Genomic DNA, 117,528 nt, shown 5'->3' on the forward strand with positions numbered 1-117,528 from the left:
TTCCTAGGTGGAAAAAAGGATGACGTAGAAGTTGTTAATATCCAAACATCCTAAACCAATTCGTGTGTACTTATTTATTGCATTTACTTACTATTGATATTGTTTTTAAGATGCATTGTTGAAACATTTTATGTGTTCTTTAAATATCAAAATATTGCATACAAAGTGTTTGATAAAATATTTTAGCCAAAAAGTTTTACTCGTTTATATTGCATATCTTTAAAATACTTTAAATATGTGTTTAAACGATTTTTACGATGAATTATTTTGAGCGTCATCTGCTTCATTTAAAAAACAAACTCGATTTAATTTCTCGGTGTATAATATTTTAAGAATCAAGTTATTGTAGTTCGATGCTTGTCCCTCCTGTCGGTCCTATCACAACTTTATTTTTCATCTTATTTTTCTTGATATTTCATATTATCGCGCTAAATCCGGATTCTCGCGCGTATTGACTATAGAACGAAAATGCCACATTTAGTCCTGTGAATTTCATCTCGGTTTTTGGCTTTTGATCATCTACAACTTGATGAATGTATGGCTGATCATCATCGATATTTTCTTTCATTGCTGGAAAATATGATAAATAAGACAAACTGCAAATATTAATATAATAATAAAATCATAACAATGAAATACTTAATTTTTTTTTAACATCTTACGGAACTAAATGATTAATTCTAACAAACAATTCAACGATCATAATAGAACATAATGTTGGTGGTCTTTCTCACGTTTCTGAACAAATACGTAAACAGCAAGTCGAGGCAAGGATTTTCCTTTCTCCTCAAGACGAAATTGCCCGTATAAAGTGCTATACGTTGTAGACAATCGTCCCCAAGATACAACGATTTCAAGCCGAAACTTTGCAGCACTACAAAATCTCGAGAGCAACGAACAAAAATATGCAGTAACTTTCAAATATAAAACGAAAAATAAGTGCAGCAATATGGCTTGAAGAGTAACGTAGATTGCAAGAAGATTTCGAAAATGCTGAGAGGAATTATTTATAAATAATCACTGGGTGCGTAGAAGAGATACATCTTTTCGGACTGGATGCGTAGAAGAGTCACAACTATCTGCGAGGAGTCAAGGGACACAATGTTTGGTGCAAAAGTTAGCCTTGAGTAGAGATGCATTTGTAGCCAAGAGTCACAAATACTGATTGGAGCTTTTCAGAAACAGCGCAGCGCGCGCAGCCGCGTGACAACACGCGCGACCGTGCGCATCGTTCTCTTCGCGCACAGCAAGGCGCGCGCACCCGTACGACAACGCGCCTTGTTTTGTCTCGCGAAAAGTTGCACGTCAACGTGCCTTGTTTTGTGCCGCGCACAACAGGGCGCGCGCACCCACGCGAGAAGCCGAGCGGCCGCGCGCCTTGTTCTGTTCGATGGGCTCTGAACCTAGCAACAAGTGCGCATTCGCGCGGGATGTGGCGCACCTGCACGCCTAGCTCTGCCCGAATGCATCATTTTGTGCGCACTGTAGTGCGAGTGCTACTGACAAAATTTACTTTCCAAATAAATTTGGTCCAAAAAGATTAATATTTGTCAAAAACCGTGTCCGGCCGGTTAGCATCTTCACCCTTCTAAAAATTTTTGGTACCCTTTGGCCTAAACCTTTAGCTCAACTTGGAGCTTATTAGGGAGACTTGACTTGGCTTTTTTCTCAATGTGGGACAACTCACATTTGAGACAACTCACAATCTCTTTTTTCATTCACCACTCCTTACTCTTTCTCTTCTTTCCTCTTCTTCATTTATCCAACACATAACCCATTAGCTTGCAATGCCGATGAAGCACACGGAAAAACAAAATATACTCGGGAAATTAATCCAAGCAACCCATGCTAGTGTATCCGGATTAGACAGATGTAACCCTTAACCCAGTTCAACTCATCGAAGGACGCAATCTTCATAAGGATTAATTTGAAAGATGTAACCAGTATTCTTAGGGTGGCGACGTCGAGCGGCTGTCGTGAGGGTGAGAAATTTTATTCTGCAAACGACCAAAAAAAATAAAAAATCTGTCACGTCGTCGGCACCCAAGTGGATGCTTACGTTCGTTGTGCGCGTGCGCGCGTGCACACATATATATACATTCTATTATATAAAAACATTATAGTCATGACTCGGGTAATAACATAATATATAATAATAAATTGTTGTTCAAGTATATATGGATTTGATGAGAACTTCTTCAAAATGCCATGCATTATATAAATTCACATTTTAGTAGTATCCCAAATATCCAATTCCAAATTATATATATATATATATATATATATATATATCTTCCATCATTTTTATTTAATTATATATATATTGATATATTTATATCCAGTCTAGATAGTTTTTTTTAATATCAGATGAGAGAGTGCATCCACGAAGCTCGTTTAATTTATAATTAAAATCTGATCAACTACCACAAAATTAAATATTATAAGCACGTTGTTATACCTAAAAAAGAGTCCTTATGAATTTTTTCGGAATTTCCCACTTTTACTATTTTATGAAATATCTTGAGTGGGATTGCTCCACACTTGAAGCAAAAACAAAAAAAACACACGCGTGGCTATGTTGGATTCATGTCTATAAAATCTTGCCATTTATATTATTTGTCATACTTCTCCACATCATACCCATTAACACTTCCATTCTTCCCCACCACATGGCACATGCGCGCGCGCACACATATACACGCAAAAACAGTAGAAATTTTTTGTTATAATTAATATTTTTATTTTACTAAGACAGATATATACATAAAAAATTTTATATGAAAATGAATTTTAATTTGTTCACGAATTAGTGAAAATCATGCATAGAATTTAAATATATAAATAATATATAAAATGAAATACGACGACGGACCGAATACATGTAGAGCTCTTATCGGCGTGCATCACCGCCACCAAGATTTGTTGATACCAATCACATGGGAATGAATCAATTCTATCAAGAAAGTTAGTAGAAATAAAGGGTTTTGTGTCATATTACATTTCTTTTCATTGATCAAAATGCTTTTTTTTTTTTTTTTTTAAAAAAAATGTGTATTTATTAGTGTACGTACAAATGAAATCACTTTTGAGGGAGATCTTTGATGATTTTCCCTTTCTTTTTTGAATGGTGTCCAATCATTTTTGTATAATTTGGGGGTGAATCCCACATTCAAGAATTGGCTCAATATCCAGTGATGTCCAAAAATGCCCCATTTTCTCTACAACAAAATCATTGCGAAATGAGGAAGAATTCCACTTGCACACGTGTTTAGATGCCTAAGGCCTTCTTTCCCATCAACGAATTTAAACTTTTTTAGGATAATTCTGAAATAATATCATTCATGAATTGATCACCATATAAAAAATAGTCGCACCTGTAATAATAATATAGGGCTTTTGCGAAATATCGAAAAAATATATTTTTCTCATGTCTGAGACATTAACTTTTTTTATAAAATTTGTATGAATATCTCTTACGCCAGTTGAAAATCTAACGAGCTAGAATATTTTAATGATATTTCATAAATCAATGATCAGTGAACAAAACAGTTAGAAAAAAAACTTAGTATTTTCTACAAGTCATATTTGAGGTCTGCTAGACTAATTCGATATTATCTATATTAACGGGATTTCAAAATGTTATATCCGTGTCATCCTGCTTGATGTTACAACATTCAGTTCGATTCAATTTTTTACTATATACGTATGTATGCGTATGTCTTTTAACTGGTGGCAACCATAATAAATATTATCATGGAAGGATTTGTGACTTATCAACGTGAAAAAATTGTTCCATAACAGATGTTAATTAAATCACGTCAGATTAGATTTTATGCTCCTTTTTTTATATATAAATAAAAGTTAATTGAGTTACTTTTTAATCATCGATCTCTTCTTTCCACATCAAATAACGCAACTTGCAAGATTAACATTATCATAAACCCAGAAAAAGTAGCAAATAGCTAGCGACTTTCAATCTCAATCTTCGCCATTAGTTAATTAACTAATTAATTAATCACTCATATTTTCTTTTACAATAAGATGACATTATTAATGATAACGTAAGTAAAGTCAGTTTGAGCATAGTTCCGGTCCTGTCTTTATTTTTGTTTTTAAAAAATTGATTTCCACTAGGGATGTAAATGGACCGAACTGTTCATGAGTTATTCGTAGCTCGAGCTCGATTTAGAGCTTGAAAATTTAATCAAACCAAGCTCAAGTCTAAGGATATTCTGCTCGTGAACTTTCAAACATGTTTATTCATAGGCTCGCGAGCTCGCCTTGTTTAGGTGGCTGGTAAGCTCGACTCGTTTAAGTGTCTCGTCAACTCGAGCTTTGCTAATTTGTTGAGTTGACAAATAAAAGTATTAGTACTGACGTCAATGGAAGAAATTGAACACAAGACCTAGTTGAAAAAAAGATGAATTCATATCACTTAGCCACAATTACAATTTTTTATCTTACTTGCATATCATTATAATAAAATTTTCTTTAAAACACAATCAACGAAATAAATTAACAAAAATACACCAACTTATTCATTTTTTCCTGAAAATTTACATCACCAAGTTATATAAAGGTTGAGTAATGGTGGAATCAGCTTTCAGTGTGGGTGGGAGTGTTATTCCAGGACGACGTGTGATGTACTATCAATTCCAATAACTTTTGTGGCTTATGAATCAGCTTTCAGTACAGGTGGTAGAGTTATTAATCCATATCATCACAATTTGGGAGTGGAGACAGCTCAAAAGTTGTTTTGCGCAGAAGATTAGTTATGTGCTCGTTACCAAATCAAGAGAAAAGAAAAGGTAAGTAAATCGATATCTAATATAATTATGTAAAAGGAAAATTCGGCGCTTAAAGAGATTCATTTGAATTAAAATACTTGACATCAACTATCAAGAGCTCTTATAAAGTTTTTTGTCACTAAATCTGTGAAGTTTATTTGTTTTTTTAAAATTTAAATATATTACTTTTTCCTTGATTAAATTGATAACTCATTTAAATATAGACTTTGCAGGGTACTTGACTAGTTGTTATTGGAGATGATTTTGTAGTTGTTCTCTCTAATTTCTCACCAGACTTAGTTGAAGTGTTAAAAAAAGGTGAAATTATTGTAATGTTAATGGTGATATTAGTGTATAATATATATTTGTTATGTGGATGCTACATGTATTATTTTGGGATGCTCAATAATATACCGAGTTTATGTTTTTTTAGTTGTTATTTTTGTCTTTTTGGTTATTTATGAATGAATTTACACTTTTATGTCTGATTTAAAATTAGTTCACAGATATTTAATTTTTAACAATCTCAAATCAAGCACAAACTCGAGCTCAATTATATGCTTTACGAACTCGAAAACGAGCCGAGCTCAAACCAAGTTTGTTAAAAATCGGAAGCTCAAAAACGAGCTGAGCTCAAAATCGGAAGCTATATAGTATATAATTAGATGTGTGTATTCAGTGTAGGAAATTTAATTGTTTTAATGATTTTTATAGATTTTAAAAGTTTAGAGGTATTCAGTCGAGACTTTTGAATACTCTAGAAGTCCATTAATATTCAAAATAGTCTTTCATAGAGTTATAAAAAGTCGAGCCATATTCAACATCGATTTTCAAAAACTTTATAAAAATCTAGATATATTTAAAGTTTCAATAGAATTTTAACAACTTCATGGATTTCATTAACATATAAATATTATATCCTAATGTATAACTATAAAGCACATTAAGAAAACGACAACTACCAAGAAATGATAAATTTGTGTTTCCTCTTGAAGAAAACTTTGTATTGACCATGACACTACAAGAAAAAAGGCGAAAGACATCGTTGTCGTAGGTAAAAAAAACTGTTGTTAAAGCCATTGTTGTTAAATGGTGCGCTCAAAGACAACGGTGAAAAACCGTTGTCGTAGACATCAAAGACGACAGTGAAAAACTTGAAGGGAAATATTTATTCCTAATTTTAATTGATATATTTTATTGATTTATTTCCCTAATATTATCTTTTCTTTGTTGATATGATATTTAATATTTAATTATGGTTTTGTCTTTCTAGATAATTATGTTAAGATTTTATTGTGATATGATTTCTTCCTTGAATTTAATTTCCTATTGATAAGATTATGTGGAATATTGGGTTTTACCTTTCTAGATATTATCTTTGTGATAAATATCTTCTAGATAGAATATTTATGATAATGATTTACATGATATGGTATTATTGATTTGTTTCTAATAGAATTCTTGTTTACCATATCTTATAGATTTCTTTATGGAAGATAAACTCTAGGAGAGATGAAAGCTATACATAAGAGGTGATCAACGTGAGGTGATAGAGGGCGAATAGAGAGAAGAGTGGAGAGAAAGAGAGACGAAGAAAAATTCAGAGAGTTTTAGTGGAAGAGATTTTTCGTGGAAGAGATTTTCGTGGAGATAGTTTTTCGTGGAGGTGATTTTCGTGGGAGATTTTCGTGCTGCTTCTCCTCTCCCGGTTAATATTCACTCACGTGTGCACGTTCAGGAATTCAGAGAAAACCTATTCAAGAGACGTGATGTGAAGAGCGTGATAGAGTGTTGCTGTGAATGTTGAGAACATCTGCGGACAACATCTGGGAAGAAGTTGGCCGAAAATTGCTTCTCGTGGATATACCTTTTTGGATCACGTTTTTTGCTTTCTTGTCTTAGTTTTATTCTGATTATTTGTTTTAGAAAGCATTTGTTTTCTCAACTTGTTGAAGAAATTGATTTTATTCTTAATCACTAGTGATAAGTTTTTGTAAACGATTGATTTTTCTAGTGATTAATTTTTGCCATAAGGCACTGCACAAGTATTTATACTGCACAAGTATTTATACTTGTGCATATTTAATCTTGTCCATCTATTTATTTCAAATTAATTTGTGTTACAAAAGTTAATTTTCTGCTGCATGTAGATGTTGTCCGAGATGTTGTAACATCTGGCACAACATTTAATTATGATAAAACACAAATTCTCTGTTTTACATACTATACTGATATTCTCATTATTTTTGGTATCTGTCGGACAAAATAATCCTAACAAGTGGTATCAGAGCAGGTTCTTGATATACTAAGTGTTGATTCTGGTTTTTGTTTTTGTTTGACAGAACTAATCCGATGGACAATTCATTTGCAAGCGCAGCACTTCGACCACCAGTTCTATATGGTACCAATTACAGCCTATGGAAGGTCAAAATAAGATACTATATAAAATCTCTAGATGAACGAGCATGGCAGCGTGTCATCAATGGATGGACTCCACCAGTCATGATAGATCAAGAGGGTGACAAACGGCCAAAGCCTGAAACTGACTGGACTGCTGATGAAGTGCAAAATTCGAACCACAACTCAAAGGCTTTGAATGCTATATTTACATCGGTTGACATGAACATGTTCAGTTTAATCACAAACTGTACTTCGGCTAAAAGTGCATGGGATATTCTCCAAAGTCACTGTGAAGGGTCTGAGAGTGTGCGACGAACCAGATTAAGGATGCTTACTTCCAAATTCGAGATGATGAGGATGGAAGAATCTGAGAACATACTTGAGTATGATCATCGCCTACGAGGAAATTGCTAATGAGGCATTCAGTGTTGGAGAAGCTATCTCAAATGAGCGCCTAGTTAGCAAAGTCCTTCGTTCTCTGCCCGAAAGATTCAACATAAAAATTTGCGCAATAGATGAGGCTAAGGACACTTCTAAGATGGCATTGGAAGACCTTATCAGTTCATTACGTACTTTCGAGATGAACTTGGACATGCAGAAGAAGGATAAAGGGAAGACAATTGCACTCCAAGCTTCAAATGACTCCTACAATGAACTCCTTCAAATATCTCAAGAAGTCAATGATTCTGATCACTGCGAGGATTCTATCTCCTTTATCACAAAAAAATTTGGTGATTACTTGAAAAGAATCCGAGATAAAAAGAAGAATGCACAACCATCTAAATTTCCTAGCCTGCCTGCACCTGAAAAGTCACAACAGTACCCTGCCAAGCAGCAATTTCAGCCACGGAATGAAGGCAAGGGACAATACAATTCAAAAAGGTACGATTCGGTGCAGTGTAGAGAATGCAAGGGCTTTGGACACTATGCCAATGAATGTGCTAACCGACTGCGAAAAAACAAAGGCTACAATGTGTCTCTAAGCGATGAAGAATCCGATGCTGAGGAGAAATCCACTGATGAAGAAAGTCAAACCTCCTTGACTGCACTATTTACAGAAAATTGCTGGCTGCAGGTGAATCCTTTAGGTGTTGCCCTAGGTGTTGCCACACCTGGCCGCAACATCTGCAAAAATTCAGTATGTTTGAAATCCACTACTTTTGGAAATTTGAGTGGAGATGATCAATCAGAAGGTGATTATGAAGAACTCACTCTTGAGAGTGTGCAAAAGCTTTATGAAGAGCTGTTTGAAGATTGGACCAAAAGAAACAAGTTGAACTCAAGTCTCATGAAGGAGAACGTTGAACTAAAAGCCGTAGTTGCCAAACTTGAAGTAATTTTGAGCAAAAAGGACTTGGAACTTGGTAAGACCAAAGAAGAACTTCAAAAGGCAACTGAAACCTTGTCCAAGTTTAATTCAAGCACATCCAAGCTTGAATCCATACTTTTGATGGGAAGAGATGACAAGAAAGGCTTAGGGTTCAAAGACAGTGTGTTTGAAATAGGTGAATCTTCCAAGTCTACGGTTTTTGTGAAGGAAAAAGCTGATACATCTCCACAACCACAATCTAATTCACCAATCAAAAGCTCTTCATCAAAAAGACAACCTGCTGCACCAATCGCTAAGAAAAGAAAACGCAGGTATGTATGTCATTACTGCTTTAAGCCTGGTCATATCAGGCCCTACTGTTTTAAACTCAGGGATGATCGCAAGAATCAAAAGTCGAGTCGGATGTTGCCCCGAATGTTGTCCAACACTTTCCACAACACCTCCCACCATCGACCTACAGTAAGACAAATTTGGGTTCCAAAGGTAAAAACTCACTGTAAAGTTGTTTATACCTCGTTAAAAACTAACACTGCAGGTCATTGGTACTTTGATAGTGGAAACTCCCGTCACATGACTGGATCACGAGAATGTCTCACCAATTATGTTGAGCAAAAAGGTGGCAAAGTTACATATGGAGGGGGAGCTAAGGGAAAAATTGTTGGAAAGGGTACTTTGAAAGTTGAAGGACTACCAAAGCTCCACAATGTGCTTCATGTTGAAGGATTAAATTCAAATTTGATAAGCATAAGCCAACTGTGTGATGATAATTTGCTTGTTAAGTTTGATAAACATACTTTTGAAGTTTTTGATGAATCTAGCAAGTGCATAATGACAGGTACAAGGTCTTCGGATAATTGCTATCAAATAAGTGAGGAACTTTCGTGCAAACATGTGCAAATCACCGAACTTGACCTTTGGCATCAAAAACTCGGACATGCAAATTTCAAAACCTTGAAGAACTTGAGCAAGTACGATGCAGTACGAGGTATGCCTAATCTTTCATCTGGAATATCATATGTGTGCGGAGATTGTCAAAAAAGAAAACAGACGCGCGTGTCGACCCAGTGTTGCCAACATCTGAGACAACATGCTGTCTGGAATTACTGCACATGGATCTTATGGGTCCCATGGAAGTAGAAAGCGTTGAAGGTAAGAAGTATTCTTTTGTGTGTGTTGATGATTTCTCACGGTTTTCATGGGTAAGTTTCATTAGGGAGAAATCGGATAATGTGATAATTCGAGTGCAATTGATATTTCAAAAAAATCCAGTACAACACTCTCGAACAAAACACATTGACATTAGACATCACTTTATTCGAGATCTAGTAGAGAAAGGATTGATTCGGATGGAATTTGTTGATACAAATAACCAATTGGCCGATATATTCACAAAAGCATTAGACTTTGAGAGGTTCTCCAACCTTAAGAAATCTCTCAGCATGTGTTCTGTCTGATCATACATGGATGTTGTCTCAGATGTTACAACATCTCGGACAACATCTAACATGCATGTGCATTTCTAGGATTTAGACATACTGCATTTTCATGCATTCATTGATATGATGTGTTGGAATGATGTTGCTTAATCTTCTGTTACACTTACAATTCCTTATTTTATCTTAATTGACACACTTGGATATGGTTAACAATCTGATTAAATCACAAAGTAGTTGAAAGATGATCAAGTACTCCATGACATTGTCCCATACGAAAAGTGACTTGAAAAGATTGAGTACAAAGAAAAATCAATTATGCATATGCTCTGTATCAGAAGAAAAGATGGGAAAAAGCTACCTAAAAGAGTCCAATGAAGACTGTGCTTTTAGTGTGGGAGCTACCTCTTCTGAATTTAATACAGAAGGCAAAAATAGAAGAAAATGGAAAAAGCTACCTAGAGGAGTCCTAAAGAAGACCGTTCTTCTAGTGTGGGAGCTACCAGTTCTATGATCAGAAAGTTGATAAGTCTCCAAGTGTGCAGAAAAATCAAATTTATTTTCTGGAATTGGACGTGTTGTCAGAAGATGTTGCCAACATTTGTGACAACATTTCATTTGTGAATATATCTCATATTTGTTTTCATGTTTCTATTTCTGTTACATTCTGTTATTAGGCATAGATAGGTCATGCATAAACATAACATTGTGAATATTGTTGGTCAAGAGGGTATGCGTATTTTAACAGAGAAAATTCGATGAAAATCCGGATTTTGCTAGAAATCCAATATTTGTGATTTTTGATGGTTCAGTGGTGTTAAAATCGATGTGGGTTTCAATTCTGGAAATTTTTTTTGAAATTATTTTTGACGCAATTATCTCAGTAATTTTGGATAGTGATTATGAGCTAAATCTGATCTTGTCTCTTATGAGAACTTAGTTTCTGACTATCGTTTGACTATGGAGGTAGATGTCCATTCTGGACAAAAAGGGGGAGAAGACGCGACTCAAACTCAAGGGACTGTAAATTGAAAGGATCAAATGATACCATCTATCTGATACTTTTGCTTGATTTCTTTTTAATGTTCTGCTTTGTTAACTTCTGCTTCCCTGATATGTTTCTGTTTTAATGAACTGTTAATGATTTTTGCAGGTGTTGTCTCAGGTGTTGCCAACACAATGAACAACACCCGTACTAACTTGATTTTATTCAGGGGGAGATAAATTCTCATAAAAAGGGGGAGTTAACTGGAGTTCAACTGAGAAATTGAGTTTGATTTGATTTTGTCCAGAAAGGCAAAAAGGGGGAGATTGAAGGGAAATATTTATTCCTAATTTTAATTGATATATCTTATTGATTTATTTCCCTAATATTATTTTTTCTTTGTTGATATGATATTTAATATTTAATTATGGTTTTGCCTTTCTAGATAATTATGTTAAGATTTTATTGTGATATGATTTCTTCCTTGAATTTAATTTTCTATTGATAAGATTATGTGGAATATTGGGTTTTACCTTTCTAGATATTATCTCTGTGATAAATATCTTCTAGATAGAATATTTATGATAATGATTTACATGATATGGTATTATTGATTTGTTTCTAATAGAATTCTTGTTTATCATATCTTATAGATTTCTTTATGGAAGATAAACTCTAGGAGAGATGAAAGCTATACATAAGAGGTGATCAACGTGAGGTGATAGAGGGCGAATAGAGAGAAGAGTGGAGAGAGAGAGAGACGAAGAAAAATTCAGAGAGTTTTAGTGGAAGAGATTTTTCGTGGAAGAGATTTTCGTGGAGATAGTTTTTCGTGGAGGTGATTTTCGTGGGAGTTTTTCTTGGGAGATTTTCGTGCTGCTTCTCCTCTCTCGGTTAATATTCACTCACGTGTGCACGTTCAGGAATTCAGAGAAAACCTGTTCAAGAGACATGCTGTGAAGAGCGTGATAGAGTGTTGCTGTGAATGTTGAGAACATCTGCGGACAACATCTGGGAAGAAGTTGGCCGAAAATTGCTTCTCGTGGATTTACCTTTTTGGATCACGTTTTTTGCTTTCTTGTCTTAGTTTTATTCTGATTATTTGTTTTAGAAAGCATTTGTTTTCTCAACTTGTTGAAGAAATTGATTTTATTCTTAATCACTAGTGATAAGTTTTTGTAAACGATTGATTTTTCTAGTGATTAATTTTTGCCATAAGGCACTGCACAAGTATTTATACTGCACAAGTATTTATACTTGTGCATATTTAATCTTGTCCATCTATTTATTTCAAATTAATTTGTGTTATAAAAGTTAATTTTCCGCTGCATGTAGATGTTGTCCGAGATGTTGTAACATCTGGCACAACATTTAATTCTGATAAAACACAAATTCTCTGTTTTACATACTATACTGATATTCTCATTATTTTTGGTATCTGTCGGACAAAATAATCCTAACAAAACTGTTGTCGTAGGTCTTGTAAAACCGTTGTTAAAGGCATTGTGGTTAAAAGGGTGCGCTCAAAGACAACGGTGAAAAATCGTTGTCGTAGCATTGAAAAATCGTTGTAAAACAAAACTTTTGCGACGGTTTTTCTAAACAACTCCGTCGCTAATAGCGACGGTTTTATTATAGTAGTTGCTAATTAGCGACGGTTTGTATTATGATTACCGTCGCTAATTTACGTATGATTTCCGTCGCTATTGTTTTTCGTAAAATAAAAAAAATTACGGTTTTAATTTTATAAATTTAACAATCTTAATAAATTAATATATTTATAATCTTTAACACTTAATATTGAAGTTTAATTTAATGAAAATAGTGGAAGAAAAAAGAAATTTATGGAAGAGAGAAATTTGATATGGGAAGAAAATTTGTGAAAGTGAAATGAAAGAAGAGAGAAGACTTTGATGTGGGAAGAAAATGACCAAGGATGCGGGTATTTATAGAAAATGTGCGACGGTTTGTATAAAAACTGTCGCTAGTAGCGACAGTTTTCGTATAAACCGTCGCTAATAGCGACTACTATAATAAAATCGTCGCTATTTGCGTCGGTTACCTATACCGTTGCTATGAGCGACGGTGTTTCAAAAAACCGTCGTATAGATTAACTTAGCGACGGTTGTTTTGTCGCTAATTTAAAACGTCAAGAATTTAAAATTGCGACGGTTTATAAACCGTCGCTAAATGAAAAACCGTCGCTAAATTAAATTGGCGACGGTATTGAAGAAACCGTCGCTAAAATGTGCGACGGTTAAACGAAAACTGTCGCTAACCTTTGCGACGGATTTGTTTAAACCGTCGCTAAGTTTAAATTAGCGACGGTGCATTATTAAACCATCGCTAAATATTAACCGATTTTTTTAAAAAAATTAGAAACTACGACAACGTTTTTTCAAAAATCGTTGTCTTTAACCAAATAAAACACTAAAAAACGACAACATTTTAAAAAACCGTTGTCGTAGTTAAAAAACCATTCGAAAGACAACGGTTTACACAAACCGTTGTCTTTCACCCTTGACAGAATTTATATAGACAACGGTTTTTGAAAAAACGTTGTTGTAGCCCAAAAAAACCATCTGAAAGACAACAGTTTTTGAAAAAACGTTGTTGTAGCCCAAAAATCATCCGAAAGACAACGGTTTTTAAAAACCGTTGTTGTAGCCTAAAAAAAATCGCTCATAGACAACGGTTGTTAAAACCGTTGTATTAGCAAAAAAATAAAGCTCTTAGACAACAGTTTTTAAAAACCGTTGTTGTAGCAAAAAAAAAACGCTCATGGACAACGGTTTTTAAAAACGTAGACACATCAAAGACAACGGTTTTTTAAAAAAATAAAGGTCTTAGACAACAGTTTTTAAAAACCGTTGTCGTAGACACATAAAAGACAACGGTTTTTTAAAAACTGTTGTCTATAAGCGGGTTTTTTAGGCTATGACAACGGTTTTTGTTAAAACCGTTGTTAAAAGAAAAAAGACAACGGTTTTAATAAAAACCGTTGTCGTATGAGTGTTGTTGATTTGTATTTTTCTTGTAGTGTGAGTATCAATAAACTAAACAATGGAACAAAATAATCTACATTCAATTACAACTGGAGTAAAAAAAACATAATAGATTTCGAATCATTCAATTTCAACAATGAATTATCATCATAAAAATTAATAGGAAAATTTTCGAAAATGCAAAATCCCAATTTCTCAGCTATTATTCAATGGTCATTCTAAGCTACAAAATTGAAACTATATTATTCAAAGTTTTTAATCAGCAGAGTCACAGCAATGTCTCCGGGAAAAAAAAAAACAAATTGCATAATTTTTCAACTATTATTCAATGGCTGATTCTAAGCTACAAATTTGGGACTCTATTATTTCAGAACTGGCAAAGCTCAATCATTACCAATTTGTCCTTTGTATAAATGAAAGATGAGCTAGAAAAGAAATTAGAACAAAAAGTCCACACCAGGATGAAGTGCTTTTGATAGTGAAATGGCAAGAGATGGCATGGGAATTCTCCATGGTGGAGACAAGATCAAAGGAAATCTAAGTCATGTGGAGTGTGGACTGACTGACATTAAAATCTTTTTTTGGGGACATAAAGATTGAGGGAAATATGGGAATGGATAATTTGTAACATGTTTGTGAAATTAGGGGTGATACCTTAGGAATGAGTCCATCAAGATCATGCTCAAACTCTCGGCCCATCCCTGACATAGGTAGAGGGCCCATAAAAGGCCCATATATTCTCGTATAAATATCAGGTTCTGGTGTCTGACTCAATTCATTCATTATATTGTTTTCAGCAGCACTATTAGTTGTTCCTCCTTATATCCTCAATCTCTGACTTGAGCGTCGGAGGTGCTGCGCCGGGACATCCTCCCAGCCTCTTCTAACGGTCTTCTTCGTGATTTCAGGCCCATGACGAATTCGAAATCAGCGTCTGGACTAATGTCATTTGTTGAGATCGGACCCTAAATTTTCAGTGAATATCAAAGGGTTTAAGATAAAAGTGTAATTTTGGATATTTGAGCATTAACTTGTTCAAATGATATATCTTGTTTAGCTTGAAATTCATGTACTCCTCCTTACACTCGATGATATCGACAATATATAGTTTTGTGCTCGAATTCCAACTTTAATTCAAGTGCGGCTTAGACATAAAATGATATATTTTTCGACATGTGAATCACCTCAAATGTGAAAGTACAAGTGAAATATTAGACCCGAGTCGACCAGTTCGAGTCCCAAATAATCTCATCTCATGTAGAGTTTGCATCTGTCGTCGAAAAAGGTTTGGTAAGGTAAAAAAATATATAGGTTACACATGTGGTTAAGGTAAAAAAGAGAATGGATGCTATGGGCCAGTATGTGGGGAAGAGAATAACAAAGCATGAGGCAATTGCTTAGAAAAGATCTCAAAGCGATGGTGGGAAAACGTTTCTCGAAAACGCATAAATGAGTAGTTATCTTATTAGATGGTCTCACGAATCTTTATATGTGAGACGGGTCAACTTTATCTATATTCACAATAAAAAGTAATACTATTAGTATAAAAAGTAATACTTTTTCATGGATGACCCGAATAAGAGATTCGTCTCACAAAATACGACTCGTAAGATCGTCTCACACAAGTTTTTGCCCACATAAATAAACAAGTTGTTTTTTCCAACCACTTTGTTTGCTTCAACATTTTAGTTCGAAATACGATGTATGTTAAATTATACAATTCACAAAAAACTTTTATTACAAGTCAAACCGAACACTAAACAAAATAAATAAATAACCATAACACAAACAATCTCAATATTGAGAGCTCAAATTTCAAGAAGCATTTATTAAGTTAAGTACAGTAGCAAAGCAATTGGAATTGATAGAAACAACAACTCAACAAAGCTAAACAAAATTTTCTTCAAAAAAATCCAAACGAAAGGACAAATTGGAAAATTCACAATTGAAATTCGTATATTTATAATAAAATAAAATAAATATTAATATTAATATTAATTTATAGTAATAATAGAATTTTGATTGAGTTAAGTACACGATATATATAAATTTGAGTTTATTATAAAGAAAACAACAAATCAAAAAAGCTAAACAAAATTTTCTTTAAATAACCAAAAGAAAATTCAAAAAATTTCGATGTATTATATAATTAATGGGGGGAAATATTGTTTAGTCTTAAAAATTTCAATGTATTATATAAATAATGGGAAAATATTGTTTAGTCTTAAGCTAAATTTTTAAACAAAATCCAATGCATTAATAAAGCACGTGAAATGAAAAAAACAGCCCACAAAAGAAAACAGATATGCAAGATAGAGAAGGGCAAACGAAAAATTTCAATGTATTATATAATTAATGGGAAATATTGTTTAGTCTTAAGCTAAATTTTTAAACAAAGTGGTTTGTTGAGACTTGAGTGTTTCTTGTTGTTTTTATGCACTATATCTATTCAGACATTCTTCGAGAAAAGAAAGTGGATTCTCAAGAGAGATCGATATTTCTTGCATATAGTATATTATATGTTGTGAGCTTGTCGTGTTGGTTGAGTGCGAAATTACCGAGCCAAAATGAAATTGTTCATTGTGTGTAGCGATATCTGCTGAGACAATCTACTGACAAGTCCATCATATAATTATGTTTTGATAGCTTTTCAATTGCTGGTGGTACACACATATTCTGAGTCTCCTGATTCATTTCTCTAGAGAGGAATGTGATATTCTCGGAAGATAACAATACGCAATTTGAAAGGAGTTCTATCAAAGAGGAGTTGAAGACGAGTAGTGCTCGTCGAGTGAAGTCTAGTAAATATGTCTATCATAGAGACGCCATTAAAAAATAAAGTCTTTTATTTGAATAAGTCCTTATATGATTGTAACTATTTATATTTAGTGAATTTGGTTGATTGGTGGATGTGATCCCGTAGATGTAGGTAAGTTCAATTGAATGACGCTAAAATTGCACTTGTTCTTATCTTTGCTTCCAGTTTTATATTTCTTAATTGAACTAAGAAAAACGGATCAACTATTTGATTTATTAATATCTTCAGTTGAGGAAATAACTGGTTGTTGGATCTGTTTGGGCTCCACAGTCCACAATAACCCTACACCTTCAATCTTGCTCTGAAAAAGCACAAAATCTTGATTCTCTGTAAAATATACATGAATGGGGCAGGAATAGGAATCCAATTGAAGGGTTCTTCCTTTAATCATTTATATATCTATCTCATCCAGCAAAGATGAAAAAGGAACACAAAGGAGAGAATATTAATTAAAGGGACAAACTTATAATTTTAGCATCTAACTTCATCTCCCTTTCTCCACCCCTCTGTTGAATAATACTGCAGGGTAAAGAAAAAGTAATAACCAACATGCAATCATGTAATGTCATGTTCGATTTTATGTGATACGAATGTCGAAAACTGCAGTCAAACAATAAACAAATATGGTAGAAAGAATATAAGAATTGGTTGCTTTACAAGGAAAAGAACCATTATTGGTTCAAGATATAAATTTTATGTCCACTTGATTTTGGCTCAACTTTTGGAAAAGAATGGTATTCCTTGTATCTTTAGGGGATTGTTGAAGGTTCATACGTCCGTACCTTGAGTACACCAAATTCAAATTTCGAGTAGGGAGTTTTTCCTTACTCACGTTTCTTGTTCTGTCAAGGTTCATGTCATCTGCAAGATTTTAGGGTCAGGGTGCTTATAACAAAATTAATGACGAGAATGATGATAACTGGCATAAAATGCAGATATTCACAGTAGGATCTCAAATCAAACTTTCCAGTGGCTGGGAGAAGATGAATTATTGTGAAAGGTGGAAAGCATTATTACTGGACTCGTCTACCCGTATTTATTTTCTGATTTTTATTACCGTTAGACATCGTTCGGTGTGAATAATAAAACTCCACTACTTTTTCATCGTACGTTTGACTCGAGTTCTACAAAATCTTGAATAATTCGGTCGTCCATATCTTTCAATTTATTATCTCATGTCACGAGTCAAGTGGTTCAATTCACAAAATCATACTCATCATTAATAATACAAAGTGTGGCAATTTTTGTGTAAACTAGATAAAGAATAAAGCCTGATAGAGATAGGATATGAGCAGAGCCGAACTTAGTTTTAGAGGTTGAAATTACATAGCTAACAAACATCAGTTTTGAAAGAAAGAAAGAAAGAAAGAAAGAAAGTGGAATACCCGAGGAGATCACATAAAACAGATTTAGACCATGTAAAATGTAATTTTTAAAAGAGAAAAGGTAGAATCCCACCAGAGAGAGGCTTTCCCTGTATCTAAGTTTCTACCTATATAATTGGACCAGCCAGTTCACTTAGGAAACAAAGTTAAAAGTAGCTCTTTAACGTGTCTTTCTCTCTCTCTATCTCTGCACATTACTGGCATATTACCACCAACAGAGTTTAGAATCATAAAAAATTGGCCATGCCTCTCTGTCCTGTGGCACCAAAACCAGCAAATGAAGTGCCGATGGAGGCTTGTGACATAGCTCATATCGCTTACAATTCAGAATCTTCTCTGCTAGGGACTGTATACCCTATAACTTTAACGGTCCATCTTTCTTTCTCACTCTGCTCCCCTCACGTACACACACAAAGCTCACTTATTGAAACTCGTAACGGCACTCCCACCCTCCCCCAGCTGGCTACCAGACTACTCGCATGCTGAAAGATACATAGGCTGCTAGAGAATAGTCGACATAGTTTTTGACTTGCATGCCACAAAAGTAAAAACAAGGAATAATTATGAGAAGCTTTCCTACAATAACTGATCAGATAATTTCAAGTTACAGCCATCGGTAACTATGACACTGATCTACAGAAAATTCCTATTAACTTACAGTTTGAAGAAGTTGTTTACAAAGTGAATCTTGAAGGAAAAGGAACTTGTAGTGGAGGAATATCAAGCAGTAGAGAGAAAACAATACTCAATGGGCTCACAGGGATGGTCTGTCCTGGAGAAATATTGGCGATGCTAGGTCCATCAGGTAGTGGAAAAACCACACTACTCACAGCCCTCGGAGGCCGCCTTTCTGGGAGGTTGTCAGGAAAGATCACTTACAATGGTCAGCTATTTTCAGGCTCTATCAAGCGTCGAATAGGATTTGTTGCACAGAACGATATCCTATATCCACATCTTACTGTGTGTGAAACTCTTCTATACACTTCCTTACTAAGGTTACCCAACAGCCTGACCAAAGAAAAAATAGTACAGCATGTGGAGCATGTCATAACAGAGCTTGGGTTAACTAGATGTCAAAACAGTATGATAGGGGGGCCACTGTTCCGAGGAATATCAGGTGGGGAGAAGAAAAGGGTGAGTATAGGTCAAGAAATACTAATCAACCCAAGCTTACTGCTGCTAGATGAGCCCACTTCTGGTCTTGACTCACCACAGCTCACCGGATCTTGAACACACTCAAAGGGCTAGCTACCAGAGGTCGAACTGTTATAACCACCATACATCAGCCCTCAAGCAGGCTTTATCATATGTTTGACAAGGTAGTCTTGCTGTAAGGCTGCCCAATCTACTATGGCCTTGCTTCAAATGCGTTGGAGTACTTCGCTTCAATTGGTTTTTCGACATCCATCACTGTCAACCCAGCTGATCTCTTGCTTGACCTTGCCAATGGTAATTAAGAATTATACTCTAAGCAACACTTGTCTAACATGAGAATATTACTTGATAACTTAAAGCGTGAGGGCATTAAGACATTTACAGCCATGTTCTTTCAACAAGAGAAATGAAACTCGCAAGACTTAACGGTATTTGGCTTGATTAATGGAGTTAAATGGCCCCCATCTTGCATTTTTCAATCTCATGAGAAATTTATGGATCATTTCTAACGCACGTTAATCACTTCTTATAATGAAATCAACACTTTCTAGCTAAGAACCTCTCCTAGTTAAAGATATGAAGAAATATAAAGAGATTTTGGAATATGAATTGGTGTCTTTATCATTTGCAAATATATGGATAAGAATATAACACAACATTCCAGGAATTGGACCCGACTTCCAGCATGCCACTGGCCACAGTGACAACATGCAACAAGATCCAATTTATGTGCGAGAATTTCTAATTTCCGCTTATGACAAAAACATTTCTACAAGGCTGAAAATGGAGTTAGGCAGTTCAGAAGTCAGTATCAACAGTTGCAATAAGGAAACTTCTAAAAGTGAGATTTCATTATTTTGTCTTCGTATTAATTCTATGAACTTTTTTTCACTCTCGAGTAGGAAGACATTCGGTTCCAAGATGATTTAATGTTTCCACTTTTTTTCTGCTGTTTGACTACTGATCAACAGTTCAATCATTTTTCCAATCATGCAGGATTCTACATCACGTCAGAGAAGTGGTGCACAACTTGGTGGCATCAATTTAAGATCCTCCTCTTACGAGGACTGCGTGAGCGAAGATTTGAATCCTTCAACAGGTTAAGAATCTTCCAAGTAATAAGCATGGCAATACTTGGTGGACTTCTATGGTGGCACACTCCATCATCTCACATCGATGACCGTGTAAGAATTTCTCCACAACCATAAAATATATCCCTTCTCTGCTTCCGCATCGGAGAAAACAAATTTCCAAAACACTATCTAGAAAGTTTTGACACTGTATTTACACACCAATACTCCAAATTATTCCATGAATCATCACGTTGTCAAATGTACATGTCGTCTACTCCTACATGGCTACATTACAAACTATGTCACAGCTAATAAAGAGTTACTTCAATACGCAGATTGCCATGTTATTCTTCTTCTCCGTGTTTTGGGGCTTCTACCCACTGTACAATGCTGTTTTCACCTTCCCTCAAGAACGAACCATGCTGATCAAGGAAAGGTCGTCTGGCATGTACCGCCTCTCCTCCTACTTTTTAGCCAGAACAGTGGGAGATCTTCCTCTGGAGCTCTCACTTCCAACAGCATTTACATTAATCTTTTACTGGATGGGTGGCCTTAAACCCGACCCTGCCACCTTTATGCTCTCCCTCCTGGTTGTTCTTTTAAGCGTTCTTGTTTCACAAAGTCTTGGCTTGGCATTTGGTGCCATACTCATGGATGTCAAGCAAGCTGCTACTTTAGCCTCGGTAACAACTTTGGTCTTCCTTATTGCTGGAGGATACTATGTCAGACAAATTCCTCCATTCATAGTTTGGCTAAAATACCTGAGTTACAGCTACTACTGTTACAAATTACTTCTTGGGGTTCAATACAACAAGGATGACTTCTATGAGTGCGGAAAGAGAGTCTATTGCGGAGTCGCAGATTATCCTCCCATAAAGTCAGTAGGTTTAAGCCATTTATGGATGGATATGTCCATCATGATTCTGATGTTAGTAGGCTATCGATTTATCGCATACCTAGCTTTGCACCGGGTGCGATGAAGATGCTTAATGCCGAGCCATTTATTAATGGTAAAAAAAGTTCTCTACTTCTTTAACCAAGGAATAATGTTAGTTTAGGTGGACTCTCATCTCCAGGTTTCGATCATAGAAAGCCAAAAAAGTCTACGAAGTACTCAGGCTGAAGTTTATATTAATCTGATTCAGAAGCAGATATACTATTTTGTATCATAGATGCAGACCATCCAAAATAAAGAGGTGCATGTTTCAATAAGAAAGTGCAGGCCATGGATAATCTCATTCGATTCATATGCAGAAATTAAGAATTTTTACACTATCTTCTATTAAAAACTACTCAGAGTAGATTTGAAATATATGTATTTCTATTATAGTTTTATTGTTAATAATGAAATAATAGATAAATCTCAAATCCATGTTTTGCTCATTAGTTAAATAAAATATAATGAACTTCACATGAAACAATTATATTGAGAATTTGAAATTCATCTTATCTGTCATGTAACTCTATATAAACATCCAAATAATAGATTTGAAGTACATGGTTTGACTTCTCTGAAACAACAAAAATACGTTTAAAATAAAGAGTAAGTCTCTTGTGAGACGATCTCACGAATCTTTATCTGTGAGACGAGTCAAAACTCTACCTATATTCACAATAAAAAATAATAATCTTAGCATAAAAATTAACATTTTTTCATTGATGACCCAAATAAAAAATCTGTCTCACAAAATACGACCCGTGAAACCGTTTTACACAAGTTTTTGCTTAAAATAAATATATTTGGAATCCATTGGTACAAAGTTGTTTGTAAATGAGCCCATACTAACTTGCTAATTTGCGGCTAAATTTTTCTTTAAAAATTCTGGATAGCCAATTTCAAACATAGTTTACTAAAATGTATTTACTTAAAATACCCTTGATGTAAAGACCCGAAATTTTGCAACGGAAAGACCTTTATATGTCATAGGAAATTTCAGCTCATTTTGGCACAACGTTTTCGAGTTCCAAGCAATCATAATCTTGGAATTTTGAATAATCATTTTCCCCCCTCATTATTGACAATTTATCATCATTTTAATGACTAATTTAAACCACAATAAATTAACCAATAAAACCACCTATATTAAGAGCAAAATAATGATAATTAAGAGGAGATTAATGACCATGAATATGTGTTTTAAATATGAGGTTAATGGTCATGAATATGTGTCATTAAGAGGAGGTTAATGACCATGAATAGGTATTTTAAATATGACGTTAACGGTCATTAATATGTGTCATTAAGATGAGGTTAATGACCATGAATAAGTGTTTTCAATATAAGGTTAATGGTCATGAATATGTGTCATTAAGAGGAGGTTAATGACCATGAATAATGATATTTAAGGTGAGATAAATAACATTGAATGTAGTGACCATTCACCTTACCCTTGGAGGCCTATAAATAGTGGCTTTGGTTTAGAGTCAAATGGCACCAAAAATCCTCTCAAATCACTCTTAACTCTCGACCACTTCAAGCAAAGAGGAGAGGCTGCATTCGGCCATTGTAGTGCTGTCAAAGTGCTGCTCAAATCGTGACTGAGGTGCTACCCAAATTCTGCTCGTGTTCGACCCAAGTTTTATCCAAGTATCGGTTAAGTTCGAATCGTACATTTGAACCAAGAGTAAGTGGGCCTTTACTATGTATTTCTTTGTAATTTAAACTTTGTATAAGTGTTTCATGACATACTTGTATATGTGTGTCAAACCATTTTCGAAAAATGCTATTATATATTTCATAAAATCTCGATCGATGAACGATATGTTCCTTCTTCCGATGTTCTTTGATTCCACTGAATTAATTCAAAAATTCCGATAAGTGCTGTTTGATACATCTGATTATGTGTTGCACGGTTATGATTCAAGTGGGATATGGAACGATGATTGTAAATTCTATATGGCCCCATCAATGGGTATAAAACTGTGTTCTGGTCCCCATCAGTGGGTATAAAACTGTGTTTTGTCTAGCCCCCTTCAATAGGTATAAAACTGTGTTTTGGCCTCACCCCTTAGAGGACTAACATATGGGGGACAATTTGACCATGGAAAACGAGATGAATAACAGTGTTTTCATTTGTATTGATTTGTTCAGTTCTGAATTGTCTGACAATCTCTGTTTCGCATTTCGATACCGATTCTGATATGATACGAGATACTACGTTTTGAAAATCAGTTTGCAATATGGGTTTTAAATTATATTTATATGTACTTGTGGTAATCGATCGACCCCCACTTGCTGAGTGTTTCCCAAACACTCACCCCTTACATCTCTCCCAGATAAGAACGAAGATCAAGTGAACGAGGATGAATAAAACATGCTTTGGGGTTGGTGATGAAGTTTTGGGATATTAAGATTTCTCGCTTATGTTCTTCCTAAGTTTTGATTCAAGTTGTACAACGCTTCCGCACATTTTATTTCATTTTGGAATTTATCGTTGTAAGAAAAAATTATTTTGAATTAATTATGAAATAGAATGGTTTTGGTTTATACTGAACTACGAGGCTTGTTGTTTGGCGATTATGTGATTGTTGAACAACGTCGGTGTCGACTAACCCCGGTTTCGGGGCGTGACATTTAAGTGGTATCAGAGCCACCAGGTTCATAATCCGGCTGGGGATTTCGATAGACAAAATTTGACAAAGTTAGATCTTGGCAAAAACTTAGTCATTCATGTCCACCCCAATCTTTGATTTGAAAATTGTGACTTCCCATAGGAAACTCAAGAATTCGATTCCATTAATTATTCTGGACTGCTCTCGATGTATAATCTTCAAACCATACATCAATTCTCTAATTTTCCATCTTTGAACCCTTTCTGAATCAAATCTCGAATGAGATGACTCTAAAATTTACCGTTTGATGTTTATTCACGACCTTATCATTTTGTAAGTCTTCCATTGTTTTTCAGGAAATGGCTTCGTACGCCCCTCATAACCACGCTCATTTTTTGCCATTTTTGAAAATTCTCGTAGAACTTCTAACTCCGCATAGGAAAATCGAAATCCAATTCTGTGCCAATTGTTCCTTGGTTCACATGAATTATTTTTAATTCATATGAAAATATTCTGACATTTTTTTTGAATATGTCATTGATTCTGTACCGAAATTTTTATCCATATGCATAGGCACATTAAAAAATAATAATAATAATAATAATAATAAAATCTCATAGTCTTTGACGGGGAAGTAGGATTTAGTTTGAGAAATAAAAAATTTTGGGAATTATTGTTAATGTGAATCGGACGATTGGAATTTCAACCTTATAAGATATTATTATTGAGATTTAAGTTAATTTGACAATATTGGGTCGTAGTTTGACTTTTAAGAACTTTATATTGGTGCAGGGTCCAAATACAAAATAATAATAATAATAACAATAATAATAATAATTGATAACTAGTGTTTAAATCACATGGTCGGAAAAAAAAATTAAGATAAGATTTTGGGATTTATAGGAAATCGATTTTGAGATTAGTCTTTATATTAAATGACCAATAGAAAATTTGAGATTTTTATTTTTCGGATTTAAGTTAGATTAATTTTGGGACTAGTATCTGTATTAAATCATCAATAGAAAGTTTTAAGTCCTGAATTTTCGGGTTTAAGTTAGATAGACAATTAAGTAATGAGGTGATACTCATGACTAAATTTTTAATAGAGTTAACAAATTATATTTAGGATTTTAAGCAAATATATGTACACATATAAATATATGTTATTAACTTGAAAATATATGTTCTTGATTTGAAACATCATTCTCAATTCTATTTTTAATGTCAAATAACAAAATTTTCATTTGTAAAAAAATAGTCTTAAACTATTATTAAATTCTTGTTTGATAAAATTCATAACAACATAATAAATATTAGTGCAATTGATTGGACCGTTTCATCTTTGTGTCTACAATCTATAATTTAATTTATATAAATTCTTTTTGAATAAAGGAATAATTCACATCTCAAATTTTTTTTATTTCCTCATTTGTAAGTTGCCACTTATCTATTAAGAACTAAATATATAATAGATTTCTTTGGTGGATTATGTATCGTGTCTTTTTTTCTAAAATTTTATTTATTCATCTACTTATTCCTATACAATCCTAACCATATTTTAGAATTTTCATATATTGTTCGAAAATTCTCCATTCAATGATGTCTATTTTAATCAAGCATCATCATTTACCTACCTTCAATTTTTGCAACACCATTATCGATCTATAAATTTTGAAAGCTACCTTAAACACTATAATTTAGTCTTCACATTCACCCAAAAATAAAAAAAATAAAAAAATTTTGAATCCATCTTAGCCATATTTTCGAAAATTCCATCTCATATTTGACATGTGATTAAATGCTTCTTATTTTAGAAATGTAAAAACATTCATTAACCCAAAATTTTGCACCCAACTAAGTATTAATTATAACAATTAAAAATTGAATTAATGGCCTTAAAAAGGTTACCATATAGCTTCTCTAAAGTATCTATATAAACATCTTATCATGATTTAAGAAAGTCAAATCAAGACTCACAATCATCTCATATTTTCGAACCATCCCTCAAGCTAGTCTTGAACAAAGATTGCTCAACTTTGTGATCGAAAATTATGACCCAAGCCAAGACCTTTAGCAACCTCGAGCACGAAATCGAGCAACTTAGGGGTACCATTACGAGTTTACTTCATGACAAAGAGGAGTTGAAGAAAGCTAGGGATCACCTTCAAGTAGAAGAGGGACAACTCACTTTCGACAAGAAATTTGTGGAAAAGCAACTCAAAGATTACAAAGAAGAGTTACAAGAGTAACAAAAGTATGGTCAACAAATGGTTGCCACCTCCGAAGCTTGGTGCAACTACTATCACGCTAAGAAATGGTTTTGTGACCAACTTGAACTAGAGTTCAATACGTATTGTCATGAAATGGGAAACTATGTGCAACAACTTGAGCTCAGCAACCAAAACTTGAGTGCAGAAATCGCCAACCAACAAATTGCACTCGAGCATATGCAACAACCACTAAATGCACAAGGAGAAGAGGCTAACGAGGAGATAGGAGACGGAAACGTTACTGAGTAGATTAAGCTCTCACATGTTTTTTTTGAATAAGGACACTCTCGTCCATATTTTTGTTTTTACATCTCACTACTTGTGTTTTGAAATGTACCATTCATATTATAGGATTCAAGTTTAAATTTTTCCTTGAATCCATTGAACTCGAGCCATGGATCTTTCAACATTGATTAAAATTTCAAATTTATCAATCATTTCATATCTACATCAAGCTAGCTCAAGTTTCGAGGACGAAACTTCTAATAAGGAGGAAGGGATTTAAAGATGTGAGAACCCAAATTTTTGGGCACGTAATTAATTAAATATAGACATGTATAAGAATTTATTTTCGAGTTATAATAAATTCAAAAATACAAATAATAAATGGAAATCGAAATCCAGTGCAAGATACACGATGAATTAACGCTGGACATCCACCTAATTGGAAGAAAATATTACATACAAGGTAGATTTTCTCAACAAGGAAGCATATCAATATTTATGGAATGATTATCTCGAATTTATGGAAGGAGCATCTCCAAATTTTTGAAAAGAGTATCAATCTAGTTATGGTAAGATTTTCACCTCACCCTTATAAATAGGAGGACCCTCTCATTCAAATTTCACACCTCAATTTTCGAGTTTTCTCTCCATATTTTCGAAATTTTCTCCCAAAAATTCTGCACGAGTCATCAGATTTCTGTCCATGTTCAGAAATTCGTTTCTTTCGCTTGAATGCTCAGAATCCGATCTCCACCGTTCAAAATATGCATTCATATGTTTTAAACAACATATCCAAATTTCAACCAAATCCAACGGTTAGTTTTTTGTTTATAGCCATCATAAGAAAATTGCTCAGATTTTAGGCGAGAAACAGCATACCTACGGTTTTTCATACATGAACAGGTTAAACAACTTTCAAACCCGATCTCCACCGTTCATAATTTATTTGACATACTTTGAACGTACTGTAAAAGTTTGAGTTCGATCCAACGGTTCAATAAGGTGTAAGGAATTTTACAAGGGGGATGATTTTTCAGTAGATGTGCTGATGCGTTTTCGAAGCATGATTCTTCTATGGTTTCTAAGTTCTTTACGTTTTCTTCCAGTCTAAGGTAAGTGGGCTAGTTTTAAATCCTTAAATTTTGGTTATGTGTTTTCTTGTTTTCGAAAAATTCGGTCGAGCACCGTCATTCTATTTCTACGGTTTTTTATGCAATTTTGGTACGTTTACGTGTTGGCACTGTGAAGATTCACTGAAAATGGGTGGGAATCCCAACATATGGCCCTTTACGGTGGGATAGAACCGTTTTATGGCCTCGCCCCCTTAGATGATTAAAAATTAGAGACTGATATCAGTAAACCATAGAAGGTGGAAGAATCGCAGTGCTGTTATGATATGAATATGATGATATGTTATGAAAAACATGATATGTTTATGTGTTATTTTCGAAAATTGTGTAAATATTTTTATGTTGTGCTCAAACGGCCCCCGCTTACTGAGTGACGACCATATCACTCACCCCTTACTCTACACTCCCCAAACAAATCAAAAGAAGAAATAGAGAAAGAAGAATCGAAAACCAGTTTTTGGACTGATAGTGGACGCATGAAGAATTTTAATTAAGAATATGGTCTTGTGAGTTTTAATTTAAGTTATAAACGCATCCGCAGATTTGTATTGTTTTCAGAATTATTATTGTAAAGACGATTTCATTTTTATGGTATTTATGATATAAACTGGTTTTGGTTATACTGTACTACAAGGCTTGTTGTTTAGCAATTATGTGATTGTTGAATAACGCCGGTGTCGACTAACCCCGGTCTCGGGGCGTGACAAAAGACCCGAAATTTTGCAACGGAAAGACCTTTATATGTCATAGGAAATTTCAGCTCATTTTGGCACAACGTTTTCGAGTTCCAAGCAATCATAATCTTGGAATTTTGAATAATCATTTTCCCCCTCATTATTGACAATTTATCATCATTTTAACGACTAATTTAAACCACAATAAATTAACCAATAAAACCACCTATATTAAGAGCAAAATAATGATAATTAAGAGGAGGTTAATGACCATGAATATGTGTTTTAAATATGAGGTTAATGGTCATGAATATGTGTCATTAAGAGGAGGTTAATGACCATGAGTAGGTATTTTAAATATGACGTTAACGATCATGAATATGTGTCATTAAGATGAGGTTAATGACCATGAATAAGTGTTTTCAATATAAGGTTAATGGTCATGAATATGTGTCATTAAGAGGAGGTTAATGACCATGAATAATGATATTTAAGGTGAGATAAATAACATTGAATGTAGTGACCATTCACCTTACCCATGGAGGCCTATAAATAGTGGCTTTGGTTTAGAGTCAAATGGCACCAAAAATCCTCTCAAATCACTCTTAACTCTCGACCACTTCAAGCAAAGAGGAGAGGCTGCATTCGGCCATTGTAGTGCTGTCAAAGTGCTGCCCAAATCGTGACTGAGGTGCTACCCAAATTATGCTCTTGTTCGACCCAAGTTTTACCGAAGTATCGGTTAAGTTCGAATCATAAATTTGAACCAAGAGTAAGTAGGCTTTTGCTATGTATTTCTTTGTAATTTAAACTTTGTATAAGTGTTTCATGAAATGCTTGTATGTGTGTGTCAAACCATTTTCGAAAAATGCTATTAAATATTTCATAAAATTTCGATCGATGAACGATATGTTCCTTCTTCCGATGTTCTTTGATTCCACTGAATTCATTCAAAAATTCCGATAAGTGTTGTTTGATACATCTAATTATGTGTTGCACTGTTATGATTCGAGTGGGATATGGAACGACGATTGTACATTTTATATGACCCCCATCAGTGGGTATAAAAAACTGTGTTTTGACCCCCATCAGTGGGTATAAAACTGTGTTTTGTCTGGCCCCCATCAGTGGGTATAAAACTGTGTTTTGGCCTCATCCCTTAGAGGACTAACATATGGGGGACAATTTGACCATGGAAAACGAGATGAATAACAGTGTTTTCGTTTGTTCTGATTTGTTCTGTTTTGAATTGTCTGACAATCTCTGTTTCGCATTTCGATTCTGATTCTGATCTGATATGAGAGACTACGTTTTGAAAATCATTTTTCAATCTGGGTTTTAAATTATATTTATATGTACTTGTGGTAATCGATCGGCCCCCACTTGCTGAGTGTTTCCCAAAACACTCATCCCTTATATCTCTCCCCAGATAAGAACGAAGATCAAGTAAACGGGGATGAATAAGACATGCTTTGGTGTTGGTGATGAAGTTTCGGGATATGAAGATTCTCTCGTTTATGTTCTTCCTAAGTTTTGATTCAAGTTGTACAACGCTTCCGCAAATTTTATTTCACTTTGGAATTTATCGCTGTAAGACAAGATTATTTTGAGTTAATTATGAAATAGACTGGTTTTGGTTTATACTGAACTACAAGGCTTGTTGTTTGACGATTATGTGATTGTTGAACAACGTCGGTATCGACTAACCTCGGTTTCGAGACGTGACACTTGACCAGACAAAATACTAGATATCTTAAAAAAACTCAAGGATGAAATAATCAAACTACAGAAAAATCATTTTGACAGAAATAAAAACCAAGAAATCTAATAAAAACTTGAGCTTTTCAGGGCAAAAACCTTAATTTTAAATTCAAGAACTTATGAATCGAGGTTTGATTTTCGTCTAGGCTTTCGAACAGAAACTCGTAGTCCCATGCAATTCATTCCCAACTCAGCTCGACATGCTGCAGCCTTGGCTTCATTCATATATATGCATCCAAAGCAGTTAACGTCTTTCCAACCTCTTCCCGACTAAAAAAATTAAGCCCACAAAAATCATAAATTCGGCCTTATTACTTCCAAAATCACGGATAAATTTATCTTAATCAGAACTTGTAAAAATTTCTGAATGGAAATCCATAATATAACAATTTTTTATATAATTTTTCCAAGCCCTATTTTGATCAATAAATTCCTCTAAGGATCTCAAAATTCAAAATATGGAAAAATCGTGGTGTCACAGAAAGAGTACATAAAAATTATATCAAACAACAGTGACTAGAAAATAAGTGAGCAACTCTCAAGCACAATAGTGCTGATTAGCAGGATATGGATTGATGTCCGCGACATTCGAATGCAAAAAAATTCTTTAAATCAATAATAATGCACTCAACAAAAGGAGAACTAAGGTTGCATTTGGATAGATAGATTTGGATTTCGACTAAATTTTTATTGTTCATCCATTCATTACTTATTTACATAATTGTCACACAAAAATAGAATGAATTTCAAATGCATTCATTATTGGGTGAACTTGAAATCCATTTTAACTAAAATGAAGTATTATGTAAACATGAAAGATACGGATTTGAAGTTTATGGTCGTCTTTCTCTAAACTACAAAAATATATTTGAAATTATCAATCCATACACAATATAAATGATTCTAGCAGCATATGATCACAAGAAAATATAATAACTCCATTACTATTTCCATTGAATGTCTTTGCCATTATCACCTCGGTCTTTATTCAACCCTCTCAAAATTTCGGTTTTTTAAGCTATGCTTGTGGCATTAAATTTTCGCGAGACAGAGTTTTGGGTTTAAAGTTCTGCCTCCCAATCAATACTTGGAACCTTTGATGCACCAGGAAACACAGATTTTATGTCATTTCATCTAAGTGGTGGTGAAAAAATAAAGGGAAAATTTATAAAATAAATTTAGTCAACTGTTTTTTTTAAGAAAATGATATGCTAAGGTGTATTTGAAATACATTTGAAGATATCATTTTCTCTAACAAATAGTTAATTACGGTTAAAAAAAAATACTCGCAGAATAACTTGATTTTCAAGAAGTATATTTCACTTTTGTTACACATTAAATTGATGTGTTTGTACGAACATGGTAAATATTATTATTATTATTATTATTATTATTATTATTATTATATACTTTTAAATATCAGTCTATTGTAAAAATATATTTTCTATTAGGATAAGTCAGTGGATAAAACTGGTACTCTATGGCCTAGTTTGGTTAATAGTACTAAGGTTGGATAAATTATTAATATTTTGTTTGCTTTGATTTTTAAACTTGACATTGACTATTTCTTTGACAACTTTTATTGTTTGCGTTGGAGAAGAAATCCAGACATCGAAGAAGGATAAAAACTATCCGACTACACCATAAAAGAGTAATGACCTAAATACCCCTGATTTTAAATATCAAATTTGCAATTGTGTCTTCTTTTACGTCATTCTCCTAATTTTTTCAGAAGACTCTTGCCATTGACCGCTTCTGAAGAACTTTGAAATCGGCGGGGGACTACCAAATCCTCATTTCTATTATAGATCTGAAGAAATTTGAAGCTTATTCGAAGGTAAAACTTGATAAATTACAGCTTTTAAGCTACGTGTGATTATTGATGTTGGATTTGTTACATAACGCCTTTGACAGTAGATTTTTGAGCAATTTATGTTTTTGTGTTTTCGCTTTCTGGTAAGAATGTATTGTACAAAAGAATAATGTTATGTTGTCGTTTGTTTGGTGTGTTCTTCTATTGTACTGAGAATTTATATTTTTAAAAAAATCCTAAAAAATTTAGCTCGTCTTAGATTTTAGTAGACATTTGTTGTCATTTTCTCTTCGGGTGTTGTACAAGAAATATTTTTTTTTATAACATGTATAATATTTTTGTATTTGTAATGATGATGTACAAAAGTTTTAATTTTATTAACAATATTTCTAAGATTTGTTAATTTATGTATTGGTTTGATCTAACATTTTTTATATTTGGTAAGTAAGTATGCTAAATGGACCGTAGACGTCATAACATTAGAATTTTCCTGCTGCTACACCAACTGATGATCCGTACAATTTTTATGGTCTGTCTTTTAACAAGACATCGCACGAGATTACTCGCCGAACGACGTCGTCAATAACGTAGAACGTCAGCTTCGTACAACATGACGGGAAGAATGAATGCACAAATGAACCATTTAAGAAGAATTATTGAAACCAGAGATGTTCAATGTGTGGTTAATTTTAGGATGAACAGAAATTCATTTGCAAAACTATGTTACTTGTTAACTCATGTCGGTGGACTGGATCATTCTAGATATGTTAGGATTGAAGAAAAGGTGGCTATGTTTTTGTCCATTTTGGCTCATCATAAAAAAAACCGAGTGATCGGTCATGATTATATACGAAGTGGTCAAACAATCAACACACATTTCCATGAAGTCTTGGGGTTAGTACTGAAGCTACATACTATACTGCTTGTCAAACCTTCCCCTGTAGATGAAACCTGCACCGACGAGACGTGGAAATGGTTCAAGGTAATATGAACATTTGATGAATACTACTTATTACAAATTTCATTTATAATGTTGTACGTACAATACCTTTTAGTAGACATCCTGATACATATTATTCATAATTTTGTAACTTATTTTGCAGGGTTGTGTTGGTGCGTTAGATGGTACATATATAAATGTGAATGTGACTATTTTAGAGAAGGAAAAGTACTGAACCAGAAAAAGAACCATAGTAGTGAATGTTTTGGGAGTGTGCAACCGAGATATGAACTTCATTTATGCGCTTTGTGGGTGGGAAGGATCGGGTGCGAATGCTCGAGTTCTTCGTGATGCATTATCACGTGATGACGGACTTAAAGTTGAAAGAGGATAAAATATTGTTTAATATAGTCATATTATTTCACCATTCTTTTTTATTGGATTCCTTTTGCATTAATGTTTTAAATTGAAATTTATTAACGAAATATATGACTTCGATGGTAGGTTGTTACTATTTGTGCGACAATGGATATGCAAACGTCCAGGGATTCTTGACTTCATATAGAAGAGTCCATACCATAGGGATGCTTGGGGCAATCGCACAAATGCTCCACAAAATTATAAAGAACTCTTCAATTGGAGACACAACAAAGCTAGGAATGTGATTGAAAGAGCTTTTGGCTTGCTTAAGAAAAGATGGGCTATTATGCGAAGTCCTTCATTCTACCCACTAAAAACTCAGAAGAGAATCATAATGGCTTGCATTTTGTTAAACAACTTCATCCGATCTCAAATGCCGGATAATCTTGTTGATGAGATTGAAGATGAGACATTAAGCCCAACGCCACTGACTGAGAATTACTTCATTGAGGATTTTAATTCCTCCAATGTATGGTTTATGTGGAGAGATAACTTTGCAATGTCGATGTACCACAACCAAGACAAATGTTTTATGTTATTGTATTTGGATTGCAAACTTGATTTTGTTTGGTAGTTACGTACTACTTATGTTTGTCAGAATAATTGTTTTGTGAATTATGTATTGGATTGAGTGTTGTATTTTAAAATATGTTTTCAAATGTGTTTTTCCTTTTTGCAATATAATGTTGCCTATCTCATTCTTACTTCTCACATTATTTTGTAACAGGTTAACATTGCAAACACATTCGAATCAATGGATAGCACAAGTGTGAATTCGAAAGGTAAAAAAACAGATAAGTTGCGTCGTACTTGGACAGCCCCTGAGGAAGAGGTTCTAATTGTGGCATTGAAAGATATAATAAGCAAAGGATATAAAACGGAGAACGGATTCCGTAATGGCTATTTACCATTATTGGAATCTGCACTTCAAAATGCTTTCAAAGATTCAGATTTACGTGGGCATCCCCACATAACTTTGAAAATACATGTCTGGAAGAAACATTATGGATGTTTGACAACAATGCTAGCAAAAAGTGGGATTGATTGGAATGACACAGAAAACACGATAGACGCTACAAATGAGGCATGGGATACGATACTCAAGGTTAAAAATTTTAGTAAAATGTTTAAGTTTAATATTTAAAATGTATACTCTATTAAAACGAAGATTTTTCAGGTGGACAATAGTGCTCGAGTTATGCGTTACAAGCGGTGGCCACACTATAAAGATTGGTGCGAAATATTTGGCTACGATAGGGCAACAGGTGATCGAGTGGAGACTATTTCAGTGGTTGTTCATGATGTCTTGAATATGATTGAGAATGAATCCATTGACATGGAATTTGGCATGGATGACTTTTACCGCCCACTGGAAGAAGATGGTGAATCAATGTCTGTAGCTCAGACTCTCCCTTCAAACCCAAAAGAAGTCTCAAAGGTGAGGTCAAAGAAACGCAAGCGATTAGACGATGTTGACAACCAAATTGTTGCTGCAATCAATAATTTAGCTGACATCACAAAGGAGACAATTTCAAACCTCATCAAAGAAATGTCATCTGAGTCGAAAATTGAATATGCTATGGATAATGTGTTGGCCACCTTAGGAACCATCCCGGAATTAACTTCAGACGAGAAAGTGCGTGTGGCGGAGCTACTGGTGGATAACACCAACAAACTAGCTTTGTTCTTGCGGCTTAACCTTGAAGGAAAGATCAGCTTAATTAAACGGATACTAAATCCATAAGCTCACATGCTATGCGGTAAATGAACTTGATGGTTTTGGTTTTTTTGTAATGGCCCGAAGTATTGTGTGTGGATGTTCCCACTTTTGTATGATGATGTATAAGGTATCATATTTTGGCGCATTATTATAATACCATGTGTTTTGGTGTATGAATTTTTGCTGGTGTATGTACATTTGCTGGTGCTATGTACATTTGGTGGTGTTTCGGTTGGCAATTGGTCCGGCCTTGGTGTATGTACATTTGCTGGTGTTATTGGTTTCCTCTTATCCATAGATTCATATATGAATTTACATGGAACAAATGACAGTGTTTTAATACTACCACTTGAAGTTATGCCAAAATGAATTAGGACCAAACTTGTAATGACTATGATGAGGAGAGTCATTGTGGAGATTGCTAATGCTTTTGATACTCATAACAACTGTGAAGAGCATAAGAAATTTGAAATATTATAACTACAAGGGTCAAAATGGACAAAATTGACAAGATTGCTATCCTCAAATTACAGTCCCAAGTTCACTGAATCATTTATGTTTCAATTGTACGTCGTCCAAAAGCATAAAGGCCTATTCCAGCACTCGAGTTTCTTAGTTGGTGGAAATATCACTGCCGCTGGAAGATTGTTTGGTCGTGGAGGTGTTGTTGAGGTAAAAAAACACGAACTTATATTGAAATGAACTCATTGTCGATCACTTTCTCAATCCGACTAATAAATATAAAAAGATAGACTTTAATATTCATATCGAACTTCTGTTGTGATAGTAAGACAACACTCTAACAAAGAAACAAAGTAACATGGTTGAAATCGACGTAAGAGTAGCTTGGAGTTGGAATATTCAGTCGCAAAAGTCAATTTAGTCATTAGTTAAACATCCACATTTACAGTGTCATCCTTCTCCACATGATGCTTTAACATCCAAAAACAAAAGTTGATACAAACACCACAACGACATACGTCTCACAAAGCAAACACCACTTGCGATCGAATGTTTAAAACAAAATGTGGATGCATACACGAGATAGTCCATCGAAGAAAGATAAAAAGGGTAGCATAATTATGATATACTTGTACGAAGTTTCATGTGGAATGCGCTGAGTCATCCGAGCTACTGATTAACACATATCCATCTGTTTCATGCTGCCGTAAGGTTCTCTTGGAAGGGCGACCAGTGGGATGATCGTTGGAACGTTTGTTGCATGCTTTGAAAGGTAGCATGTTCGTCTTGTAGTAGTCATCCACTGACTTCTTGCATGGATTGTTGTTGGTCGTGCTTAGTTTTGGTAGATTCGACACTTTGATTGAAACAGGCTCCACTTCCTTGCGCACATCAATATCTGCTCCTTCTTCATTCACTTGTTCATCATCCGAGATGATAATCACATCCACTTTGTACTTGCTAGTTACACTCACTTCCGAAGACGATTTGTACTTGACAGACATTGTGGGTGTGTTCTGCAGAATTAGCAAAAGTTGAGAAACTAAACCGAGCATATATTTGTGATGTGGCCCATGCATGTGTGCTTATTTAAGTAACACAAACACATTAAACATTGTTTACCAACCCAAGGGTAAATGCTTGTCATTCAAAAGAGATAAAGGATCATATTGATTTGATATCCCACCATATATCAACATCTATTGTCATAATAATTTTGGGTAGTGATCAAGTGTAAACAGTGTTCTGTGCAAATAATATGTGCAGGTAGATGCCTCATAAATAATAAGTTAGTGGTGATCAAGTGTAAACAGTCATAATATGTGAAGGTAGACTTCTAATTTGGTGATCAAGTGTAAACAATAAACAGCTTGTACAGACGACGCCTAATAAATAATAAATGCCAATTCTGAATAAAATAAAGAAAATTGAGAAGATCATTTACTAATAACATAATACATCAATGCAATAAAATATTTTTTGTAGCATTTCCATCCACCAGTTCGAATTTTTTTTGAAATAGATCCGTGTTTAACAAAAATCTAACGCAGATTTTAAATAAATCATATGAATGCTTACCTATTATGACAATTTATTAACTCACTCCCTAAATGTATACTCCTCACCAAATCACCATTGCAGAGAAACACTTGTTTCATAATCGATATAAATCGCGAGCATGTACACCATTTCGCATTAAACGCAGAAATATGTAAAATGGAATAACAGTGAAATCATATTTCCAAGAAAATTACTTACCCGTCACTGCTTTGTAAGGTTCACTGCTACACTTAATGACTTCTGTTGTATATATGATTGAGCTAATATAGGTGCTCATCTTGTCGAACAAAAAACTCAAGAAAACTTAAAAATTAGGCAATTGTTCATAACTAAATCAAAAACCATGAACAAAGCCAAATAAATAACTCCACATAAAACTTGTTCGTAGAACTTGCACACAACACATATGTCTCATATGTCAAAAGTTATGCAAGTACATGTCATAAAGTTGGACAAAACAATTTTAAGACACCAGTACATACAAAAAAATGCAATTTATCAGAATCTCAAGAGAAGGAATATAATGAGGAGGATAAGAACGCAGATCAACGCACATATGAACCCAAAACAACAACAAACATGATCACGTGAATAAGGTGTGCTCTTCAATCCATGATTCTGTAACTCATATCTTGTACTTGACATGCCACGTTCCATTTCATAATATTGGTTGCTGGCATGTGGATGAGCTTCCTTCGAACGACGAGCGTATGGCCCGGAGGATGAGTTCATTGACTCCTTCTTACAAAACATTGGGGTACTAGTATGACATGAATTATTTTCAAAATTAGTTGAGTGGTTTTCAGATTTATACGACTGTTCCTCGGTGGGTGTTACATTCCTTCCATGGTACTCAAGGTACCAAGAGAAACTTTTCCGATGTTTCAGACCCGCTGGACATATATAGTAATAGTGCCCAGGACGAGTCGAGTAATCCCCAGATTTCTGTAATATCATTTCCCCGTTTCCACAATGGCACTGTGGTGGTGTCTTCATTTCCATGATACCTATAAATCAGTACCTCATTTTTTAAACCCTCGTACATAGATTCACAAAAACGAATTATGTTGGATTAGTTATTCAAGTGACGTATTTGTACATCTATGTTGTAAAGTATGTTTGAAGAAATTACTAGATTTGAGAACACAGTAGGAAAAGTTTCGGCTTAAAAACACAATCTTTTATGTATTTTCATAATAGCATTCAAATAATACGAAATTCGTTGAGTGAAAAATGACTGAGACAAGAACCATAACAGGATACGAAACTAAAAAATGTTAAGCCAAATACACATAAAAAATGCCTACGCTGCGTCAAACTAGTTAAATTTGGTTTCTGTTAAACTCGGAATTAAAAGATTACTTGAATAAGAATTTCGAAAATTACTCACAATTACTTGTTTTCACACATAGCTCTTGCTCTCTTCCACTGGATCGAACGATTTTTGTAGATTAATATCTGATCTCACCTGTTAAAAAAGAAAATTAAACTCAGAAAAACATGCTCAAGGTCTATGTTGCCTCTTCGCTTCAGATCTTTCACTGATCTCGTCTCAGCTTTCAATCTTCAGGGACGAAGAAAAGTGAGAGGATTTACAATTGGCGTGTGCTTTTTCGGAAAACAGGTTGTAGTTTTGGGGAGGAATAAAACTTTAATGGGAAATAAATGAAATATTAAGCTGAAGGGTATTTTGGTCATTAATGCATTTATCATGATTTTATCCACCTCACTAATTTCACACCACACATGATATTATATATCTCTCAAATTATATATCTTATCTTATCAAGCATTTATCAATCAAATTACTAATCATTCAATTATCACATCCTACAGACCAAGCGAACCCTGAAGGTTTACGGTTCAATCATGGGCCCAACATTGGGTTGGTTTTCATGTTTTTGTTTTTTTCAATTTTTTAATTTATTATTTTAAAATTACAGTTTAGTTCCTCGATACTTTTTATTTATGATACGACTCAGTTTTAAATATAAATAAACAGTTCTCTTGGGCAGCAACATTGGTTTTCATGTTTATGTTTTTCCTTTTTTTTAATTCATTATTTAACCTCACTTATTTTTTAAATTATGATATAACCTTTATTTTAACATGATCGAATTAATTATAAAAATAATTATACTGACATGTAACACGTACCAAATATCACTAATATATTAATAATTTTAAGCAAATCTCATTAATTTTTCAAATTAAATATTTGAGAAAATCCATTTTTTATATAAAAAGATCATTACTAAACTACTTGTTTTAAAAATAAAAAAATAGTATTTATATATAACATATAATATGAATATATTACACGAATTATGTTTGTTCGCGTTTTTAACAACTAAAGTTGTCAAAACAAAGTCAGTGAAATGAACTGACCTGCAATCCACTACAATTTGTCGTCTGCCATGTCTACTCTCCATCTGAATGTGTTAAGATATTGTCAATCTAACCACCTGATCAACCCGTCATAAGCCACTATTTGGTGGAACCAGCTACGAAATAGCTAACCCAACTGCGAATTTGGTGGAACTAGACAAATCAACCGACGGACCAGACTCATTTGAAAACTATACCGACAACGAACTATGCAATTATTCATCTATACTTCTATACTATATTATTAAGCGTAGGGACGGATCTATGCTTGGCCCGTCCTAGGCTGTAGCCCAGCCCAATTTTTTCCACAAAGAGATATAGAGATTCGAGCCAATTCTATTTTTTTTAGTAAATATATAGAGAGATTTAAGTTCAGTCTAATTTTTTTTAAAAATATCACGATGCAAATAACTCATAAAAGTTAATATTTAGAATACCTATTTAACTTGCACAGTGAATAAATGTAGATTTTCGATATTTCAAAATGAGTTTGGTACAAATAACTCATAAAAATGATAAATTTATTTTATCAATTTTTTATTTAATAGAATTTAATTTTGAAAGTACATTTAAAATATATTAAAAAGAGTTTTAAAATGTAAATTTTGAATCTCAGTGGAACTTATCTTATATTACACGGATTACATATTAATTTAAATAATATATAAATTTTGAAAAATGATATTGATTAAACTTTTTTTTTTGAAAATTAACTCTCCTATTTCGAATACGCTAGAACAATATGTTTTTTTTTTAAAAAAAATATCAAGGTCATTTTGCTAACTATTTTCATATATATATATATATATATATATTAACTTTTTATATTAAGTTCAAGTTCACATTCCTTCAAAAAAAAAAAAAAAGTTCAAGTTCACCTCAACTTTAATTTCTGGATCCGTCCCTGATTAAGTGTGAGACTCTTAGAGTAACTAAATTTTAGTGTCGTGGTCTATTTTAATAATTATACATTTTAATAAAGTGTTAAAATTTTAATGCAAGTCACAGTTTAATTTAGCGGATAGATATATTGTTTCTTAAACTTCAAGTCGTAGGTTCAATTCTTATTTTGTTTTTTAATTTTTTATTAATATATCAAAATTATGATGTAGTTTTTTCATTATTTTTTATAATTATATTTTTTATTTTCATTAAATACAAATCAAATAAATTGTAAAAAATATATTATAAAAACACACGTATTACGTATTCTTATTAATGCCAAACTTATATATGATATAAATTATTATTATTATTATTATTATTATTATTATATATCTCACGCGTGGCATTCCGATGCAGGTCTTCTCGTCCTATCAACGCGTGGAGCCGAACGAGAAACCATCAGAAAATAAAGCAAATTCATTTTTACTATAAACGTAATATATCAAATGCACTGCTTCTTCGTCATTGTCCATTCAATTCTTGTTCTTACGCTTTTGCCGCACGTCTTGTAGAGCTTTTCAAGGTAACCCACCCATTTTTCTTCCATAAAGTTTGTTTCTTTTTGGATCAGAAGTAAATTTTTGTTTGCGTGTATAGATTTTCATTTTGTATACTGCGGTGTTTTTTTCGTTAAATGTAAGTATTCTTGAGTGATAATACATGGTTGGGAATATGTCAGGATCGTGAAATAATTTAATTACCTTCTCTTTTTATCGGGATAAATTTTGTGATGATTTACGTGAGAATCTGAAATTATTTGTAGGGGTTTTCTATATCAATGTAAACCAAAAATATTTATGTACTCTAGGGAATATGTAGTCGTGAGATTTAATATCTTGTTTTTTAAAATAAATTCCTTTTATGTTCTCCCTCATGTATTGGTTATGAAGAAAGTAAAACATTGTGGCGTTAATTGTTGTTTTCTGGTTGGCTTTGGAAGAGTCTTGCAAATCGTTCCGGAGGGTGGATTGTTATGGATTTATATGCTTTTATTGGTTTCTTTACGTACATTGTTGAGTGGTTGTTTTTCCTGCTCTGAAATACGACACTGAGAAATTGTTGGCGTAGGTCTCATATTCTGTGAAATGTTCGCTTCGGCTCCAACCTTCAGGGGCCGGAGCAGACGGCCTGCCATGGTCCTTCCCTTATAAATTTATTGACTTTGATATATTTGTTGGAAATTTCAAGTAAATTTAAAGTTTGAATAAAAATTATGTATCCTGAATGTGGGAGTATCATTTGGCTCTCCACATTCTTGAGTTAATTGTGACTCATTATTGTGGAAGTGACTTTTGACTTTCCACATTCTTGAGTTAATTGAAGAGTTTTGTCTCTTCATATTTTTGAGTTAATGAGAAGATTAATTGAGTTAATTAATTTTGGATGACTCTTGGTGTGCATTTTGGGGCTTATAAATAGTGTGTTCATTTTCTCATTTCAAATATATGAAAATCTTTTCTCTTTCAATTATTCTCTTGCATTTCATATTGTTAGCTTTTCATTTGGCTTCCGTTAAATCTCGGTGATAAAGTAAAGGTACGTTTTCAGTTCGCCGTAGTAATGTCTCGTGCTAAGTCACTGCTGGTTGTTCCGTTGTATCCTGGGAAACAGATGTCCACTGAAATCTCGAAGCACATACCAGAGGGGGCGAATCTGTTTTAAGGAAACTGTAGACGCTACAGGCCTCGGTTTGGTTTTTATTTCCTTTGCACGATATTCTTACTGTAAACATCACACTTGTTTCGGTTACTGCTTTATCTTTACGAGTTCGTTTCTACGCTACTGTTATTAGCATTGTTTCCAACAAACTTAAAACAGATTTTGTTATACTCATTATGCGATTTGTTGACGACATGGCTACTGATTCGAATGACTCGAATGTGCCAAAAGTTAGTCCAGGATTATGTCTTCATTGTTGTCGATGTGCCAGCCATGTTGATACACCGAAGAAATTCGATGGCTCAAATTTCAAAAGGAAGCAACAGAATATGTTAATCTATCTTACCGTAAGCAAGGTTTCTCACCAAGGATGCTCCCAAACCAGTGTGGTTGATGGAGATGTGTAGAGAGCTAGTGCTATGATGCATGTCACCACTTATATTTCTTGTGCAGAAAATGAATGGTTTGGCTAATTCGCTATAAAATGTGTATAGTGAAAAGAAGACGACTCGGGAATTGTGGGAGTTTCTGGATCGGTTATACAAAACCGAGGATGTCGAGGCCAAGAAATTTATTGTTAGTCGTTTTTTAGACTACAAGATGGTTGACTCCAAAATGATGATCAGTCATGTTCAAGAAATCCAAGTGATTCTTCACGAGATTCACGCTGAAGGAATGACCTTGAGCGAATCTTTCCAAGTGGCTGCTATTGTTGATAAGCTACCACCTGCCTGGAAGGATTTCGAAATCTATTTGAAATACAAACGAAAAGAGATGAATGTTGAAGAACTCATTGTTCAACTTTGTATTGAGCAAGACAACAAGAGTTCTGAAAGACGATTGTTTTCTCCATTTGCTGCCAAGGCAAATGTTGTCGAGCTATGGTCAAAGCTAGAAAAAAAAGAACTTTTCTCCTACCAACAAAAAAAAATAGCGAACCACTTGATCTAATTCACGGTGATATATGTGATTTAAAAGGTGCGCAAACATGTGGTGGAAATAAATATTTCATTACTTTTGTTGACGATAGCACAAAGTTTTGTTATGTGTATCTTCTTAAAAGTAAGGATGAAGCAATTGAAAATTTTGTCCACTACAAAAGTGAATTTGAAAACCAACTTAGCAAGAAAATTAAGGTGCTAAGAATTGATCGTGGAGGTGAATATGAATCACCATTTGCTGAGTTTTGTGCTCAATACGGTATCAAAACATGAAAGAACTGCACCTTATTCTCCTCAGCAAGATGGCATTGCAGAGAGAAAGAATCGCACCTTGAAAGAAATGATGAATTCGTTGTTATTAAGTTCTGGTTTACCACAGAACATGTGGGGGAAGCTGTTCTAACAGCAAATTACCTTTTAAATAAAGTGCCCCTGATAAAGCAAGATAAAAGTCCATACGAGTTATGGAAAGGTAGAAGTCCTTCCTACCAATACTTGCGAATGTGGGGGTGTCTTGCCAAGGTAGCATTACCCACTCCAAATAAAGTAAAGATAGGACCAAAAACTGTTGATTGCATTTTCATTGGATATGCTCAAAACAGTAGCGCGTATCGTTTTCTTGTACATGAATCTCAAATACCTGATATTCGCAAGAATACGATAATGGAATCAAGAAATGCTTCGTTCTTTGAACACATGTTTCCATACAAATCTAAGGAAGAACCAAGTTCATCCAAAAGATTATATGAGACAATTGATAAAGAACAAGAGCTTGATCAAGATATTGAACCTAGACGTGGCAAGAGAGCTAAGACTGAGAAATCCTTTGGTCCGGATTTCATCACTTTCATGATGGAAAGTGAACCTCAAAGCTTCAAGGAAGCAATGAGTTCATCTGAGGAACCTCTATAGAAAGAAGCTATCAATTCCGAAATGGAATCTATTTTACAAAACCATACGTGAGAATTAGTAAATCTTCCTCCAGGAAGCAAACCACTAGGCTGTAAATGGGTTTTCAAAAGGAAAATGATATCAGATGGAACCATAAATAAGCATAAAGCCAAGTTGATAATTAAAGGTTACCATCAACATGAAGGGCTTGATTACTTTGACACATATTCTCCTGTATCGAGTATAACCTCTATTCGTGTGATACTTGCGATTGCCGCCTTGCGAAATTTTGAAGTAAACCAAATGGACGTAAAGACAGCTTTTCTAAATGGAGGTTTAGAAGAGGAAATTTACATGGAACAACTTGAAGGATTTTCTGCGACTGTGCAAGAAAATAAGGTTTGTAAACTGGTGAAGTCTTTGTATGGCTTAAAACAAGCACCAAAGCAATGGCACGAGAAATTTGATTAAAGCCATGATGGAAAGAGGATTTAAATTCAGTTAATGTGACAAATGTGTATACATAAAAAACACTGAAAATGGATATGTCATTTTATGTCTTTACGTAGATGACATACTTATCATTGGTAGTAATGATAAGATGATCAAATCTGCCAAGAAGCTATTGAACTCAAGATTTGACGTGAAAGATTTGGCCTTGGCCGATGTAATCCTTGGAATTAAAATCCATAAAACATCAGAAGAACTAGCCCTAAGTCAGTCACATTATGTTGACCAAATACTTGAGAAATTCAATAATGATGACTCTGCATTAGCTAGAACCCCGATTGATATCAGTCAGCATCTATCAAAGAATCGAGGTGAGAGTATGTCTCAATTAGAATACTCTCGAGTCATTGGAAGTCAGATGTACTTAATGAGTTGTACAAGACCAGACATAGCCTATGCAGTGAGCAAATTGAGTAGATTCACGAGTAATCCAGGAGTTGAACACTGGAAAGCAATTATCAGATTGCTAAGATACTTAAGGTACACTCGTGATCATCGGCTGCACTATACCAGATATCCTGCTGTTATTGAAGGATACAACGATGCAAATTGGATATCTGATATGAAAGACTCAAAATCTACAAGTGGATTTGTATTTACTTTAGTAGGTGCAAGCAATTTCGTGGAAATCTTCTAAACAAATTGTAATAGCCAGATCCACGACGGAATCTGAGTTTATAGCTCTTGACAAGTGTGCTGAAGAGGCTGAATGGCTGCGTCACTTCTTAGAAGATGTTCCAGGATGGGAAAAACCAATGTCAGCTATATGCATACATTGTGATAGCCAATCTGCGATTGGAAGGGCACAAAATAAAATGCATAATGATAAGTCTAGGCATATACATCATAGACACAATACCATTAGACAACTACTCTCAACTGGAATTATCTCTGTTGACTATATAAAGTCAAAGGATAATATAGCAGATCTGTTAACCAAGGGATTAAACAGAGAGTTAATTGCGAAAATGTCAAGGGGAATAGGGCTCAAGCCTATAGAATAAATTGATGTGAAGGAAAACCCAACCAACGCTGACTGGAGATCCCAAGAACTAGGTTCAATGGGACAACCTAATCGCACCGATTTGGTATATCACTGTGGGGGTTATCCCTAGCCCATTCCTATTATGAAACAATGAATGTTGAGGATAAGCGTACGACTTTTAATGATTCTAATGAGAAGAATATAGAATCACCTATATGTGAGAGAAGTGGGGCCGCTTCGAAGGAATTGTGAGGCTCAATTCTAGACCCTCTCGCAGAACCAGGCATGTGTTCATGGCCAACACGAACACAATCATGAGAACTGAATAGTATCAGAGAGAGTCTTGTGTGAAGTATATCTTAATTTACATAGACGGCAGAACAGTTAAAGGACATCATGTCTACTAGTCAGCTTTACAGCTAGTAAAGCAAATATATTTCATAAGGGAAGGTTCAAAGGGTAACTAACACCTACCTATCTTATGCAGGATTCAACTGTAGAACTTTGTCACCAAGATTTGTATCAATTTTCATTCATGTGGGGGATTGTTGGAAATTTCAATTAAATTTAAAGTTTGAATAAAAATTATGTCTCATGAATGTGGGAGTGTCTTTTGGCTCTCCACATTCTTGAGTTAGTTGTGGCTCATTATTGTGGGAGTGTCTTTTGGCTTTCTACATTCTTGAGTTAATTGAAGAGTTTTGGCTCTTCATATTCTTGAGTTAATGGGAATATTAATTGAGTTAATTAATCTTGGATGACTCTTGGTGTGCATTTTGGGGCTTATAAATAGTGTGTTCATTTTCTCATTTCAAATATATGAAAATCTTTTCTCTTTCAAGTATTCTCTTGCATTTCATATTGTTAGTTTTTCATTTGGCTTCCGTTAAATCTCGGTGATAAAGTAAAGGTACGTTTTCAGTTCGCCGTAGTGGTGTCTCGTGCTAAGTCACTGCTGATTGTTCCGTTGTATCCTGGGAAACGAAACACATACCGGAAGGAGCGAATCTGTTTTAAGAAAATTGTACACGCCACAGGCCTCAATTTGATTTTTATTTCCTTTGCACGATATTCTTACGGTAAACATCACACTTGTTTCGGTTATTGCTTTATCTTTACGAGTTCGTTTCTACGCTACTGTTATTAGCATTGTTTTTAACAATATTATATATGCACAAATAGTTATGCTTTTGTCCCTCTATTTTTTTTATTTTTAAAGCTTTAGTTTGGGACGGTTTTGCCATTTGTGTCCTTGGTTTGTGCTATAGTGGTAATGATAAGGAGTGCTAGTTGTGTCGAAGTAAAAATTTATGTTCGGATGTTATATGGTACAATTACAATACTCGAACAGAAATTTAAACTATTTTTATTGTTATTTTTTAGCTCGGGAATTTGTTGATCAGTTGGTGTTCTTTAGTGTGAACTCAAATACCATGTCGATTGCAAAATGTAAGATTACACCTAAGAGGAGATGTGATACCCTTTAATTTTTTCTTTTTTATGTATGAAGTAATCAAGGATTTGAAAAGAAGTTTAAATTGTCAACTTGAAACTAATTTCCACTACCAGAACAATATTTGAAGTCATTTACTATACCGTGAGCTCGATTAAACTTTTCTGTTTGAGATGTGGCTGAGAACCAGGCACTCTCGATGAATATTTTGTGTCATTTCACTTGACAAAATCCGACTGGAATTTGCTAACATGTACTTTGTATTAGCTAGTGGCTAATGTGACTGGCACTAAATTATTTTATGTATTTTTGTATGTAATTTCAAATTCAAATTCTTTTATGTTTTACAAGTTATCCTTCTATCATTCTAGGTATCGATATCAACTGAGATAAAAGAAAATGGGAGGTGGAAAAGACAAGCATGATGAATCTGACAAAGGGCTTTTTTCTCACCATGGCCATTATCCTCCACAAGGATATCCACCTGGACAGTATCCACCAGCCCCCGGAGGCTATCCTCCCCAAGGATATCCTCCACAAGGGTATCCACCCCAAGGTTATCCTCCACAAGGATATCCACCACACGGCCATTCCCCGGCTGGTTATCCTGGCTCATCTGCTCCACACCATTCAGGTGATGTTTAAATGTAGCTTGATTTGTTAATTTTTGTTAAAGTGTTGGATTTGTTGTTTGGCAAATTGCTTTGGTTTCTTGTCATCTATTTTCTTTGGATGTGTCGCCTTTCGATAGAATTAATATAAGGTCCTTCTGCTAATTCCTTAACTAAAAGTTGAGGTCAAACTAAAAGGATGACTTACTATGTTTTTAGTTTGATAGATACGAGTCACGTAGCCAATCAAGTAGACATGGGTACCATACCTGTCATTTAGGCTTTTGGGTCACGGTTCATATCTATGGACATTCAAATACTCAGCCACTCTTTCAATTTCAAAGGTGGGATCAAAACCTATTCTTCTTAGCCTAATAGTCTATTCGCGGAAGAACCGGACATTCTCAAAAAACTCTCCTTACTAACCTTACATCCTGTCATCGCGCTCAGATAAAAGAAAGTTAGACTAGCTACCAACTATCTCACGCTCTCTCTAAAACCCAGCCAAAGGAGTAGGAGCAGCAGCTGGGGAACCACCATAACCATCCATGGGAGTCAGACCAGCAACAGAAGGGGAGTAGTAGAAGCATTAGCACTGGGAAAAGATTGAATCGATCCAGCTCTGATAATATAGCAGTAGGGGTATTTTATTTTATTAGAAAGAAGGCCTTTTAGGCCCGCTATCTAGGTTGATTATATCAAAATGTGGTTTACAGCCAGGGACATTCAAATACTCGGACAACTTCTATCCTCTGAGCATTGAATAACCTCATTCGAAACTTGCCTTATTATATTTGAAAGCTCTAGAGCTCTTAGACAAGTAGATCCAATTTCGATTAGGGGCATCTGCTTAGAACTATGGTTCTTCGATATGAGGTCTTCACGTGCAGTAAGAAACCATGAACTGATTGGTTATGTTCGTTGCACTGTTCTTTGTAAAGCTTAAGTTTGTTGCGCATAGTTAAATAGTATCTCTTCCACGTGTAATTCTTTGTGTGTCTGGTTTTCCTCTGTTCTTAGTTTCCTTTATGTTGCAGGGGGACCTGGTGGTATTGGAGCGATGCTTGGAGGTGCTGCAGCAGCAGCCGCCGCCTATGGTGCTGCTCATATGACGCATGGCGCTCATGGCATGGGGCATCATGGACATGGCGTCGGGCATGGCATTGGACATTATGGACATGGTGTTGGGCATGGGATGGGCCATTATGGTCATGGGAAGATGAAGCATGGCAAGTTCAAGCATGGCAAATTTGGAAAGCATAAGAGAGGAAAGCATGGAATGTTTGGAATGCATGGAGGGAAATTCAAGAAGTGGAAGTGATTTATTACATCTATGAGTAATCATTGGTTATGGTGAAGGAGGTTTATATATTTATTTTTTTTCTGAATTAATTATGACACCTGGAAGTAGCCCAATATAATATAGGTGTTCTCCTTTAGTAGATGCAATAATTTTCCATTTCATATGGCATGTGAACCATTTCGATTTTTATTTTCAAAATCTTTCCAACATATTCGAGGCATTCACATGTATCTCGATTGTGTAATATTACACTTTTATGTGTATGCATCAGGCACATTGAATTGCAACATCCCCCGATAACACATATGATTTATATCTTTTTTTTAGGAAACACGAGAAAATGATTTGAGGATAGTTTATGTTACACTTGGAGTAAAATTTATATATATATATTTTTTAATACAAAATATATTCAATTAATCATCTGAAAACATAAGGATGCTCCATATGTTTCATAACTCAGTAAGACTCGACCCTTCTGCTCATAAGAATAACCCTTCTATTTCAATCAAGATTCAATTTCTATTTGATAATCGATAAGTAGAGATCTGAAAACGGGTTGGATAGATCCGTCCGTAATCTGCTATTTGGTGGGGCAGGCCATCGGCGGGTTACCCGTGCCGGGCTGACAATTGGTCAACTCAGTTCAAACTTCCTTGTGATGTCGGTTCGCCTAATTTTTTATAAAAAAGTTTTTTTTTTTAAATGCTAATTTTTAATCAAAAAATTCAAAAAACGTTTGAAATGCTACGAAAATGGAAAATAAATTTTAATCAAATAGTTCAACCAACATCTAAAAGCATTAGTATAATAAATTAATAATGTATAAAATTATTTAATTAAATAAAATATGAAAAAAAATACCACAAAAATCAAATAAAACTTAAAAATATGTACTTCAAAAAAAGCTTAAAAATACAATTTTACGAAGGAAAAATATCATGTTCTGGGCCCGTCCTATCCTGCCCTCCGCTAACCCGTGGTCTGCACGGACTCAATCCGTTTGGCTCAGCTCCAAACGAGTTGAGATTTCCTAAATCCAACTCGCCCCATTTCTGTATCAGGACGAACCAACCAGACGGGCTCATCCCAATTTTACAAGTCTACTGACAACAACTGAATTTTAGTATAATATCACTTAATAGTCCAAATTTACGTTGTTTGTCCTTTAATGATAAAAACATATTATTGTAAAAGTTAAAACAATATACACGTTCTTTCCCCTACGCACAGGCAGGGCCGTACTTCCTACGAGGCGAGATAGGTCATCGCCTCAGGACCCAGCCCTCGTAGGAGCAAAAAAAAAAACATTGGTTTCATGTTGTTGAGGTCTGCACCTAAATAGTGTGTGCATTGGACATTTTAAAAAAATTTGGACATTGACCAATTGAGAACATGATCAAATATAATGATTGTGTTCATTTGAGTTTTAATCAATTGTGTAGAACCCAAACAATAAAACTACACGGCTCATTAATTAAAATTTTGTATGCATAAAATGGTAATATTGTTAGAGTAGATGCCCTACAAGCCAAAGGTTGGCTAGAGAATTTATTGACTCAAGCGTAATAAACAATCTTTATTTTAATATAATTTACTTTTTAATGGTTTCGTTTTTACTTTATCTGTATACCCATGCAATCAGCATAGATAAGGTCATTGATTATACTTTAATACAAATGAATCGTAATTTGATGTTGAAACTCATTTGTAAACACTGCATATTCTAAATTCGTTCCTAGTCGATTCAGCCGCCTAAAACATGGATAAAGGTCGCTTGAGCTCGAGACTAGCATCTGTGATGTTGTGTACTGCGTTTCTTGGTAAGGACATAGAGATGTCCAAACATGCAGATGGGTAGTCATATGATGATTATACCGAACAACTCTCACTCGGACTTTCCAAGTGGTTATCATTCATCGAGAGGATAAGTCCGTGGTTATGATTGTACACCATTAGTCCTTACGACCCGGGACAACACTGAGGCTCTATATGCTAGGGCTGTGCTTTGACTCGTTTACCGGCTCCAGGAGAGTCATCAGATGGCGAGGTTGGGTACAGTTGCGACACATATAGGAGCCAGTGCATTGTAGTCGGGGATTCACCGCTCGCCTACGGGTGTGGATATCCTATGTGATCTGATGAAATAATAGTACGTGAAATCTCTGGACAGAGTATAATATGTACGTTAGAGAAGGAGTTCTCCAACCGTACATGTGATGCCACTATTTATAGTTATCACATAGTTATCGAATTATATGCAACCCTCGATAATTAATCGAGGATACCCATGAATGTTATGTAGTGTAGTTAAGTTATGCTTTTAAATTATAATAGGGATAGACAAGCCAAAATTTAGGGCACCAACGGCACTGGAGAAAAATTTCTGAATCAAAAAGAGTTGTAAACCCACGGCTAGCTGTATCCCTGAACCATTGAGGGTCACACAAGCACTGGATCGTTTGTTCCCGTTGAGAGAATAAATTCAAGGAGTTGAATTTATATTATGATATAGTAAATTCAAGGATTTGAATTTATGATAATTAAATTTTGAGAAAATAAATTCAAGGAGTTGAATTTATGAGATAGTAAATTCAAGAAGTTGAATTTATGAAATTTGAAGAGAATAAATTCAAGGAGTTGAATTTATAAAATTTGATTATTTAATTAATTAAACTCAAAAGTTGGGTTTATTAAATATTAAATTTTGGAGATGATAAAATTCAAGGAGTTGAATTTACGATTTAAATATTAAATTCAAATGTTGAATTTATAATGTGTTTAATTTATTAAGCTCAAAGGTTGAGTTTATTAAATATTAAATTAAATATAGTGAGAAGTATGTTTAATGGGCTTGTAGGAGTACAAGTCCAACATACTAAATAATTAAAGTTCTTAATGGATTTTGATTAATTAATTAAACTAGTTGGACTAGCTCAATTAATTAATCAAGCCTTTTAATGTTAATTATGTGTATTAAGTTTTGGCTTAATTATAAATAGGAGTGAACAAGCCATAACCCTAGCCACCACCATTGTGATTTTCGAAATCCCCTCTCCCAAGGACTCTAAAATTCGGCCACTTCCTTTTGAAGAAAAGTTTGAACCGTCTCTCAAACTTTGATCTCCAATGCAAAACTTCTTCTTATTTTTCTAGTGCAAATTAGAAGAGGAATAAAACTTGTAGTCGTGGATCTGATTAGAAGATTAAACAAAGAAGTTTCTGAAGATCGTTCGTAGAGATTCATCAAGAGCTAGATCCGCCTATACCGGATTAGTTGGAGCCATGTGAATCAATTCTCTAAAGTATATTATTAAACTCCCTATGATTGTTTAATCATAAAACCATACGAGTGCTCAAACAAATATATTTTGATTGTCAAAATAAAATAAAAATTTTTAAAATTCCGCCGCGTTTTGGGCACGAGAAAACCGAGTCTCACAGTGGTATCAGCGCCAAGTTCTCTAAATCGTATGGTTTTAAATCATATTGAATAATTTATTTCTAACCACACAAGAAAATTTTTCAGAAAATTTATGCACCACAAAAATTTATTTTTCCAGAAATAATAAAAAATATATATTTTCGGATCTGCCCGGAACTGTTCCGGGCAGACCGCACGAGCTGCTTGGTTTATGGCCTGTTCCACCCCCATGAGATGTATCCCTTATGTGCCATGGCTATTTAAATGTAATTATTAGAAATAGTGGGAGATCAAGACTGGAAGATGGTGGACCCGATTCACAAGATGAAGACTTGTAAAATATTGGAAGCTTTTGTAATAAGTTGCATTTGCATCCCTGCATTCACCTAGGTTTTGGGCCTGGATCCATGTCTGGCTCACATGGATCTAATAGTGTTAGCGATCGATCATCCTTATTTATTGTTGAATGTCATATTATGTTATATATGCGGTATATAGTAGTATGCATGTATGTATATTATTAAATAATATAGTTGGATGAATCCGACAAACATACAAACATGGCACGCGATTTTTAAATTAAAATGATGAGACAATTTTAAAATTAAAATCCCTCATTTTGAATATGATTCAAAATTTATATCAAACTGTAAAAGTAAAAATTAAAAGAGTTTAATTTTCCTTGCCTTCCATCAACCGTGGTTGCATGTTGATCGCTACCCGCAGACAGTGTCTGGCTCATATTATTGGGGAGGCCTGGACGTCGGAAAACTGTGACTTCCACCGGACATATGATGTGAATTGAGTGGAACTCCCATGACTTCGGCTCATATTATTGAGGGAACTCATGGCGACCGTCCACTACAATTCAATATTGATGGGTCGGTTTGACACGTGAAAATAAACGGCGTCATATTATTGGGTTCTTATTAAACGTGAGGCAAAACAGGCGGAGGTTGCATAGGGATGCAATCGGATTCTACCTTTTAGAAATTATAATTGACTGATATTATTCGGGATTACAATTGGCTAATTAGACTCTACGTGCCCGCTAAGGAAATACGATTTCCCTTTTTCATCAGAGGGTGGTGGAAATGTCAAAATAGTGGGAGTGAGATTTATAAAATAAAATCCATATTTTATATCTTAAAATTATTTTAAAATAATCAGCAATCATTATTCTGTTTCCATATCAGTATATTTTCGATTTCGTCACGTAATACACTTTTGTTATTAGCAAGCTAATCGAATCTAATTTTCAAGACTAGTTGGGAAAATTGTTCTGAACTCGGAGAAAATGGCATACACACTAATGTCAGTCTTGCTGAACTGACAAAGCATGCAAGATGGTAGGACCATGGTATGCTAGCTAAAGTGTAACATGCTCGCTTTTATGTCAAACGAATTGTAGGGACAGTTTAAGGAAATGTTGAATGCTGCTGACATTCGAATGCATGTGCAAGAGTTGCATGGTGCATTAAACTCATACAATGATGCACATTACTTTCAAGGAGCTCATGACTACACGTATGCAAGATGGGCCTTTGGCCCATGAGCGTGGTGTATGTATGACTAGGCTTATTGAGAATGTGGTGGGCCTGGAATATGTGATTCCTAACGAGTTACTAGATAACATCAATTTGTTGTCTTTCTCTTCCTCATTTGACGGGGTTATGGTGAACTTCAATTTGAATAAGATAGATGATAGCCTTGAAGAGCAAGTCAATATGCTTATGACTTATGAGATTATCATAAAACAAGTAATTGTTGTTTTTCTAATGGGCCTCTCGTCAGACGAAGAATGGCCCACAAGGTAAGGGAAAGAAATGTTCTGCCCCTCACAAGAAAAAAAAAACCCAATAAGAGGCAAACTCTGAAGGACACTTAAAAGGCCTAAAAATCCCGATAAGTCAGAACATATTTATTTCACTGCAAGAAGTCCGGACATAAGAAATTATATGTGCCAGAAATGTTCTGGAAATGATAAGTGTATGTCCAAGTAAACATGATTTCAACAACAAACAAAAGAAAGTTAGATGATTCAAATCCACACAAATATGGCATGCTAGACTATGTCACATCTCTCAAAGAAGGATGCACAAACTAGTGGGAGAAGGCATGTTTGACTTGTCAGACATAAATTCTCTATCTACTTGTAAATCTTGTCTAAAAGGAAAAATGACAAAGACTCCATTCGATGGAAACGTGGAAAGTGTGCATGGTCTTACTGGATTTGATCCACACAGACGTTTGTGGCCCGCTAAGTGTTAGCACAAAATATGGGCAATCCTACTTCGTTACCTTTACTGATTACCATTCGAGGTATGTGTGTGTTTATTTGATAAAACACAAATCTGAAGCATTTGAAAAGTTCAAAGAATTCAGATCTGAAGTAGAAAATCAGTTGGAAAGAAGTATTAAGACACTTCGATCTGATTGAGGTGGAGAATACTTAATTACTGAATTTTGGGTTATCTAAAAGAGAATGAGATTCTCTCACAGTGGACTCCACAAGCTACACCACAATTGAATGGTGTTTCTGAACGTCGAAATCGAACCTTGATGGACATGGTTCGATCCATGATGGGATTCACTGAATTGCCTACATCGTTTTGGGGCTTTGCGCTTGAAACTGCGGCAATGTTATTGAATAATGTCCGTACTAAAGCAGTGGATAAAACATCATATGAGATGTGGATGGGAAAAACTCCCAATTATTCTTACAAGAGAATATGGGGATGTCCTGTTTATGTGAAACAGACAGTGGGAGACAAATTGGATAGCAGATCCACTTCGTGTTACTTTGTAGGATATCCAAAGAATTATGTTGGATATTATTTCTATCATCCCAATGAAACAAAAGTGTTTGTTTCAAGAAATGACACCTTTTTGGAAAAAGAATTTATATTAGATAGAAAAGGCAAGATGATAGAACTTGAAGAAATTCTAGATACTCCTCAACTATAGAAGTTGAACCCATTTCCCAACAACCAGTAGTTTAAATACAAGCTTCTTCATGAACAAAACCGTGATGAGCATTGTGTTGGATGTGATCCAATGAATTTCAAAGAAGCAATATCTGATACTGATTCAACCAAATGGCTTGAAGCCATGCAGTTTGAAATGGACTCTATGTATTCAAACCAAGTATGGACATTGGTGTATCCACCTGAGGGAATCGTTCACATAGGATGCAAATGGATCTACAAAAGAAAGCTTGGGGCGGATGGGAAGGTAGTGACCTTCAAAGCAAGGCTGGTTGCAAAAGGTTATACTCAAAGGTAAGGAATTGACTATGAGGAAACTTTTTCACCAGTTGCTATGTTTAAGTCCATTAGAATACTACTAGCCATAGAAGCATGGTATGACTACGAGATATTGCAAATGGATGTAAAGAATGCATTCCTCAATGGAGACATCAAAGAAGAAATTTATATGTCTCAACCTGAGGGATACACGTCAGTAGGAAGTGAACATAAGGTATTCAAACTTCAGAGATATATATATGATCTCAAGCAGGCGTCAAGCAGTTGGAACCTCAGATTTGATAGCACTATCAAAGAGTTTGGTTTTGCTAAGAATCCTGAGGAACTATGTGTGTACAAGAAAGTTAGTGGGAGTGCAGTGACATTTCTAGTACTTTATGTTGATGATATCATGCTCATTAGGAATTATGTAAGATTACTACAATCAACTAAAGTATGGTTAGCAAGTAAATTTTCATGAAAGACATGGGTGAAGCATCATATGTATTGGGAATACAAATCTATAGAGATAGATCAAAGAGGATGCCGGGGCTCACCCAAGCCACTTATATCGATACCATTCTGAAGCGATTCTCTATGGAAGAGTCCAAGAGAGGATACTTACCAATTTGTCATGATGTTACTCTATCCAAAGCTATGTGTCCCAAAACTGATGAAGAAATAGAGATGATGACACGTATTCCATATGCGTCAGCCATTGGTAGTATCATGTATGGTATGATATCGACACGTCCTGATGTTGCTTACGCTCTGAGTGTTACATGCAGATATCAGGCGAACACTAGTCCAATTCATTGGAAAACCGTGAAAAATATTCTTAAGTACTTGAGAATGACTAAGAACTTGTTCATGGTTTATGGGGGTGGAGAATTGAAATTGGAAGGGTACACTGATTCTAGCTTCCAATATGACGTAGATGATTCGAAATCGACCTCTGGTTTTGTATTCATGCTAAATGGTGCGGCTGTCTCTTGGAAAAGTTCCAAGCAAGACACCGATGCGGATTCCACCACTGAAGTTGAATATATTGTTGCATCTGCTGCAGCAAAAGTGGTAGTTTGGATGAGGAATTTTATCCAAGAGTTTGGCGTTAATCCTAATGGAGTTGATCCAGTCCCGTTGTACTGGGACAACACTGGTGCCTTTGCGCAAGCAAAGGAACCAAGGTCTCATCAGCGATCCAAACATGTACTGAGGAAGTTCCACATCATACGAGAGATTGTGGGAAGATGAGACATATCAGTCGAAAGAGTTTCCTCTGCAGATAATGTTGCTGATCCACTTACAAAGCCCTTGCCAGGACCATTGTTTGATTAGCATCGCGAAGCAATGTGATTAAAGTTATGGGTAGTTGGCTCTAGGGCAAGTGGGAGATTGTTAGAGTAGATGCCCTGCAAGCCAAATGTTGGCTAGAGAATTTATTGACTCAAGCGTAATAAACAATCTTTATTTTAATATAATTTATTTTTTAATGGTTTCGTTTTTACTTTATCTGTATACCCATGCAATCAGCATATATAAAGTCCTTGATTATGCTTTAATACAAATGAATCGTAATTCGATGTTGAAACTTATTTGTAAACACTACATATTCTAAATTCGTTCCTAGTCGATTCAGCCGCCTAAAACATGGATAAAGGTCGCTTGACCTCGAGACTAGCATCTGTGATGTTGTGTACTGTGTTTCTTGGTAAAGGCATAGAGATGTCCAAACATGCATATGGGTAGTCATATGATGATTATACCGAACGACCCTCCCTCGGACTTTCAAAGTGGTTATCATTCATCGAGAGGATAAGTCCGTGGTTATGATTGTACACCATTAGTTCCTTACGACCCGGGACAACACTGAGGCTCTATATGCTAGGGCTGTGCTTTGACTCGTTTACCGGCTCCAGGAGAGTCATCAGGTGACGAGGTTGGGTACAGTTGCGACACATGTAGGAGCCAGTGCATTGTAGTCGGGGATTCACCGCTCGCTTACGGGTGTGGATATCCTATGTGATCTGATGAAATAATATTGCGTGAAATCTCTGGCCAGAGTATGAGCTGTACGTTAGAGAAGGAGTTCTCCAACCGTACATGTGATGCCACTATTTATAGTTATCACATAGTTATCGAATTATTATGCAACCCTCGATGAACCAATGGTTGCAGATTCGATCGAGATATATGAGATGAAGGGACCGTACTGTACGTTAATCATAATCGACTGGTTCTTGCAGGAACTATCAGTGATACCTAGGGGATCATGAGGCGATGCTACTAGACGCTCTTACCATGATCCGATGGATGCAATCAGAAATGAGTTCTGACATTCTTGATCAAGGTGTTGATGAAAAGAATGGGGCTAACTCGGGTAAGCCCGAATAAGAATAAATGTTATTCTGAATCACAAAGAGTTGTAAACTCACTGCTAGCTGTATCCCTGAACCATTGAGGGTCACACAAGCACTGGATCGTTTGTTCCCGTTGAGAGAATAAATTCAAGGAGTTGAATTTATATTATGATATAGTAAATTCAAGGATTTGAATTTATGATAATTAAATTTTGAGAAAATAAATTCAAGGAGTTGAATTTATGAGATAGTAAATTCAAGAAGTTGAATTTATGAAATTTAGAGAGAATAAATTCAATGAGTTGAATTTATAAATTTGATAATTTAATTAATTAAACTCAAAAGTTGAGTTTATTAAATATTAAATTTTGGAGGTGATAAAATTCACGGAGTTGAATTTACAATTTAAATATTAAATTCAAATGTTGAATTTATAATATATTTGATTTATGAAGCTCAAATGTTGAGTTTATTAAATATTAAATTAAATATAGTGAGAAGTATGTTTAATGGACTTGTAGGAGTACAAGTCCAACATACTAAATAATTAAAGTTATTAATGGACTTTGATTAATTAATTAAACTAGTTGGACTAGCCCAATTAATTAAACTAGTTGGACTAGCCCAATTAATTAATCAAGCCTATTAATGTTAATTATGTTTATTAAGTTTTGGTTTAATTATAAATAGGAGTGAACAAGCCATAACCCTAGCCACCACCATTGTGATTTTCGAAATCCCCTCTCCCAAGGACTCTAAAATTCGGCCCCTTCCTTTTGAAGAAAAGTTTGAGCCGTCTCTCAAACTTTGATCTCCAACGCAAAACTTCTTCTAATTTTTCTAGTGCAAATTAGAAGAGGAATAAATCTTCCAGTCGTGGATCTGATTAGAAGATTAAACAAAGAAGTTTCTGAAGATCGTTCGTAGGGATTCATCAAGAGCTAGATCTGCCTATACTGGATTAGTTGGAGCCATGTGAATCAATTCACTAAAGGTATATTATTAAACTCCCTATGATTGTTTAATCATAAAACCATACGAGTGCTCAAACAAATATATTTTGATTGTCAAAATAAAATAAAAATTTTTAAACTTCCGCTGCGTTTTGGGCACGAGAAAACCGAGTTCCAACAAATGTTTGTCCAATAAAATTTATTATTTTATTTTTGTCAACTCGTGTGTTAAACTTTTATATTTTACTCGTTTATTATTTGGCATCTTTTCTTGAATTTATGTAGTTGGACTCATTTCAAAAAATAAAACACAAAAAATCGTGATATTTAAATATTTTATATATCTTTATTTTCTATTTTCTTGAATAAAATATTATATATATTATTTAAAACAAATCATATATTTTTATAATATTGGTTCAATATATTTATCATTTTATTATTTTAATAGTTTATATTGATAAATTTCAATTTTAGCAACGTATCTCACAATTTTGGTAATTTCAATCTTTTTTCAATATAATTGTTTTTATGACACTGCATTATGTTTGAGCCGTGTTGATGTTGTTATGCACAAAGAAAAAATTGCAAAGAGATAAATATGTAACTCGTAAATTATATTTTCTTTATATATATTGTTTGATTATTTTAAATTTGCAAAAACTGAGCTTTACAGTTATTTATCACAATAAGATTTTTTTTAACATATCGCCTCAGGCCCTGTGAACCACATGTACGGCTCTGCGTATAGGCTACTGATCCCTCCTCCCCCTCTTACCCAACGGAAACCTTCGCTCATCCCCAATATATAGCCGCAATTCACCGCGAGATCATGGGAGACAGTAATAATTCCCTCCGACCAAAGTCATTGGTTCCCCTCTGACCAAACACATTTGCTCGCCCCAGACAGAACAATCGGCTCTCCCACCCCGACCACTTACGACGAACAACAGGAAGGAAAGGTGATAGATATGAGTGTTAGTTGTCCCACATCCGTATTCTTGGGACTTGCATATATGGGCTTGGACAATCTTCCCACATTGAGCTAACTTTTGATGTTGAGTTAGGTCCAAGTTCCAATCTTAACATGATATCAGAGCTCGGGTTCCATCGTTATTTGTTGGACTGCCTATAATTAGGCAATCCGTTTTGCCCATAGTTGGGTCATTTGTAAACTTCACGCTCCAGATGTTCATTCCTGGGCGCGAGGGTGTGTGTTGTTGTCTCACATTGGTTGAATAAAATTCCTGGGACTTGCATATGTGGGTTTGGACAATCCTCCATTGAGCTAGCTTTTGGGGTTGAGGTAGGTCCAAGTCTCAATCTTAACAATGAGCAAAAGAAAACAATGAGAATAAGCGGGACAACGGTTGCACAATGAACAATGAGATTCACCGAGATAATTATGTTATTTTTTATAAGTTTTTGTCTAGTTATTAAGATTTGTGGAACAATATTTTCGCGTGATGATAATTTTCTTTTTGAAATAAATTTGCCGGAAAAATATTATTAAGTGTTGGATTTAAGGTATGGGTCGGGCTTTTTTTTCACTTTTGTTGTCGTAGTATGTTTCTCGTGCGCAAAGGTCATGCCCAATACTATACATCAAATCACGAGATTGGTTAATCAAGTAATTTTTCGTATTCGATGATGAGTGAAAAACATATTTATTTTTTGTATTAAATCACATGAATACTTCATCCTATGCATTTTCAATGGAAATTCCAACTGATATTTTTGTTTATAACGACCACTCAAAAATTAAGCGTATTCTAAAAAAAAGATATCAAAATAGACCAAATCAGGTATCTAGTATCCCAGTTTAAGTATTTTGCTTGTTAAATTAAGTACTCACTCGTATTCGATAGTAAATGTGGAAATATTTCTTTTTATGTTTTAAATCACACTTCCTAGTCTTCAAATGAAAGTTGAATAACAAAAAAACAAGTTTTGAAGTCTAATATCAAATAACCACAAAATTGGATATCATTCGAGGCAAATTAAGTACCAATAACCTAAAATTGAGTCCATTTTTAAACCATTGCTGGAAAAATTTGGCAGAGTATATTTGTAATTGTAACCACACCAAACTACATACTTTGGCCAAACCACGAAAAATAACAGTTTAATGATTAATAAATAAATTACTTCATAATGCATATTCCAATTGTAATTACACCACAACTGTCCAACTCTTGACGACACAAAGGTTTTAAAGTTTTACGCCTGCTGCTCGTAAAACGGCGACACTGTACTTCACTTCCAGTGGGCTCCACGGTAATTCAACGGAAATTCGCGACCACTTCCCAACTGCTCATTTCTGTTAACGTGGCTGAATCTCCAGCGTCCGTTTCCGAAGCACCATCTCGCGTCTTCCCACGCAATTCCATTCCACACATCCATATCTCCAGATCTATTTATTATGATGATCTATAGGTTCAGTGCTCTGTATCTATATATCCGCGAGGGACTTCATTTGTTGCGGCGGCCTCTGGTTCGCTTGGTGCAGGTCGGGAACTCTCTTCGCGTACGGTGACGTTTACCGCGATTGCATTGTACCTCGAGCTCTTTATCGTTCTATACGTTGTGAGTATTACGTGTGAGCTTTGGTGCAAATTTTGTGTCGTTGGATTTGAGAGAGAATCAGGTTCCCGCCTTGCATCAACTGAATCGGAGACCGCGGTGAATGAGACGTTTTCCGTTGTGCTCGGACGGATCCGATGTTGATCTGCTTCAGGTTTAATTATTTTGCTTTTTGATCTGTTCTAACCCGACGGAGTATTTCTGGATCTGATCCGGATTGGTAGGTCTTGTTTTTCAACTGTAGTTTTAGATTCATAGTGCACGTGACCGAAAATGAGAATCGGTTGTGCAGATTAGGGAGAATCGCGCCTTTTGGATTTCCAGGGAAGTTACTTTTTATGCTATTTGATTCTGTGGGTATCCTCCAATTGTATTTTTCACCACAACATTTTTCTCCTTGGAAAGTTGGGACACTTTCTCACTGATGATGTGAAATTGGTGCTTTTCTGGTTGCGACATCTCAGAACTTTGTGAAGAGTAAAGCATCCTGAGGTTGGGACATGGGAACACTAATTTCTTTCTTCGGAGACGTACCCCATTGATATAATTTTCTTGGGATCTCGGTCCTTCGAATAACCTTATCAGTGATCAATGGGGAAGAAATAAATGAAGATACTTATGTAAATCGTCTAGAAAGAGTTATCTGATTCTTTTTTTTTTTGTTGACATGATCTGATTCTTCTAGTTTATTCTAAAACTTTGGCTGTATGTCCTTGAATTGATGACAATTTTGCCAATGGTGACCCGGGAACAAAAGATGTAAAAGCAGAAGTATCCCATACTTTCTCCCCACCCTAGTGTTTTGTAAAAAAACAAAAACAAAAAATGTTGCATTTGTAAGAGTATAATTCATTTGTTCAAGACACTCTGAGCCCAGTTTTGTAATAATTATTTGTTCACTCTGTGATCACATGGTCTTAATGTTTTCTTTCTCATTTGTGTCTACCTTTTACTTGCCAACTTTAACCATGCTTCTGAGTTCTTTTTCTAGATGAACTATTTTATTCAGTTTGGGTAGCTGGATGTCACGCCCCGAGACCGGGGTTGGTCGACACCGGCGTTGTTCATCAATCACACAATCGAAAAACAACCAGCCTCGTAGCACAGTATAAACCGAAACCAGTTTATTTCATAAATTCGCAAAATTTGAACATTGTCTTTACAACTGAATAAATTGAATAAATTGCGGAAGCATTTACAATTAAAATAAACCTACTAAAATTCTTAAATCATTGCAGCAAAATTCTCGAAATTTAAATAATTTCACCGGCCCCAAAATTGATCCGACTCTTCTTCCTCAACCTGTTCCTCTGATTTATCTTCTGATTTATCTGGGAAGGTTGTAAGGAGTGAGTATTTTGGGAAATACTCAGCAAGTGGGGGCCGTTCGAGTACACAACAACATGCATATAAAATTCGAAATACGTACACACACACACACCATGCATAAATGGACTCATACCACATTCGTATCCTTGACCTGACACTGAGATTTCTCTACTTTCAATGGTTTACTGACGTCAGTCCCTAATTTTTATTCCTCTAAGGGGGCGAGGCCGGATCGGTTATATCCCCACCGTATGAGGGTCATATCATAGTTGGGATTCCCTCCCATATCAAGTTGAATCCTCACAGTGTCAACATAAAACTCATGCACAAATCGTAGCCAGAAGGGGTAGAAGAAGAATTGTACTCGACCGAAATTTCGAAAATACGAAAATGCATACACCGAAATTACACATTTAAAACAAGTCCACTTACCTTAGATATCGTAGAAAAACGTGAATAGAGGGGAATCCTGCACTGGAATTTCGAACCCTAGCTTCGGGGTTGGACTGCAGCAGCGCTTCGCTCCTTCGCACATTGAGAGAGCAAGCTCTCGAAAATCCTAAGAAAACTAGGAGAGGAGCTCGAAAATTTGGAGTAGAAATGGTGTGATTTTTTTTGAGTTATAGGCCCTCCTATTTATAGGGGTTGGCTGCTATCTCGATAGATGTCATCCGCGCGTTTAAACTTGAATCAAATCTCTATCTAAAATCGTGATCAAATCTAAATTTTATTCTTTATCCTAGACCTAAATTTTGAAATTCATGTATGTATCCCAAGGATAAATTTCGAAATTTATGCTTTGCCCAGCCTGCAAAATTTCGACTTTTGTGTCTAATTTCCAATATTCGGTAGACTTTTATTTCCTAAAATAATAAAAATTATATTTCTTAAATCCCACAAATTTGCTGACTTAAACCCGAAATTTAGTAGTATTCCTAAAATCCTGGTAGTTAAATCTTTCTTAAGCTGCATTTATCGTGTAGACTTTTCCCTTTATCTATGATTTTCGAAAATTCCCTAATATTCTTTCAATATTATTTTCGAAAATCCCATGATAAAATCCTCAAGATTTTTAGTTCCAAGATTGGGTTATCTTCTTGCTTAAATCTTTATCCAGGTATATCAAATCTTAGATCTATATCCGGTAAAATTCTGCATATCTCAAATTCCGAAAAAAATATACACGATATTATTTAAATTCTTGAGTTCCAAAAAAAATGTTACATCACAAATTCCAAAAATCTCGCAAATCTTGGTACAAAATATATTATCATGATAAAATCTAACATCCTGGATTTTACACTTGATCTTCGCCAAGTTGTATTTTGTTTTTTTTAGGTCAAGTGAATGCATTGTTTTTCAACTCCCAGATAATCGATGCCATGGACAAATTAAACAAATTATGCGACACAATCCTTCACCTTTTCAATGCTATGTAGTTTAGCATTTCGCAAACAAGTTGCAGCCCCTATTGTTGGGGTAAGCGCAATGGAGTATTAAATGAACGTTATAACATCCTCTTTCCGATGTGAGTGGGCATTACATGAGGAAGAGGCGTTCATTCAAAATAATGAGTGGATAATAAAATTAATAAATAATGAGTTTTAATGTTAAAAAAATGAATGAAAAAAATATTTTGTTATAATAAATATATAGTAAAAGATCTTTCGATTTTTGATGAGTCGATATTATAACAACTCATCGGTGTGGATGCTCTTGTAGATCAGAAGAGGTTGATGTACAAAACCCAAAATAAAATGATGATAAAGGTCGGTGGCATTGCTTGAGCTCTCTCTCTCTACTAAAAAGGCTACTAATTTAGGTCAAATGATTGATTTTACAGAAATTTAGGTTGCATCTGCAGCAGAAAACCGGAGGCCGCAGGCTAATTTATCGGTAAGATTCTATTAAAAAAATAAATAAATAAATTTGTTAAATATAAAAATATGAACTGATAATTAAATACACATAATTATTATTAATATCTAATATTCTACGTGAATTTATAAATTTATAAAAAAAATGACATATATAAAGTAATAAAAATCAATAAATTCATTTTCATAAGTCTAATATTACGATTTAGAGATGATATATGTATAATTAAAACATAATAAAAATCATCAAAATAAAGAAGTGTGAATAATTGTTTTTTGTCGCAAAATAAATCTAACAAACAGATAAAGACTATAATTTAAATACTAACCATGTAAGGAATAATAATGATCAAATTGAATAAAAATCAATCCAAGAAACAAATAAACAAGTTAGAAGATTATAGAATTTCGGAGAGCAAAACCAAACCAATTAAAATAAATCACAATTGTAATATACAAATAGACAAGAAAAAACCACATTCAGTAAAAAAGACACATATATAATTGACTCAATTTGAGAAATTTAATTTACCTGAGTGAAGCAATTTAACGAAGAAAGAGAATTGTTTTAATTATAAAAAGATATTTTTACGAAAAAAATTATCAAAAGTACAAAAAATTGACAGTATTTTAAATTTCAGCGCAAAAATTTGAGATGCCCGCCAGGTTTTAAATGAAAAAACAAAAACAAAAAAAAAAAATTAAAAAATGGAGGTTCCACAAAGGGGAAGCCCTGGGAAGCCGTCTATGCGGCCTCCGTCGGATCCAATTTTGTTTGGATGAATAAATTTGAAGTAAAGATGTTCAAATTCATGATGATAAGTTTATTATTTTGTTTAGACAAATTCACTTGACTATATATTTTAAATCTCAAATAATTATTTTTTTGATTAATTATGATTGATTTTAAACATTTTAACATGAAATCATTTCAAATCAACTTTTCAAATATCCTTTCAAATTCAATGGGTCTAGTTTTTTAAGAATTAAAAATCAAAATTGTATTAACAATGACGGAAATTGTAAATAAATCTTGAGTAGGTCTCTTGTGAGACGGTTTCACGAATCTTTATCTGTGATACGTGTCAATCTTACCGATATTCACAATAAAAATAATACTCTTAGCATAAAAAGTAATACATTTTCATGGATGATCAAATAAGAGATATGTCTCACAAAATATGACTCGTGAGATCCTTTCACACAAATTTTTACTATAAATCTTAGTTAATTTTATATAATCAAACATGTTTGGTTTGTATAAATTAAAATTAAATTATTTTATAAATGGCAAGTGATATTGTTATTTTTTTTCTTAACAAATGAATCTTCAATTTCAATTCAAAATATTTTGAATTCAGAATTCATAACAAAACCAAACACGTGCCCAAACAGTTGAATCTCGATTTCATCATGCATTGGAAACTAACTCGTCGATTTCAAAATTCTTACCGTTGTTTCGAAACCACAGGCGAATCTATGTTTAAGTAATTCCATTCCAGAGATGGTATTCCTGACGTAGAACAAAAAATTCTGGAAAACCAAAGTTTGGAGAAGGGCAAGTAAATCTAAGTAAGAGATATATTCATTATGCACAAAAACCCCTCACTTAACTACATTCATTGTAACGATGATGACATTATTTAAATAAAAATTAAATTTTTAATTATGATTGCTTAAAAATATTAGTTTTGCTAAAACAATTAAAATATTTTTTTTATATAAAATTGTTAAATGGTCTCAGTGTCTCACACAAACACTGCGCTCTCTCATCTCTTCTTCTCTGCTCTCTACTGTCATTTCAGAAGTCTCTCTATTAATATATTTTCACCATTGATGGCCGACTGCTTTGACCTTTCACCTCACGACACTTCCTTCTTCACGTCTCCATTTTCACCTCTGCGTGTTTAAGACTAATTACCTGCAGAAACATAGCTTTTTCTCGAACAATTTCTGAACGAATTTGTTTTTGCTGCTGTGTCTGTGATCAGATTAAAGGTAAGTGAGTCGTAGTTTAAATTCTCCTTTCTTCTCTTGGCATTTGTCCATTTTCTTGTGATCCATCTTTCTTTCTCTAACTTTGCTGTTAAAACCCAAAATTTTTTTACGTTGCTTCAATATTTACTTCCTATTTCAAGAAATTTGTTCACATGTAAGGTCTTCTCTCTTCGTATCTTTTTCTCAAGTTTCTTTGATGATCCTACCAAATTTTTCACCATGCAAACGTTTTTTTACGCACAGATCATGCATCAAAGTGTCTTCTGTCTCACTCTCTGTGTGTGTAAGTTTGTTTGTTTTTTGGATTTTTGGTTATTTTCCTTCCTGGTAGTTTTCTAATGAGCAGTCAAAGACAGTTTATTTGTAGAGATGACGCACAATAAAGTCATCTTTTGACTCACTCTTGCCTTACGAAATGTTTTCTCGTTCCGTCAAAGGCTTTTGTTTATGGCTTTCTTTTAGCTTATACCCATGCCCATTTGCCTGAAAAGAAAAGAAAAAAGAAAAGACTTTTTTTTTTTAATGCTGTGGATTTCTGCTCAATTCTTCCCTTCGTTTTTCTCAACGCACCGAAAATTCCCTCCGCTTTGTTCTGCTGGCTTCGGGATCGGGACTTCAAATTTTTTATGCACAATCTGTTTTTTTTTTTCCTATTTAATGCTAGTCTTGGAGCATTTGCTTCGAAACTTGGACCCCTTGAGAAACATCGAGCCGGGTCCAAAGGCAGACAAACAAGCACATATAATAATAATTTTTCCCGCGTTTCCCTGAAAATGATTGTGTACAACATCTTATTTAATTATTGCACCTGTGTTCCCTTTTAAATCCAGGGAAAGTGAATAAATTTGACATCTGTGCAATTTAAGTATAGTTTTAATCCATGATTGTATTACCACTTTTCTTACATAAATGACGGATTTTGTGTTCCCTTTTGGGTTCATCCCATTTGGAATAAATTTAGATAGGTTGGACTGAGCGGCACATATATTTTTATCAACATTTTGATTCGGATTTCTCAAGAATTCTCTCAGGCCATGAAGAGTTTATCCTGAAGCTAAGATTCAAATTTTCAGTATGACATTTTTTTTATTATTGAATCTGAGTTTCAGTCTCTTTCAATTCAGTTTGCATCTTCTACTCTAACCAAGTTAAGGACTCGATGGGCTGGAGTCGTTTGCCACTGACAGCCTAAAGATTTTATAATTTCATATAAATTAACGTAAAAAGTCAGATTTCGTGGTGAGACCTTCTAGTTGCCTCCCTCCTCCTGAAAAATCATGGGCTCTCCCTATATTAACCCGTGCTCATCTCTGGTGAGGTGCCACATGAAATGAGAAGTAGTCAAGTCGGATATGTAGATTGCATCTCTCTAGTACTGTATGATTTTTTTACTCATTTCTCCGCCTTCTGTTTGGTTTCTTGTTCAGTTGGTTGGGTTATAGCTTTTGAATCAACCAGTCGTGTACCGTAGCAATCGAAAAAATGATAATCTTGAGGAAAAGATTAGCCTGCTGGACGGGAAATAGAGAAATGAGCACTGATGTGAATGAACAAAACAGTAAGTTCTCTCCTCCTTTCTTCATTACCTTGAGCTTTTTATTGATCTTTATAAATTTATTATATATGGTATTTGGATCTTTTATTTTGGAGATTTGTGCTTGTTAACATGATAATTTCTTTCATAAAAAAATTAATCCAAACACTTGAAAACGATTTTTAAATTGATATCGAAATGACGTTAAGAAAGTCAGCATTGGAACATGGTCACTTGCTCAAATTGTGCTCTAAATTCTTGGATTCTAGCTGAAAAGTCGTAGAAATATCCAGAGCTCTACCTGTGATTCACAGTGCCTGAATTGATATGTTAAAAAAAATCTTGTTGTGATAAATAACCGTAAAGCTCAGTTTGTAAATTAAAAATAACCAAACAATAGATATAAAAAAAATATAATTTACGAGTTATATATTTATCTCTTTGTGATTTTTTTCTTCGTGCGCTACAACATTAACATAGTTATAACGTAATGCAGTGTCATATGAACAATTATATTGGAAAAAGATTGAAATTGACAAAAATTGTAAGATATGTTGCTAAAATTGAAATTTATCAATATAAACTATCAAATAACAAAATGATAAATATAATGAATCAATATTGTAAAAATATATGATTTGTTTTAAATAATAAATATAATATTTTATTCAAGAAAATATAAAATAAAGATATGTAAAATAGGTAAGTATCACAATTTTTTGTATTTTATTTTTTGAAATGGGTTCAACTACATAAATTCAAAAAAAATGCCAAATAATCGACAAGTAAAATATAAAAATTTAACATATGAATTGACACGAGATAAAATAATAAATATATTTGAAAAACATTACTATTTTATGCATACAAAATTTTTAAAAAATTAATTAATGAGCCATATAGCTTTATTGTTTTGGTTCTACATAATTTGATTAAATCCCAATGAACACAATCATCATATTTAATCATATTTTCAATAGGTCAATGTCTAATTTTTTTAAAATGTCTAATGTAAATATTATTTCGGTGCATGCCTCAACAACATGAGACCAATATTTTTTTTGGGCCCCTGTGAAGGCTGGGCCCTGAGTCGATGGCCTCTCTCGCCTCACAGGAGGTACGGCTCTGGAAATATCTTGGAGTGAAATCGTGATCTAGAGACATGCATATTTCTCGAATGACATGAAGCAAAATGCGTACTTTTAAAAAATTTGATAGTGAATAGTTTACTTTTGAGGGTAAAGTTTTTCGCTTCCTACCCAGACAAATGGGGCCTCTGCTTCTAGTGTGCATAAGTATCATAATGGCAAATTGAATATGATTTATCAACAGCAGTAAATGATAGGAGACCATCTAGAATATGTATAAACCTGCTTATTAAATCGATGTGTTCTAAATGACGGTCGAGTATGTGCCTAAGCAGTAGACGGCCCTCTACCACCCCTTTGTCTATGACGGTTTCTATAGGCGTCCGAGACTATCCGGCGGGTGAGAGCAGGTGGTCGAGGCGGACAATGATTTTAAAATCTTAGTCAACTGACAAAAAATTTTAAAAATCAGTCAAAGTTAATCAATTTAAAAAACTCTAAATATAATAAAAACATGTATCAGTCTCTTTTATATTTACTTTTGGTTTCGAGTGTCTACCATCTACCTCGAACCGTCCCGCCACTGCTTCACTCCATTTACTGCATTCTTAAATTATCTATGAAAATGGTGGACCTTAGTCCAAGTACTATTTGCCACACTCCAATTTCATTAGACAATGCAGTCATGGATCCTCTCACGTTATTTTTTATAAAAACATATTGTCCGTTTGCTTCAATATTTCTTGTAAGAATGTATCTCTCCATAACATTCCTCTGCTTGGCCTTTATTTATTATTTCATTTACCTTATATGTTCTTAGCTATATTAAACAATGACCCTCGATGTAAGATATTAAGATGATTATGTACCAAATGGGACGTATTGTCACCATATAGGCTATGCCACATGTATACATCATTCCTTCTCCAATGACTGTCCGGAATAAGGGCCTGAAATTGGCCTATTTCCCGATTCTTAGATAACTTCCGCTTTCACTCTATGAAAGTTATAAAGAAGTTATCAGCATTAGAATTCAAATTACTTCAATTCTTTCAGGAGTAATGACTTATGATGGTTTAGAGAGCTGCATTCTCAACGGTCAGTCATACAAAGATGAAAGTGGCACCAGCATGGGAGACGACCGCACCACAGATACCTTAGACGAAGATGACACCAGCTGTTCGTCCAGCAACAATGCTTCTGGATCATTCTCTTCTCTATCGACGATCATCAAGAAAGACAAAAACGATCCGTATCAAGAAGCATGGAACATCTATACGAGCCCACAACACAATTTTGGAAAAGAAAAACTAGATTGTACCAATCGGTTTTCTGATGTCGAAACAATGAAAGAGAGGTTCGCTAAACTACTGCTTGGGGAGGATTTTTCAGGTGGCACTAAGGGCGTTTCCACTGCGTTAGGTTTATCACATGCTATCACGAGTCTGGCAGGTACCGGCAAATTGCTTAGATCAGAATTTGAAAACTCTTGTTTCTTCTTGTTTCTTCTGAACATTGTGGAATTTTCGATTCTAAATACTTTTGGAAGTTTCTGTGCGAATTTTTCAGCTTCTGTTTTTGGTGAGCTTTGGAAGTTAGAGCCGTTGACAGAAGAGAGAAAGAGTCTGTGGCGGAGAGAAATGGATTGGCTGTTGTCTCCTACCAATTACATGGTTGAGTTGGTTCCTGCTAAGCAAACTGGCATTGATGGTGGAACATTAGAGGTACCTTTTAACTTTTAAAGAGCTTCCTTTTTTTATTTTGTACTATGTTTAATGGTTTTAAAAATATTTCATTTTCACCATCAATCGATTCTAGGATGTTAACATTTCTACAATATAGACTTTCGACGATGGAGGAGTCGAACCTTTTTTATTTTTCACTAGTCAAAATTCTGATCATACATATAATCAAAATGAGAAAATGTAACCCTGTTTTTGGTGCAGATAATGACCCCAAAGGCTCGAGGAGATGTGCATATGAATCTTCCAGCATTGCAGAAACTGGATTCCATGCTTATTGTAGGTGGTCTCTTCACAATTTAAGTGAACTAAAATACTTTTTTAACCATTTAAATTCACTTCGTTTCTTCTCAAACTGATAGGAAACACTCGATTCAATGGTTAACTCCGAGTTTTGGTACTCGGAACTTGGTAGTCAAGCCAAAGAAGAAGCAAGAGTTCCGGACAGAGCAAAAGATGGTGGCTTTCTTCTCCAAAGGTGCCTAGCTCTGGACTCTCTGATATGGAAAGAAAGAGATTGTTACATCAGGGTAGATTGGTCTATCAAGTATTCAAAGCTGCAAAATCAATAAATGAGAGTGTTTTGGCTGAAATGCCAATTCCTACTGTCATTAAAGAAGCACTTCATAAGGTAAGTTGGTTTTCTTCAAATTGTAACTCTAAGATGCCAACTTTATCCTTTTTTCTATAACGTTTCTCCTCCTGGTACATCTCTTGTTTCAGTCTGGGAAGGCAAGTCTTGGGGATGAAATGTATAAAATATTCAGTGAGGACTCAATCTCGATGGAGGAAATGATCGACCAGCTGAACCTGAAATCAGAACATCTTGCTCTTGAGGCAGTGAACAGATTGGAAGCAGCCATCTTTGCATGGAAAGAAAAGATCGTTGAACAATCTAGTGCCAAGTCTCCCATTCGAGCCTCGTGGTCTTTCATGAAAGATCCATTATCTGAGCTTGATAAAATGGAGTCGCTCTTGTACAAGGCAGAAGTGCTTCTGCAGCACATAAAGATGAGATATCCCAATCTTCCTCGCACATTCGTTAATGTCACAAAAATTCAATACGGCAAGGTAACTAATGAAAAATCAAATATTTTGATTATCGGCTCATGGCTAAGTTCTAAACTCTATGACATAAAATCTTTCCAGGATGTGGGATGTGCTATTTTGGAAGCTTACTCTCGCGTACTAGCTAACTTGGCGTTCAACATCGTCATGCGAATGGGTGATGTTCTGCAGGAAGATGTGACGAGCAATCCAAACTCACCTGTGGCAATGTGGCGCCTTGTTGGAGATAGAATTCCCGGAGTATTAGATAGCCCGATGCTTGATCGGGTGAGAGATTGTCTATTGAATAAAATTGATCACTCTTCTGATCATTGTGAGGATGCCATAGCTGGTGCAGTGAACGTAACACCAAGCTGAAGCAGAGTTAGTGTTTCTGCTCAGAGTTCTCCATAATGGGTTATGTTTGTATAAATTGCTACACATCTTGTACACCTTTTTGAAGAGTATCCTCTTTTGGATGCCTCGTCTCAATTTCAACGTCTCGTGGCTGTCTAGCTGCCTAAATTTTATGTTCTACGAGCATGCATTTGTACTCACTCCATATATATATATACTAGAAATAATGCGCACGCACGTGCTACGTGCTTAGCACGTGCAAATGCAAAACCTATGTTGAAATAATTAGAATTCGAAATAAAATTAGTTAATTCCAACAAAAGATAATGATAATAGTATTGTAAATTTTGACAATTCGTGTTAATTAGCATATGTAACTAATTTGAAAAATATATTTTTTTTTAATTTAAAAAAAATTGAATTACTAAAATTTTTCTCATATCTTTTTTATCATATTGTTTTCTTTATGTTATTTATCATGAAGTAGCATAACGTGTTGTCAATATTCGATTTAATAATATATTTATTGATGTTCTAGAAGTAGCACATTTATAATTATTGATATATTGGTGTTCATGAATAACTTTAAGTATAACACGTTTTTAATTTGAGAATCTAAAGACGTTCGTGAAAAATTCGAAGAGATCCATGATTAAGATTTGATATAAGATTTAATTATTGAGAATCTAAAGAGATTTAGATTCGTGTCTCTTTAGATTCGTGATTATGATATGATATAAGATCGAGTATATCGAAAAGACAAAAATTAATTTTCAAATTACTAGTTTTGGATTCATCTTTCAATATCACCAGCCAATTATTTGTCCACTTTATCCAAAGATGGGATTTTTTCATCTCCAAACGAGTCCACCAGATCATTGTATTCAATTCTCTCTTCGACGACCAACTCTGCACTAATTACAATATCAAGACAAAGAGAGCTAGTTTACTATAGAAAATGCCCTTGAATTCATTTAAAATTGTTGTAAAAAAAATCCAGATGTCATGATTTGCACACTAAATTTTTAGGTGAAAACCCACATTTCAATAAAACTAATATTTTGTAACAATCTAAAGATAAATAAGTATCAATAATATCAGTGCTATTACATGTACTTATCTCATTGGATCCTTTGATGGCATGGTAGATGTTGAGCATTACAGCTTCTTTACCAACTATCAAGGTGAGTTTTCCTTTGTGTACGTCGATCAATGCTTTTCCAATTGCTAGAAATGGTCACCCAAAAACTAATGATGCATCTTGATCTTACTTCATATCCAATATCACGAAATCTGGAGGGAAGATAAATTTGTCTACTTTTACTAACACATCATCTACTATTCATCGTGGATACGTCAGAGACCTATCTGCTAGTTGTAGAGTGATGATAGTAGGCTTCACTTCTCCAAGCTCCAAAGTTCTGTAAATATGGAAAGAGATATTAAATTTATAATTGCTCCTAAATCACATAAAGCTCTATTTATATGAAAACCATCAATAACACGAGGAATAATAAAACTCCCTGGATCTTTCAATTTTTGTGGCAACTACTTTTGGAGGATTACACTACACTCTTCTATTAGTTTCACTGTTTCATACTCTTGTAGTATCCTCTTCTTTGACATCACTAGAAAAATGTACGACTAAACTGTTGAAAATATATGTACGAAATTTTGATAATATTTAAATGAATTAAAACATGGTTAATAACATTTATCAACTAAAACAAACTAAGCCATAAAAAATAAAAAATCATGACCATAGACGATATATGAATCAGATAAATTATCTTATCCACTTGACACACTTTTCGATATGATTCTTGGTTGATTTTGACAACTCAACAACTCTTTGTCGTAGTTTGTTATAATATGCATATAACTATTTTGGTATGTTCAGCAAGTATCTGATCGTCTTTAACATCTATTATGTTATTTACAATCTTTATCGGGGATCTGACATGCTCGTAGTTTGCTTCTTTATCACGCCATTTTTTCTGTTTTCTACATTGTTTTTATCTGATAATCTTATTTTCCCGACTATTTTTTTATTGTTAAATGATTTTTCCGCTTTTGACAATCATCAACTATAACTCTTAAGAAAAAATGCTTTTTCTCGTGATAAGTTTTCACGTGTGACTAAAAATATGTATAACCTATATATTCTTCAACAACATAACCAATGAATGATGTTGCACCTTCTTTAAATATTGTGATATTTGTGATATCATTTTTATATATTTAGTATCAATATTATCAACATATAGCTATAAGGTTAATAAATTTTTAACAACTATTTCTCAATCACTGTGAGAAAAATACTTGAAATCTCTTCAAATGACTATATCTTAGAATTGTGTTCTCATTTAATTTGACGCAATTGAAGAAAGTCATCTTGATCGTCATTTTTTGGAAGCTTTGAAATAATGATTGCGTGCATCATGTCATGAGGATGATATAGTTTCAATCTCATTTGTTGCGTTTAGAACATAATATTATATTATTCATTGAAACTAAACAAATTTTCTTCTATCGAGTTTATATTTTGTTTTATAATATTTTATATCTTGTGGAACGATATATAAAATTAATTATTGTATTTTAAAAATCTTGAGAAGAGATACGAATAATGTAATTAAGATATGCATATGAGATATCATTCAAATATATGTCAAAGTATTTGTCTCATTCAATATCTGATGATTCTCATCTAATAATATAACCATTTAGATTTCATGAGCATTTAATGATAGTCAAAATTAATTTGATGAAATATTGTAGAATTTTATTTGAATTTCAATATTTGGCTAAGTGAATTTATTTGACGAGGGGTTTTCTATGCTACCATCATATATGTTATGAATTAGCTGGTTAGACACTTTGACTAAAAAAAGAGACAAAAACAATCTTGTTGTCACCTCGAAATATATCGAGATAATATTGGAGAAAGTCACACAATTTTTCTTAAACCATAGAAAAATATTAGGCATGTGTTAACTTGTGATATAATAAAAATTTAGAATCATGCATAATCATTGAATTAGAACAAAATCGCATGCCAAAAATCTACTGGATATTATATATTTTAATAATTTATCCATATTTTTCGTTCACCAGAGGACTTTTAGACCTACCAAATTTTGTAGTTCACCTATTATTTTCATAATAAATAATATTACAAAAATAATATAAGCAAATACATAAAAACTCAAACTAAAATGCCTTAGTAAAACAAATTGATTAGAGAATATAATAATGTCGTAAAATTTTAAATATTGATTTATAGACAGAAGTTTGGAAATACATTTGCCCCAATAAATAAAAAATATTATCTCTTGATATTCTGAGACATAAGGTAAAAACGAAGAAATATTTCAATTTTTTTAATATTTTCTAAGTCACTTCAAACCAAGTAATCTAAGCAAACAGAAAACATGCATTATGTGTTTAAAAATTAACAAAATATCTCAACAATAAAAAATTGAAAAATAACCATTTTTGTTGGATATTTGATTTTGTTTTCTCTTTTCTTTGTGCAAACAAACAAATCACATAAACAATCCAAACACAATTACATGATCAATACAAATGACATATAACAATCAAACATGTTAACGCTAGGGTAAAAAAACTCCTCTAATTACAATTGCCCCAATAAATAAAAAATATTATCTCTTGATATTATGATACATAAGGTAAAAACGAAGAAATATTTCAATTTTTTTAATAATTTCTAAGTCACTTCAAACCAAGTAATCTAAGCAAACAGAAAACATGCATTATGTGTTTAAAAATTAACAAAATATCTCAACAATAAAAAATTGAAAAATAACCATTTTTGTTAGATATTTGATTTTGTTCTCTCTTTTCTTTGTGCAAACAAACAAATCACATAAACAATCCAAACACAATTACATGATCAATACAAATGACATATAACAATCAAACATGTTAACGCTAGGGTAAAAAAACTCCTCTCATTGCAAGAATACAAAATGGTCAAATGGAGCATATTATTTAGTAATATTTATTTAGCATCATTTATAAAAAAATTGACTAAATATTATAATTTATTTTTATTCAATCCGACTCATCTCCCTTTGTCTTCATATTATTATTTGACGGCAATGTATAAATTTAAGTAATTAAAATTAAATTTAAAAGTAAATTAAAATAATAATTAGTTTGATTGAGTTAAATATACTATTAATGATCTTATTAAACTAAGATAAAAAATGACTTAAATAACACCATTAACATGACAAATTGTAAAACAAAAAAAATAATATAATAGTAAGCTCACAAATGAAAGTCATATATTTAATAGATTAATAGATAATATATTATTTAGTAATATGTATTTAGCATCACATATTGAAAATTGATTAAATAACTTAAATGTTTGCAATGAAATCACTTACATACAAATATTTTCTATCAATCACGTATTTTTGTTGATACATAAGTAATCTAAATATATCTACATTCTAAATGGAAAAAAAAATGTGTTATATGACCTTAATATTTATTAATAATTTAATTTTATTTAATCACACTCATCTCTATTCGTCTTCTCATTATTACCTTAATGTTCGTAATACTAACAATTTATAACATTATGATAGTGATTTTCTGTGAATTTGATCTCGAATGTGAATTGTAGATATATTTAGATTCACAATTCACATTCATATATTTATATAGATATAGATTATTATTAAAAGAATATATGAAAAAGAAAACATGTATTAATTTATGTAAATTTTAAATTTAAAAATAAAAATGTATTAATGATTATTATTAAAAGAATATATGAAAAAAAAACATATATTAATGATTATTATTAAATGAAGGTAAGGATAATAGACATATAAATATAGAATATTATTAAAAGAATATATGAAAAAGGTAAATTTTAAATTTAAAAATAAAAATGTATTAATGATTATTATTAAAAGAATATATGGAAAAAAATAAAAATGTATTAATGATTATTATTAAAAGAATATATGAAAAAGAAAACATGTATTAATGATTATTATTAAATGAAGGTAAGGATATTTATGTAAATTCACAATTCACATTCATATATTTATATAGATATAGATATCTTTAATTTTCTTGAAGGATTCAAGAAACTTTGCAAACTGATCATCCAACACCTTCTTTTTGAACCTATGAGGGTACAGAAGGTTAGTTTTCGCAAAGGTTGTTGTTCAAGGACACCCCTTGGCTCTTCAATTTTGTCTTTATACTTTTCATCAGTTTCAACCAGTACTTCATCCCCCTTCACTTCTCCATTTTCTTCTGTCATCACCTCTTGGACTCCAACTTCTTTACCACTTCTCAATGCAATAGCCTTGTATTGTTCCTTGCCTCTATTTTGGTCTTTTAAAGCATTTGAAAGATGGCCTATATGCATCTCTAGGGACTTCATCGTGGTACTCATGTTACCCATATGTGTTTCAATGTTGTCAAGAAGAAATTCAGTCTTTCACATTGTTTTACTTGATTCTGCGACAAATGTACCCACCAAGTCTTCAAAGGATGGCTTACCTTCACCATTTTGATTATTGAATCCAGAGGAGGACTCTAACACATTCTTGATATTCGCATAAGAGAAATTTTCATGGTTATGCAAACGAGGATGATGTCGATTAGAAACAATTAAATTTTTCTAGAATCAATAATGGTTTCTCATTCTATTGATATATTTCTAGTTGTAATAAGATTAACAAAGTTTGAACATGGATATTCTAAGGAATTTTGAGAGGCATATATTTCAAACCAATCAAAAATAAAATGTAAATTTTATATTCATTTATAAATTCATAGAATTTTTCTTTAATACATTTTCTAATTTCCATAACTTTTGCAAAAAACCATATCTTTTTTCTTTATTATGTATAACATAAAAATCCTTATGTACAAATTTTTTATCTACTTGGAATTTTTTCTATAACATTTAGTTTATTAATTATATTTTTTGTTATTGAAGAAAAAGTTGGACTAGTTGGATTTGTTCTAAAATATTTAATTGCCTTCATATCCTAATGTTGGTATATCTAGATCTAGGTATTTAGGAGGTATAATCTACATTTATTATTACGAAATTTGATATATTTGAAGTAGAATATCTAGGTTATGTTTTATAGGGAGAGTTTATTTGTGATATTCTTCATAGATCTATTGTATCTGGCATGGAAGAATCATTAGATATACTATTATGACTACTTGTTCGATCTAAAAAAAATTAATGTTGGGGATCGATTTAGAGTTTAGAGGGGGTGAATAAAATCGTTCCTTTCTTTGACGTTTTTGCAAAGGTGCTAGAATCCTGTTAGAGATTATAACTTATCTTGTTTGAATACATTTTTAGTAGATCACAATAACTTGTACGGAAACGAACTGATGGTTTGAGGCGAAAACAATAAAACAGTAGGCAGTAGACCGTTAGTTATTTCTGGAAGTTCGAAGATGAAATATTCTACGTCTCCCCTTCTTCTGTTTCCAGAAAGTATCACTAAAAAACTTTAGTTTTTACGTACAACTCTTGTACACACCCACTTCAGTAGGACTTATCCTTCGCCTACTGAAACTCTTAGTTTCACAACACAGTATAATGAATACAACAAGGTTCTGGAAAAAACTCTTTTCCAGATTACAAACTCTTCTCAATATGATGTAATAAGGTAAATAGCTTGTGAAGAGATAAAGAAACGGCATCACAAGACGATCTCAGAAGATTAGATATCTGCTATAAAGAGTGTGTTGCTTTTCTGTATATTGAGCTTGAAGATAAGGAGTAGTTCTTGATTGCTCAAAACAACGTTGGAATGATAGACAGAGAATGTGTTATTTGTTGATAATAATCGTTGTTTTCTATATAGGATTGATCCTTTAATATATAGAAACCTTGAATCCAACGTCTATAAACGAAACGGCTTCTTTGACTTTGAGTGAATCAGCTTTATCACCGAAAAATAGGTCCTGCATAAAGCTTCACAATAATCAGTCTTTGTTTTATACCAAAACTAGTAAGGCGTGTTAAATATCTTCGTACAGCATTAAATGGTGCAATTAATACTAGTACTATGTAAAGTAACGGTAACATTTAAGACTTATAACGATCAAACGAAAGACGTTAAGTTCTGCTTCTGCTTTGGCTTCGTTCTGCTTCTGCTTTTGCTAACCGTTAAGTTTAGCTAAGAAATACTTTATAAGTACTACTTCTGTTTTAGCGATACGTTCTGCTTCAGCTATTTATATTTTTCTCTGTTTTTACTATCACCACCTACTGGTTTTGACTCTCATCACCATAATTAAAGTAAGTCTAACAATTAACTCTTCCATCTAAACATTGGGTTACTTATTTTAATTGGGTGTTGGGTTTTTCATGTTCTATTGGTTCTCGTTTGATGACACCTTCTAAAATCCATTATTCTGGAGGTATTATAGCTTTCCATTAAATTGGTTTAGGAATCATTGTATTATATTTTCTCAAATCTATTTGTAATAAAATAGTATCTCTTTTTTCTTACTATGAAATTTTACTTTTGTAGCAGAAACGGAAATAATGACTTTGTAATGTATTTTAAAGATTAATGCTACTAAAATTTATCCGTGAATCATATTATAATTATGAATTTTTATTTAATGCTTTTAAAATATTTTTATCATTTAGAGAGACTGAAAAATTTGGATGACAATCAGAAGAAATTGGTCATGTACAAATACTAGATTCTACATAACTTAATAAGGAATCTTCGAAGTTCGTGAATCTAGCATGTCTTAATATGGCAATGATAGAGTTATTTAATCATTCTTTTGTTAAAGATTTTATTCTTATTTGAACTAATTCATTATGAAAGTATTTTTAATTTTTATCTCTATATTTTTTAAAAGAATCTTGGGAAAGTAAATTTATTGTTTCGAAGGGTTCTGTAAGTTGGATATTTTTTTCTTCTGCTTTGAATGTAAAATCAGTTTTTAAGAATCGGTATTTTGAAGTTTTATAGATTTGATCTTTATTTACTCTAGAAATTTCTCAGTTATCAATTTATCAAAATCTTTTATGATTATTTCTTTTGGATTTAGTTTCTATTGTTTTGGAGTCTTGTCAGCTTATTTGAACAGTTATTGGTAGGAGTGTTCAAACTTCACATAAAACCGAAAAACCCAAAATCTAAACCGAAAAACCAAACATCGAACCAAACAGAAAACCGAATTATTAAATTTAGATATAAATATTAAAACTGAAATTTATATGGTTCGATTTTGGATTATACGTTAAAATCGAATTGACAACAAATGAAATATGATCCTTGGTAGCTTTTATTTTCTTTTTTATTTTTTTTAATAATTAACTTCATTTGACATGATATAATCAAAAGAATGATTTCAAATATAATCTAATTCATAACTCATAAAATACTTACATGATTAGAATTCTTGAGAACTTGATGAAACAACAGTGTAAAAAACTTTGAAAGAGAATAAGAACTTTTATTATTGATTAGTATGAAAGTGTTGCGTGCTTATTACAATGAAAGACACCTCCATATATAGTACTAACATTAACATTATTACCAAATAAAATAGGTTGATTTTTGTTTATTTAATTCATTAAAATTTTATATTTAAAGGTTTTGCTTATCAATTGTGGGGACCCGAACGCTAATTCATTCCTTAATCATCTTTAGGAACAATTCAAACAATTATAATAAACAGGGTCTAATTTTTTTTTTTAAAATACAACGCGGAAACGTAATGTAATTCAATTAAAATTACATATTAAACATAAACATACAAATCTTGTATTATCTACAAGAATTCAACTAGGTTCAACTATATCTCAGTGCTGAATCCTAAGTTGCTTCGAAGCCCGGATCTCCACGCTATCTAGTCCAGCCTCGTTCTTTCCTTGACCCTGATCCTATCCCACATGTTGCCACGCACACATACAAACAAGACAACAGCCGAATAACTCCGGTGAGAATTACATTCTCAGTATAAATCATGTATACATGCAATCATAAAAACAATATAAAATCATATAACAGATATTCCTAACATGTATCAAAATCAGAAACATGAATCAAATATTCATCACATGTATTATAATCCTAAACATGAATCACTATCAAGAATAAATCATATTCTAAACATGTACCATTATCAGGAACATAATTCAACATCAAGCAATGAATCACTCTCCGTGATTCTCAGACTCAGACTCGACTCAGTCCTAATCTAGAGATCCCGTTCGGAATAAGAACATACACCCACCTACACTCCCGATCGGGGTGGTGGTATGTTCTTATTCACGGACTTTGGCTCTTTCCATATCGAACACCAGTAATAGAAAAGACTTCAGTTCTATCCACTCCGATATAGCCAAACGTCCGGTGTCCTGACCTAACCGTCATGGACTATGGCCCGATCGCCAATATCCTATCCTGCAACAAAGTGCAATGGGCCAGTGACGAGTCCTCACTATCCGGCCCTTCTGTCACAAGATCAAATGTCTACGACTAGGCACATTCGCCTATGACTCAAGACATACATTGGCTATACATCCATAGACCAGAAATATCAATCGTATTTAATTGCAAATAACAATGCAATAAAATAAAGTATGTGATTTAGGGAAACTCGAGTCAAACCTCACTCGAGTTGTGCAATCCCAACTCAACATTAATTTATACCTTTATCTTCTCGCTCTGACGAAGACGAAGTCCTGAATTCAACTCTGTCCATTCTCAATCTGGTAATAACAATACCGAACAGACACAATATCAATATATAACTCAATTCAGAACATGTTCTGATCAACACTCAAATCAACATACTATCTGATCAATGTCAATCGACATACAGTACAACAATACAATCTCATTCAATCGTAAATCTGATCAATATCAATCTACTGAGGTTTCGACGACATGACAATACAGTCTCGATAACCCCGTAAATCCCAACATCTCAGAAATAATACCAGAACTCATAATCAATACCGGTATAACTCATAATTTCAATGATAATACAAATCTGATATCGAATCTCAGTCAAATCGATTCCGAAAATCATAACAATTACAGAAATAGTCTGTTCTTTAATCTGACTTCAATTATACGATGTCTACTGTATCAGAAACACCATATATGATTCCTATTCAATTCTGACAATATCATAATTTCAAATCATATCTAAAAGTAACAAAACTTACGTCCAGTAGAAGCCTGCGTCGATAGAAACACAGTACTGAAGTCGGATTCAAAATCAGACGGGCGGATCTCCTAAAAATCGAAATTCTACGATTTGGAACCCTTTTCTCTTTCCTCGAGCTTCTCTCTCGATTTCTTCTGAGAATTACGTGACTATATGTGTGTGTGTGTATATATATATATATATATATATATATATATATATATATATATATATATATATCCCAAGTGCATGCCAAGATACGTGGCACACTTTTCATTTTGCACGTCTCGCGCTCGGGCGGACATAAAGTTCCGCCCGGGCGCGGAACTCTCGGCCCTCACAAAATAAACAATCGCGCTCGGGCGGACATAAAGTTCCGCCCGTGCGCGATATGTTCGGCTTTCTTCCCGGGAACATGGGCGCTCGGGCGGACAAACACTTCCGCCCGGGCGCTACACCTTCGACCCAACTCTTATGCTTTCATATACTTAGTCCAAATCTTATCTCGGAATGGCCCGGCTATAATCACATCAATTCATAATCAATAAATCATCTCATATTACAATAATCAAATTCTCGGGCATTACATTTCTCCCCCCCTAAGATACGATTTCGTCCTCGAAATCTTAGGTACAGAAACCAACAGAAAGCTCATCTCAATGAAACAATTCTGAAATCTCTGTCTCATCTCGGATTCTGTCTTCCCAATAGTTTCTTCGATATTCTAACTACTCTATTACACTTTCAACAACAGAATAGTCTTCATTCTGAATTATCTTTCTTTTACTGATTCTGATCTCCGACTAGAGGAGTCATTTAAGAAGTATAATATCAAAATTCTATTCAAAATAACTTGTGATAGAATCAATCACAACTATTGGCTATACAACATCCGTATATACCAATCAAAAACTCGATAGCAAATCAATATTAACATCTCCTATCAACTCTGATAATTCCAATCAAGGTTATATCCAATCTTCCAGCTTCAAATATCAACAGTCATCATCCGACGTTGATATATTCAATCTATTTATTCTGAGTTGTCTTTATTTTCTTCTAAATTAATTTCATTTTCTTTATCATATCTCTGATCATATCCGATCCAATCTCAGGTATCTCGGAGATATTATTCTCATACGAAGGAAATCTACCGTTCTCACTGTACAAGACCTGGACTGAAGCTATTTCAATACTCATCTGATAGCTATTGTTGTACAATCATTCACAAAGTGACAACACATCGTATCAATTAGTGCTAAAATCCAGCACTACAGTTCCTGGATATCCTCCAGTATCAGGATAGTTACTCCAACTATCTGTCGATCTATAAACCATAGATAAAAATCATGCTATACACTCGGCCAAAAGTATAAAATCAACCAAAAATCACGGTATGATATAATTAACTATGGCATTCAATACAATCTGCCCCCTTTTCTGACATACCTCTCAGTCGTCTTGTCATATCGGCACGTCATCCTGTACAATATACATATGCAGATTTGAACAATCGTTCAATCATAACCACATCCTGGTATATTTTTGGCACAATTTCGGTAAGTCTATCACCAGATCCATAGAATTATACTCCTATTTCTATTCAGGAATCGATAGTCTGTATAACCAATCTTTCGGTTTCTATCTTCCTGTCTCCATCTGTCAGCGATTTAGACATTTCAATACAAATTCTGACATAACTGATTTCGTTTATTTACATCAAAACTATCCGTTCGAATTATCACACATTTCTTATTACCAGAATAATACTGAATCTACTACTGTGTGCCTCTGACAATACCTGTTATTTCAAATTCGAAATATCTGGGACAAACAAATCAGCTAATTATATAAAATAAAGTATGACCTACCTGGTATTCTGATTGACACACAGTTCTGATTATCGAAATCAAGTTCTGAACCATCTGATCAAACTTTGGAACTGCTGTAATTTTCAACATCAGCTCTGAGCTGGCTTGAATGTTCTGAAGTTCTGCCATTATTAATGTCGTTTTCAGCTACTGATCACTGTCTCAACTGTGCTATAATTAATCAGTATACTATCTTCAGATATCATAGACTTTGAATGCAATCTGTTGCAATCTGAATTCATAGCCGAACAATTCTGTATACAACAATCTCGGTTCCCAGAATATTCAATACAGATTTCAATTGTTCGATTCAATCAATCATACGCTGCGTATATATCAAAATATCATAGATAAAACGAGCATAGGGTCATCAGAACACTTCGGAATACAGGATTTATCAACCCATACACAGAACTGAAGTATTTCCCAGAGGAACACATAATCAGATGTAACTCTGACTCTCAGGCAGTAAATATTCTAACTGACATTTCAATTCTTTCAATTCAATCAATATCATTCTGTACAGAAGTCTAAAATGAAATCCATACCTGCTATCAAATCAAGGCTGAAGTCGCTCTCCCTGATATAAGACAACCCGGAATTTCATCTGGAACGACTATAGCAACTCTCCTGCTACTGACAATCATTCCCAAATAGGCTCAACTTCAGTAAGCAACTGAATACATAAAGAATTACTCCATTCTTTTCGATAATCATCGAATCATACATAATACGGATATCAAGGAATTCAAAATCGAGAATCCTTACCGTATATCATTCGTTCATCGGCCATTTCAGGTCCGAATCTTACCATCTCCTGGCAAGAATCTATATTAGTTCTGTACTTGTCAGCATATTAATATCAATAATGTAGTCAGAATCAGATAACACAAGTACAATACAATCTAATTCGATCTCATTCCCTTTTTACTGTATATACAATATATCACAGAATTCACTGATATCAATTCCTCTCCCCAAAAGGTACAAAGATCAATACTATAGTAACACAGACTCAACAGGTACAACATATATCAATACAACTCAGTCAAAGATAAACGTAGGGAATGCATTTGTATATATCAATACATATGCAACATAATCATAAAAGATTATTACCTGCCACTATATCATCAAGTGCATCCTGGGTCTGTTCCTCGATCACTACCACCAGACGCTCCTACGCCTGGGAATCTTCGGGAATCCTTCAGTGGACATACTCTTGCGAAATGTCCTAATTGTTTGCAAATACGACAACTACCAAATACTCTTTGGCATTGCTCAGTGGGATGTCTCCCTCCGCAGGTGCTGCAGTACACTCCGGTATAATTCTGACTGGAACTACTGGAGCTAGAAAGGCTGCTGCCTAACTTCTTAAACTGCTTCTTTCGAGCTTTCAAATAGTCTTTCCTTTCACCACTACTACTACCAGTCTCAGGTCCGAGAGGTGGTTGTTGTGGTCTCAATACTAGAGGCGCAAACGAAGCTCCTTTCTGTCTTGTCAGACTGGCTTCGGCTCTCTTGGCCCTACTCAGAGCATCAACGAAACTATAGGGTCGGCCTGTATTTACTAATGTCAATATCTCAGGATTCAATCCCTTAACAAACTGATCAGTCACAGCTTCATCATTCCCAGCCACGTGAGGAGCAAAACGTAGCAAGATAAAAAATTGAGCAACATATTCTTCAACGCTTAAATGACCCTGTTTCAAATCTTCAAATTCTGCCCTTTTATCATCTCGGTACGAACTTGGGAAAAATCTTCGATAGAATTCAGTTTTGAAGATCTTCCACGTAATCACTGTACCAGGCTGCTCTAAAACTCCTTTGGTTGCAATCCACCAACTCTTTGCGACTTCTTTTAACCGGTTCCCAATCAGTTTAACTCTCCGTTCATCTGGGTACTCAAGTGAATCAAACAGTATCTCTATATTGTCTAGCCAATTCTCACAATCAACAGTCGTCTCAGTACCCCTCAGACTTGGCGGTGTCAATGACTGAAACCTCTTCAACTGTACTTCCATCGAAGTTTCGGATAGATCCATCTGATTCATCCAGATACTTCCCTGGTTCTGAGATTCTTTGAGGAGCTAATCTGATTATCATAAGGATCAGTAACCAGATACCACAACCTGTTTCCAAGTTTCAATCCTCCTCTGATCATCTTACAGCTGATCAAGAGTTGGTTCTAATCCAGCCTCAATAATGCATATTACTATATCAAATCAGATAAACCAAGTAACATGTATCAACAAAACAATAAATCATGCTAGCACTCACATGCAAAAAAAGAAAATTCATTCTACCCCGCTCCTCTCTTCTATCTTAGTCTCCATCTAATGGATCTATCGCTCTGATACCACCTGTTGTGGGGACCCGGACGCTAATTCATTCCTTAATCGTCTTTAGGAATAATTCAAACAATTATAATAAACAGGGTCTAAATTTTTTTTTTTTAAAATACAACGCGGAAACGTAATGTAATTCAATTCAAATTACATATTAAACATAAACATACAAATCTTGTATTATCTACAAGAATTCAACTAGGTTCAACTATATCTCAGTGCTGAATCCTAAGTTGCTTCGAAGCCCGGATCTCCACGCTATCTAGTCCAGCCTCGTTCTTTCCTTGACCCTGATCCTATCCCACCTGTTGCCACGCACACATACAAACAAGACAACAGCCGGATAACTCCGGTGAGAATTACATTCTCAGTATAAATCATGTATACATGCAATCATAAAAACAATATAAAATCATATAACAGATATTCCTAACATGTATCAAAATCAGAAACATGAATCAAATATTCATCACATGTATTATAATCCTAAACATGAATCACTATCAAGAATAAATCATATTCTAAACATGTACCATTATCAGGAACATAATTCAACATCAAGCAATGAATCACTCTCCGTGATTCTCAGACTCAGACTCGACTCAGTCCTAATCTAGAGATCCCGTTCGGAATAAGAACATACACCCACCTACACTCCCGATCGGGGTGGTGGTATGTTCTTATTCACGGACTTTGGCTCTTTCCATATCGAACACCAGTAATAGAAAAGACTTCAGTTCTATCCACTCCGATATAGCCAAACGTCCGGTGTCCTGACCTAACCGTCATGGACTATGGCCCGATCGCCAATATCCTATCCTGCAACAAAGTGCAATGGGCCAGTGACGAGTCCTCACTATCCGGCCCTTCTGTCACAAGATCAAATGTCTACGACTAGGCACATTCGCCTATGACTCAAGACATACATTGTCTATACATCCATAGACCAGAAATATCAATCGTATTTAATTGCAAATAACAATGCAATAAAATAAAGTATGTGATTTAGGGAAACTCGAGTCAAACCTCACTCGAGTTGTGCAATCCCAACTCAACATTAATTTATACATTTATCTTCTCGCTCTGACGAAGACGAAGTCCTGAATTCAACTCTGTCCATTCTCAATCTGGTAATAACAATACCGAACAGACACAATATCAATATATAACTCAATTCAGAACCTGTTCTGATCAACACTCAAATCAACATATTATCTGATCAATGTCAATCGACATACAGTACAACAATACAATCTCATTCAATCGTAAATCTGATCAATATCAATCTACTGAGGTTTCGACGACATGACAATACAGTCTCGATAACCCCGTAAATCCCAACATCTCAGAAATAATACCAGAACTCATAATCAATACCGGTATAACTCATAATTTCAATGATAATACAAATCTGATATCGAATCTCAGTCAAATCGATTCTGAAAATCATAACAATTACAGAAATAGTCTGTTCTTTAATCTGACTTCAATTATACGATGTCTACTGTATCAGAAACACCATATATGATTCCTATTCAATTCTGACAATATCATAATTTCAAATCATATTTAAACGTAACAAAACTTACGTCCTGTAGAAGCCTGCGTCGATAGGAACACAGTACTGAAGTCGGATTCAAAATCAGACGGGCGGATCTCGTAAAAATCGAAATTCTACGATTTGGAACCCTTTTCTCTTTCCTCGAGCTTCTCCCTCGATTTCTTCTGAGAATTACGTGACTATATGTATATATATATATATCCCAAGTGCATGCCAAGATACGTGGCACACTTTTCATTTTGCACGTCTCGCGCTCGGACGGACATAAAGTTCCGCCCGGGCGCGGAACTCTCGGCCCTCACAAAATAAACAATCGCGCTCGTGCGGACATAAAGTTCCGTCCGGGCGCGATATGTTCGGCTTTATTCCTGGGAACATGGGCGCTCGGGCGGACAAACACTTCCGCCCGGGCGCTACACCTTCGACCCAACTCTTATGCTTTCATATACTTAATCCAAATCTTATCTCGGAATGGCCCGGCTATAATCACATCAATTCATAATCAATAAATCATCTCAGATTACAATAATCAAATTCTCGGGCATTACATCAATTATCTAAGAAGATAATATATTATATTTTAAAATATATTTTTACTATTAATTTAAATAATTGTGAAAACTGAATTAACAGAACCAAAATAATTGAATAGTTTTGATAGAAAATTGAACTGAAGGAAAAATATTCAGATATCGGATTATATATTTCTAAAAACAAAGACCGAAAAGCCAAAAATTGAACCAAACTGACTGATGAACACCCCTAGTAGTTTGTGAATTGCTGTGCTTGAAAGGCACTTGCATGCGACAATTTAGGAATTCATCAGCGTCGTTCTTGATTCATTTCGATTTACAAGTATTTTAAATTTTTTTGGTATGTAATATTTACGGAGAGGTTGTGCCGAAATTTTTATAAGTATGAGGTCTATTTTAAATAATTTCAAACCATTTTTTCGCTGCACATTTAATCTAATGAACACTGTTTGATAATTAAATTGTAAATATAATAATTGGACCTAACGCCAAATCTTTCATCAAAAACCAATCCAATCAAACGACATCAGTTAGTATACGAAATAATCAAATTTTCAAAAAAATTTAAACTTACAAGTTTTATTTAGAAAATTTACTATAATACTAAATTTTATAAAATTATATTATATTAGAAAAATAAGTTTATTTGGTTTGACTAATTCTTTTAAAAATAATCGAAACTAATGAAAAAAATAATAAAACTCGAGCTCCAAAACATTATTTTAACGTCATCGTATCAAACTTTGTAAGTATTATTGTGAGGATATGTTATCTTAATCATGATTTATTAACATGTGATCATGATTAATCAATAAACAACGGAAAAAAGAGTTCAAAATTTGTGTTTGAGCCTATAAAAATTTCGGCATGACATTCTCGTAAATAGAAAATACCAGAAAATCAAACACTCAAAATAAACAACATATATCCTCAATAAATACAACATAAACAAGTGTCGGTCAGGGACTATCATGACATATACAAACCAAAAATCTCATAAAACCGACAAATCTTGATAATAACATAATACAATCCTCCAAATATATACATATTGCATCTGGGAGATGACAAAACTACGCAGTACCTAAATACAACTAATCTCACTCTCAAAGAGTTCTGGTACTTCCTAATGCTTCCTCTCGAGCACATGTACAACATGTCATGTCTACACACAAAAAACACGACAGCCCTCTCTCGTGGTCAGAAACCCATACAAGACATCAAGGAACAAAACATATGATATGCAAATGCAATGATGTCATGCATGAATAGATGCAAGATATTAGTATTTACACATAAAGAAGACATTAATTATAAAGAGCCTTTATCTCCGATTTATTCGGAAGACTATTTAAGTATTATAATGGCTATGGTAATGCATTTTGATCTTGAGCTACATCAGAGATAGATGTAAAGACAATATTTCTTAATGGTGACATTGATGAAACGATTTATATGATGCATCCAGAAAATTTTGTATATGGAGACCCAAATAACATGGTTTGAAAACTCAAAGAAATCCATATATGGACTCAAGAAGGTATCTCGACAATAGTATTTTAAGTTTTATCAAGTGATCGTCTTGTTCGATTTTGAGATAAATTTGGTCGATTATTGTGTATACCATAAGTTTAGTGGGAGTAAACATATTTTTGTAGTTTTATATGATGATGATATCTACTCACTAGCAACAATATATAATTGTTACATGAAACTAAGATATTTTTTGCTAAGAATTTTGAGATGAGAGATTTTGGTGATGCATTTTTTGTATTGGGTATCTAGAAACATCGAGATCTATCTCGAGCTATTCTTGGATTATCACATAAAGACTATATTGAGAATGTTCTCGAGCAATATGGGATGCAAAATTGTAAACTAACTGATACTCATGTGGCTAAGAGAGACAAATTTAGTCTCAATCAGTGCCTTAAGAATAATTTTGAGGGAAAATACAGAAGATTCATTGTGAATTTGCAGTAAAGAATCTAATCTATGCTCAGATCTGTATAGGTCGGATATTGCATACATGACAGGAATGTTGGGTAGATACTTAAGTAATTTAGGAGTATACTATTGGATAATAGTCCATGTATTTTGATATTTACAAAAAAACAAGGGATTACATGCTTACGTAATAAACGTTAAGTCAATTTGAGATCATTTGGTATACTAACTCCGATTTTACTGCATGACAATATAATATGATAACTATGTTGGGCTATATGTATATGCTGGAAGAAGGTTTTGTCTCATGGAAGATTGCTAAACGTTCACATATTATAGCATCTTCTACATGACAATTATTTCGTAGCTTGTTACGTGACATCCAATAAAGTTTGGTGGTTAAAAAAGAAGAGTTTAGAGTAGTTTTCTATTGAGCACCTGTGAGGCCCGGGGCCGAAGAGGACGGGGGATGATCGCCGGTGCCATCAGTTGCACGGACAATGAGCGGCTCCTGGCAGGCTTCTAGGTGGAGGGAACATGAATGAACCGACCCACACGGGAATGAGAGGGATTCCGAAACTGTTCAATATAATGGACTGTACAGTTGAAGAGGGCTTAAAAGATTTGATTTGTACTACTCATATCACGAAGGTGCATCTTCTTTTCGGTAGTTCATCACATAAGAACTCCAAAGTTAAGCGTGCTTGACTTGGGGCAATTCTGGGATGGGTGACCTCCTGGGAAGTTTCCCGGGGTGCGTGTGAGTGAGGACATAAGCACGCTGGAAAGACTCGTCTTGATACAGTGAGAACAGTCGTCGAATCTGGGACGTTACAAGTGGTATCAGATCCGACCTCTCTTAGTACGGTGTGGTTCGGGGACGAACCAAGCGGAAGCTGGTGGGCATGTGAGGCCCGGGGCCGAAGAGGGTGAGGGTGATTGCCGGTACCATCAGTTGCACGGACAATGAGCGGCTCCTGATAGGATTCTAGGTGGAGGGAACATGAATGAACCGACCCACACGGGAATGAGAGGGATTTCGAGACTGTTCAATGTAATGGACTGTACAGTTGAAGATGGCTTAAAAGATTTGATTTGTACTACTCATATCACGAAGGTGCATCGTCTTGATACAGTGAGGACAGTCGTCGAATCTGGGACGTTACAGCACCTCTGTACAAATTCTATGGTTACATATCCGCTTACAAAATGACTACCACCCAAAATGTTTCATAAGCGCACTACTCGTATGAGTGTTATGTTAATTGTAGATACTCAATTTTAGTACAAGTTTTTTTTAGATGCTTTTGTTATTAAAAAAATTCATAAATATTATTTAAAATTATTTAATTCTGAAATTCTTCAGTCTATTCACACTCTGATTATGATTAAATTTTCATATCAATAAAGTTTAAGGATGATCAAGTGGAAATAAATATATTGTGATCATATAACATGAAATTTTCATGTTACACATTCACATAATAATCTATGTCATTAAGTTGTTTTGACATATGTAATCATTGGTGAGTCTGCTTACTAGAAATGTAGCAAATACTGAATTGATTTTATGTTGATACGATTGATTGACCAAATTGATAATAAATATATTTAATGAATGACAACAATTTCGAACTCATGAGATTATTTTTACAAAACATAATTATAAAATTACATATATATCTAAAGTGTGTGATTGTTAGATGAATTAAAATTATATGAGCTTATATATACGGTATCTATTGGGTTAAGCCCAAGTTGAAGTTTTTTGGTAATGAATACTGTAGTTTCCCGGCTGGCATTGTGGGAGCAGTGGTGCCCACTTTTATTCTCGTCCTAAACTTTTTTCATTCCACTCCAAAAGAAAAGTCAATTGCTCTTTTATCATTTGATTCTTCTTCCAGTTCATACTTTGCTTGCCTGTGTAAATTCAATCTCTTTTCTTCCTGCGCGCGCATCTGTGTGTCAGAAGTTTTTGAGAGTTGTTAGTTTATGGTGGCCCTGCGAGTATGGATGCTATCAAGAAGCAAGCGAGTAAACTAAGAGAACAAGTGGCTAGGCAACAACAGGTATGGTGTTATTGTCTTGTTTAAACTTTCTAGGAGTTCATTTCAACACTTGAATTTAAGGAAATCGGACTATACATGGTAGATAGTATCTGGTTCGGAGCTGTCATCTTGCTGAAAGATTCGATTTGTAGAATGGAATTCTTGAAATTAAAAGAAAATAGGAAGCTGGTGTTGAAAAATGAAAACTAGTGAATTAAGATTCTTTGGGTTTTCATTCTGTTTTTTTTTTTTAAGATGATTGATTTTTGGCATAAGGTAACAGGTTTCACAATCGCAGTTTAATTATTTATTTTTATGTGTGTGATTGTGTGCTCTATGGAGCTTCGCATTCTTACTTCGCGATTGTCTGAGGTACACTTTTGGATATCATCTGCGTCTCTCCTTTTTGGTATGCCATTTATAATTGTGGGATCGAGAATTTCTTACCAAAAGAAATTCGAATCTTTTCTAATGTGTAAGGAGCACCAGAAACAAGGATATGTGGAATTAGTAATAGTTTTGGGCTTTTTACTACTAATATTGATGTTGGATGGATGGGTTATACCTGCAGTTTGCATGCGCTTATGATAACTGACATCCATATCCATACTAAGAAAAAATCCGATTGGGTGAAGGTCTAGGAATCGATGTCCTGGGATACGTTATGTAAGTGTTGACACAGTCATAAATTACTGATTTGGTGCCTGTATGTTATTTGACCTAACAGAGGACTTAATTTTCCTTCATCTTATTTGAATCCATTGTTTATTTTCCTCACCGTGGTCAACTTCGCAGATTTTACTTTTGAAATGTGCAAGTAAAGTTAATATTGTGCTTATCGTATTCGGAAATTCGTTATAGGTTTGATACAGAATGCTCTAAGCAACTAAACTTATTTTCATTGCAAGTTGATTTAGGAGAGAGTTTTACTAGCGTACTCATTCCTCCTACTGCCTTCAAATGCATCATACTGTGGTAGTGAAACAAATTCTAATCAATTATTTTTATAGTGTTCTAACCTTGACCTCTGTGTAGTGACATATGCAAAAGAAACATTCATCATGTCTTCTATATAAAACATTCATATTGGCCAGAGACGACGCTCGTTAGAACACATTGACAACTAGTCTTATAAATTCATTTACCTCTCATTTATCATTCTACCTATAAGCAGAGGAACAAGGTATGGGGCCAAATGAGACAAGAAGGGTTAGGTGGGATGATTTAATGGATCTTGGGGTACCAGAACTTGTAATTTAGAAAAGAGCAAAAATTTCAAAATATTTTCGTGTGATATATCCCCCATCCCCTCGCTGTTGCTAGATCCCTCCCTCCGTAGGATAATAGGCATTATTCTACTTCCGGTTGTCTGCCCTAATAGAGTTGTTTTTATTGCATAAACTTGCAACTTGGATTGAACAAGTAACAATCTTCATTCTTGTCTTTCTTGGAATTTCGTTCTGTAATCATCAAGCATAAAGGTAGGCTGCTGATTTGATCTTAAATTTTCTCTTTTTAAAAATGTGATCCTTCTTTATTGGCAGGTTATTCTCAGGCAACTAGGTCAATTGGGCCATGAAGGGGTTATGATTGATGAAACTGACATGCATTGTCATCAACAGCTACAGAATTTATACAAGTCTACAAGAGCAGCCAAAGTAAATTCATGGGGGATTATTTTGTTACCTGCAATCTTCTGTAGAGGTTTCTGAATCTAATGAATCCTCTTATATAACTTCAGCAGTCACATTTAAGGAGCTTTTTGTTCCACAGCATTTCCAGAGGGATATTGTCCGTGGGTTAGAAGGCTTCATTTCAACGAGCAAAAAACAAATGGTGAGAGGTGTGTAGTCCTATGTTTCTCAATTAAATTTCTCTGGTGACGAGGGGAAAAAATTAATTTTGACCTGACTTTGCAGCCAGAAAATTGGCTGAAGATTCTTGTAAGTATGGCATTGAAAATCAGGATTCTACTCATGCCCTAGCAAGGATCGCATCGAATTTTGGCACCTCACATGCCGCAATTGAAGATCATGGAGAAACAATGCTTGGAATTCTTAGTTATCAGGTAATGAATTTAGTAAAATTGCATGTTAATGAAATCTCAAACGTCTTAATATTTTCATTTTATTTGGGAATGACATTTGCAGGACTTAACTTCATAGAAGTGCTTTCTATTCTCGGTTTAAGGCCAATTTAAGTTTCCATAAACTCCATGACCAATGTATATCTATGGATGCATGATTATATGAAAGAAACAAATATTGGGGAATGCCTATTTGCCTCAGAAAAAGGAAAAAAACTTATATTTTCCCAAGACTCGTGAGATTAAAGAATTTTCCATGTCCACTGTTTCAAATCTCTCCATGGTAATAATTTTTTAGGTCAATGATAATATGAAGTGCTTGTATTCATGTTTCGGCTTGCCTATGGTTTTCGGCCTAGAAAAAGAGAACTCAGCCATTTTTTTAATCAAAGGGTTTCCTCTCTTTGAACTGTATTTTCCATTTTGCCTTCAATATCATCCATATCTGGTAATATTTTAGTGGTTATTCGATCTTCTTGTGTTCTCTATATCTATTGTTGCACCTTGCTTATATGTAGGTTTCTGAACCACTTCGTGCATTGATGAATGGTGCTCCTTTGGAAGATGCTCGTCATTTGACTCACCAATATGATAGAATGAGCCAGGAGTTTGAAATTCAGGTTCGAAATCATTAATACTATAGTACTGTGAATGCTTTGTGTCTCTAAATTAATTGCATGCATAACACAGCTATTTTTAAATATCAAAAATTTTAATTATATCATTGTTAAAGTGGGGGGTATTAATTATATGCCTAGCAAGTTTACTTTTAAATCAAAATTTTAATATATTATATCATTGATTAAGTAGGGGGTATTTTAGAAAAGGAAAAAACAATTATTGCAAAAATAATATATAGATCTAATGCTTCACTTCATTAATACAGTGAGTGGCATTATTGATTCTAGTTCAGATACCGAAAATAGGACAAATCAAAGATTATTATATGCTAATACAGTACAGGGAGGGGTATTTTGGTAAATTAAGCACTGTCGAGTTAATTTAATTGTTTAATCTTCTACTTTCCAAACCCCATTTAGGCAGCTGAAGTAATAAGAAGGCAATCAAAGTTCAGAGATTCTTCTGCAGAAAGTGCCCTAAAGCTTAGAAACGCTGAAAAAAGGTTATCGGAGCTCAAATCCTCAATGTTGGCGCTTGGAAGAGAAGCTACAGCTGCGATGTTGTCTGTAGAGGATCAGCAGCAAGAGTCTACTTTCCAAAAGATTCTTTCCATGGTATATTTGAAGTCAATTTTTTATTGACCTAGAGTTTATGTGCAATCTGTTTGGACCCTATTAGCCTTCAACTTCAAATTCCAACTGTTGATGATTTATTATTTAGTTAACTAGCACAGTTATTTTATTTTGTTGTTTTTTCTTGATCTGATCTTGAACTTGTTAAGTATTTTTTTCAGTGTGTGTTTTTCTCCCAAAATATCATGCAAATGATGAAGTAAATTTGTTCAAGAGAGTAGATTTTATATCTTTTCTTTTTGCATTTATTATTTCGTCGGATTCGTTACCTTTTCTGTCTGACGAGTCCAGTGTGGAGAGATGGACATTGGAAGGATGGTCAATTTGATTCTTAATAGCTTTTTATGGATAGATATTATCGAGAAAATGGCACTTCAATGATTCCTAGAATGTGGAATCATTTGAATTTTTCATAAAATGATGGGATTATCGGGTTGCTTTTTAAAATTTTGATGGAATATTGACGCATGCGCTATCGAATCACTCTAAATATTTGCATTTAAGCAGATCTGGTTATATCTCTATTTTCTCGGATTTTTTTGGTTGTGCTCCTCATAAACTTTAGGCAAACAGGTTGATGCTGAGAGATCTTATCATCAAAATGCAGTTGCCTTATTGGAAAAACTGCATTCTGAGGTATGCAGCCCCTCGTGTTATCCAGGTCAAACTTCAATCATTTTCATTTATCATGATTTTTACTATCTTTATTTGTTTAATTTCACTGTTCACTTTTAGATGATTCTCGTGGAGCATACGGATTACTCATCTCTACAATCCGAAAATCCATCAATCAAGGATAATATTTCACCTGTTAATGACGAGAAAGTTTCAATAAGATCCAGTAGTCAGAACAACGGGGATAAAAACGATTCCTATTTTCTTGCAAAGGCTAGTTACTTATCGCTGTTTTGGCTTAGTAATGTATTTTTTGGGAAGTTTCTTGTTTCTATTATGTCCCGAAAACAGATGAATTTTCCGGCTTTTGTATCTTTTTCAGTCTGTATGCACGGTGTCTTTACTTGCTTTGGTTCTTGATATTTTTTGTTGTCAGGTCATACACTCCTTCGACTCCCAAGCAGAGGGCGAGCTAACTCTTGAAGTTGATGATCACGTTGTAGTTCGACAGGTACCTATTCAATGCTCTCGTGTTTGACATGATTATTCTTTTGTAACGCATGGTATTACATCCCTTACTCTGATTGCCTGAAGTAGTTCGCCGTGGGTCCTGTTTAGGGGGGAGCAAAGAAATGAATTGAGTCGAATAGTATTCATGTTTTGTTATTTGACTTTGAGCTTTTATGTTTTTAACCAACACAATTATCAACCTGCAACTCGGAAAAAGTACATTTTTTTTATTGAAGTCTATTTGTTTTGTTCGAACATGATTAGAAATGAAGGATCTAATTATTGCCCGAACTCGTGAACTCATTTAACTTTTTGTATACTTGTAAAGTGTTAATAAACATAGCAAGGCGCACAAGCGACTCGCGAGCTATCTTACTATGGTTGGTCTAAAATTTTTTTTAGTATGCTCGAGCTCGGCTCACATTGTATAACTAGAAATATGGTCGTCGAGTAATGTTCTAGAACATGAGTGCTCTCTATATCTGGAATGTGCTCATTTTACTTGCATATGTTCACATGATCCAACTCTCACTGCGTGAGTTTACTCGAATTTGGAAGGTGGCTTCGAGTGGGTGGTCGGAAGGCGAATGCAAAGGTAATAAAGGATGGTTTCCCTCTGCCTATGTAACCAAGATTGACAGAGTTGTTCCAGCCTCTAAATTATTGGAAAATGAACTTTCACAGTAAAATTCGACATTGTGGTTTTTGTGTTTCTATTTTTTTTTCTATGCTACACTAGATCGTACATTAAATATTGTCAGTTCTCTGAAAATTTTGTGATATGTATTAAATATTTGTGACGTGGGATGAAATAAATATTCTTGTAGTTCTTGAGTTGTGGCTGGACTTGTTGTCATACAACGTTGATGAACAAAAAAATATTAAACTTTATTTTAATATGTTGTATGAAAGGTAAAAAAACATTAAATTTTATTTTAATTTTTTTAATGATTTTGATATAAATTTTGAATCTTATCCAAAATATGAACTTTAATTTTGAAATTTTGTCTCATAATTAGTTTTAAAATATCGTGACATGTTTGTTTATATGTTTGTCTGATTTATACATCTCTTCTTATTATGTTAATAATAATGTAAATATTGATTATTTGTAATATATCATATGCATTATAAATAATAAATGATGATCGATATTTGAGAGATAAGATCCTTATTAACCATATATATCTAGATCCAAAGTTCAAAAGATATGTAATTGCAAACATGCAAATGCAATATATTATATAAACTTCCAATACTTTTCATGTCTTTGAAATCACCATCTTCAAATCTTGATTTGCTACTAAATATAATATTTACATTAAATTTTCATGGCACATTGAGATAAAAATTTATGGGGTGAGAAATAGTCATAAACCAGACCCGATTTTAAATAATTGTCAAATAATTAAAAACATAACATGCAAAATATTCTAACATATACGTAACAAATTGATCATGACTCTCAAATCATCTTTTTTTATATAATATCAAATATTATATTAAAATCAAGTTATCAAATATTATCAAATCATGCATCTTATAAACATATCACTAAACGACATAATTAAATATTAAAATAAAAATTAAATAAACATCTTTATTTGGTTATCTAATTTATCAATAATTAAGTTTATTGAAAAACTCACTTTTTGCCATAAATAATAAAAATCATATTTTTAGTTTATTTATTTTATAAAAAAATCTCATGATTTTATTAAAATTATTTTCAAGGACAAAATTATCTAATTTTCTTAAAATATTAATTTTAACCAATAATTTTAAAAATATTAAAATTGCACCTCGAGCCCAAACTTTTCGAGCCAATGGGCCAAGGACTGCCCGAAACCATCTCGGACATTCTTTTTTTGCCCTACACACTGCAGATCAGTGCAGCGATGACTGCCCAGATTTGTTTTAAAATATTTTTTTTATATTTTAGGGTTGTTTCGCGCAGGATTGGACTGCCCATGTGCGAAACAACCAGGGACGTGCTTATTTGGAGTCAAATGAGTCCAATGACTCAGGCCCATCTCTTTTTTGGAGCCCAAAAATTTTTTAAAAAAATTATTATATATAATAATAGATAGCATTTTTCCTTTAGCTTCCATAGATGCATATTTGAGGGCTATCTATTATTATATATAAAAATTTTTAATATGCATCTATGGAAGCGAAAGGAAAAATCCAGTTTGTGAAGAATTAGTGCGGCCAAAACATGAATTTTATTATTAAAAAAATCACTCGTAAAATTCTAAGAAACAGTCGGTCCTCTTCGAAATCCAAGTCAGGAGTGGATGAATTAATCTAGCTGGCAATAAGTTGTTGGTATAATTTACCAAACCAGTCTAGTTTTCTTATCGGGGTGGAGTAATGGTGAGAAGCATGGCGGATTAAGGACAAGTATAAAAATCGAAACAAATCAGAAAAAAAGAATCAATAATATATTACCTTCGAATTAATGATTTATTCACTTTTCTGAGGCGGGGATTCAAGATTTGAGACTTCCCTTTTGTTTTTGCTTTTGTAATATATACACGAGGAAGTTTCCAAATCATGAAATATCCTGCTATAAAACTTTGCTTGAGAGTGCATAGAAAAAAACCCAAATATTTCTTGAAATATGTATTCAAAATTTCAAATAATCAATATATATAAAGTATAACGAGATGAAAAATTAAAAACCCTAAAGGCCCCATGGAATCAGTCCATTCGTTCACCATATCAGGTCCAGCTAAGATCAAAATTCAAAAGTGAAAGGTTGAAAATGTGTATGTGGGGCGTATCAAGAATGTGTGGTGATTGACTCTAACTGATATGTATATTTGATGTTGAATTCGTTTGGTGAGTAAGACAGTCTTTCTCAGTTATTTAGTTGTGTAAAAAGTGGGAGATTCATTCAAGCTATTAAAGTGGCTAAAGATTGTTTGCGCTTGATCATCAGCGTCTTTTTATGTGATACTCATATGAATAATGATTGCATTTAGAATCTCAAATGCTCATATTGCTTATAAAATCTTGTTGACTGTCCCGGTCTCAGTAGCAAATGCAGAGCGAAGTTTCTCAAAGTTAAAGCTCGTCAAAACTTTTCTCCGATCAACCAAGTCACAAGAAAGATTGAATGAATTGGTTATGTTATCGATTGAGAAAGAAATTACTGAACAACTTGATTATACAGACTTGATTAATATTTTTAGCTCTAAAACTATTAGGCGGGTTGTTTTTTAGTGATCATGTTGAAAACCAGACTCTAAATTCTGGAGTTTGACAAACTGATCAACCAACTGATACGCGCGATTATATTCAGCAACTTGACTTAACAACTGAAATCAGCTGATCTAATAAAGAAAACTGATCAGTTGGAAACCGATCAGTTGATACATTCAGCCGTATGCTTTTAAACTGATCAACCAACTAATACGCGCGATTATATTCAGCAACTGGACTTAACAACTGAAATCAGCTGATCTAATAAAGAAAACTGATCAGTTGGAAACCGATCAGTTGATACATTCAGCCGTATGCTTTTAAGCTAAGCATCCTTCAACTGAACATGTCTCGGAAAAGAACACTCAACCGACAAAGAGACATAGAAGACTGCAACTGAATATGAAACGCCGCACTTCAATCAATACAGCTTAGAACAACGCATTTCGGCTAAAGCAGTTAAGACGCCGCATTACAATAAATGAAGCAAACAAAAATGAAGTGGCAATCAACGGATACAAAGATTCAAATATATCTCAAGTTACCGTTGGAAGGGAAGCTTATAAATATGACAGAAGAACAGCTGAAAAAGAGAGAAGATCATTCCATTCAAAGCTTGCTGTTATTCTGCCAAAATCTTAGCTCACTCTTACTTGATTTATTCGTAGCAGCCAAAGCTACAATTTGAGCTCACTAGCACTTTGTAATAATCGTTAAATTCGATAGTGCTAAGATCAGTTACGCACTGAGAACATTTTGTGATACTAAAAGTTTCAGCTTTTGGCAGTGAGAAGTCCAAACTGAAGTGGGTCAGTACAAATCTTGTATTCGATCAAAGTTTTTTAGTGGAAATCCTATCCTTGAGATAGAAGGGGTGACGTAGGAGTAATTGAAATCTCCGAACATCCAGAAACAATCCTTGTGTATTTTATTTTCGTATTCTATCTTTCAGTCAGTTACTTTCCGCAACTACTTTAGTTTAACTGATTGTCATTGACCAACAAGATTCTGAGAATCAGTTTTTCACCAAACCGAACTCAAAATTCGAAAAGATCAGTTTTAATTGTGAGTGTTTATTCAACCCCCCTTCTAAACACTCTTGATACGTTAATCGATCCTATCAAGTGGTATTAGAGCGGTTGAATCTTGTTCTTGAATACTTTTGATCTATAAACTTGTTAGCATGACTTCATTCAACAAAATTCCTATGTTCTCCAGAGAAGAATTTGATGATTGAAAAATCAGAATGCAGGCTCATTTAGCTGCACAAGATGATGACATGTGGTATGTTATAACTGATGGACCCATGAAGATTCTAAAAACAAATACAGCAGTTGCCATAACAGAATGGGCACCACAAAGAATAGAAAAGCCCAGAGATGAATGTACAACTGAAGATAAAAGAAAAGCAAATCTTGATAATGTGGCCAAATAAATTCTGTACAAAACGCTGGAAAAAGTAACCTTCAGCAAAATAAAGATGTGTAAGACAGCCAAAGAAATTTGGGAAAAGCTGATCCAACTGTGTGAAGGAAATGATCAAACCAAAGAAAATAAACTTTCTGTTGTTGTTCAAAAGTTTGATAACATCAAAATGAAAGCAGGAGAATCAATGCACGAGTATGATGAAAGAGCAAGCAGTATCATCAATGAGTTAAATGCACTTGGAAAAGTGTATACCAACAAAGAGATTGCACTGAAGGTAATGAAAGGTCTTCCCAAGGAATGAGATGTCAAGACCATGGCAATGAGGGAGTCCAAAGATCTGAACCAGATTGAACTTCATGATCTATTTGCTGATTTAAAGGCTTATGAATTTGAGCTGCAGACCAGAGAAGGAGAACCATCTACCCCTGCAGCCACAACTGCTCTAGCTGCTGTCAGAACAGAACCAATCAATTCAGTCGAGAAATCTGCTGATCAGTTGAACAGTGATGCTATGTCATTGTTCATCAAAAAATTTGGAAGGTTCATGAGAAAGAATCAAGGAAACTTCCAGAAGTCATACCAAAGAAACAGCTCCAAAGATGAATCAAATGCCTGCTACAACTGTGGCAAATCAGGTCACTTTATTGCTGATTGTCCTAAACCCAAGAAGGATGTCAAGGCTCAACTGATAGAAGAAAGAAATCATATGAGCACAAAAGAAGACCCAAGGAAGATAAGAAGTCCTTCAGAAAGAAACATGAGGTACTCTTAGCTGAAGAAAACAAATCTAAATGGGCAGAAACTGACAGTGAAGAGTCAGAACCAGAAAGCTCATGCAGCTTTAGTGATGATGAGGAAGTCAAGTGCTTGATGGCTAATGATGCAGAAGAAGAATCATCTAGCCAACAGGTATTTGATTTCAGCTCAACTGATTTCACACGAGAAGAACTCATTCTAACACTACATGACATGGTAAATGAGTATCAAAACCTTGCATCATCATTTGAAAAAATCAAAGCAAAGCAAACTGATCCCACAGACAATAAAACCAAAACTGATGAATCATTTGATGGGTTGAGTCTAAAAAGGGAAATTGCTGAGTTAAAAGCAGAAAGAGACAAAAATCAGTCATTAATCCAGAAGTTGATTCTTGAAAACTCCAAAGGTAGAACTGTGGGTAAGGGTAAGCTTATCCATGGTAACTTTACTTTTAAAGATGTTCTATTAGTAGAAAACATGAAGTATAACTTGATTAGCATCAGTCAGTTATGCGACAGTGGATTCTCAGTACAATTTGACAAAAATTCATGTTCAGTCAAAACTTCAACTGATAAAATCATACTAACTGGCAAACGTTGTGAAAACACATATAAAGTCAGTTGGAATGATCAACCTTATGCACCAGTTTGTTTTATTGCTTCCAAATCGTCTAAAAACTGGTTGTGGCATAAGAGACTAAATCATTTAAACTTTAAAACCATTGCCTATCTGAGTAAAGATGAACTTGTAACTGGTTTGCCCAAAATAGACTTTTCAAAAGAAAAACTTTGCTCAGCATGTCAGTATAGTAAACAAGTACGATCCTCTTTTAAAAACAAAGGTTGTAAATCTTCATCCCGATGTTTAGAACTGTTGCACATGGATCTTTTTGGTCCTATACCAGTCATGAGCTTAGGGGGAATGAAATACACCTTGGTAGTCGTAGATGATTTTTCAAGATTTACTTGAGTTATTTTTATCAAATCTAAAGACCATACTGCTTCGCAACTAATAAAGCTCTTCAAAAGACTTTTAAATGAAAAATCAGTTGGAATTGATCGAATCAGATCTGATCGAGGAACTGAATTCATCAATCAAACTCTTTCAAACTTCCTAGAAAATGCTGGAATTAAGCATGAGCTCTCAGCAGCCAGAACTCCTCAGCAAAATGGTGTAGCTGAGAGAAGAAATCGGACCCTTAAAGAAGCTGCTAGAACGATGCTTGCTGATTCTGGTATTTCTCAAAGATTTTGGGCAGAGGCAGTAAACACTGCGTGTTACACTCAGAACAGATCAATGATTAATAAAAATCATATGAAAACACCATATGAGATCTGGCATGGAAGAAAAAGTATAATTACTTATTTCAAAATATTCGGCTGCAGATGTTTTATTCTTGATAATGGTAAAAATTATTTAAAAGCGTTTGATGTTAAATCTGCAGAAGGAATATTTCTTGGATACTCATCAGTTAGCATAGCTTATAGAGTCTACAACAAGAAAACCCCAAATGTTGAAGAATCTGCTCATGTTGATTTCGATAAAACTGAACTAATTGATAAGCCAACTGATCAAGTTGAGCTAGTTGATCGATTTACAGATATCAGTTTGGAAGATGATGACAAAAATGAAAGTCATGGCAATCAAAACATACTTCAAACACCTGAACCAGAAGTACTGGACCAATCAGATGTGCAGGAAGTCGTTGCTGATGATCAGTTGATAGAGCATAATGATAACATTCAAATACCAGTTGACGAAGCACCAACTGAGACTGAAAACTGTGTTCAGTTACCAACTGAAGAAATTGAGGATACAACAAATACTGAGTACAGATGGAGAAAATCACATCCACCTGAACTGGTAATAGGAAATCCATCTGATCTAGTAAGAACTCGCAATCAAATGCTAAATTTATTTATCTATTCAGCTTTTGTTTCACAACTAGAACCGAAGAAAACTGATGAAGCTCTTGCTGATCCTAACTGGGTAAATGCAATGCAAGAAGAGCTAAATCAGTTCACTTATAACAATGTCTGGAACTTAGTTCCAAGACCAATTTCAAAAACTATTATAGGTACAAAATGGGTATACAGAAATAAACTGAACGAGGATGGTTCAGTTGTGCGAAATAAAGCAAGACTCATAGCACAAGGATATAGGCAAGAGGAAGGAATTGATTACGATAAAACATATGCACCAGTTGCAAGACTGGAGGCAATCAGAATATTCCTTGCCTATACTTCATTCAAGAACTTCAAAGTTTACCAAATGGATGTAAAAAGTGCATTCCTAAATGGCCAGTTGCAAGAGGAAGTATATGTTGAACAACCTCCAGGTTTTGTCAATCACAACTTTCCTGATCATGTATATCATTTGAACAAAGCCTTATATGGTCTTAAACAAGCTCCCAGAGCTTGGTACGAAACTCTTTCAAAATTTCTAACTGATCGTGATTTTTCTGTTGGATCAGTTGATAAGACCTTGTTCAAATTTGCCAAGAATGATCACATTTTATTAGTTCAAATTTATGTTGATGATATCATATTCGGGTCAACTAATCCCAAATTATGCGAAAAGTTTGCTAAGCTAATGCAGGATAAGTTTGAAATGAGTATGATGGGTGAACTGACATTCTTTCTTGAACTGCAAGTGAAGCAACTGGAGACTGGTATATTCATCAGTCAAACTAAATATACAAAGGAGCTGCTGAAGAAATTTGGCATGGAATCATGTTCAGTTGCAAATACTCCCATGAGCTCATCAGTAAAATTGGACACTGATCAAGGGGAAATATCAGTTGAGGCGACATTATATCGAGGTTTAATAGGTTCATTGCTGTACCTAACTGCCAGTCGTCCTGATATTGTATTTGCTGTCTGTATGTGTGCTAGATTTCAAGCAAATCCTAAACAATCACATTTCTCAGCTGCTAAAAGAATTTTGAAATATCTTAAGGGTACACAAAATGTTGGGTTATGGTATTCTAAATACTCTACTTTCAATTTAGTTGGATATTCAGATGCAGATTATGCAAGATGTAAGCTTGATCGTAAAAGTACAAGTGGATCTTGTCAGTTTCTAGGAGACATACTGATCTCTTGGTTCAGCAAAAGGCAGACATCCATAGCTACCTCAACAACTGAAGCAGAATATCTTGCTGCTGGTAGTTGTTGTGCACAACTGATTTGGATCCATCAACAACTGAGAGATTATGGAATAATTACAAATGAATCGCCCATATTTTGTGACAATACGAGCACAATTGCCATCACCTATAATCCAGTTCTTCACACAAGTACCAAGCATATAGATGTCAGGCACCACTTCATTAGAGATCATGCTTTGAAGAAGGACATTAAACTGGAGTATATTTCAACTGAGCAACAAGCAGCTGACATTTTCACCAAACCATTACCCGAGACTAAGTTTTCTTACTTTCGAAATATTCTTGGTTTAATTGACTTGTCTTAAAATTATTATTGATGATGTTTCACTAATAAAATTCTTTGCAGAAAATAAGAACACAACAACAAATTGGAAATGATACTTTATTAAGAATAAATCGATTCCATCTTACAGAAGATAACTTAGAACCAACTGAATCTTGCCATTCTGTAATCCAATTATTCAACTCATAAATTCGGATTCTAGAAAATGATTCAGTTGTAGAAATCTTTTCAATCACATGTCATTCCTTTCATAGCATTGCTTGTAACAGAACATTGTCATCAACCAGGTCTGTAACATGCCTGACTTCAAAACGATCAATGTATTTTCTTATTGTTGCTGCTTGAGCACGAGAAGGAGCAGCACCACTACTACTTATCCTCTGCAAATCATGAATTTTGAACCATGTTGACATCACTTTCGTCAAGACATATTCCTCCATCGTGTTCTTCAACTCTTCTAAATAAGGACTTAATTGTTCAGTAACTTGAATATGTGCACTGCTGCATACATCAGAATTACTTGAATCTGACATATTGAATTGTTATTGTCTCACATTTTATCTCTCTCGTCTTATTTATAGACAGATGACATTAAATGTTGAAGAAACCAAAGAGTCTCAAGTCAACCGAAGCGTTTTTCTCATTTACCCAGGCTTCTTATTTATCAGTTGTTCATTATCAACTGATATCAGTTTGTCATTTATTACTTAATACTTAACTGATTTCAGTTCATAGTCAACTTATATAAGTTAGTCTTTCATCAGTTCATCTGCTTAAGTTCGCAATTCATATATAACAACTGATGAAATTTATCATTTGTAGGAAAGAGAAAAACAAAATTAAGCTTATATAAATACTTCATTCAACCATAAACGTTTGCACGGATTACATCATCATATTTTTCTTCTACAACAATTATCCACATTTTCAACCACGTGGATAAAGGTGCGGTAGATGTCTTGACAAAGCTCTGAGAAACAGCTATGCGCTTAAGGATTTTCAGTTCCTTTCGAAGCATTAGCTGATAGATATGATCATCCTTAAAGATGTCCACCCACACAGCTATGTTCAAGTGCTCCCGCACTCTTTTCAACTCTGTCACCAGTTCGGGAGTGGTAGCATCTCCAGTATTATACAGGAACTCAAGCTTCTGTAACTTTTCCCATTAGTGAAGACTCTTATAGAAGACTTCATCTTCTATAACAACCTTCCTGGTCTCCAGAGCAAACGGCAAAGCATTCGAGCTACTCGTATCTGCCATTCTTTTTGTCTTGAATATTTTCATCAATATGACTGAAACTAACCATGTTACTTCTATTTATAGCCGAAAATCATGGAAGCTGAAGGGCCGTCAACGTTTCAGCAAACGATAATCTTTCTGACCTTTAAATTTATTTTTGTATCGTCACTTTAATTATTCTATGCACCGATTAAGGGGGAATATCAGTTTTTAAGAGGTTAACTGAGAAGACAAATGTTAGTAAACTCTCAACTGAAAGGACACAGTCTTACAACTGATCATTCAGTTGAGAATTTCACTAATCTTCTCACATAATTTAACTTATTAATTATATTATATTCCAAATCAACTGACGTGACTGCAGTTTCATAACGTGGCCTATTTTAAACCGCTCACTTTTTTGCACACACGCTTACAGCACACGTACACATATTTTTATTCAAATTTTTTCATGGACTGACACGTGTCCCGAATTTGAACAGTCACGTACAAATGTACTATGCCTGCTTCAATTCAGTTTTCTTTCTTACGAATACAATTAGTTCCTAAAAGCATACTAATTCCAGATCTTATCTTTTACGAATTTCAGATTGTTTTATCTTTCGAAATGGCGAATCAAATCCCAACTCACGTGTTGAACGCTATGGCCATTGATTTTGACTCAGCTTTATCAGTTCAAGAAGCTGAAATTAAGAGCGTATTTCTGAAAATTGAATATGCTGGTCTCAGGATGTTTTTGAGACAATCTTCGCAGGAGATATACCCCAAGGAAGTAAATGAATTTTATCTGAAGGGGTTTGTCACTACTGATGGAAGTATCTCTGTAACTGTCAATGATCAGCTGTTGATCCTATCTGAAGAGGCCTTCGGAGAAATTTTCTCTTTTCCAACTGATGGGTACGTCAACTTCTCTGAAGTCAAAACATCTGGCATTGAGGAAATGCAGTCTTTACTGTCTGCTGATGGGCGGAAAATCAAAGTTTCCGATCCAAAGAAAGAGCTGAAATCAGAAATTCAGTTATTAGCCGACATTGTGGCGAAGGGCATATTGGTTAAGGCAGGATCTTATGCTGCCCTTACTCTTGAAAAATTCCAAGTGATGACCATCATCATGGGAGAGAAGAAAGCTAACTGGAGGCATATTATTTTCAATATTCTGAAAAATATGCTTCAATCTACCAAACAATCAAGAGGCTTTGCTATTCCAATCAGTTATCTTCTGAAACTAAAGGGATTGGTAGCTGACAATGCTGGAAAATCATCAAAGTTCAAGGTATTCACTGCCAAGAACATCTTGCCGCCAAAGACCAAACTGGACATTTCTCCCAAACAGTTTTCGAAGATCAAGAAAGAGATTGGGACGCAACCACCTGCTCCAACACCAGTCAAGAAGGCCAAAACTTTGGCCCAACTGAAGACTGCAAAACGAAAACTGATTATCAGTTAATCAGATTCGGAGAAAACTCCTTCTTCTAAGCTTGTCAAGAGACTGATGACACAAAGAACTAAACCAATAACAATGGTGGAATTCATTCCAACTGAGAGATTGACTCAATCACCTGCCCAACAGCCTATACAGGCTATCCCTTTGCAGGTTGTTCCACCTGATGATTCAGTTACTAAAGAAAAGACACCCACTAAAGTAAGAGCTCCCTTGACTCATGTAAATCGCCCTACCATTTTGCCTCCGGCCAGATCTAAAGGCATTATATTAAGGGAACAAGTGGACACCACTCACTCTGGTTTGGATATTCCTCACATTCTCACTACTGAAAAAGGAAAGGGCACGCTAGTTGAAGAGCCAAGACCATCTAATGCTATTCAAACTCACATTGACCTGGTTTGGGAACAGGTAAATGCATTTGCCACATCGAAACTAAAATCTTTTGATAGTTGGAAGAGTTTTAGGACTGAGATTTTTGCCAAAGAGCTGAAGCACAAATCCCAACTGAAAAAGTTTATTAAACTTGAAGCGATTGTGATGAATATAGTCAAAGCTGCTACTATTGCCCAGGCATTGGAGAGGCAAAAATATTTCTTTGATCAAATTCGAGCCAAAAAGCTGACTAGAATTGTTGAAAAGCTGAAATCCAACTACAATCCCATAGGTCCAACTGCATATCATGATAGAGCTGTGTTCACCCAACTGGACTCAGATCTTAGTGGCCTACAAAGGGAAATCAGATTTTGGGAACTGGATCAGGAGTTAGTTCTTCCTGAGGAAGCCTTTGAAGAAGAAGAAGAAGAAGAACCCTCCTCTCAGCAGAAAGAGCCATCCTTAGAACAAACTATTGTTACAACTGAAGAAACAGTTCAGGATGTGTCACAATCATCTGCTGATAAACACATGTATTCCGAGGCTGAATTAACTTTTGCCAATATTGATGAAATCATTCAGACAGTAGCCCTGGAAGCTCAGCTAGAAGCAATAAATTTTGAATCAGTTGCTCCTTCAACTGAGAAACCAGAACAAGAGGTTCAGATATCATCTGAAGAACCAGTTGAGTCTCTTGTTGCTGAAGAATTAATTCAGCAAGAAATATCTGCTGAGACTGAAAAACAAACTGAAGTGCCCATCCAAACTTCAGAAAAAGAACTAACTGAATCGGAGAAAACTCAATTAATCGTTGAAAATTTTCCAGCTGAAGAGCAAGCCCCAGATTTGATGCAAGAACAACAAGAGACACAAATTTTTGTAGTTACAACTCAGACTGTAGAAGAAGTCATTGAATCAGAAGTCCCTGATCTTACAACTGCTGAAACTGAAGTCCAGAACAGGATTCTAGTAATTTCTGATCAAGCTTCTAAAGATCAAACACAGGGAACATCTGATCAGTCACCTCCTCTTCAATCCACAGAAATGGATCTTGTCCTTGAAGAAATCCAGAATATGCAGCAGATGATTACTGAAATCAAGAAAATTCAATCCACACAATTGTCTCATACTGTCAAATTGGATTCTTCAATTGAATTTGATTCAGCAAAATTGAAAGCCATTCAAGCAAACATGAAGTCTCTTACCCGAACTGTGCTTGAGATGAAAAATAACAGAGGTTTGGCTGAGAGTCTCTCCATCACTCAAGACGTTATCAGCAAATGAGTTGAGCGATTGGAAACTTCTGTTTCTAATAAAATGGAATTGCTGCAGACTCTTTTACAATCTGCTGTCTCAAGTATCTCCTTAGATGTCAAAATTCTTTCCACTGACGTGCGAAGAGTATATGAGAATATGGATTTGTTTGACAAAAAGGGGGAAGAAATCAAAGAGCATCTTGAGAAACAGCAGAAGAAACCATCTTGTTAAAAAGAAGTTAATCATATTATTAGATTCAGCTGTTATTGAATCAAGACCTCTATCAGTTCAAGAAATTCAGATCTTATTTTATCAACATAAAGTTCAGTATTCAGTTATTATTATTTGCTAAGTTTTGTCAAACACCATAAAGGGGGAAATTGTTGAAAACCAGACTCTAAATTCTGGAGTTTGACAAACTGATCAACCAACTGATACGCGCGATTATATTCAGCAACTTGACTTAACAACTGAAATCAGCTGATCTAATAAAGAAAACTGATCAGTTGGAAACCGATCAGTTGATACATTCAGCCGTATGCTTTTAAACTGATCAACCAACTGATACGCGCGATTATATTCAGCAACTGGACTTAACAACTGAAATCAGCTGATCTAATAAAGAAAACTGATCAGTTGAAAACCGATCAGTTTATACATTCAGCCGTATGCTTTTAAGCTAAGCATCCTTCAACTGAACATGTCTCGGAAAAGAACACTCAACCGACAAACAGACATAGAAGATTGCAACTGAATATGAAACGCCGCACTTCAATCAATACAGCTTAGAACAACGCATTTCGGCTAAAGCAGTTAAGACGCCGCATTACAATAAATGAAGCAAACAAAAATGAAGTGACAATCAACGGATACAAAGATTAAAATATGTATCAAGTTACCGTTGGAAGGGAAGCTTATAAATATGACAGAAGAACAGCTGAAAAAGAGAGAAGATCATTCCATTCAAAGCTTGTTGTTATTCTGCCAAAATCTTAGCTCACTCTTACTTGATTTATTCGTAGCAGTCAAGGCTACAATTTGAGCTCACTAGCACTTTGTAATAATCGTTAAATTCGATAGTGCTAAGATCAGTTACGCACTGAGAACATTTTGTGATACTAAGAGTTTCAGCTTTTGGCAGTGATAAGTCGGAGATTTCAATTACTCCTACGTCACCCTTTTTATTTTCGTATTCTATCTTTCAGTCAGTTATTTTCCGCAACTACTTTAGTTTAACTGATTGTCATTGACCAACAAGATTCCGAGAATCAGTTTTTCACCAAACTGAACTCAAAATTCGAAAAGATCAGTTTTAATTGTGAGTGTTTATTCAACCCCCCCTTCTAAACACTCTTGATACGTTAATCAATCCTATCAGATCATTTTGGACATCTTTGATATTTTTATTCATTTAGTTTTTTATATTGTCTTTAACGTATTGATTTAATTTGAAAAATTGCTATGAAACTAAAAAAACATGAACACACATTATGATTCAGAGACCTCTTTTTAAAAGTTAGACTCAGACCCAATTATTATTAGGATCGGCCCTGGAAACAACATTGTTCGTCAGCGGCTGCCCGAACCCATGGAAGATACGTAGATAAAGTTCTTGGATATACAATAAGTACCATGAGGTCTGACTCTAGGAAACATACCGTATAATTATAAACATGTTCCTAGTCATTAAAATAAGGATAGATGTCGTTTGATCTTGAGACTATCATTTATGATATAAATGACATGTTTCATTGATAAGGACATGAAGATGTTCATTCATATAAATGAGTGTTCATTTGATGATCAACTAAAAACATTTATTTGGATTGTCTAGTGGTTATCACTTATCGAGTGAAAAAGTTTGCGGTTATAGTTGTACAGCATTAGTCTTTTGACTCGGGACAAAGTAGAGACTCTACGTACTAGCATGCATTTTGATCTGTTTACCGACTCCATCGAGGTTCATCAGGTGGCGCGATTGTGTGTAGTTTCGAAATACGTAGGAGCCAATGCATTGTAGTCGGGAATTCACTGCTCCCCTATGGGTGAAGATATCCTATGTGATCTGATGAGTTAATAGTACAAGGAGTCTCTGGCCAGAGCAAGATATGTGCTTTAGGGAAAAGTGTTTTCCTAGTTGTACATATGATGTCATTATTATTACTCAAAAATAATAATAACTTAATGTTCTTGTAAGCTCTATCCTGATACCTAGGAGATCATGAAACGATGCTACTAGACGCTCTTACCATGGTCTAATGGGTGCAATAAGACCCGAGTTCTGACGTTCTTGATCAAAGTATTGATGAAAAGAATTATGTTAATTATGGTAAGCCCGAATATGAATAATTGTTATTCTGAATTGCATGAAGTTGTGAACTCATAGCTAGCTGTATCTCTGAACCATTGAGAGTCACACAAGTATTGAATTATGCATTTTCGTTGAAATAATCAAGTTCAAGGAGTTAAATTTTGCGACTGTAGTTTGATGAAGATAAAACATGTTGTTTATAAAGGACCCTATAAGTTGATTTCATATAATAAAATATGTGGAAGTTAGCTTAACAGTTAATTAAGTAAGGATAGTGAAATTGCATGTTTTAGTGAAAAAGGTCACAAAAATGAAAGTTGCATAAAATGGATCAGTAGAAAATTTTGTTCTTCAAAATTTTCAGTTTTCATTATATGAACAAGATTTGTATGCTCGATAAATCGGTGTTTTCTGATCATCAATCGTGGTTATAATAAGTTCACAATTATTTAGTAAATCTAAAATTTACTAGTTAAATAATAATATTATATATATATATATATATATAGGTATTTTCAATAGGTATTTTCAAGAAAATAGAATGCTACATGAGAATTTTAAATAATAGAATTACAATGTCTCGATTCAATTAGGATTTTTGATTTGATCAGGAATCAAAACTTATAAATATTTTATTTAATGTTATATGAAATAACATTTCAAGTAATTTTTGGCCACCACATAAATTTTGAAGAAAATTTTTTCGGCCAGTTCTTCCATCGTGCGCTAGCTCCAATTCTCGTCGCTCAGCGGATTTCTGAAATTTCGAATTTCAAATCTGACAAAATTCGTGTAGATTTCTAGTGCAGTCTACACGAGAAACATAGCTTATGATCATGGACCTGATTAAAATATTGAAGAGATTTGTAGAAAAATACAAGAAGGACTATATCTGCTTTAAATCCGAAATAGTTTGTTATCCAGTGTTTAGAACACAAAAGTAAATATTCTAAACGTTCTATGAATTTTTTTAAATCATACAACGCTTAGGAACGTTTTGAATGTCAAAAAAAAAAATTTTAAAACTTCTGCTGCGACTTGAGTGCGATAAAATGGTATCCCAACAGCTTCAAGTTTCAAAGCTATTGAATCAAAAAATCATGTTATAAGTCATAAAGTTGAACACACAAGCCTCATTAAAACAAAATCTCAAACACCTTGAGTGCATGAGCATGAAAGCATGAGAAATTCTAAAGCATTTATGTCTTGATGAATTTGAAAATATATTGAAATATACATGTTCCTTAAAATGGTGTGGCTGGATGCAAATGAAGTTGAAGTTGTCGATTTTCAGAAACTTAGATGGCGTCACATATTTGATGTATTTGACGGTGATATTAGATACATGATCTCCATGAGCGGCCAACCGGTTGTCTAAAGGTGAAAGAGGATTCGGTTGTGAGGACAATAAACAATTGGAGGAGCGGGGACATAAGTTGAACTGTAATGATTGAAAAATATTTTTTATTGTGATATTAAAAAGATGAAGTTGGAGCCGGAGGAAAACCACATATTTATTTCTTTTCCTCATACCCCAAATATTTTGTCTTACATACTTGAGCACAATGCTTGTAATGAGCTAAAACAATATGGATGAATTAATAAATAAGCCAAATTAGCTTACGATGGACAATTGTTGAGCCCAAATTCTGCAAATCTCACCAGCAATATAAGTCCATTAAATGTGATAATCATATTTCAAAACTCGTAAAGAACTTAGTTGGTTTGCACGGTCGAAGGAGTTGATCCACGATCTATGATTGATGATCGTGGAAGGTGGCTGAAACTGCTCGAAGAAGTTGAACAAAAACCCGTACCAAAGATTATAAGAGAGCTATCACAACAATTTATCAACAAACAACATAAAAAAATGATTTGTAAATTTAATTAATTCTAATTCATTTTCGTTTACTCATTTTTAGTTTCTACGATTACTTTAGTTTCCCTTAACTTTATCATATTTCTTTAGTTTTTATGTTTCAACTTCTAGTTATAAATTTGTTAATTCATAAAAGCATAATTTTTTTGTTATTGTTTATAGATGTTTCTTTCAATTTCTTTTGTTTTTCTAATTTAGTTTATGGTTCTTGACGCTTTAGAGATTCGGAACTAACGACGATTCGGGGCTTACATCGTTTGATTTAGAAGTTGAATTTCACATTTGATATGATTTCGTATCTGACTATGCCCGTAATTTTCTGTCCAAACAATTATATCATACCCAAAAGACAATATTTAAATTTCAAAACAAATTTTATACAACGATTTCTAAAATAATTCCACGTATAAGTAAAATCTTATAATCCAAAAAGAGAACAAAACGTACAATTTATTTCTCAAAATATTTTCCAATTTTTTTCGATCTTCACACAAAGACCAAACAAACGACTAAATAAGCCCAAATCCTTTTAAAATCGGCCCGTTGTATTTCAAAATAAAGAGTAAACTTAATGAAATCATAAAATGAGATGTTCAAATTAATTGGGCTCGAAATGTTTTTTTTTTTTATATAAAAGTTATGGAATGTTATTTATTAAAATGGGAAGATAATCCATTATCTATCATTAAATAGGAAATAGGGTTAATTTAATATCATGTAACATAGAAGGTTCCTTTGCAAATAATATTGTGCTTTGGATCAGACCGTGATATACAAAGATCACTCAACATGCAGAGATTCATCAAATGAGTTTTTAGTTAAACAGACGGAGCGAAATATCATTCTGAAATTTCGGTGAGTTTGGAAGTTCGGTTTCATTTTTAAAAATATTGATCAGTTCGGTCCGATTTTTTTTTATTTTTAGTATAATATTATTAATTTTTTAATAAAGTTTATTAAAACATAAATAAGATATTATTACTTTGATAAAATTTTATTATACAATAGAAGTAGAAGTAAAAATAATTTATTTTTAATAAATAAAATTTAAAGTTAATTATGTGTGATAAATTTTACTTAACTCTACACACAGATAAAATATATGTGAAACATTTTGCTTCGAGGGGAGATTAAATGAGCCTTAACAAATGAAAAACGAAGGTTCAAATATTTTATTGATCGAGTAGTAGACATGTTTATGAGTCAGGTTCGTCTAAGGGTAGATACGGGTCGAGTTATTCGGATTTCGTGTTTTATAATTTATACCCGATCCCGAATCTGAAATAATCAAGTTATTCGGGTTCTTGTATTACTCGGTTTTTTCAAAAAAATTATAAAAAATTCATTAAATTATTTTTATATTTTTTGTTAATTAAAATATACTTAAACTAAAAAGATAAAAAAAAATAGTATATTAGCATCATGAACTAAAATACAATAACAAAAAACACAAATATATTTTAATTAAATTTATAACATTATATTTACATTATATATAAATAAAATAAAAAAGTTTTAAAATTAAAAACAAATAAATCGGATATCCGAATTACCCAATCAAGTAGAAATTTACTACCGGATGCTCAATCCGATATATTTTTATCGGATTCGGTAGAACCCGAATGAGATAAAATATTCGAATTACCAAACTTTTTCTACTCGATCGAATTTGTCTCGGGCTGGGACCCAAACTACTCGACTCGATGCCCATCCATAAGCTTGTCCCGTTGTATAAAATACATGTGTTGTGTTATCAATTTTTTAACCCGCCAAAATATCATACCGCAACTCGACGCTGCCCAATCTTTCAAATTACACGTAAAATTGATTAGTTCACGTTGGAAATTTCAAGTAAATTTAAAGATTGAATAAAAATTATGTCTCATGAATGTGAGAATGTTTTTTAGCTCTCCACATTATTGAGTTAGTTGTGCTCATTATTGTGAAAGTGTATTTTGACTTTTCATATTCTTGATTTAATTGAAGACTTTTGGCTCTTCATATTCATGAGTTAATGAGAAGATTAATTGTGTTAATTAATATTGCATGACTCTTAGTGTGCATTTCCACATGCAAAAATAAAAATAATTTTTACAAACACTTAAGATCTCTTTCAAGCATTCTTTTGCATTTCATATTTTTAGCTTTTCATTTGCCTCTGTTAAATTTTGGTGATAAAGTGAAGATATGTTTTCGGTTCGCCGGTATAGTTTCTTCGTGCTAACTTGTTGCAAGGTTTTGTCGTTGCATCATGGGAAACAGTTGTCCGTCGAGATCATCAAAGCACCGTCGGAGGGGACAAATCTGTTTTAAGAAAACTGTACTTTGTACAGGACTCAATTTGATTTACTGTTTTATTCACTGTATTGGACATGACTAGTCAAAGTTTTTGAATACCATTAAATATGGCCTAGTTATCATTGACATATAATATTTGATTCGCAATGCCCTATATATATTTTCAATTTTAATATAAAGTAAAATATTGTAACAAAATTTAGTATAAAAGTGCAATTGTGTCCGAGTGATTTTTTCAATCAATTTTGTGTTTAATTTTTTTTTTTGGTCATAAAGGAGATGGTAGTTGGAAAAATGAATATCTTATTCAAGAGACCAAATTTTATTTATTGGAATTTTTTTTTTCAAAATTTTTGTTACTATTCACAGTTTATATATATATATATATGATTCTATACTATTTTATTAAGTTTGAGACACTTAAAGTAACTAACTTTGGTGTCATGGTTTGTCTTAATAATTATATATATTAATAAAATGTTTAAATTTTAATCTAAGTTATGTGTAGTTTAGCGGATAGAGTTATTATTTCTTAGGGTTTAAGTTATATGTTCAATCTCAATGAAGTCATTTTTTTTATTTTTTGTTTTTCAATTTTTTTAATTTATATATCAAAATTACAGTGTAGTTCCTCATTATTTCTTATAATTATATTTTGATCATCATTTAAATATAAATCAAATGAATTATAAAAAATATTATACAACCACGCAACGCGTGCGTCGATGCACTAGTAATAATATAAAGAGTAAAAACTCGATCCATGATTTGATCGAAAA

General features: G+C 34.0%; 3 protein-coding genes, 1 long non-coding RNA gene and 2 pseudogenes across 11 annotated transcripts; 5 read left to right on the forward strand and 1 right to left on the reverse strand.

Moving 5' to 3' along the window:
- The first annotated feature begins 18,186 nt into the window (after positions 1 to 18,186).
- On the forward strand, positions 18,187 to 21,525 carry LOC142542972 (ABC transporter G family member 14-like; annotated as a pseudogene).
- An 11,965-nt stretch (positions 21,526 to 33,490) lies between these two features.
- On the forward strand, positions 33,491 to 34,900 carry LOC142541796 (uncharacterized). The gene is made up of 3 exons (XM_075648257.1): positions 33,491 to 33,625; positions 33,884 to 34,261; positions 34,334 to 34,900. The coding sequence occupies exons 1-3, from the start codon at positions 33,491 to 33,493 to the stop codon at positions 34,898 to 34,900; spliced, it is 1,080 nt and encodes a 359-aa protein (XP_075504372.1).
- A 5,699-nt stretch (positions 34,901 to 40,599) lies between these two features.
- On the forward strand, positions 40,600 to 48,938 carry LOC142542973 (uncharacterized). Of its 3 annotated transcripts, none has more exons than XM_075649908.1 (3): positions 40,600 to 40,754; positions 47,042 to 47,304; positions 48,319 to 48,938. In XM_075649908.1, the coding sequence occupies exons 2-3, from the start codon at positions 47,070 to 47,072 to the stop codon at positions 48,600 to 48,602; spliced, it is 519 nt and encodes a 172-aa protein (XP_075506023.1). In that variant the 5' UTR covers positions 40,600 to 40,754; positions 47,042 to 47,069; the 3' UTR covers positions 48,603 to 48,938. The 3 variants fall into 3 exon arrangements, with proteins under 3 accessions (XP_075506023.1, XP_075506024.1, XP_075506025.1); XM_075649909.1 differs by lacking the exon at positions 40,600 to 40,754 and adding an exon at positions 40,809 to 40,867; XM_075649910.1 differs by lacking the exon at positions 40,600 to 40,754 and adding an exon at positions 46,160 to 46,296.
- On the reverse strand, positions 47,389 to 48,312 carry LOC142542974 (uncharacterized). Its single transcript, XR_012819608.1, has 2 exons — positions 48,025 to 48,312; positions 47,389 to 47,610 (listed from the first exon to the last, which is right to left on the reverse strand). It is a non-coding gene; the product is annotated as an uncharacterized LOC142542974 (long non-coding RNA).
- A 17,189-nt stretch (positions 48,939 to 66,127) lies between the features above and the next one.
- Positions 66,128 to 72,317, forward strand: LOC142542975 (rop guanine nucleotide exchange factor 14-like; annotated as a pseudogene).
- Positions 72,318 to 92,373: 20,056 nt separating this feature from the next.
- On the forward strand, positions 92,374 to 97,930 carry LOC142542976 (SH3 domain-containing protein 1-like). Of its 6 annotated transcripts, none has more exons than XM_075649911.1 (10): positions 92,374 to 92,659; positions 94,183 to 94,342; positions 94,412 to 94,474; positions 94,558 to 94,706; positions 95,243 to 95,344; positions 95,765 to 95,959; positions 96,551 to 96,613; positions 96,713 to 96,865; positions 97,029 to 97,103; positions 97,643 to 97,930. In XM_075649911.1, exons 1-10 carry the CDS (start codon positions 92,600 to 92,602, stop codon positions 97,787 to 97,789), a joined length of 1,167 nt encoding a protein of 388 aa, XP_075506026.1. In that variant the 5' UTR covers positions 92,374 to 92,599; the 3' UTR covers positions 97,790 to 97,930. The 6 variants fall into 6 exon arrangements, with proteins under 6 accessions (XP_075506026.1, XP_075506027.1, XP_075506031.1 ...); XM_075649912.1 differs by having other exon boundaries at positions 97,661 to 97,929; XM_075649916.1 differs by having other exon boundaries at positions 94,183 to 94,296; positions 94,380 to 94,481; positions 97,643 to 97,929.
- Positions 97,931 to 117,528: the final 19,598 nt, after the last annotated feature.

This window comes from Primulina tabacum, chromosome 4 (assembly GCF_025594145.1).
Source record: "Primulina tabacum isolate GXHZ01 chromosome 4, ASM2559414v2, whole genome shotgun sequence".
Lineage (NCBI taxonomy): Eukaryota > Viridiplantae > Streptophyta > Magnoliopsida > Lamiales > Gesneriaceae > Primulina > Primulina tabacum.

Bases quoted from the DNA above. Each gene is read 5' to 3' on its own strand.
- LOC142541796 (XM_075648257.1), top strand. From the start codon at position 33,491: ATGGCTTGCATTTTGTTAAACAACTTCATCCGATCTCAAATGCCGGAT. The intron at 33,626-33,883 runs GTATGGTTTATG...ATTTTGTAACAG, and splicing joins AGGATTTTAATTCCTCCAAT to GTTAACATTGCAAACACATT. The intron at 34,262-34,333 runs GTTAAAAATTTT...AAGATTTTTCAG, and splicing joins CATGGGATACGATACTCAAG to GTGGACAATAGTGCTCGAGT.
- LOC142542973 (XM_075649908.1), top strand. From the start codon at position 47,070: ATGGGAGGTGGAAAAGACAAGCATGATGAATCTGACAAAGGGCTTTTT. The intron at 47,305-48,318 runs GTGATGTTTAAA...TTTATGTTGCAG, and splicing joins ATCTGCTCCACACCATTCAG to GGGGACCTGGTGGTATTGGA.
- LOC142542976 (XM_075649911.1), top strand. From the start codon at position 92,600: ATGGATGCTATCAAGAAGCAAGCGAGTAAACTAAGAGAACAAGTGGCT. The intron at 95,345-95,764 runs GTTCGAAATCAT...AACCCCATTTAG, and splicing joins GCCAGGAGTTTGAAATTCAG to GCAGCTGAAGTAATAAGAAG. The intron at 97,104-97,642 runs GTACCTATTCAA...TCACTGCGTGAG, and splicing joins ATCACGTTGTAGTTCGACAG to TTTACTCGAATTTGGAAGGT.